This window comes from Melanaphis sacchari, unplaced genomic scaffold (assembly GCF_002803265.2).
Source record: "Melanaphis sacchari strain LSU unplaced genomic scaffold, SCAv2.0 Contig48_pilon_pilon, whole genome shotgun sequence".
Classification (NCBI taxonomy): Eukaryota; Metazoa; Arthropoda; class Insecta; order Hemiptera; family Aphididae; genus Melanaphis; species Melanaphis sacchari.
Window position 1 is genome coordinate 1632482 of NW_020271327.1, and position 116530 is coordinate 1749011.

Here is a 116530-nt window from a genome sequence, read left to right on the forward strand (position 1 = left end):
TACGTACATTCCATTCAACATGATAACAAACTGTAGAATTATTCAAAAAATGTTTTCGTCTTTTGTCGATGATTTGTGACGTAGGTACCACATTTATGTGTGTACTACTTGTGGTATTTTTTTTTTTTTCATTTTATATTGTGTACATTTGAATTAACGTTGAAATAAAAATACGAGTAATAATTAAAAAGTATATAATTAAAGAACAAAAAAACAATATTTATGCGACTTCGCTATATTAATAATAATACCTAAATATAATATTATGGTTAAATTTAAACATTTTATTATATTATTGTTTTAAAGTATAAACAAAAATTTTATGTAAAAATTGATTTTCAGAAAATAATAAATAAAATTATATTTTTTTATCATAATATACGTAAAAAATTTGTTTTAGATAATTGTTTTATTTTTTTTAAATTTGTAAATTTTGGCATTTGTAAATTGCAATCATGTATTATCGATTTTGTTAATATTTTAAAAAACCCATATAGTAATGTTACAATAATTATTTTTTATTAGAAAATATAAGTTCAAAAGATCTCATTATAATTAAGTCAATGATAGTTTTTAATCTATATAGTTGACTATAGACACATTTGCATTATATGTAAGTACTGAATAGTAAAGTATTGTAGCCAGAAGCAGTGGCGGATTAAGTGGAGTCTAGGGACCTCGGCCTGCTCCAGACTTCTTCAACAAACAACAATTTTTTTACTTACAAAAATATTTTAAATTGTTTAATAACGTATTATAATAATAATAAATATAAACAATTTTGTTTCTAAAAATAAGTGCAGATCCGATTTTTTAATATAAAAGTTATTTTAAAATAAAATAACTACTGTAAGTACCTACCAATACAACTATAATAAAATTAATAACTTTTCCTTAACCATTTCTTTTGTATTTTTAGGAACACGTAAACTAGAATATTATAATGATAAATATGGCTCAAAAGTAATTTCTTAGGAAGCCCCCTTCCAAATTCAAATCCCGATCCGCTACTAGCCAGAAGGACCAAAGAGGCTGTAGACTCTTGAAATTTAAAAATATTTTCAGTGAACTGTAGATGAAGTATTTCGTAACCCGGTATTAAAATTGTAATTTATATGAAGGTTGTAATAATAGTCTAAATCTAAAATGTTAAATAACCACACCATCAATATACTAAACTTATGTAAGGTCCTAGTTAAACCTCTTCTATGCAATAATAAATCATCAGACCCCCTTCCCATCCCAAGCAAAAATCTTAGCAATCCCATAGAAGTATTTACAAAAATCTAATTAATTCTACTAATACTATAGGTACACTGTATAGTATAGTAAGTTATTAATTACATAATATAGTAAATAGAATACATTTGTAAAGAATCTATGGGTACGTCTATCTTTAAATTGTCTTTATTTTATCTGCTATAATTATTATAATTTGTATTGAAATTCATTGGATTATTAACTTTATTTTATAAATAACTAAAATGATTTAGTTCTATAGGTATTAAGTACTATACGAATTTTTGAGTATAAATACTATTTTTATCAAATTTTAATATGTAAAATAAAATCCACTAATGACTAGTAATATGCTAATATTATTAATTATTATAGTGAGTAAGTCTCTACTACATTAAGTGAACTTATACGTGTATAGTGTACCATTTATGGCATTTAATGTATACCGATATGTATTTATGTTGGTATATTTAAAATAATAATGTTTTCAGTTTCCCATCAAACATTTCAAACTCACTTTTCTCTTTTCTTCTATTGTATTTTTATCCCAACAATAATTGTGACTAAATTCATAATTTACCAAATCCTTAAGACTAAAATAATTAAAAACCATATTTCATAAATGAGATTTTCGAAATTAAAAAAACACATTAAGTCATAAACTGTATAAATTTATAAATTATTTTTAAATTCCTGTAATAATTTAAGTTTATAGTACAAAATATAACAATATTAATTTCAAACATCATAGATATAATACTAGTATAACTAACCTAACTTAACTTACTTTAACACATTTTATTAAAACATCTAATTAAATACTGAATACCCAATAATATGATTGTGATTTATAGCGAACAATTTTTAGATTTACGAGTAATAATTTCAATACCTAATCTTTTTGAAAATCAAGGTACAATAATAAATATAATATAAGATTAATTTTAAAACCAAATAATACAAACAAGATCGGTTAATTTTATAAGCTAAGTAGAAGAATAAAAATATGAACAAATTAACTTTAAAATGTTTATTTTAAAGTTAATTTATTCATAACACTCCCAACACTAAACTAAAACCAGGAAATTAGTATTTTAAGCAAATGGAAAATTGCCTATTTAAAAATACGTTTATATAATGAATCTTAGTAGAACTTCGATATACCGAATACTTAGGTAGTAAGTGCTATAATTTAATTTTGAAAATTATACAGTTGAAGTTTAAAAGTTAATATCAACCTCAATTAATTATTAAACTGTGTAATCGGTAAACACTATAACAATCAAACATGATATTTACTATTTTGATAATATAGTATTTTATTCTAAAAAGTAAAAACCGAGCTGATATCAGTTCTCAATGTATGCAATCCATCAATTTATTATAATATAGTTAGGCAAGTATTCAAAAATATTACCAAATATATTATATTAAAAGTTATTAAACATTTGTTTTTTTGAAAAATGGACGAATTTTAAGTACATAATAAACGGTTAACGGTAGAAATAACAGTTTAGGTTAATAATTGGGAATTTGGAATTTTTAATTTTTGTATTTACCGCTGTCAATATCATAATTCATATAGTATCTAAATACAAAAAAAATGTTGATTGGTGATTACTTAAGATGTTGAAAATATTCAAGACATTTTATTATATACATATTATATGCATCACGGGGGGTATTGAACTTTTTCATAAAAAAGCATCGAAAATATGAACAATAAGTTGGTACAAATTGACAATAGTTGAAACAATTGAAACCATAAATTAACAATATCACGTTCTAGGCTTTTACACTTTATTTAAGTCAATCTTTGTTTAAGATTTTATGCGTATTGTAATTTCTTGTAGCAGTATTTTAATATAGGTACAGCAATTTAATATTGACAGCATGCTGCAACTACTACTACAACTACTACTATACGTCCGCATACAATTGGTCTAAGTACATGTACTTGACTTATAGACGTTTGTATCCTTACAATTGTATGACTCAAGTCGTTGATCACTGATCTCCACAGCGTTCGGCATATTTGGTATCTGACTCATTCTAAGTGCAGCTGGCACTGGTAAAAGCGGCTTTGGATAGTGATAGAATACGTGAGTGGGCGAATCAAACAATACAATGTATACATTTCCATAAATGTTACTATAAAGTGGATGAGAGAATTTTTTTCTCTTAGTTCTACATTTAACACATTTATATATTTATGATACATGTGTATAATAAATCAAGATTTATCGGTACATATCAAACTAGGTTTTGAACTTTAATACAAAATTAAATATAAGAAGATATATTTTCTTAAAGGTATGATTGAAAACCCATACAATATTCTGCCTTATTACCTCTCATTTAAACCGCTCTAACTAATAAATTATATGATAAATTGTGTATTCACTTGGCTTTAATAGTTATTGAGTTTGCTCAATGGTACTTAATGTGATTACTTAAATATTTTTACACAAACTTTTTAACAGTTTAAAAGTTTTTAATAACTGAAAAATAAATATTAAAATTGTATAAGAACTATATTAAAATTACATATATGGCGTGTACTCATATATTAGTTATTGAAAATAATATATAAATATATATATACCAATTTCTTAATTCTTAAACCTATATTCATACAGAAAATCTATAAAAGTATGTAAAAATGTATACGGATTGTTTCATAATTATTTCTTATTTAAACAAAACAAAAAAAAAAAATCATAAATTATTTCCTAACTTATTAGTTTATTATATTAAAACTAAACCTCGCATTAAACGTTCATTTTTCACTTACAGTGTAAACTTGCTTAATAGTATATAAGTATGACGATTTTTTAATATGATTGATAATTTTATTCTTTAATATTTAATAAAAAACAATTAACATCGTCGTTTTATCGTCCTAAACTAAAATGGCAATACTACTGGTTATTTGTATGAACAGAGTAGAAGGTACCTACCAACCTGTAGACGTTTTTGATGGGGTTAACGACCCGAATAGGTCGTCAATCCATTTAAATGTAGCGTATTACGGTTAGTTATAAAACAAATTTCAATAGATACATATTATATTGTATGTATTTATATATGTAGTGATGAATATTCCCGACCTGGGGCCTAGTTAATCGAATTGCGGCGGCGAATGGGCAATTGCATATATATCATATTATAATTTCGACTGGTCCCACTGTGCATGTCGGCCTAGAGGTGTTATTGGTAAACTTGAATGATAATAATAAAACCTAGGTGGTTGGATACCTACATATAATAGTAATAATAAGTACCTATATAACATCCGATCCGTTCTTCTTGTATGACATTGTTGTAACTGCCATTGTATTCTTGAGTATTTCAACCGTGTGTCCATGCAATAATAACAATAATTTATAGAGGGTAATACAGTAGGTACACATCATATTATATAATAATTAATAAAATTGGCTATAAAAGACAATTTAAAATAATTTGTACAATACTATAAAATCCTAAAAAGTCAACGCATTTTCATAACTATATGTATATTTTTTAAACGCATAATTTTATGAGCTATTATAATAGTGAAAATTTTTTATTGATTAATAAGTTAAAAATAACGAGTAATTTAGGTATTCACAAACTACAATATATACTAATATAAATTTAGATAGGTACAGAGTTGACACAAATATATGGTGTATCCAATATTCTAAGAAGAATAATATATAAGTTTGAAGTAAGAAACCTAAAATTAATATATAAATTAAATTATATTAATAAAATTGTCTATTTTATTCTGTTTTGAAAAATAGTAGGTAATAATGTTGAACTCGAAATCTTGAAAGCAACAAATGTATAAAAATGAATAAATCTAAATTATTATTTTTTTTTTCAATTTATAAAATACAATCACTCATACGAGTAATTAAGCTTAAATACTAACAGTATGTATAGACGATATTATAAAGGTTCATTAAAATGTCACTTATATTAAAATACTTAGCTTAATAAATAAAATTGCAAGATAAATTTAAAAGTATGTCGCAGTCGGTAGGATTCGAACCTACGCTCCCAGAGGGAATCTGATTTCTAGTCAGACGCCTTAACCGCTCGGCCACGACTGCTTGTTTGAATTGTCGCAAAATTGATAAGTATAATTATGATCTGTAAAGATAAATGAAGCTGTCTTGAGTGACTGATTTATAATCAACGAAGAACCGAACTTATTAGAGCTATCAATTTAAAATGTTTGGGGTAAATTAATATTATAATTTCACCGTGCACTAAGAAAGGATTTTTCAAAATTTTGTTTTTAAAGGGGTTGAAAAACAAAATTTTACGTGTAAATTGTACACCTATAAACATCGATGAGTATAGGTAGACACTTATAAGTTATAAGCCGTGAGACATTAAGGCGTGAGCCTATAGCTCACATTTTTAGGGAGTTTTTCACATGAACGACAAGTTGAGTAGGTAATTTTAGTGCCAAATGGAAATAAATCAAATATAGCTTATAGAGGAGTTTCGTGATACAAATTTTTGTCATAAATTATTAATTTTTATTATAAACCTGTTAAAATTTTACGGGAAAAGCCGCGACGGGTTACCCGCTAGAAGTATATAAATACATAATACAAAATACCAAATACATTTTCAGCTGTGTTGAGACTCTCTCCAGTTCTTCATTCCTATTACTCAAAAAGAATAAACGCGTATTAGTTCCTTTAAAATTATTTTCCAATCTGAATAATTATCAATGATGTTTTTTACGTACCTATAATCTTTCAACCAGAAATAATATAGGTAGACCAATTTTTTATGCAATATCTTTTCTAAAAAATAATTTAACTTTGAATGTTTCAACTTTTAATTTTTGGCCTTTTACATATATAATAATTATATTAACTTCTAAATTATATATAAATATATATAAAAAAAAAACTAATGAAAACTGGTGGAAAAACAAAAATTTTTATGGGAGCCCAATATTTAACAAAATTTATTTGGTTTATTTATTAAAATTCAAAAAATGTTTAGCATAGAGATTTAAAATTTTCATCGGATAGTTATTTTATCAATTTTTGATAAGGTAATACTATTAAAAATTATGAGAAAATGATTTTCTTCAAAAAATTTAAGTTTAGTTATTTTAACGAAAGACTCCTTTACAGTGTTTTTTTTTTATTTAATAGTAATTATGGGCGCATGTAAACTCCACCAATTGCGGCTATTTTAGACTTTTTTTCATGTAAATTCCACCGATACGTTTATATTACCTGAAAAAAATATGTAAACTCCACCGGTATGTTTTTTTTTTTTAATTGTAATCCAAATCCAATCTGATTAACTAAGATTATATAATTTATCTGCAGATTTATTATAATATATTTATTGTATTTAAATACAATAATTAAAAAAAAAATTCATATAATAATCAAATAGAAAATAAGTGGGTACCGCTCTGCTGTATATTAGAGGGTAATCTCGGACTAGGGTAGGTTAAATTTGAATGCAATGATAGGTATCATTGTATACTAAAAACGATTCTGAGCGGAGATGATTTGTCAGTCTAGGATATATAATATTTAAATATTGCCATATATTCTATTTATTTTTGAAATAAATATTTTATTTTTCAATTAGGACGCATTATTTACAAAAGTCATAGTTAATCAATTAATTATTAATTTTTATGAATTATACCTACAAAATAGTTTGCAAATATTCATGGTTTTGACGAAATTTTGTCAATATTTGAACTTCAAATGCTAATAAAAAAAAATTGTGCATATGTATTCTTAAAATTTTTTGATCTCTATAAGAATAACTTATGAAGAACTTTGTATATAAAAAATTTATGATTTTTCAACTTCAAAATTACTTACAAATTTTCGCGTTTTCGATAGATTTTGTAAATATTTGAACTATAAACGTTTATAAAAAAAAATTGTGACTAACGATTTTTAATGTTTTTAACTACAATAAGAACAACTCATAAGAAACCTTGTATTAAATTTTCAAAATTTCTTCGATTTTTTTGAATACTGTTGGAAAATGTTTACTCTTTACCTCTATAATGCACCAAGGATATTCACTTTGCCATCAGAAACCACCTCCGAAGTTTGAAGTTGAAGCATTATACAAAAAAAAAACACACATACATCATTGTAAAATCAATACATTCATCATTCCGTTCAAAAACTAAAATAGAAAAATATATAATTATTAATAATAATTAACAATACATAGGTAATACGTACCTACATAATTTATGTACAGATTTATTATTTATATATATTATATTTAGATACTTATATTTTTTTTTACACAATATTAAAATAAATGATATAATAATTAATGACTAGTTTGTAGTTTAAATAAAGTTAATTAAAATAAACTGATAAAAAATAATTACTTAAAGAAAATTTAAAATTTGGTTTGATAATGTTTAGATGCAGCTTTGACGAATTGCATAATGGTAATATTGTTTGCCTTGAATGACGAAATGATGGTGTTTAAATATTTTTGGCATGTCTAGTTGTAATCTGTGGATTTTACCATCAGTAGAGTTAACGTGTTTCAGATCAAAAATACGTATCGGTGGAATTTACATTTTTTTTTTCAGGTAAAAAAAATGGATCGGTGAAATTTACATGTTATAAATCCAACCCTAAAATCGACTACTTATAAATCGGCGGAGTTTACAATCGCCCGTAATTATTGATTAATGTAATTTGAAACATTGTCTATATTAGGTATAATATAATATTAATTACTATACATATAATTTATTAATAACTGACGAAGTGGTTATGATACCAAAATTAAATTGATTTTACGGATGTTTCGCTTCTAATAAATATTAAAATATATCTTTGGTCTCCAGGGTATTTTGATTATAAGACTTTGATTTTATCCGGGTTTTTAGATGATTATTTATATTAATTTTAAGTTCATTCAAATTTACAAAAAAATGAAATAAATAAAATGTCAAAAACAACTACTTTTAATTAAAATAACTTAAAAATTTCTAAGTCAGAATTTCGATATGATAAAGATTAAAATTTTGATTATTTAAAAAACATAAATTAGTTGATCAATAGATAAATTTAAAATTTTTATTAATTATTTTCTAATGGTCTACAAAAAAAGAAAAATTATTATCGCTATATCAGTTTTCAAAAAAATCGATTTTATTCTGTCGTGGTAATTCAATTTTTTTTTGAGAAGACGTAAAGATTCGAAATTTTAAACAAATATATATAATATTAGTATTTTACAGGCATAATATAATTTTTTAAATATTGATAGCTTTTTTTGTTCTATTTACGGTATATAGTTAGGAACGTTAAAAACTTTATTTAGTCCTTTTTCGATTTATATTGATGTCATTTTTATCTGTAAAAAAATTAAATTATTTAATATCTTATACAAACAATTAAAAATTATGTTAATACGTATATTATTACAATACTGTTTTTAGATGCGTTTAAAATTAGTCAATATTCTATGTTCTAGAATAATATTCTAGAACTTAACAATTTAGTATTTTACTTCTGCTTCGCATTACGAAATACGAGTAGTCCACACGTTTTTAAAATAAATAGCGAAACCAACAATAACTGAGTACGATAACTAATAACACTAATATAATTATTATTAAAGATTTATTTTAAAAAAATATATATCATTGATCACATAACAAAATAGCCATATTCATAATATAATTTTGTTATACTATTAGTGAATAGTGATTAATATTAACTGCAGTGATGGTAAATATAATTATTCTTTATTATGCTTGGACATTGTAGTAGTTTAAATCGTATAGAACGTTAACAAAAATAAATTATTAGATAATATCAAACAAATTGTTAATAACCATGGTATACTGTAGAACGATCTATTACCACATAATAACCTGTTACCACAAAATATAATATTATTATCATTTTATCTTTGTTATCAATTGTTAAATTCTAATTACTGATAAGTACTTACACTTGGTATTTTAAATTTTAATGCGAAAAATGAAAATTTAAAATATAAAAATTTATAAAAATATAGAGCTTGGTTATATTTTAAAAAGTGTTATCAAGCAAACATAAGACATTTTTGATCATAATCTTATTTATTCTTTTTAATTTTGACCATTTCATTGTCATTTATTATAATTTTTTTATACTGGTCTAATATCTACTCAAATAGTTAAAATGTAATTGAATGATTTAGAATTAATTAAAATGTTTATCAGATCTTTAAAAAACTTTGGTCGGTTATTATCTACTCACCAATTTGGTTTTATAAAATGTTTTTGTCATTTTTCAAAACAATATGATGTGATTGTAGTTGGTGGTGGACATGCTGGAACTGAGGCATGTTCCGCTGCTGCTAGAATGGGAGCATCTACTTTATTAGTGACTCACAAAAAATCATCTATTGGTAAGATTATAAAAATATTCATTGCAATTTTCATGCACAGATGTTATATCTTATATTTTAATATGTTTTCAGGAGAAATGTCATGTAATCCCTCATTTGGTGGTATAGGTAAAGGACATCTTATGAGAGAGATTGATGCATTAGATGGACTTTGTGCAAAAATCTGTGATCTTTCAGGCATTCATTACAAAGTAATATGATTCTATGTAACTAGAATATCTTCTTTAAGTATAATTATAGGTTTTAAATCGCAGAAAAGGACCAGCTGTATGGGGTCTAAGAGCACAGGTTGACAGAAAACTTTATAAAACGCATATGCAAGCAGAGCTTTTTGAAAATACTCCTAATCTTGATATTATTGAAGGATCTGTAGACAACATTTTGCTTGACAACGATAATCAATGTACAGGAGTGTTATTAGGTAGTATAATATATTATGTTATTTTAAAACATTTAAATGTTTAGTAAATAGTTGATCATGTTTTTGCTCTTAGCATCATTCAATTAATAAAAAAATTATAAGTATTTCAAAAAAATATATATATGTATTAATTTTGTTTATACTAGTTAATTAAAATGTTTTGTATTGTTTATTTTACACATATATTTCAATAATTTTCATATGGAAATAGTGGAAGTTAAACAAACGTTTTTAAATTGTACAGATATTATTTTTCTTCAAATTTGTTATTTTTATGCTTTATATACTTTTATATTGAGTATAATATACAGTTCATTGGGAGTAAGAAATGTGGACAGTTTATTTAATGAGTATTTATTATCCATAATACAAATATAATTTGTTTTGTTTTATTTTGTATTACTAATATTTTAATGCAATATTGATTTTTTTAATTATTAGAAAATGAAATATTGATAAGAACTAAATGTGTTATATTGACTACTGGAACATTTTTAAATGGTGAAATGTATAGTGGAATGACTGTAAAGGCAGGAGGCAGGATCAATTCTAAGCCTTCTATTGGCTTAGCCAACACTTTAAAAAGATTAGGATTTAATATAGGAAGAATGAAGACTGGTACACCACCTCGAATTGAAAAAAAATCAATTAATTTTACTAATTTAAATTATCAGCTCGGAGATGATTTACCAACACCGTTTTCATTTATGAACAATTCTGTTTGGCTAAAAGTAAATAAATATATTATTAGTCTGCTTATTATGTGTTGAGTATTTATTGTTATTATTTGGCTTTTTTGTTTAGCCTGAAGAACAAATAAAAAGTTATTTAACATATACTAACAGTAAAGTTCACCAAATTGTAATTGATAATTTAAGTGTAAATCGACATATCAAGGAAGAAGTAAAGGGTCCTCGATATTGTCCATCACTTGAATCTAAATCTCTCAAGTATATATAATATATATTTTAAAAGTATAAATTATAGTTTTTATTTTAAACATTAAAAATATTTTTAGATTTCGTGATAGAAATCACCAGATATGGCTTGAAATAGAAGGCTTTGATAGTGATGTAGTTTATCCAAATGGTCTATCTTGTACACTACCTGAAGATTTGCAAATAAAAATGATAAGAAGTATAAATGGACTAGAAAATGCCAATATTATCCAGTATGGTAAGGTGAACAATTTTAGTTTAGAAATAAACTAACAAGTTATTTCATAGGGTATGGAGTCGAATATGATTATGTGGATCCACGAGAGTTATATCCCACATTGGAAACCAAAAAAATTGGCCGATTGTTCTTTGCTGGTCAAATCAATGGAACAACAGGCTATGAAGAAGCAGCTGCTCAAGGTATATTGGCTGGAATTAATGCTGGTGCTAAGGTGAGTGATAAAAATCATAATGTTTTTTTATTTGTTTAAAATGTAATCAATTTTTTCAGTCCCTTAACAAAAATAGTCTTACCTTAAGTAGAACCGAAGCTTATATTGGTGTACTTGTTGATGATTTAACCACACAAGGCACAGATGAACCCTATCGCATGTTCACTGGTCGAGCTGAATTTCGTTTACATCTAAGGCCTGATAATGCAGATATCAGACTGACTCAGAAAGGTTCTTTTCTAACATCAGAATATTCAAAAGATATTTTATAACATAATTTATAATATTTTATAGGTTACAACATTGGTTGTGTCAGTAAAAAACGTTTTGATCAAACACTAAGTATACTTTCTGGCTTAGAAGAAGGAACTAAATTATTGAAATCAGTTTCTCAGACCATGTATAAGTGGAAGAAATCTTTGGGCTTAAAAACTTCAAGAAACCCAGAGACTAAAACGTGTGTATCCATTTATATACTTTGTTTGCCGAGAGAATGTAGTTGTGCGCAAACTAAAATACGTTATATACCACTACAAAAACCAACCTCCCCACTTTTCGCTTGCAATTGTATACGCAAAGTAAGCATGTTCTCTCAGCAAGCAGAGTATAATATTAGTATGTATAAAATAGATAAAAACTTGTTTTTTAATTATTGTAATATTATAACAGGGCATTTGAAATGTTGGGTCTGTCCAAGGAAGGCATTACGTTACAACAATTGGAAACAGTACTTCCTGATAAATTTGGTGGAAAGTTTGAAGACAATCGAATTTGGGAACGTCTAAAAATTGAAGCTTTATATCAAGCATCTATTTATGATCAACAGGAGGATATTGAACAAGTAGAAGTTGATCAATCTCTGCTTGTTCCTAAGGACATAGATTATACACAGTAATTTATTATTATTTTGCTGTCAACATAAACATATACTATATGATATTTATATTATAAATCTTTTATTTACAGTACATCGCTAAGTATCTCAAAAGAAGAAATCGAAAAGTTATCCTATGTTCGACCACAAACTGTATGAGAAAAATAACATAGTAAAGTATTTTGTTGATTCATTTATTTTTGTTTTCAGATTGGAGCTGCTAGTCGAATACCTGGTATTAAATCCAGTACTGTTTTGAGACTATTATATTACATTAAAAGTCAAAAGATAAATATACCAATCAATTAAGGATGCATATGTTGTGTGTTATGTATTTTATCAAAAACTTAGTCATCATTTGTTATTGATCATAATAAATGTATTAAATTATAAAATGTTTAATCAATTATTGAAACAATGTTCAATATAATAAATTTCAATTACAATTTACAATTTACATATATTTTATAAAAGTTTCTCATTAGACACTTCTATAAAAATGTCTTAGAGTTTTTAAATAATTTAACAATAAAATAAATTGATAGATTTCGTATTTTACCGTATCATAATGAAATTATGATCGAAAGGCGTTTTGGATGGGCTATTTAAGTACATTACTGTTATTAGCTCAATTTCGGTAGGTTTTATTTGTTAAAACTAAAATCAGATCGTAACTTGTACATCTAAACCTTGACATAGTTGCTTATAAAAGTTTTCTGATACCAGTATTCGTATTTTTACAGTTTTACCATTATTACGGGCTTACGGTATGATAATATATAAGTAGAACCTCGCTTTAAGGAGGCTATCTAGTAACATTTTTTTATTATTGTAATCGTGTGCTCTTATATATAGACAAAACACGTAATAGGGACCTACATATTAATTATTATTACATATATTCACAAAAACTAATAGTAATATATAAATATATATTTTTTTTTTTTTTTTTTATTCGATTAACATACCTTTAACATTTCTTCATAAGTATTATTTACTCAGTAACTCAACAAGTTCGTACATTATTATAAATTAATGATAATCGGCTATTTAGTATAGGTGTGTTTTGGTTTATAGTCTCTGCACAGCTAATCACTAATCAGTAAATACTAAATTGTGTTATACGTGAACAATATGTTTGTATGTGCACATTATTCGTCATCGATATGGAACGACTCAAGCGAGCATATAGTAGGATGGTTAAGAACTATACAAATCAACAAACAATCATATTTCAATATTATATTTATACACGGATTATATAGGTACATAGGTAGATGTAATAAACGCATCATTTTTCGGTGTACTACTTCAGCTAACATACAAAAATATAGTAATAAAATAGTTAACACATATTTTTTAATGCATTACCTATAATGTAGTTAAATACGTGGTTATTTGGTTTACCGATGTAAGTGTCCCTCTAATAATTACAAAGGTTCCTCTGACAACCACGTTCTATGAGTGAGTAGAGAATAAATGTTCAACTTGTTTAAATACTGAACCAATGGGAGTAGTGAGACTTCACAGTCCACAGATGATTGTTCTCAAGTGGGAATCAACAGAATCGAATTTATCAGTGACCGCGAATATTGCCAATATAGGTAGTCATATCTATCGAAATCGAGTAACGAATCTTGACGATATCTTTTTAAAAAACAAATGATAACATCGTTATATTTTTTTAGGTATAGTTAATATGATTATATAATACATAGATAATGTAATAATGTAGTAATCATAGATATTTGTGGTAATTAGAAAAACCATTTTCTAAGAAAACTGGCTTATTTTACACGAGTTTTGTTTATTTAATGTTTAAAAATGTACACTCGTAAATTTTATCAGGAGATCATATTCTAATAATTAGATTTAATCTAATTAATTATCCTTTATAATTAGAATTGCATTTTAAACACAGAACCTATCTACTATATTATAATATATACAATTTCATTTTACAAACATATTTTAAACTCAATAAAACTATAGATAAATTTAGTATTTTGAATTTTTCAAAACCCAAAATAACAATTTTAGATTGTTTTTATTTAATTTCGATACTTAGTAGCCAAAGGCTACTCCCTATCTCCTCCAATAAATGCGTTGATTGTAATTTGACCCTTTAATATAACAGTAATAATTTATCGAGATGATATTTTTAAAATCATATAGTTGTAAAAAAAAATTGCAAATATTTTTGTTAAATTTTAATGTTTATGATGCTCATAAGCTGCTACAGGCTATGTTAGGTTAATAAGGCGCACATTCAATACAAAACTCGTTTTGTCGGGCCTGCGGAGATGAAAAACCGATTTTATTGCATATTATACATAAACTCAGAGCATTTCTACAATTCCAATACTGGTTACATATAAGGGCATAAGGCCATAAGTCTATAAAGGTAATAGGTTTCCGCTTTAACGGTATTGTATAGTTCATTTATTCTATTATATTGTAGATACCTATAAAAACGATTTGTATATATTCACACCGATCGACGCCCCGAGGAATGTCTTGCGAGTTAACATGTAGATTACACTCAAAGTGAAATTGCTGAATATTAATTGTTCTATTATTCGGATGATAATATAATACTATGTGACGCGTAGTCACTTATTAATAATGAGTTATTACGTATAACCACTTACAAAAGACAGGTAAACGATTAAACTGTAAATTGTAATACATTAGTTAAAAATTATAAATCTATGTGTAAATTCAATCCAATTTCCTTTTATTAACCTGAAATATTTAAGTTATTTAAGTAGATACATCACAAATAATCAACTAATCGTATAAGTATTAAAAAATAACCCTAAATTATTATTTACCTCTGTGAATTATGGTATGTTTGTACACTAAATGCGCACAAAATAAAAAACATTTTCTTTAAATTTGTGCAATGTTAGGATCTATTTCAAAAATAGTAGATACTACATGCATACAGAATACGTTATTGTAACGTACCTATTTAATTTAATAGGTCCTATTACTTATTTTATTTTTACAAATTTTAGATTCTGAGTGAAACGATTAACGATGAATGTATTTATTGTAGGTACCGTGTGTGTTTTTTATATGAGTATTGAGTATATACGATAAGTTTTCGATATAATGCCAACCCGTGGGGAGGGATTTAGATACTTCACAGGAGGAATATAATGATGATTTTATTTATAAGAATTTTATTGTTAAAATAATTATACCATTTTGCAGTTAGTAAAATTGAAAACAATAAATTAATTTTGGACGAACGTCCATTGATAACAGTTTTTCTAGTATTTTATAATGATTAACTTCTTAGCAGGAATCTATAATATTGATAGGTACAATGTTTAAAGTTTAAATCGTACACCGTACGACTGATATAAAGTATAAATCATATAATATAAATATATGTCATTATTTGTATAGTATTTACGTAGTTATTCTGTATCACTAAAATAAAAAATTTATTTTTTAATGAGAGGCGTGAGACAGGAGCATAGTGGAAACCAAAATTAGGCCTGGAGATTGAAATTTATTCAGATCACTAATCTTTTACCAATTAAATCACCAAACATTTTTTTTATTTTTAAAACCTACAAAAATATGTATACAAAAGAATTTTAATAATAATAAAATTGATTGAGATATAAATAAATATATTTAATTTTTTTTATAATATATTACTTCTTTCAGTGTTATAAATAAAGTGCGGATTTGTATGCATTTGCATATTTATTCTGATTGATCGTATAATATGCTAAGTGTAAATTGAGCACAAAATTTGTATCATGACATAATGATTTAAAAAATGAAACTTTTAGTGCATATTTTTGCATATTTTGAAATTTTTTATTTTAAGGGCTTATTGTACAATTTTAATTGCATATTTCATCTTTTAATAAATATTTTAATGTTTTTTAAGACATTTTTTTAAATATTTTGTACTGCAGTCTATTATAAGAAAAAATGTTATATTATTATAGTTTCGATTAATATCAAAATAAATTAATAGGTATAAACGGTTTTTCCAAACATGACCTTAGAAAAATATTAGGTAATCGGGGAAATAAAATACATATACCAAGATAAGAAAAGATCGATTACGGCCATGATTGAACATTGAAATTATTTCACTATTATTCAAAAAATAATTTTTTCTATGTATATTTTAACATTTTAGTGCATATATTTATGCATATTTAAGATTTTTAGCGCATATTCGGTTGGTTATTAATTCATTTAAATCTGTGCTCTAATTATAAATGTATTATATCCATGCGTGATGCATCTATAGCATTTAGAAAAATAATTAAAGCGATTAGTAAAATAATTGCACCTTATTTCTATTTAATAAAACAAGGATTTTCAATATAAAAAATCTTTTTGACAAATAAAATATTGTTAGGCTGAATTAAAAATAATTAATGAAGTTATTCATAGTAAGCTATTAACATCACGTGTTACTAAGCATTAAGTTAATATCTACTTGTATTATAACTTAACTTCTTAGGCCTATAAATAGCTTTAAAAAAGTCGAAATATTTTGAAAACTTTACTATAACTTTAAATTGATAATGAAAACATTTTGTGAAAATGTCAAGTATGTACAGTAATTCGTTTTTGAATCACAACAAAAAATCAAAATCCTCCAAGAAAAAATATAATTATTATGCGAGCGAATGGACATACTCGTATTCACCATTTTATAAAACAAAATTACAAAATGTTTTTCCGATAAAATTTGCAAAAAAATTAAAATGATTAAATTAAAAACGTAGTATTTTGTACGTATACTACGTTTATTGGCTACTTATAGCATTTTTTAGTTAATTTTAAATTATTATCAAGGTAATATTCTTATAAGTACTAGGAAATTAAAATAAATAAATACTATAATGTTATATCACAGAGAATATTTTTAATTCATCAGTTACCTTTCATATTCTGCAATAAACAGCGGACAGTCAAAATAACTAATTTTTATTAGTTTCTTTTTCGTCTTTTCCAAACGTAGATACAAACCGTAATGGAAAACACACTGGCTAACGCATCAACCGAAAACAAAAGCTCGATGGATTATGTGTCCTTAACAGAAATGTGCTTAGGAACATCAAAAGAGTCACAACCATTGGATAGCCTAAAGGAGTAAATGTTGACGCCGACCGTGGTGCCTTCCACGTATTCGGTCGTGTGGAAATCGATTCTTGTGCGTCGGTCAAACTTCTAGTGTTGGACAACGAAGTTTCTGCGATCAAGAGCACTTGCAATAGAGTGCAACGTCTGGAACGGATCTTGGTCATCTGCTCCTACTCGGCCGACGGGACGCAGTGGAGAAAACTCAGTGAACCAGTGCAGAATTTTCGAGTCCGATACGTTTTTTCGCCTCGATGCTCCACCGGTCTAATTTCAACTGCCGGCCGCCTATGCCACACACCGATGCGTCCGGAAACAATGCGCGGTTGCAAGCACGTCTTGAGACATCCGTTCCTCCGCTACCTAACCGGATCTGCTACCGTTGCCACCTCCTGGCACCTATCGCGCCGGTGACACAAGTCGGTCGAACAGTCTCGATATAAATGTCGTTCAGCACCGCAACATGTCCGCTACAAATAATCCGCCTGAAAAATTCAACCGCGAAAAACGCGATATAAATAACCTACCGCCTATATACACAATTGTACACCTTCGGTCTCCTTCTCTTTTTTTATATCCGTCTATCCGAACGTCCATCAAGCTCGACTCCTAACCGAGTTCTAGAGATGGCTAGGCATATAGTAATTTTATTAACATTTTCATAATGAATTCAGATAAACCATGTCTTTAATACCTTTAAAATAATTAATTGTACATTGGTCGTAGGGGTCGACTCTCACTCATTGTTCAATTTGAAAGGTATAATTCACTTATGTATAAACACTTGATGGGGCATTATTTTTGTCCGCTCACATCACATCCGCTTACCAAACGTTTTGTTTTTTATTTTTATTATAGTTGTTAAAATTTTCTCTGATTTTATCATTCTTCACTTTAATCCGAATTTTGGGTGTTAAGTTTTCTGTGGTTGGTAACACAATCATCGACGACAAAATTTTGTTATTCGAGTCGTCTTTCCGCTCGTATTTGTTGACTTGTAATGAGCTTTGATAAGGCTTTCTACAAACCTCTTTGATCATCGACAGTGACACATCGCTGTCGCTTTCAAATATGGACCATTCTTCATCTGAACTCAATATTTTATACTTAAACTTTTTATGACAATAATCAATAGTTAATGGTTTTCTGTTCGTTTTAATTTAACATAAACAATTGAACTTTGAGATTGGAATTTCGTTCCATGTTCCATCAATGAGTTTACTATCGATGTTGAGATTGTTTTGAAGTCATCAGGTACTCATTGTTTAATTTAAAAGGTATAATTTTTAGAAAAACACTTAGTCGGGCATTATTATTTTCCTCGATAATGTCACGCATTCACGCCCTTCCATCAAACCTAACCACTATTGTACGAAAATCAACCAAATCCTTCATGGTAAAAACAAATATCAGACTTTGAAAAATATGGAGTAAAAAAATTGGCTCACATATGGTACATTTTCACTCAAAGCAAAGAAATTTCAAAGAAAATTTAATAGTGTATCAGTATAAATAGAATTACTTGTATTTGTTTGGCATATTATTTAATTGTAGGTATGCCTTATTTATAATCATTATTTTTGTTTATCTTTTTGTATACTGTGTAACTGTATAACTATTCTTTTTCTTATTGCAATTTGATAACTTTCTTTAATTTTATTTTGATTATTTGTAATCGTATATTACACAGTGTTTTAAAATGAATTACTTGTATAAAATATTGGTTAAAATAATAAATTTATGTACATTAGTCGATTTTATTTCTGTATTTTATTATGTTCAATAACCTAAAACTAACAATAATATTTATATTTATTAACACATTCAAATGCCATTAGTTGTATCGATTATAGTAACAAGTTACAACATTGACAAAAGAATACAATTAATAATTGTTGTAACAAATGGTAACACATTTATTTGCACAAGGTTTTTTACTGTTGACATAAAATGTATCTACATGCTAAGTAGGTAAAAAATAAATATTAACTATGCTATGTATGTGGGCAAAGCTAGACAGTAGACGTTAATACGTTACATCAGAGGTTCTCAAAGTGTTAGGCGCGACCCTCCGGGGGGGGGGGGGGGAAGAAACTTTAAAAAATCAACATTGCATCGGTAGGACAGAAAAAAATTTGTGAAATGTCCGTAATAATAATAAAATTGGCCGATTAATCAAAACCTTTTATAAAAATTAAAAATACATTTTATTTTAAAATAAATTTGTAATATTAACATTAATATTAGCTTATATTTGTTGTTAGTTTTTAACTTTTTGTTACTTTAAACATGACTATTAAAATTATTTTTATGAGAGGGCTCAGGTTTGGGGTTGACAAAAAGGGGGGGCCTGAACTGAAAAGTTTGATAACCACCTCTGCGTTACATAGTTAATTTCCATTTTTCAAGACTCTGATTGCAATATAATCGTAGGCCGTAGCCCGTAGGTTAGGGTACTAGAATAGATTGGCAGGAAAAACATCAATCGTAATTCGTCTCCTGAAGGCTGATGAATCTTTTTTTTTTTTATTAATGTCACGGTAAACATCAAATGTTACAGAATAGTTCGTCGTGTGGTTACCTAGAGCGCTACTCGCAGTCTCAATATATTTTAACTCAGGAGTCGCCTATCTATTATATTAAAAATTAACTATGAATGCCACGTCGCTGCGTTTCCGAAGATTGACCATGCTCTATATTTTTTCGAAACAGAAACATGGAACAGGAACAAGTTCCCTTTTACGTGACTTATAGCGTTTTTTATGCCACTCATAAAATTCCGTTTTCTGAAAAGGGTTGTAAGATCAGTAATTTACTATTTACTGTTCAAGTATCTTTTTTATTTAAATCGTTTATTTCAATGGATCAATAAAAAGCTTGAATTATTTCGATTATAATAATTTCAGTTTCTCTCAATTCGTTGGATAATATTGGATTGATTCTCAAGATATAATATCTGCGGGATTGTCCTTAGTTTCAACATGGTGTAATTTATTTACTGAGCTAAGGTCGTGAATTTTCCCCACCCTATCTGCAAAAAATATCTGCCAACGTGTGGATGGCGAAATTACCCAAGCTAGGTCTACTGAAAAACTGGACCAAAATAACGACGTGGTATTTTTAAACCTAATTTTGGTATTACTTTGTTCTATAGCTTGGCTAAAATTAAAGTCTCTTATAGTTCCGATGAATTATTTACACTCTAATCAAAATTCAAATAAAGAAGAATAGGAGTGGCAGGTATATTTAATTCGGCGTAGGTGAATTTTCCATTTTGGTTGAACTAGTTTTTCAAAGCGAGTTAGGTACACTAACGCCGATTTGCTTGTGAATTGAGGTACACTTAAACTAGTTAAACTTAGGGTTACACTTATACAGCACCATATCTTGTATTTGCTTATTATTTCCTGGACAAAGTTAGAATATTCAACAAGTTTAGTACAAGTATAATTATTTTATTTACTGGCTGAAAATAAATCGTTTGTTAATGTTAAATTAAAACGAACAGAAAACCAGGAAACTATTGACTATTGCCATAAAAAAATTAGTTTGCTTATTGACGTAGTACTGGTACTTTGTTTATAACTATTCATTGTATTTAGCTATACGTTTTTAATATTTCTATCATGCATACTGACTTAAAATACAAAACACTGAGTTCGGATGGAGAATGGTCCATATTTGAAAGTGACAGCGACGTATCACTGCCGGTAATCAAAGGAGCTTTTAAGAAACTCAATCAAAGCCCAGTACAGGCCAACAAATGCGAGCGGAAAGATGACTCGAATAACGAAATTTTATCGTCGATAATTGTCTCACAAACGACAGAAAACGAAACACCTAAAGCTCAAATAAAAGTAAAAAATGATAAAATCAGAGAAAACATTAAAAACTGTGGGAAGAAAATAAAACGTTTGGTGAGCTGTCATGACATGACTAGGGAGGAAAATAAAAACATAATCTCAACACCGATAGAAAAACCATTAATGGAGAAAAAATTAAGACCCAAAGCTCAAATAAATATTAGTAATGATAAAATAAGAGAAAATATAAGGAACTGTGGAAAGAAAGCAGAACGTTTAGTGAGCTGTCATGACGAGAATAAGAGAAAAAACAATGACTTTATCTCGACATCCAAGTTTAAATTGCAAGGTGGTGACGTAAATAGGCATCACACGTGTTTTACACATAGTGACGCGAAAGAGCAACATCACATGGATTTCTCCGGCGGCGATGTAAGAACCCGATACATGAGCAATAATTACAATTTTAACCGACCAAAAATGGAAAAACTGACGATTAAGAAATCTATAATAATGAAAAGGAAACAAATTAAAAATGTGTACACAGACAGAACGAACAAAACCCAAGAACCGGCGCACTTTGTTAGAAAATCGTCATCTTTCATAAACCGCCGGGCGAAAGAAAGGGAAACGGATCGAATCAACTATATTTTGTTACAAAAATTATTACACGTTAAAGCAGCCGTTTCGACTTTTAAAAGTAAGGACAATTATTAATTATGAACTTCAAATAAATGGAATACAAATTTATAGATAAAAACGGATGGTGGTAGTCGTTTTTTATGCAAGCCTTCTCCAACTATTTGTCGCCTGACATCCAGAGCAGTTGATGGTTTTTGGCATGCGGCGGATAGTGATCTGGATACGGGTTTTTTTATTAAAACTTATTTCACAGGTCGTATTATTTTGATAGAAATTCGTCGGATAATAGACATTTTTATATATCATTAATCATTTTTAATGCTTTTCAGCGAAGCCAAAATACAAATTTATTTTATTTTTCAATTTTTAAAATAGCTTTTTAAAATATTTTTAATAATTTTTAATATTTATCAGCGAATCCAAAAAAACAAAATTGTCTTTTTTTAATTTTTAAAATAGTATAACCTAACTATGGAAATTCGCTACTATAGTCTTATTTCCAAAACCAAACAAACCACCTGACCTACCATCATCTCACCGTCCAATCAGCCTTCTCCCATTTTTTGCCAAAATAATGGAACGGTTAATGCTGAAACGAATTCTCCCGATAATAACTGAAAATAATATTCTTCCAAACACCCAATTTGGGTTTCACGCTTCCCACTCGACTATCCATCAAGCACACAGAGTCGTAGACTCCATCTCGTATTCCTTGGAAAAAAAACAGTTCTGCAATTGCGTGTTTCTAGACATCTCACAAGCATTCGACCGCGTATGGCATGACGGGCTTTTGTATAAAATTAAGAAATTCATGCCTCCCACCTACTATTTACTTATTAAATCCTATCTAACAGATCGGCATTTTCAAATACGCTACGGTTCTGCGTTATCTGACGTAGCAGTTATCAATGCTGGTGTTCCCCAAGGGGGCATTTTATCTCCTATTCTGTACAATATCTTCGCTTCTGACCAACCAACTACCCCTTATACATCCGTAGCAGACTACGCTGACGATAAAGCAATAATATCTATGAGCAATGATCCACTCATAGCGTCATATAATCTCCAAACTCACCTTAACTACATGGAAAAATGGTTTACTAACTGGCGATTCAAAGTAAACCAAAGCAAATCTGTTCATACTACCTTCACCCTCAAGCATGCTTCCTGTCCTACAGTTTTTCTATACGGTATTCCTATCCCTTACTCTCCAAAAATCAAATATCTCGGGCTCACTCTCGACCAAAGGTTAACCTGGGCTCATCACATTAAAATCAAAAGATTAGCACTGAACCATCGTCTCCGTATCCTCAAACCCTTATTAAGCAATAACTCTTGCCCCATTAAAACCAAAATTCTGATTTACAAAACACTTCTCAAACCCATATGGACATACGGACTCCAACTCTGGGGAAACGCTAAAAAGTCTAACATATTAAAAATTCAAACATTTCAAAATATCGCTCTCCGAAAAATAATGAATGCACCACCCTACGTGTCTAATCACACCCTTCATACTGACACCAAACTCAAAACAATTAACGATGAAGCCAAAATATATTATAAAAGATTCTATTCCAAACTAATTAACCACCCTAACGAACTCATAAAAAACTTATCTACTCCTTCCATACCTGGTAATCCCCCTAGACGCCTGAAGCGTAAGTGGTGTCGTGATTTCTTAAGATAAGCTAAAAAAATAAAATCCATAGAAAGTGCCATCGATGGGTGGCTTCTTTCATCAAATTTATGTCAAACTTTGTAACTCTCAACATATATGCTTATTGTGTCAATCGATACAGATTGTGTATTACGTTTAAAAAATAAAAAAAAAAAAAAAAAAAGTTTTAACTTTTTAGATTTATCTAAAAACTAAGCCGTTGCTGCTACCATACCTAGTACCCTTTATCATTTATTACATTGTATCGCATTGTTATCAGTTATCACATTGTTATTGCATTTTTATCAGTCATCATATTGTTATCAGTATTATCGTATATTATTGTTTACTACCAATCCCACGGGGTTACTTAAATACTTGTACGCGTGCGTAAAAAATGTTATACTTAAGAAAATTTTACTTCCTCATATTATTCCAAAATATATAGCGGCATAATCTTATAACCCAGAACTAGAATGCTACACATTTTAAGTTTTATTTAATGTCTTGACCGTGTGCTACACACGTTATGCACACATTAAGAATTAAATGTCCAGCCACATTTCCAATTATTTAGATCAAGTGTTTAACAATATAATATCCTCTTTAGTCACTAGAATGCCATATAACGGTATATGTCGCCAAGAATAGGTCTTTAATTGGGAATTACCTCCGCCAAAATATGAAACGACCGATTCCGCCATCACCCGTTTCCGCCACTTTAAAAAAGGTTCGATTCCCGTTTCCGCCAACTTACCTGCTATGGTAAAATTATTTTAATATATTCCATATGAATTGGTGTATTATTCCTATTATTTTTAAGTTACCTATATTTAAGTTTTAACTTGAGATAAGTGTACATGATTTATACATAATTATAATATGACAACATTGTATATTGATAAATATATTATACTCAAATAAAAAAAATATAATATTTTCTCATATAAAGTTTTAATATAAATATAATAAAAAAGTCATAATATTTTGTAGTAATTTATTTAGCATAATTAAATACAACATACTTTACGTACGAATAACACGATATTAGTTTATTTTTAAAATCAATTATATAGCTTTTGTTGACGCATGATATTATTTTATATTATTATTTTGTATTTGTGTCGGTTTCGTTCGGTCTTGATAAAGGCGAAATGTGGCCCGATCCCGATAACATTATTATTATTATTATTATTATTATTATCACGGACTAAAATTATATTGTGTGACTTTGAGTCAGTCGCGTACAATCAATGTAATCGGCACCGTCTCGACAAATTTCAATAAAGCGAGATTTTTAGTGTAAGTAAAGTGCGTTCACTACTATTATTTAATCCTAATTACTCCTATCCGAGAACCAAAAAAAATAAAAAAAGCGTTACAGTCCACAACAGCTTTACTAGACCTAGCACATTTTAATAAGTGTCCGTCTGGACATGATTTATGCGATTTATAAAACTATTGGTTAAAGTATGAATGAAATGATTCACAATTGTTTGTAGTTTGATTTAAATTTTCTATCATATATGCCTATATTTTTGAAGGAAATTTTTTTTTTTACTAAAAATATGGAATATTTTATTGAATGTTTTACTCTATAGACATGTATGCCAGTAATTTTAAGTCTAACTACAAACAATTGTGAATCATTTCATTTAACTTTAACCAACAGTTTTATAAATCACATCCAAATATAAATATATTTTTAAAAATTTTGATTGAAAATGTCCAGACAAAATCAACAAAATATTATGACTTTTTAATTATTATATTTATATTAAAATTAAATGCTATAAAATATTATGTATTTTTTATTTAATAGGAATAATACTCCAATTAATATGGAATATATTATAATAATATTATAAATTATTATAATATTATTATTATTATTACTATAGCAGGTAGATTTGCGAAAACGGGCGATGGCGGAATCGGTCATTTCACATGCATTTTGGCAAAAACGTTACATGCTTCTTTAATTGAAAGAAAATTCGATTCTTACATGGACCTGTACCGACATGCACAACTCTTTAACCTAATATATTGATACATAATCGTATTAACTATACGAATATTCACATTAACTATGTAACATTTTTTTATTGATATCAGTCCACCCGCCTTTCCAGAATCAATCTGTTCTATAGACACCCATATTCGTGCGCACGCTTCGTAGATTCTTTCTATTTTTTTTTTCTTATATTGATCTTATTTAAGCCCGGAAACTAAAGCCATAAGCTGTGGATAGGAGCAGTAGGTATTTTTGTCTAAGGTTTGTAAAGTTTTGGATAGTACAGTTGGAACACGTGTGTGTATTTGTATGCGCCATGGATTCGTCACTAAGAATTCAGGTGGTCACCCATCCGAAAGCTAGCCGATGCTTGACTTCAGAACACATTAGTGACTGAGACAACCACCGCGCCACACCAGGCCACATCTTTCTGTGTTTATATTTTACATTCTATGTTTAATTCGGCGGAGTACGATTGCGCGCGTTGTACCTTTTTAGGTATACGATTGCGCGCAGTGCCTAAAAAAGAAAAGACATGATTTTAACTACCCAGAGGCGTACGATTGCGCGTGAAATTGGGTGCGACGTTGCCAAATTGTTTATTAAACAAAAATTAAGTTATATAATAATTATTTTTAATATTTAAATACAAATACATTCATTCAGAAACTAAGAATAATAAAATATTAAAAAAATGTTATAATACCGTCATAAAAGAAAAAAAATTATTATTTAAAAATATGTAGGTAAAAAAAGTTAATAATTTAAAAAAGTGGATTAAATTAAATTTTAAAGCCCCTATACCTATTTCCAACTATTGATAAATATTTTAGTAAATTTTGTGGTGTTTTATTTTGTCATTAAAACTGTGGACGTACACTGTTTCTTACAGCACCTCCATCTCACATGTCCATTGTACTATATTTTTTTCTTTACCAATTAAATATCAAAATATTTAACTGTGAGAAATGTATAACTGCATTTAAACGTAAAGACAATTTGAAAAGACATGAAAAAAAAAATATGGCGGGCTACATTTTACGTGCACTATTTGTCCATCGATGTTTGGCTTTAAAACTAGCCTCAACAAACATTTGAAGAATATTCATGGAATTTATTATTTAAATAATTAAAATGATTTTAAATTAATTTAATTTAATTTTTTTTTTTTTTTATGGTAAAATAATATAGAGATAGCTCCGTAAATATTCGTTCTAGGCATCCCAACAGGCCCCTTAAATCAGACTGAAAATTTAAATAATTACCAAACCAAAATGTTGACGTTAAGTATGATAAATTTTTTTGAGAATTTCCAAGATTTATGCATGAAAACATATAATTTAGAGCCCGGATTTTATTACACAGCTTCTGAATTCAGCTTCAATTCTATGTTGAAATGTATATCGGTAAGATTGGAGCTTTTAATCAATTATGACAGGTTACTATGCGTAAAAAAATGGTATGTAAATTAAGAAAATATTTATATATGTATTTTTACATAAAATATGAAATAATATAATATATTTTTTATGTATATGCGGTGGATTAGTGCAAGTTAATATGCGTTATGCCAAAATCAATAACTATAAGATGCTTGAGTATTATGAGACTAAATCGAAATCGTGGTTTATCTATTAAGACTAGTCTTGAATAATATTTGTTTAAAATACATTAATTTTTTAAATTGTTTATGTTTTTATAAGTTACAGCTTGTATGGCTAGGCAATGTCTTAATACATGCCCACCGGAGGTTTTAAGTAGGTTGAAGCCAAACTCAATGGGCTTAACGACTTGAATGATAATTCACCCATCAGACGGTTATATGAGATAAATGTGACGTACCCAGCAGAACTGCACGACAACATAATGATCTTCTATTTCTGCCTCAAAACGGAATGTCCGAAGCAGTGGCGTAGCGTGAAGCTTGGTAGCCCAGGGACCTATAAAAGTTGGAAGCCCTATTTAACGAAAAAATTTAGCAGTGGTTCTATGACTATGAGGTAAAAAAAAAATGCATGTAAAGGTACCTTATTAGGTATTATCTAACTGCTTATAAATTTATAAAAACAATATCATTAAATTATAAAGTGTTATATTATATAATATAATTAAAAATTAACTTTCTTAGTCTTCACTTGAGCAAATGTGTCAATGACTTCATTCAAATTTAATTATTATGCCCACTTGTTTTCGATGGAAATAATTCATGGAAACACAATCATAAAGGTAGTATCAGATGAACAAAATCTGGAGAAATATCTTGATTATACTTTTTTTGTAGTATTTTTGCCGACTTGTGTATAATTCTTCATCGTTCAATTTAATTAATGATATCGATTGTAAGCATTTAAAGAAGTGAGATACGTAATTAAAACTTTGAAATCTTCGTTCTATTTAGGTAATATTATGATCAAGTGTTATATTAAATATTTAAATTTCAAATTTTTTTCATGCGATTCTAACCTTAAGTCTTTATAAATCTCAACAAAAAATTTTTTTTATTATGTCTTTGATTTTTAAAAGTTGGTGCTATACTCCATTGTCTCAAAAGATTTTTAGCTTCTGTAAAATATTCCAGAAAATGTTCTCCCATAATCTTTAATTTACTCGTTAATAATAAGTCGAGTAGCTATATAAAGATCAAAATCACTTTGTTGTAACAATTGTGAAACACCATCTACTTTTCTTATAGTATAGCGCTTACAATTATACTAACGTTAAAACAAAGTTAAAATTTTTAATATTTGTTTAAAATTTATTCAGCTTTTAAAATTTCTTAACTAATGACATTTAGTCAAAATACGCCTTCGCTATACAATGTTTTTTGTATTTTTTATAATTAAATTATTTTCAATAACATTATTTAATGAAAAAAAAATGTTGAATATTTTTTTTTATGTTATACTTCAGGTCCCGTTGCCTTTTTTTTTGTTTAGATAAGATAAGACTATAGGAGAACTAGTTAGACGGTGAATAAAGGTGGAGTTTGTTTCGTAAGATGATAAAGTGCAAAAACTTATCAATTTATCAACATTTAAATTTGTGACATTATATAGTGAAAACCTCGTTAAATAAAATTATAAAATTCAATAAACCTATTTATATCAGTATATATCATGCATTTTCTTATCATATAATATTTTCAATGTATTATTTGGTATTTTTCCTATCAGATTTACTAGTATTGTATACATCAAAGATAAAGATGTACGATTACCACTATAACTCGATGCAGAGACACTATGTCGATAAAATCGAGCTTAATTATGGGCAAATAATAAATTTATAAAAATAGTGATAAATAGGGCCAAAAATTATATGCATTTGCATATTTTTATTGGTTGGTCCAAAAAATAGCAAGTTTATACTAATATTTGTTTCATAATCTAACGATGCTGTATACAAAATTTTATTTTGCATATTTTTGCATATTTTAGCATTTTTGCATTTTAAGAGCATTTTTTAGTATTTTGATTATTTTTTCAGCATATTTAGGATCTTAAAGACTCAGGAATCATAAAATATTAATTTGTTTCACTCATATAATATATATAATTTATTATGGCATATGGGTAATTCAACTCATTTATAAAAATCTAATCTTAATCACTAATCATTAGGGTGAACAAATATATACCCGTATGCCATTATATTTTATCTTACCTATCGGCTATCGTAGTTGTCAGTCATGGTTTTACGGGTGCAGTGAGTTATTAAATCGATCATTTTAAAATGCCGAAAGTGAAAACTTTTAACACTAGTCGTGTCAATAGTTACATCTCTGAATTTGGAGAAAAAATATTTTCTTCGGATGGGAATATATTGTTTCATAAAATATGCGAGGTGAAGGTTACATGTGAAAAATAATTTGTAATACCACACTTTTTTGTTAATCATTGGCAATACTTGTATAATAGAATACTGAATAATATATTAATATATAAAAATAATAAATCATTTAATTAAAAATATAAAATAAAATTTTTTTTTCAGAGCATATTTTGGTAATTTTTAAGGCATAACTGCATGCATATTTTATAGATTTTTAGGGCATACCATTTTTGGCCCTAGTGATGAATAATTAATTAATTGTTGTCATAGATTCACTGGTATATTATATCCAAACGGCTATAATATACTGATTTCTACGACGATCTTGTAAAAAATACCAATTTGCTTAACCGGATGGATACTGCTAACTTGCCGCATTACTATCCATGTTGATGCTATATTGGCGAGAAAAAAAAAATCCCGGATCTGTTTTAAATAAAATGGATGGACGTATTATGTTGGAATTTTGCGCGCTCCGTACTAAAACATACACATATAAAATCCAAAAAGTGGACGGTATTAATGTGAATTAATGTGAAGGAAAAGATCCGCGCAAAAAGCATCAGGAGGCATACGGTTAAGAACTATATGACATTTGAGGGTCATCAGCGATGTTTGTTTGAAGGTATGGGGTCAGATGTAATAATAATAAACAGCCGTATATGTGTAATAAATTCAACAATTATGATGAGAAGAGAGTGATACTAGAAGACAAAATTCACACCTTAGCTAACGGACATTTTAGAATAGAATAAAATTATACAATTATATTTAAAAATATCAAACTTATATTTTTCATACATTTTTTAGAGACGCAGAAATGGTTAAAATGATGGTTGATAACGAATACTTAATCCTATGAATACTTTTAAATACTAATCATCTTCACCATAGCTTAAATTTGTAAAAATATTTTAATTTTTAAATATTTTGTAAATGTTGGCTATAGTTTAAATTTGTATTTTATGCTTATTCATTTGTTTTTAATATAATATAAACATCATTACTACCTAAATTTAAAAATAAAACTTTTTAAATATGTAAAAAAAACCAAATCATATTATAAAAATAATTAAAATATTTACTATTTATCTACAAAAAACGTATGCTTCTTGTTTTAATTTCAATGATTTATTCAAAACGTCTGCTGGTTATAATATTATTTCTTTATAAATATTCAAAAATGCCAAATCATTTAATCTATTTTCGCTAGTCGTGTTCCTAAAATACGCCTTCAACCGTTTTATTATAGAAAAAAACCTTTCACTATTAGTAGTAGTAACTGGAAGGGTAGCTAAGATTTGAAGTAATATAAAAACTAATGGGAAAATCGTTTCATTACATTCTTAATGAGCGTCAAAGGCATATTTCAGAAAAACTTGCGTCTATACGAATTTTTGTTGCCAAGTTTTTATTTCTCCGACTACAGCTAATTTACTGCAATCCGTATCATCTTGATACATTTCAATTAATTGTTTTATATTCTCTTTGTCAAATTTGCTATTTGAGAAAAATAGAAGACAGGTAAAATTTTTAAGCGTAGTTTATGAGATGAAAATCGCTCATTTAGTTCATTTATAGAACTATCAATAAATGAAATAAACAGAGAAATCCTAAAGTAATCTCCAGGAGAATTTTTTTGTACATTACTACGTTTTTTTGAACATTTGTTCCACAAGGCAAAGAAATTTCAATATTTAAAGAATCACATTTAGTTTTAACTTCATGAAATATAGTTTTAAATTTACTAACTGCATTTTTTCTTATATTTTCAATAATATATCTAACACTATCCATATTCTCTATAGCATCAATCTAATCTATATTTTTGGTTTGAAGATGTTTACTTAGTGTTTACTTTGTTAATAGAAATGTTGTTAGTATCAATTCTGGCTGTTTTATCGATCATAATAATTAATATGCTCTTGATGAAAAATCTTTATCAAACCAAGAACACAACTTTGTTTTGCCGTCTATAATGGCATCAAATAAATTAAGAAAAACAAGTCATAGTAAAAATTGTTTGTTCATATAACTGATCATGTATCACTGATCATCGAAAATTGATTTAAAACAGCTGGTCATATGATATTGGTTTTTCGTACAATCGTTTCGAAAATACTCTCCTTTAGATAATATAATTTCAACAAGTTTTTTTCTATCAAGCAATACACGACATCCTTCTTTCTTCTTCGAATCTATAAGGAGCACATTTTTTTCTCAATATATCATGTTTGATTAAGTGGTAGGCTCATTTTCCAGAAAAATTTGTTTTCTAATTTGTTTGCGTATCTAATATGACTGAAAGTATATTCCCTATCAGTGAAAATATTCGTTTTAAAAATCTTCATATATAGATACTTGCATAGCGCGATGGTGTAATTATTATATGAATGACAATATTGAACTCGTCTTCTGAATCGAATCCCACGTTTAAAAACTCACAATCGGCGAAGTCAAGTATAAAATTACTGCAGTCAATGAGCTTCGCAGGCGGTGTTGGTGGTACATATGTATAACTTTCTGTTTGTAAATTGTTTTCATGTTAGCGATTGAACCGGCCATGTTTAAAATTAAATGAGAAATTATGTTTTAAAATCACTTATAAAAATAATTAACACTGAACATTTTATTAAGACTGAAAATCACGGAGCGAATGTGAGATGTACGTGTAGAAAAGTATAAGATTAGAAACAGACTGACTACTCGTCGACGAACAGAGGAAATATATAATTGTATATAATACGTATTATCAACTTTATGACTCTTGATTTTCAAGCACTGACTCAACAATATTATTACACAGCACCACTTTTTGTTCACAAAATTCACCTAAGCGATTCCCGCTTCTTTTAAATATTTTTCTGTTAACTATCTATTGCATTGCCTCGTTTAAAGAAGAGAAGAGGCAAAGCTTGAGAGCAGATGCCTCGGGTGTCAACGTTTTTAAGGGTTGTAATTTTTCAAAAGGCAAAATCAATCACGAATTTTGTAATTCACAATTATTTTTTGGTGTGTTAACTAATCATCGATAAATCTATGAAATTAAACGTATACACTGACGTTGGACATTTCACTGTGCCATTGTGGTGATATAGTTGATGATAATTGATATTTAATTATTTATGATGTTTCTACTACGGTGGTGGTAATTAATATGATGTGTGCACAATTTATCGAATTGCTCATCGCAGTTTGCAGTGATAAATGATAATATGTCTCAGGATCAGTATAATCACTAATTAGCACGAACTATGATAGGTATATTACTGGATATCAAGATATATAATATACTTATAAGTTATAGTCTTAAGATAATAAGATATATATGTTTGTTAGATCGTGGTCGTCTGCAGCGTATAAGTAGTATTGTAGTACAAATCTTTATCTCGGTAAAATGGAAAAATCACATCGCTCGGATGACCAACGCATGTTTTCTTATTTCGTTTGTATTATATATTTATATAGGTACGGACTACGGACGTCGCGTATACAGCATTGCAGCTGTATAATATTGATAGTATACTTTTCGTATTTTGATTTATGATTATCGAATTTCATGTTTTAGCTATATTTTTTGTCTATAAATTACTAGGTAATTATTTTAGTATACGCCCATAGAATAGGTATACTGTTTATTGCCGAGTACACGCGAGTGCATAGCAACATTGACTGATAAGCTAATGATTTTATTTGACACCAAACCATAATTGAAGTGTTATAAAGCTAATAAAATGGAGTTTGTGTTTTTTATTTTTTCGCGATGAGTAAAATAAGAGTAGCTACACCTCAATGATGATCGAATCATAAACGATCCGTCGTTGCGATATGTATATTATTAATGATTTATGTGATAATATAAAACGACAAAAAAAAAAAAAAAAAAATCACGCTCCAAACATTACCGCCGAGATATTTCGTATTCGTTTCTTCTCGGCCTTATCGGAAGTTATCGAACACGCATGCCTCTGTACATCGAATAACACATGATACACTGTTTATAACAGCTGTTATATAATAATTTCTATTTTCTGCGGTTTCGACTTATCTCGTCCACATCTCGTGTTAACCGCGTGGCTAATAATCGCGGTCAGCTTTTTATTCGGTTACGCGGCCCCGTAAATATTACGATTAATAACACGATATACATTTTAACCTGTACATAACGTATGCGCATTTATATAGGCACTCAATAAAGATTATATAATTTATTTATTGAACAACACACATCAGTGCTGATTCAGTATTCGCTTAATACGTCGTGCGCGTATCGACTATGCGTAGATATAAAAAATGGTATAATACGAGGCGATGCACGCAGACGCTGCACTCGCCCGCGAGCAGGTGTCATCGATAACCTAGGTATACCACAAATACATATGGGTTATGACCGTATTTAAACGATCTGTATAAATATTAATATATTATATGCTCGTGATTTATAATAATGACAGTGTATTCGATCGCCCATGCGGTATACGAGTCGTACGACTATCATATTATTATACGAGTAAACTCTGCAAATGCACAGTGGTGGTGGGTGCCTCCAACTGGTTGTGTACACAGGGTGATCACTAAGCGTGCTCGTCCTTTTTTTCTATCTTTTTTTAACCATGAGGTTATTCGAAATGTTGATTTTTAGTATTCTCTTAATATAGGTACTGTGTATGTAAATGGATCACATTTTCAAATACTGATTATATGTACATAGGTTAGGTATAACCTATAACCATTTGTTCAAATAATAAACGTCTCGTTTCACTTTAAATCGCCCGACAAATTATTTTGATGTCATCGCACATCATATATCTAAACCTATTATTATTATTATTATTATCATTACTATTAAATCCTTGGTACTCACATGAAGCGTAACGACCAAAAAACTAGATACTAGTTGAAATTTCGGTTTGTACATCAGTAATATTAAAAAAAAAAAAAATCGTTTGGATTCACAGAAAAACATTTAATATCGCCGCATTATTAAAATATTGGCCATAATTTTGCGGACCTTATATCCTTATACCCTTAATTCAATTTTAAATCTACTTCTCTGTCAGTTATTAGAAGGTGATTTCTATTTTTTTCCTCTGATAAGTCGCACAGAAAACTTACACAGCGATTAGATGTATATTATCTTCGAGGGCTAAATTTATCGATTCAAACGTCTCTACAACATTTTAACCGATCGTAAAACAAAATTGAATGCTTTCTTTATGCCCGGCACTCAATTATATAATGCACGTATAATCGTAAAAACGCGGTTTTTTATAACGTGTCGCGAACTCCGCCAACTTTGAACGCGCAATGTTTATGACATTGATGGTTTGAGAAATTACTTAATTTTTTTTATTATTAAAATAAATACTGGAAAAAATGTATAATAGATAATATTACATAGTTTATTGGTGTAATAACGCTAAATTACCTATAACGTTATTATATGATTTCCTTTAAGAATACATTTCAGTCTGGATACACAGCGCATGATATATAATCGTATTTATAAAATAATAAATAATATTACAGAAGTTAGAACTTCGATCTTTTCGTAAAGGGATTTTTGTTTGGCGCTTAATCATCGCATACACAAACACTGCGGTGTTACATAGGCACTACTTATACGATATAAATAATGAGTTTAGGTAGAATTGGGTGTGACTTAGATATACGCTGGTATATAATATTGTTAACAACAAATGTATAGTGTCGACATTAATCACACGTGTCGGCTAATGCGATTAAGCTATTATAAAAGTAGTTACATAATTTTTATATTATCCTGTGTTTAATGTCAACTACAGTGAACCGTGGGTAAAAGCGGGTTGTCAACTGAAACTTTCCGGTCTTCCCCGCGTGTGTCACTTTATTTATTTTCCGATGAAACATTTCATTTTTTTTCTGTAAAATCAAATTTTGTTTTATAAATATAATATTATAAATTATTATACCTACCTAAATATTCTCGAATCGACCAGACTAATCAATAAATTATTAATTTTTTTTTTTTTTTTTACTCAATTAAATAGGCATATATATCTATCCTTATGATAACTTATGATTTATTAAATATTGTGGTATTTTGATTATATGTATTATCAATACAAATTATTGAATTCGAATAATAATATTTTTACAGGCTTACAGCATAATAAAATGATGATAATATTATTAATATTATTATTATTATTATTATTATTATATCGAATAAAGGAGTGTTCAATATTATAATATTGTATTAAATTAAATTAATTATATTTTTAAGAATAAAATTATCTACGTCTAAAAACTTGTATGAAAATACATTCTTTATACCTCATTGTGAAACATAATTTCATAATAACACAATGTTTGAATTACTATCTAAATAAATAACATATTTTTTCTTTTATAAATTCTTTCTATAAAAAATTAAAAATATGTTAATTTTTATTTTCATTTCATTTGATAGATTTTTATGTTTAGTACATTTTCAGGATTATTAACCAGGCTCTTTAGTAGATACATTAAATTCATAGCCACACTTATAACAACTAATATCCAAATAACAAATTATTTATTGCCTATAAACTAAAAATCAATATACCTATGTACATATTTTTGTCAGGTAAATTTATTATTCAAAAATGTTAGGTATCCCTCCATTTTGAAGAGAAATCAATTTTATCTCATCAAAAAAAAAAAAAAAAAAATGTTTACTTACCAAATATCAATGACATTTCACCACCCTCTTAAATAAACTTCATATCCAACATAGTATAACAATATTATATACTATATTTTAGTATGTACTTAACTGTAAAAATAATATATCTTTGCATATATCTATTATAATTTATAATAATTCCATAATATATTATTAGTCAAGTAAATTATAGTTAATGTAAATAGAAGTTAATGATCCAGTTGTTTATGCCCTTGTTCTAAATATAATAATTTTTTTTTTTTTTAATGCTCTTATATACCACCTACGACAATAACATGTCGTGACCAGATATTATATATACAATATATGTGTACTTAATATATTATGAACCTATGTATACTAACAATAATTTTTAAATGTCAATAATATGAGTAAAAATGTATTTTTTATGAATTTGAAAAATTATTATCTAAAAAATGTAAATAGGTAACATATATAATAGTCTATATCATTCTAATAATAATCCATTTAATATATTAAATTATCAAATTATATCGAATTCTTCTTGTTTATTTTATTTATTATTAATAATATTTTCTTCCTTATTTAATATCGTCTCTGGATCAAAAATTATAATTATTTTTTTACTAGTATTTATTGTAATAATGAAAAAAAATACATGATGATAAATGTATATGCATTTGGTAAAAAAGTTTATCTTATTATGCATTGTTTTATAACATAATCATGGTTTTTATGACATTATCTCAAATGTATTGGCTATTACTTATCCGGCTTTAATGCGCAGCCCAGTTAACAATTAACGAACATCACCTATCCAACATCCCGCGTGCACCGCATACACTTATACAATATAAAATGTACGTGATTATAATACATGAAAGTTAAACGTACACGTCACAATGACCGTTCAACCCGATGTTTGTCGTCCACAGAAATCCTCATTTTCTGTTAAATACGTGTATCTGCATAATATAAGGCCATTAGGTGAGTTTTGAGTAGGCGATGGTGTAATCCAGACAATCAGATATGTTGAAAAATAAATTATTTTTACATGTCGCAACCGAAATTTCAAGTTACATTGATACGTATGTACACTACCTGCTGTACATGCGAGTAAATGCGTATTTGCCAGTACAAAACACACGTTTTGGGATAAAGTTCACTTGAGTTGACACAAACAACTAAAAAGTGTTAATATTGTTAAAATAATATTATATATGAACTTACTTACGTAACACGTTTTACAAGTATGCCATAGTATACACCCACAGCAGCAAGTCTAATAAGAATATTTTTAAATACGGTGTTGCAGTGATGGTTTAAAAAAAAAAAAATAAGATTTTTTAACGTGAATTTTAGGCATCCACGAAGTAGCAGATGACCTACATATATATCTGATTTTTGATCAATTTTAAGTCTACCTATACAAATAAATAATTAGTAAAAGTATTGACGAGAGTCGTTTTTTAGTATAATATATTAATTGTCGATCACACGTCAAACTGGACTTCAACATCTAAGGTCATTAGCCTTGTGTACTTGGCTATATTGTGTAAGAAATTAAATTTAAAGAGTACGAGTTGTTACATTTATGTACATACTAATATTGGGGACATTGGGGTTGTTGTCAAAGGTTGTTTACGATATTCGTTTAGAGCTTCTTCTATGTCGTCTAGTACGGAACCGGACTTCTCTTGGAGCCCAGTTCAATTATTGACAGACGCTTAGATGTTGTTATATTTTTGTACTTATTGCGACATTTGCCGCTGCAGCACAGATTGTGTGTGAATATTTACGTTAACACTGCGAGACGGGCTCGACTGTATTTAATTCACGCTAACCGATAATGTACCATTCACTATGACGTTGTGTATTTGTCTACCTGTAGGCTTTATTACCATTGAATTTATAACATATTGTGTAAAATCAATACTACTGCCTATGGCCTATGCCTAAGTCCTATGCACGATTACATCACATATTCCGTGGTAAACATAATATACCGTATTTATTATTCTACGAATTTTTAAATTAAAACCAACGTGCCACGCACGTGATTCGATACCGTTCGGCGTTCCCGAACATTCCCGGTTGCGGTTAGGCAGATTGTATATATATATTACATATATATTTGAAACGGAACAGATGAATAGTTAAATCTTTTAAGTAAAAAAAAAAACAATTAATAGTTATGGGTAAATGGTATAGTTTAAGATACAAATCGAAGTGTTTATCGTCAAACCACTCACCATTTGAAAAGATGTAAAAAATGACTGGCTGCAAAATATAGATAGGTAAAAGGTATATCTATTATAATTTTATCAATAGACGTCGTGGATTTATATTTCACAGCGCTCCATATACTCTTAACACATAGCAACAACGCTAATACTATACGAAATGCGACTAGATTGGTAATTATTAATGTTTAATTCGTCGTTTTAATTTAATAACTACGCGTCGTAGCGCGTAAATAGCACGTAAAACGCAAGAGAAAAATATATCGTGTTGATTGAGCTGCAGAATATCCAAAGGATGATGACATTAAAATGACGTACGACGACTCTGAATACATCGCAAAAAAAGTTTACTCCGTGAAATTGTTTCGAAAAATAAATATCGTACTAGATAAACATGGTATAGGACGTATAGGTAAGTCGTATGTAGTTTACTTGTTCAAGTGTATGGAGTCTCGCCACTGCTGTGCGAATGTGCGATGCCTTTAAACGTGTAGTTTCACCGTTCTGTCCAATCAATGCATAAAATTCTCATCGCATGTACCCAAATGATTTAGGGACAAAGATTACTGATCATATATTTTTGAAAAAAATAAATTAATAGAATGGAATATTACCTCATATTATAAAGAACTTTTATATGATATGTGATATTATTATATACAAGTGTTATTATTATTGTAGAAATACATGACTAAACAATAATATACACTATATATATACATAATTATTATTACATTAATGTATAGTAATATAGTATGCATACCTATGACCTATGTATTGTTATTACAATGTAAAAGTACCCATTATGTCTCAACTATATACATAGTTGCAATTTAGTAGTTAATACGTTAAATGTCACAATTATGAACGATCAATCATATATTTTATCAAGATAAACGATTCCATTTCACTTTTGACCGTGTTTATTTTTTAATTGAACACTACAATTAAATTAAAATCGAATAATAACAATAACACTGTACGAACTCTAACTGCTGTACTAGTAATTAGTATAATATGCATTATGCACACAAATTGCTGGTATATTCGAAATAAAATGCACATAATAAGCTATTCAAAATCTCTTATTACATAATATCAATAAGTTAAAAGTACTTGGCAACGTATGAACAGTAAGTCGGTAGATACCTACTAAGTAAAAGATGAATATTTTTTAATTATTCCGAAATCTGGATAAACAATAATCGCTTGTTCTATATATTGATGTTGAATGTATACCATAAATTATGGTATGTATAAACAATCATTGTGAATTTAGTCTTACAGGAACTATGTACGCAATAGCCAACAGGTATCAATATAAAAGCTAAATTTAAATAATGAATATGCATATTTAGTTTATGTAGTTATTAATTAATAAAACAACGCTAATCGAACAACAATGATAAAAATTAACGCATAATGGTAACATGATTTTTTTGATTTTCGTTCATAAAATACAATGATTAAACACTAAATACAGCTGTATACGAAAATTCGAAACTATAAAAATACACATCGCACTCGGCAGTGCACTAAATGTCGAAATGAATTTAAGACATGATTTATTATTACCTATCATATTTTCGATTGGATAAGAGGCGCCTATATCAAACGTATCAAAATTCAAAACACGATTCGACATGATATATTGTAGTTTATATTTTATAGGTGTCGTTTTGGACACTGCACATAAGTATACAATTTAATCGTATTTCTAATCAATGATTGTATACGATATTAAGACGGTTTATCGCTTAGCAAAAAACTAGTCTCTGTTAATAATGGCCATATTATGTACAATAGGTAGTGCGAGTGTAAACCATATGATATATAATATATAGGCGTGTACATGATAGGCGATTTTGGCTGTTTCAAAATTTCTAATCAACAGATTATCATCTCCACTGCGGTAATGTTACCTAATGTTATGACTTAATAAAATATATAAACAACTATAATGTAACTGTACAAAAGGGTTATCGAAATGGTTGTACGTTGTGCTGAAGTTGTCAGGGATCAAGTTTCAAACGCGTGCGACGAGCTACACGGCTAAATGCCTAATTAAAAACTCGTTTGATCGAATACAAAGTATAATAACATAATAAAGTGACCAATCTTTAACTAAGAATTATATTGTATGCATTATATATCACACCATCACAACTAATTGTAGATTGTCTATTAATTATTATACGTTATTATTTATTTTATTTAGACCTCTAGACGATTTACAATTATATATATATATATATGAACAATCAACACGAATAACTAGATACTAAAAGTAACTAATCTGTAACTATTTGCACAGCCAATTACGCTTACCTATCAATTATAATATTATCAGTCGTATACTCGTATTTAATATGATATGAACTAGACAATAAGATCAATAATTATTATTGACCACGATGCAGGTAAAAAAAAAAAAAAAAACAAACGCACAAATCTCCTACCTTGACATAATAATATGACCGATATTTTATTATTGTTTTTAACTTGCACGCACGGTATTGGTATAGAATAGCCATAAGATTACGAATGCACACAAGAGACCTATCACATTGATAATTTAATTGGTAAAAAAAAATTTATTACCTAACACCTAACACTATTGTAAATTAATTACTATTTCATTTTAATTATAGGATTGTTTTCTCGTTGTAGTTTAATGCGACCGTAGTAATCCGAATTTGTGGTTTTCGCTATATACTAGTCATTCTATAAATTATACTACTGAATAATAGTATTGATAGATAAAATGTTTAGATTAACGAGTGTGAGTGGCTGCTAAACGGTTTAATATTCTTTTCAATTGATCGAGAAACCGTATGAAATGTGAGTTTTGAGGAAATGATTGAAGTTATCGTGAAACAAATGCACCAAAAGTAAAAAGCTAGAAAAAAGCAATTATTGAAAATGATTTCACGACATAAATAACTATATAATGACACTATAATAGCATACATCCAGAGCCGGCGCGAGCTATTTTGCCGCCCTGGGCTAAAATTATAAATGCCGCCTTATTAAAACTAAATAAATAAAAAAATTAAATAATATCATATGATACAAATTATGCAATAATATTGGTTTATCTAAAAACATTTATTTTCATAGTCATAATATTTTCGTCATAAACATAAAATTAAAGTATAAAATAGTCTTTACATAACACATAGATATAAATATACTAATACAATTATAAAATTGCAAAAGTTTTAGCTAAAATGCCGCCCTGCATACATCTAATATATTTATTTTATTTATAAAATAAATTATAATTAATATTTATTTTGATTATTTAATTTTATGAATTTCTTGTTATCATAAAAAAATTGATATAATATTTGAGGGGTGGAGTTGATAAAAATTCATAAACAATTATATTAGTCTACTGGTATTTTTTTTGCCTCTGAAACCTATCATCCAGTGACGTAGCGTGAACTTGATGGCCCTATTTGACGAGAAAATTAAATAGTGGTTCTATGAGATAAAAAAAAAAAATACACCTGTATTATTATACTGCTTAAAATATAAAGTGTTATATTATATAATATAATTAAAAATTAACTTTCTTAATCTTCACTTTGAGCAAATGTGTCAATGACTTCATCCAAATTTAATTATTATGCCCACTTATTTTCGATGGAAATAATTGATAAACCACTAAGCCGCTCTTCTGACATCGTAAATATTTTTTTTATCGTTTTTAATTTTGAGAACAATCGCTCTGCTTCCGCAACAGTCATAGGTAACATCAAGTATAAAATAAAATCAGTACATAGGGTATGTCATTGTAACAGGAGCATGTTCAATAAATAACATTTTTGCATTTTCTTTTATTGTCTTTAATTTGATCGATATTATGTCTTTAAAACACAATCATAAAGGTAGTATCAGATGAACAAAATCTGGAGAAATATCTTGGTCATACTTTTTTTGTAATGTTTCTGCCGATTTGTGTATAATTCTTCATCGTTCAATTTAATTAATTAAATCGATTGTAAGCATTTAAAGAAGTGAGATACGAAATTAAAACTTTGAAATCTTCGTTCCATTAAGGTAATATTACGATCAAGTGTTATATTAAAAATTTAAATTTAAAATTTTTTTTCATGCGATTCTAACCTTTAGTCTTTATAAATCTCAACAAAAAATTTTTTTCATTATGTCTTTGATTTTTAAATGTTGGTGCTATACTCCATTGTCTCAAAAGATTTTTAGCTTCTGTAAAATATTCCAGAAAATGTTCTCCCATAATTTTTAATTTACTCGTTAATAAGTCGAGTAACTGTATGAAGATCAACATCAATTTGTTGTAACAATTGTGAGACACCATCTACTTTTCTTATAGTATATCGCTTACAATTACTAACGTTAAAACAAAGTTAAAATTTTCAAGATTTGTTCAAAATGTATTCAGCTTTTAAAATTTCTTAACTAATGACATTTAGTCTAAATACTCCGTCGCTGTACAATGTTTTTTATATTTTTTATAATTAAATTATTTTCAATGTAAATATTATAATAAAAAAAAATGTTGAATATTTTTTTATGTTATACTTCAGGTCCTGTGCCCCCCCCCAACTTGGACTTAATTTGGGGGCCCTGGTGCCACGGCCAAAATTCACCACTGGTTCGAAGGTTAGAAAGTAAAAAAATCTGATAATGACTTACTTTCGAGTTAAAAAAAAAATATGTTATACATTACCGTAATTTCCAATAAGTTATTAAAAACGAGCTGAACGTTTAAAAATACTTTTTTTTTTTTTTAGATAAGACTATGGGAGAACTAGTTAGACGGTGAATACAGATGGAACTTGTTTCGTACTATGATAGAGTGCAAAAACTTATCAATTTATCAACATTTAAATTTGTGACATTATATAGTGAAAACCTTGTCAAATAAAATTATAAAATTCAATAATCCTATTTATATCAGTATATATCATGCATTTTCAATGTAAATATTATTTAATAAAAAAAAATGTTGAATAATTTTTTTTATGTAATGCTTCAGGTCCTGTGGTACCCTAACTTAGACTTAATTCTGGAGCCTTGGGGCCCAGGCCCCGGTGGCCCCGGCCTAAATACGCCACTCCTATCATCTACAAAATAACCAGTATATCATACCAATATCCATTGGCCGTAATAATTATTAAGACACTGTTGATTACCGCGATGGTTATTCGCAATTTTCTCTTATACCTACATTTCATGTGTTGAATTTTAAGTTCTATAGTCATGAGTCAAGACTAGATATTTGTTTACATAATACACAAATAAAATAGTATAATCCGAATTCCGATCGATATCACGTGTTTGGACTTTTAATAATATAGTTCAGTGTCACAGTTGGCTACATCCGAAAGTTAAGTGATAATATGAGTACAGGAAAATGTTATATGATACCCAAGTAGAAGTAGGTATAAAGTTAATAGTATATATTATTAATTAATCGTCATATTAACGTATATACCATTCATCGTCGACATCCATTACCATCCGAATACCGAATACCTATTATTTAAAGCTACTCGAACTCCGACACCGTCTAAATACTATACAAAGTACAAGACATACGAAGGTTAAGTCAGGTATGAAAGTTAGTAATATTTTAAACTAAAAATGTATGAAATTAGAATACAAGTTAATTTCTGAAAGTATACTGTATAGGAATAAAAGTTAGAAGTCTTATTTTTTTATAATTTAAAAAATCTTATAAAAATAATTAATACCTATATAATGTAGTTTATAGCCTTATTGGTAATTATTACCCTGCAGCCTCCAGTCGCCAGTGCTATAAAAGATAAAGATTTTTGCAACGATTACAAAAATAACTATATAGTTTAGCATTTTTTGTTTTTTTATGTGTTAGATTAGATAATTTCGTGCATTTAATTCAATTCGATAAGTTAGAATGTTATTATGCATTAAATTATTTAGTTTACTTTTAAAGTAACTTTTTAACCTTAATTAACTATCTAACTAGTTGATGTCCATATTAGCCTATAGTCGATCGTAAATTGCCCGCCGCCACACGATTAGAAGTGGGAAACATAAATCGTAACTAATAAAGTAATAAAATAATTAATAACATACTGCACTGTAAGCATGGTTGAAGCAGCGTGTGTGGTTCTACGCACCAGTTTAGTGATCACGCGATTTTTTTTTTTTAATTAGCTATTTGTAATACACGCGGACCTTATAATTTTACAACGGTGTCAACTCGTAATACTTGATATTTGTATTGATATAATAACATACGCACTATCTAAACTATTCATGTTTACATCTGCGATATAAAGGACTGCAAAAAATGTAAAATAATAAAATTAATAATTTATTTTGTATTTTCATTCCGAAGTGCTCTTACACAGACTTTCAGGGACTGTTGAGATAAATATTGTGTCACGGACATTTTTATTTAGATGAATCCAATAACTATTTTACTGAATTTCTACAAATAGTTGAAGTTATATACGCGAATACGTGTGTCGTTATTATTTTTCTAAAAAATAAATAAATAAATCTACGTCGGATCTTAAGCGTTTAAAAACTGGCTTTGAACATAAAAATAAATATTTCGTCTAGCTCAACCAACAACACATGAATAACAAAAATTAATGAGATATTATTCATTTTGAAAGAAGACGATTAGCAATACCGACTGTAGTCGTTGTGCCGCGTTGTTTAAAATAAAATAAGTTTTGAATAGATTGCCAAAACAAAACGGAAAATGGGCTTGGGTTTGTTCCAACAAAATGTGTTAGAATGTTAGGACAATCATAAAAGCCACGCTAACCACATTCAAAAAAGACTACAGGTACCTATTTTTGAATGTGTGAAATAATACTTTCCTATGAAAACTTTAGCGGATGTCAAATTTATATACATCATTATTCATTATCAATTAAAATAAATTTAAACCAATAGAATTTCACGATGTTCACTTGCATTGTAAATATAAAGGTAACTATCATTTATTCAAATGAAATTAATCAAAATTTGCAGAAAATCCAAATAATAAGCAGTTTGTGTTTTAGATATATTTTAAAAATAGTTTCTTATAATTACTTTATAAGATTTATCTAAAAAAATAATAAATAAAAAATTTACTACCTACAGTATAATGTAATATAATGTACTGGTTGCAAAAAAAAAAAAAGAATTATAATAATAAAGAAAAAAACAATAGCCAATTTAAAGAAAAATAATGCATAAATGTAAGTATGAGTAGTTTATGTTACAGACTACATAAAGTACCTAGATTAGTAACTTAACAATCTATTGATAACAATTTTGTGTACTAATTAACAAAACGTAAAAAAATGAATATTATACAATGATAAACATCTAAAAACAAAATTGTAATACTATATTAAAAATGTAAAAGCAAAGTCACTATTTCCTTAGCTTTCCGTTTGTATGAATGTAACTAACTTGGTTAGTTTTATGATCACTAACATTCAGATCTTCATCTGGCCCTAAAAAAAATGTACAAAAGTTGCTACAACTATATCTTAAACAAAAATCTAATCCTAGCCTAATTTCATATCTACAATAACTAAATATTATTCTTAAAATCTACTAGGAAAGTGAAAATTACCTTTCAAGTAGTGACAAAAATTTTTTGACTTGTCCCAATCTTCAACAAGTGACAAGTTGAACATGGAATAAGCTGCGTTACCTGTAACCTCAGATTCAATGTCTAAGAATTTTGGTAAACGGTCAAGTAGCTCTTGATCCTCAAGAGCAGAATACGTTTCAAGTAACACTAATCCTTCACATCTAAAACCAAATAGAAATGTTAATGTACTTGAATTTTAAAGTTATTAACCACATACCTTTTATGACAAGGTTTACAATAAATGTCCAGCTGGAAATACTGATTGTAGTGTATAAAACATCGTCTTTTTTTATAGATTGGATAGTGAGTTTCATCTTTTTGTGACAACAGATTCACATAGTCTCTATGACTGAGCTGCGTTTTCACTTCAATTACTTGACCACGGACTCTAGGCCTGCGAATTGTGTGTGTATAATTCCAATGGCCTATAAAAAGTAACATTGAAGTTACAGTCAGCAACATCATGTAAGTAACAATAAATAAAGAACCTTTTTGTCCTCGTTTTCGTAAACGAGCTTGCATATTTTTAGTGTATGTCTGCAAATAATTGTGTACAACATCAAAATCTTGAAATGGAGGGAATAACTGATCATCAGGCAAATACTTCACTAACCATTTACGTTTTTTTGAGTTGGTTGCTAATCTATCACCAGTGTCTAAGCCCAATTTCTGACAAACAGCCTATAAAATAATAATAATAGAACATAAATATTTTTAAGACTACCAACAATTAACTTAATGTTACTATTTACAGCTATCATTCTGCATATTTTATTTTCAAAATCTGATGAATTATCAATAACATCAAAGTATGGATGCCCTATCCATGATGCTGACGCTTTGACATCTAGACTTTTAGCAAGAGAAACGTCCTCTCTCCTGCTCGTGTGATCCTAAAACAGATGCTAAATTAGTTAATTTTAAATACAATAGACAAGTTTATGACGTGTTTACCTCAGTTGTATAAAAGTCTTCAGCTCCACATGCAGCAGATACCATGTGAATAATTTGATTGTAACGATTGTCTCTCAAGTCAACCATGTTCAAACCATTTTCTTTCATTATCAGATCCCATTTATTGCTAGGTATATCTATAATAATAAATGCTCAATTGTTTGATATTGCTTAATTTAAACATTAGTACAAGTGTGTTGAGTAAACAAATAGTGTTTTAATTTTATTGAGCTATTGTAGTGACATATTTTTTGATCTAGATACTAGATTTTATAACTGTTTAGTAGGTATTTCTAATTAAATAACACAAACAAAATTTAAAAAACTTATATTTCAAGTGTATAAAATATTTATTTACATTTACTCTTTTATTTATCATATTCTATGTTATTGTATTTTTAATGAGAACACTATCAATAATTCAATGTCATACTTTGTTATGAACTAATTTTATTAATTGAACAGTATAAAAATAATTATTGAACAATAATTGATAAAAAAAAATAGTAGGAGAAGGGTCTACTATTTTACTGGTAATAAATAAAAAAATTGCATTTATAAACAACAATTAAAATTATTATCTATAGGACCAATAAAAATTTCATTAAATTACAATATTATTGATCATTGATCAGTGATTATTATAAAAATAATTGAAATGAATTTCTTACTTCCAATTATTATAATTTAAAATATTAAATAATTGTTGAGAAATACAAATGGCTAAATAGATGTTATGAACTAAAAAAAATGTATTAACCACGACTTAGTTAACATAACTAGGATGTAAACAATAATTTACCACACACATACATGTTTTATACTTTTTAAATATCAATAACACGTGTATTATTCTAATACAGAATTGTAACATTCACTATGAAGAAGATAAAAAATGTAATTTTTTTTTTTAAACTTTTTATTTTAAAGCGTACAATCTGTAAATAAATTATTACAATAAGTACGTATGCGGTAATATATAATATAGCTTGACATAAACGTGATAAAAGCAGCCACCCAATGGCGACACTTTATGACATTTTTTTGAATTTTTTTAATCGGTTAATTCTTATCTCTTTTGTTTTGTCATAATAACTATAATTTTTGTCGCCAACAGCATTTTTTATTTTTTATTTATACTTAAATTTATAATTACATATCATATAAAAAAATTTTATTACACGCAGCAGCATCCATAGCACCTCTGTCACAAATGATTAGACAGTCTTGGTCGCATGATTCGCCCAGTTCAAAAAACGTGTTTTCTATTTGTAACATACATCTAAGAAGGTTCTCTTGAAATTTATGGGCTGTAACAAAAAACAAAAATAATATTATGAGGCTAATGATAATAATTTCCAAGGACATGACATGTCTAAATAGCATCAAGCTTAGCTGCATCGGTTCATCATTTCATCGGTAAGAATTCCCCCTTCTCCCGTGACTTGATAATTTGTGAGGCTTTTAAAATCAATATTATTATACGAACCGTAAAACGTAACATGATACTATTTCAAAAGGAATATAATACAAATATTATGCGATTATATCACATTGCAAATTTATGATGACCTACTAAGTTAGATTAAAATGCAGCTTAGGGGATTGCTAAATAATTCATGGTCGTGATAAAGGAGGTGCATTAATTTTATTGCTGTATAAGAATAACAATTTGAAAACAGACGAAATATGACGTATACAGTATAATAAGCAATAGGGCGATAAAAAACAGTCATGCCCGGTATAAAAACCGCACTATTATGACTGAATTTTTTGATGGGTAGCCAAAAATAAATAAAAATATTTTTATCCTCACATTTAAAGGATATACCTAATTGAAACTCGCGTATAGCTTAACTAAAACAGATAAATGATTATATATTTTTTCGAAATGCATTACCTTGATCGTCACTTAATTCCGAAAACTTGATACCACCACTGTAAAAAAAAAAAAATAAATAAAAGGTAAACACTAAATATTAAAATCAATATAGATTTACTATTACTATATCATTAAAATTATTAAGGCACATCAGATGTATACAAATGTAATATTTTTAAATTTAACAATTTTTCAGGTTTTATTCTATTATAAACAAATAATAATCTATAAAATAATGAATTATAAAATCATGCTGATTATTATTTCTTATTTAAATCATACTTCTGATTAAGTATTAACACTATTCGTTTATGAAACATATGGAAAATAAAATGTTAAGATTTAATTTGTCGTTAAATAAAATAAAACTACAGGAATCCTATAAATTAATTCTTACAACTAATTTTAGACTAAAAAAACAATTTGTTCAAAGTCGCCTTGCCTTAAAAAAACCTTATATGTTAAGGTCGGCAAATATCAAAGATAATGAGTATAAGTCAATATAATTTTAAATAAATGGATTATGCAATAATATAAAAGTAAAAACTTCAGTTAAATGTATGAAACTTGAATTTATTTTTATAAATACTTAGATTTAGAACTTTAAATAAAATTTAATTATAAATTTACTATTAAAATTGGGGAAAAAAATTTTATAATTTATAAAAAAAATATGTGTTACCTTAATAGAACATTGGCAGTCTCTGGAACTCTGTAAACCTAAAAAAATAAAAATTCAACAAGATATAACAATGGAAATAATAATTTTAACATTTACCTTCCATCCTAAATTCTCAAAGAATGTGCATAATCGTGACTGTCCCGTTGTCTTGCCTCCACAAGGGCCTAAATTTAACAAATTACAAAAGTATGATATATTTTTTCAAATTAAAAAATGAATGTAGACATTTATATTTGAATAGAGTATATTAGTTTTGTAATATTAATGAATAATTAACTATATTTTAATATTTGTATTCAATTACTAGTAAATTGTACGAACGATTTAAATTATAGATAAAAAAATGAATTATGATAGTGAAATTTAAGTAAAAATATATTGAGTTTCGGTACATCACACACACGAAATATAAATTATCATAGAAAAACATGCTTATCGACAATAAGCAATACTAATCAATTTATATTTTAAAGACTCTTAAAGTATAATTTAATCAGGTAACATATTTCGTATTCATTTTTTAATGGCTCAAACACAAAAATACAAGTTTTAAAAAAAAAGTATATCTTTATTGCATATACTTAATATACACGCTACGTCAGTCTTATATAATAAATATATTTATATTACTCATTCAAGTAGATTACAAAATATTCACTAATATACAATTTTACTATAAATCTACCAAAATTGTCATTAAACTAAAAGCAATAGAATTTAACTAAACTAAAACAATATAGGTCACTATTATATTGGCATATACATTATACATTAGATATAAATATATATTTGGGACTAAATAAAATTATATCAATAAAAAAAAATAACTGTTAAAGTTTTAAAATAAGAAAATAAGAAAAGCATTTATTTTTATTTTTTTATGTATACATACAATATATATTATAATACGAAGATGGTATTATATAACGTGATATATTTGGACATTCGTGCAGATTAAAAAAATAATGCACAAAAATATTCAATTGTAAAAATTACGGACCACACGCATGATTTATGATATGAAAATTGTACAAATATATCTATCTGTTAATATGGTTACAACTTCAGTATATTTAGTATTTACCATTAAATAACCTTTATGTAATGACTACGAAAATAATTTACGACAAACCTTGAAATTTATTAAACACAAATATACAATAATCATGAAGTCCATCGATTAAAAATTTAAATATTTACTAAAACATTTAAGAAGTTGTGACATGCATAATTTTTAATAACGAAACGTTTTATACGTAAATGTTTAAATCGGTAGGAAATAGGAATTTGTTTTTGTTTATTGGTAGATACTTAATATATATTAACACAGGAAAAATAATTTTAAATTATAAATCAAAAACTTTTACTTTAAGTTTAAAAATATTAATAAGATAATCCCAATAAAATACCAATTGTTTTTCTAAAAATATAACTATAAAAGTACATCAAAGTCCAACTTTTACACAAATTTCAGACGCTTATGATACTTTTTTAGATGAAATAATTTATAGTTAACAGTTTTTATGAAAAATTAAATTTTATACATATTATTTAACTGTTGAATTAGTTAAATCTCATGAATAATAACTATAGTAACCGCATGTTATTGATAGTTATAAAAAAAATTCATTATTAACCTACGGATAAATATAATACAATTTAATTAATCACGCAAAGAAAATAATATAAAAGCGATAATATTTGAGGATCAATTGCAATCGCCAATCAATAATTAAGGTTAAAAAATCTCATTACTATAAGTATAAATTTAACATGACCCATATATTATTAGTAAAACTAAGTATAATTAGGTATGTCAAGTACTATTTTTAAATTTAAATTTAAATTTTCAAAACAAGAGATTTCTTAAGTATTTCTTCAATAAATTTAAGTTACAATATAATCTTTGTTTTGTTAAATAAATTGAATATTCAAATCAATATCACATTAATAACCTTTAGAACTGTTCACGCTGCCTTTAAGAAAAAGTGTTCTATTTAAAATATGCTATTATAATTGATACGCGACTCAAATAAACCAACTACCAAGTACTAATTAGTAAATAAACAAAAATGTATAATACAACAAAATTCATATAATTTAAATAATTTTTTTTTTTTGGTGACTAAAGAAAAAAATATACGTTAAAATATAATTATTATGTTTTACTAAAATCTACATTCTATAAATTAAAAAAAATTAAGTAATAATTGGGTTGTTTTATTTAAGATTATAATATATACACCAATAAGATTCTAACTAAATGATAGTGTAAGTAGAAAATTTAATAATTATTATTGCAATGATAAAAATATAGTTATACAATTTATATTTTTAAATATACCTTTTAATTTGATTGTAAATGTTGATATTCTTAAATTATTGTAAGTACTTTACGGAAAATATTTTTTATACATAATTTTTAATCAAAATAAAACACACTTATTTAAAATAAATTATATTTTTTAATATTTAGTTATCGATATAATTTCTTACGTTGGTTATACCCTTTTGAACGATAACATGCATTTTTAATTGTATATTCTGAAGCAAAATATTTAGTGAAATATTTCAATAAATAAAAATCAAAATTTAGATTAGTAGACTAACATTTTGCGAGGTATCCCCATCGGCACTCACTACACTCATCTAAACTTCAAATACTTATAACTTATAAACCAATCATCCGAATTTATATTTTTATGTATTAAATTACTCCGGAAAAAAATCTGCTTCAAAATAAAATATTTGAAAAATGTTATTTTATTTTAAGTGAAAATTATGTAAAAAAAATATTTTTAAAAACATTAATAGATTTTGAAATTAATATGAGTGTTGTTTGGTAAAAGAATCACCTAGTATAACATCATAATATTGTATCATAAACTACAATTCATGATAATAATATTATTATTAGAATCACAAAGTTTAATATAAGTATAATATAAATAAGCACAAAACAGATTCAAATTAGTAAACTGTATAACGTGTTTAAATTTAATTTTTACTTGTAACTATTAAATAATGTAATATTAAATGTAGACGTGTTTTTTTCCAACAAAACTTTATAAGTTTAATCAAACTACATGAATTGAAACTTAAAAATGAAAAATAACAAAATTATTGCATTGTATTTTTAAAAACCACACGAACAGATAACTACACTATATGAAAGATTAAAAGTAAGTAAAATGTAAAGCTGATAAAAAAAAAAAACCACAATTCAAATAATTTTTATATATTAACTTTACTAAATTGTAACGAAGATAATAATAAATAAATCATTATTACGGTAAAAATTAAATCAATATAATTATAGTAGGTAGTTAAGTACTAAAAACACCAAATGTAATAATTTAGATATATACATATTATAATAATATTGGTTTATTTGCAAAAATAATTTGTCAACTTGAAAAAAGCAGATCATATTTTCTACCAGTAATAAATTCACCACAAGATATGATGTGATTAGATTATTAATTGTTAATATTTTATGTATAGATGCATATGGACACGGTCATAAATGTCTAATTAGTAATTACCATTTAAATTACTTGAATAGCCTCTCAACCTACTAGTACTGAGTATAAAACGTAGGTATACGTACTAACTTATTCAGAATGGACGAATATTCTTTCAATGTCGTATCAATTCTGCATGTTTTTACAGTGATACTTTTTAAATATTTGTTAAAAAATATAATTTACTTAGTAGATATTAACCCAATAAAAATATTGATAAAATAAGTTGATTTTGTATCAATTAGTTATTGGAATTATAAATAATACACAAATAGAGCTATCACGAGCTACCATTATATTATATTATTTTTACATATAGTTAAATGAAAAAACTATAGCATACTATCAAAAATAACACTTATTGAAATAAAAATACACACATTAATTATTTAATTTTAAAGTAATAGAAAAATTAGAATATGTTATTTCAACCACTCTTAATCAATTACCAACATCGTTAAATTCATCACCACCTCCAGCCTAAGTCAAAAATTTAACAAATTAAAATGTATTATGAGTTCACCCATTATTTGTGGACACCCAAAGGCCTATGTTGCCAAGGGGTCTTTTCTCAATAAAAAAAAAATGTTATTACATATTAACATTATTCGTGTATTATTTTTTAACAAATAATAATAACAACCAATAGGCTATAGTTATCATTTAAATACAATTTAAACACGTATTATAATTTTAAGTTTAATAACTGATAATTTACGTATGATACAAAAACATATTTTTTTTAAATAATCATTTAACTATGTGTTCGTAACTAATTAACTAGTTATGTTCATAACTATGTATACAAATAATGTATATACCTATTATAAGTAGTCATTAATTTATTAACTTGATTTTAAACTTAATTCCGGCGTTTCAAGTAGGCAAATCACAATGTGTTATGATAATTATATTGCTAATTATTATAAAGATGAGCACTGACCTCACTTACTATTATAACTTGGGTTTTTTTTTTTTTTTGTTTGATAAATTGATAATTAATTATAAAACTAAATTCCTTGAGTTATCTAGTATATAGGTTACCAATACCTTATACCTATATTAGACATCATATTGTTTTTGTTATACTCGTTATTGGAACAATTAATTATTTATTGGAAACAACTATTTTTCTTCTTTAATGTTAGACAATTGTAAATTGTTTTTTGGTTTATAATGTTTATATGTATATCTAATGAAGTCTAATATATATCTAATTTTATAAAACAGTATTATTGAAGCCAAAATTCAGTTAACGCAAAATTAAATTAAGTGATATAAAAATATACTATTATTATAGTAATACATTACTATAAACAAAATATTGTACATTAATAGATATTATAATACCAGACATTATTTAGATATTAAACTATAAATTAAAAAATGTGGTTTACAGTCTACAAACTGAATTATTAAGTTGCATATTTTATACAACACAATTAATATGTATAAATAACCATATAATTTCATAATAATTCAAGTTTTAATTAAAATAAATTTGCTGTACTAATATTAACAATTATTCAGTATTATTCTATTAATATCAATAAATAATGAATTAATTAGATTAAAATATTAATTTTCGGGTGTATCGTATTACTTTTAAAATTTTAACGTACTTATAAAGTAATTAACATGATTATTCATTTCATATTTGTCAATTAAAGAAAAAGACCTAACTGGTATAAAAGAAAAACTAACGTATATTTAAGATTTTCAGTAGAGTGATAAATGTAAAGTAATAATCATGATATATTTTTGTGTATGACATCACGTTTTGGTGCTTAAAATGTTCGTCGATATTCAATATTCATTCTTCATAATTTCTGGTAGTTTTTGATAAAAAATTTGAACTAGATGCTACTTTTGATTGTCCAAATAATAGAATATTACCATTACACTTTTCTTAATACTTAATTAAAAATAACAAAAAAAAAAAAAACGGAAAAACGGGAATATCAATTCTTGCAGTTATCGAAACCAATGATGTCTGTATTAATAATGAATCCATTTTTGATAAAATCAATCTTGTTTGCTTGTTGTGATTAAAAAAGAAATAACCAGATTTAATTTTTTTACGAAATATTTATATCAGCATTTAATTTTATATACACTAGGATACAACTCAAAATATATTAACTGTTATCAAGCTATTTATAAAATTTTGGTATTTTCTATTTTTCTACTTTTTATATTGTGTTTATTTATCAGTTAAAAAACTTGAAAATGACTCAATGATTTTAATAATGATTTAATTGATAAGAGATTCTACAGAGCGAGTTTTCTGATTTTTTAATTGTGTTATTGTAAACATTATTATATCTTAATACATGTTATCAAATTATATTTAATAAAATAAAAAACATCTAAAAATACAATATTATTTCTTTAAAATATCTAAAACAGTATTGAAAAGTATGCACTGGTAAATAAATCGCGTATGACAACTTTCTAGGGTATACGTGAAATATAAATAACTCAGCAAAAACCATTTGAATTTAATGCTAAATAAATATTGAACTTTTCAGCCGTATAATTAAGAATTTTCGATTAAATGTTTAATAAGTTTTTCTAGGTTTTAATAACGAAATAAATATTTGTCACAAGTCTTCAAAACATTTAAGATACATAATTTCCAAGACTTTTATATCGATAGAAGGATAAAAATTGATTGTATTAAAAAATTAATTTTAAAATGTATTATCGAATAACTTACTAGTTTCGCTATTCTTTTTAAAAATCGAAATTGAAAAATAATATTTAGGGGATACTTTTAAAACAACTTAATTTAAGAAGTTTACTCAACAACTTTCAAGACTGATAAAAATAAATAAATACTTGTAATGATTTAATACATATTTTTACTTATTTAAGACAATTTTTTTTTTCTTTTTTTGTTGTCCTAAGTACAGATTATACTGTATACAAAACAACAATAATGAACCTAAAAATGTTAATAGTAGTTAATTATTAAATATATATATTTAACTTTTAAAAATACATTGTTTAACGATGGAAACAATTATTAATTGATACATTTCTTTATTTTCGCAATATCAAGTAACTAAAATACAAAGTATATTTAATTCTTTTTTCGAAACAAAAAAATTCAAAAAATATATTAGTTGTTTTTATAATTTTGATAAATTATTTGGTTCAAGTACAGTGTAATACTTAAAACGGAAGGTTTTTTATACATATAAATGAAAACGAATGCGTATGTTTTGTTGTTGTTGTCTTTTCTTTTTGACAATACATAAATATTTTAAAAAATACCGGTATTTCAAGAAATACCTGATACTGTTATACACGAATGTTTTTAAACGGAGTAATTTTTTGATGTTTTTAATACTTTATAATCAATTTTATGATATATATCAGTAATCGATGTTCAAATTCCGAATACTAATCCAGTGTTATATTTAGGACTGTTACTATTTAAATTTTATAATAGAAAAAATTTTTAATAACATAAAAGTATGATTTCTGATAGTAAATTTAAATTCATTTATATATAGTGGTTGTGGCAGGGACTGAAATAGTTTTTACACCAATTTTTGATAAGGAAAATACTTCGATAAATCAAAAAAAGATTAACCATATAGAGCATTGACTCAATTTTACAAAACATTTACAATAGTTTTCTCTGGATAATATATTTTTATTTTTTATTTTTTAATATTCCAGCTCTTTTTATGCTATTTAAGACATTTTAATTTCCCAATTTGTAATACATATTTTTCGATTTATCTTGATTAAATTTAGTTAAAAAATCTTGAATAAACATTAATTTAAGGTTCCCTCATAAATTATTATTACGAGCATAAAAAGAATAAGTTTAAAGTGAAATTTTCAAAATATTAATCCATTTACAAACGTATTTACAAATAACGCGTACACCACAAATGAGTAAATAAGTTCGTGGTATAGATTACATAAAACTAATATAAATATTTTAAAAATGCTATTGTACTTAGTGAACATTTTAAATGTACGAGTATAATAGAGTCATAGCAAAAAGTTCTATAAAACTCAACGAACAATATTTTTAAATAACAATAAAAACTAAAATCGATATTTTTCGTTTAAATATTATATTTGATTTCGACAAAATTGAAATCTACGAGAAAAGAAACTTTACTGCATTAACTATTATTAAGCATTTAAATTTAAAATTTTTATATTCATTCTATTGTATTATACTATTTAGCAGTTAGTAAAATAACATAAAATAATATTTTAATTGTTTTATTTTTGCTATAATTATTATTAAATAAAAAGCAAATTAAAAAAAAAAAAAAAAAAATTGTTTTATTAAAAATACCAAGCATTAATTAATAAAAATCACGACAGACTATTTTATTTACATTTTAGAAAACAAAATTAAATTAGGTACTTCATTTAAGGTAATAACTATTAAACATTTTTTGATAATAGAAACATATTTTATCAAGATTTATACCAAAAATGGTATTATTTATATATACATATTACATACATATATATCAATTGATGATTGTATGATAATTTTTAACTAAATTCAATGGTGCAAATATTTATGATATTTATATTTCAAATAACTTTAGACATTAGACATCAATTAAAACAAATAATTCATAATTTATAAATCGATACGAAATGTTTATACAAATCAGTGTTGTCTGTTAGTCTGATAAGTCTGAATTATACACGAACTATAATACCTTCTTTTGTGTATTGAATGCACAGGGAATTTATCTGCAACTTTCTCATCTAGTTCTATTATAATCTAATAAACCATGCTATAGGTATCTACCAACTAATTATATATAATTTTAAGAAACCTCTAAATTTTAACATGGATTGGCTTTTTTTTTAAATTATATAACAAAATTTATGGAATCTCCGTGAAATCCAGATTTATAGGTATCCGATTAATAAAATAATGTAACCAATTTATTACATTAAAGTTGTCGATACTATTTTGTAATTTTATTGTTTAATGCTTAATATATTTTTTTTTGTAAAACTACAAGTATACATTTAAAATTCATAAGTCATAACTTTAAGACATAACATACACTGTCATATAGGATGAATCACCAAAATTTCCCGAATTCCAGCATTAATTTTACAATAAAACTTTAAAATACGATTGCCCTCACTCAAATATTTATATACAATAATACAGTATTTCCTATCAAGTGCCTATATATAATATTTATACATAATGAAACAACAATAACATTATAAGTTATTAAAATAGGCACCTAAATAGCAAAAATTAATAAAATGTATAATGGATAATTTTAAGCGACCAATCTTTACTAGATATTACTAATTTTGATGATGAAGCAAAAAACCAAAAATTAAATTCTTATTTTTTGCCTCTAATTTTCGTCACACACTTATACTTAGTATTGTAAGATTATAATGAAATATATAATAATACCTTTTTTTTAGAATACTCGAATAAACCGGCAAAAAAAAATATACGTACTACATACTCGTATTATAAAAATTAAGATAAAACCTATACCTACAACTATTAAAGAATAAAAAAAAAAACACGAAAATCAAGACTGTACACAAAGTGTTTTTGGATAACGCACACAATGAACAAAGTATCTATAGTATCTACCTACCTACCTGGTGTTATTAGTAAACTAAAAATAAAACCCTAAAAAAACGAAATAAATCAAATGTTAACCTTGAGATAATCTGACCTAATATTATATTCGTTGCATAAATGTTTATAGGTACCATAGTAGGTACACCACTGAATACCTGTCGGCCATCAGTTAAATTTTTTTCCACTTTTGTAATTTATTATAAAGTACAATTTGGAAAAACCTACCAATTTATAACCTTTAAATGATATAATACTTTTTATATAAAAAATAAAACATAGCTATATACACATTTGACAGGCTACGCTCATTTCTTGATAAGTATGTACATTTTTTTAATACAAACTATGTTATATCATTGTACGCGTAATTCAAAAAAAAAAAATGAAAAAATTACATTATTTATTTTTTATTAGGATTTTTCGAACTTCAAAATCAAAACTATTTATTTAATAATTATAATTTATACGTAAAAAGATAAAGATACACTCTATATAATTTTAATTAGACTTAGAACTACCTATAATTGTAATGGTTACAGAAAAAATAAAAATATAGAAAAAATGATATTTAATTTTTTGAGAAAAAAAGTCTGATTAACTAATCACAGGTACGTAAAGAATTCAGACCAAGTTCTAATTTATTATGCTGTTATAATGCTCGAGTCTAGATTATAGGTTAAAGTACAACATTTCCCATTATATAGATCATAGATGGGTAGCAGAATGCAAGGCAATAAATATAAAAAAATTAATCTGTAATATAAGATAACAAAACACATTCAATAAAACTCAATCGAAAATACTGTATAGTATTAGAAAACCAATCGGAGCTTAATCACATCAAAATAGAAAATCTAAATAGTAATAGTAATTTTTAAATGAGCCAAAATAATTTATAATGCTTTAATTTAAGAGAAGACAAAGCTAAAAATGTGTTGCAAAACCAAGGTGATCCAACAACAAAAATATGTAAACTCGGCAACACTGGTTTACGAAACCTTTATTTGTAAATGTTCGATAATGATAATATATGAATTTTTTAATAATAATATTAACCATTGTATACGTAAACAAAATAAATATTAATTTACATGAAAATTAATCAATGGTTTTTTTTTTTTCTGACATTCCTATAAATTATATACTTGTTTACTGAACAAACGGTTCTTTTAAATACATTATTTTAGCTTTAGATTATAATTTATTAACATAGTGAATATCGAATATAAAATGTACATATTTACGTAAAATTTATAGTTAAAAAGCTTTTTAAGTTTATATGATTAGAAGTGGAGTGGTAAGGTTGGGATTTGAGACTCATAATTATATTTTATTTAATATTTAACTTAAAAATACAATACCAGATAACCATATAGATATAGTAAAGAATTATCTATTTCCTATATTACTAAGTAATAATTATACATTACTGTGTGTCTGTATATGTGTACACAACAATAATTAAAGAAATTTCCTACTATTCTACTCCAGAACATAAAATTTAAAAACCAAAAATATAAGTCATATCTATTACAAACTGGTAGAATAAACGATTACAGTCCACTTGTGTGGTTAACGATAGACAATGTCTCTAACCAATACACAAAATCTGTTAACGAATTACTTTTACAGCGAAATCCACTCATTCAACTTAATGAACTATAACATATTACCTATAACATATTACATCGGTAGACGACATTAGTAGTTGGGGAAAAGGTACCTATATTATTATTATTTACAAGTTAACATATTTAATGTTTATGCAAGGTATCTATATACCTATATATTTATTTCAAATAAAAAATATCATTGAATTAAACCAACGTTTCAGTGTTTTCAAGCACCTACTACAGAGTATGGTATAAATATGAAAATCCCTAAATTAATGTCGATCAAACAATAATATAATTAGAATTTTATGACCACACGTTGTACGACATACAGGGAGGTATACATTTAGATATAATAGATATAGTTGGTGGTACGCCTCCTCGTTAATGATTCGCCAAATAAGATTTAGGCAAACCATACAATTTCTGCGAATATTAGAAAAGGACAATAACATGACTCTATTAAAATAATATTACATGCAGAAATACTCGTATCAGAAGTGAATAACAGTTTTTGTAGACCCACTTTGTACTAACCAGTAAGTTTATGTTTATCGTATTCGTATACTTATAAGTCATACTATATTATTATCGAATGTTTGTATTAGTTTTGTTAGAGTTAAACGGACAAAATGGATTTGATTTATTAACTAACAAGAAAGCGCTGAATGTGCGAAAACGATGTACGCAATATGTGGTCGGTGGCGGGAAGTGGGCGAGACGGTTATTTAATTTTTTCTTCCCCACCTGGAGAATCAGCGGCGATACTTATTACAATAACGAGAAGCGCGAGCACTCCGCTCGCACATCCCCTGGAGATATGTACAAAACGGTCAGTTTAGCATCGTGACCTTTGAGAAACCATAATATTATTTACGCAGACTCCTGTCATTATATCTGTCCCAAACCATCCTCATCGGAATAGGCTCTCAATCTCAGACAACTGATGATGATGGAAAACGGAATACAATTTTGCTCATCTATCCAGACCTCGTCTGTCGATTTTTTAAGAAAACACTGTACAGATCAGAAACCTGTGGGTGGGAGCAATCCCCTAACGAAATGTACTCGTACTACAATAATGTCTTTGGACCATGCGACGGAATAAGTTAAACACGACAATCACAATACATTTTAATAATAACTACGTTACGTGTGTTAGAATTCGTTCTTACCGCCGGTCAGCACGATTTTGTAGAGTTTCTTGATTTTACCATCCATTGCGAATATTTTCGTGAAGCGATTGAAGACGGACGAAACTGGACCGCGTGTTAAGTGTTAACTGCTGATTGACAACGGCGGTTGTGGCGTGAGAACCATGTGACTTTTGTTGTTGGCGGTGGCGACGACTGTATCGTTCATACGTTGAGTCCAAAATCGGAAGAGACCGTTCGTGCGATGACGGAGACGATACACCGGCGGTGTAAATAAAATGACTGTTCGGACGATTTCTCGACGGAACTCATTGCACGCAGCAATAATTGTTTGTTATTATTATTATTGTGATTGTTACAGTCGCGTGTTTGCGGGAACTACAAAACGACAAGAAAGAGAGAGGGAGAAAAACGAAAAGCTAAAAAAAAATATAATTATTATTTCCGCCGTAAAACAACGACTGGACTAGCGCAAGCGTGCAAACGTTGCGCGTCCTGGCAACAGCCGACTGGCGAGTAACGACGACGAGTGTGACCGCGTGCGCGAAGTGAGCGTTTAACTGGGGCGAGACGACGAAATTAACGACGACGAGCACACTCGATTACGACTTCTCGGGTGCTGCCGTGCTGAGTGCTGGTACCCACCGACGACAAGACGTCGCCTACTCCCGTCAATTATATTGTTATCATTGGCCGCCGTCGTTCCAGTTTATCACTCGATACGACTGCTGTTATCTACAGGTTTCACCCACCCGCCATCTGCTCCGTGAACATAACAGCTGCTCTATGACCATTATCAGTTGCACTGAGTTGACGAGCCCGAACGTCGACTTGGTCACCGTCTATCAGAGTTGGGCAAAATTGTATCTTCTAAGACCTAAGTTAATAAAATTATTATTCGAATAAATTTTCAACTATGGTTATTCGAATAATTTCATAACATAATACTACCTAGTACAAAATATGTTCTTTTAATTCTTCTATTATACTGATAAGTATAATGTTATTTATTAATATTTGAATTATAATTAAAATTAGTTACTATTACTATTATTAGACTGTTTAGACCTATTTATTGAAATTTAAAATTTGTTATAATTATTTATTTTATTTTTTGTTATTATTATTTAATAGCTTAATATTATTTATTATTGTTGTAATTATTACGAAAATAATTATTATTATTAAAATATGATTAAAAAAAAACATAATATTAAATCCTTTACTTTCTTCTAATGATATATATTTGTTTTATTTATAATATTTATTTTAGGATTTATTTCGAATAAAATACGATTTACAATCGTATAACTTAATATACCATGCCAATTTTGTTTTTAATATGTGTTTGTTTTTTTAATTATTAACCATGTTTATTCAAATAAAATAATTGAAAATTATTCGAATAACGCCCTTCTCTGCCGTCTACCGACATTTATTGCTATTGATAATTCATTATTATATTAATAGTACCTATACTAATATAGTAATATACTATGTAATATTTAAATCATATATTATTACTATTGACTTTTAAGTCAATCCGGACTTACCGTAGAACATTATGAATAGATTCGTTGTATAAAATATAAAGAATAACCATAAGCACAATACGGGGTAAGCTTGGCGCCCGGGGTCATTATAGGCATCTTAATGGCTAATGCACATCATTGGTCAAATTAAAACGGGATAACTGGTTTTAGCACCACTAGTTTTTTTTTTATTGAAAAGGCGCCACCGGCAATAACTTACATCAAAAGTTCCAAGATGGCACGGATTCGTATTTCGTAATAATATTTCTGAGCTACTCAGCTACAAAACAGTAACTAAATCCTTTTTTTTTTTTACAAATTCACTTACTTCATGAGAAAAGAAGTCCACCATTATTGGAGGCACTTCTATTGAAATAAATTACTTTAATTTATATTATTAATACTATGTACCTATTAATATTTTATTTATTTTTATTATTATTGGAATGTGAAGAAACCACGTCAATTGCTTATATTTATATAGAATCAAACCAAGGTATCAAAGTTTGTGTTAGTAGAAATAAGATTGTTACTAAAGAAAATTTGAGGAGGAGTTTTTTCCGGAGTGTGAATGTTATGTAACAACTAACAAGATTTGCTTTTATTTAGTTTTACGCGCCATTGTGGAAATAATTACGCATTTCATTGAGTTGTGATTACAAATGGGATGAAATAATTATGTGATTTTCGTTCATGACAAGATCATCAAGATCTAAATTCTAAGTACCTTTGTCATTGCTGTAGTCTGCAACGTGAGTTTTTGGGTGGTTGGTTGATCAGAGGTTAAGAGGTGTAATTAAAGGTGTAAGAAGATGTATTAAACAAAATAGATAAAAATATAACTCTCTGAGGTATAAGTATACCCAAATTAATAGAATAAATTAGAGATATTTTATTATTTATTTTGGTGGCAAATAGACGGGTTTCAAGATAGCTCTTGAAAAATAAAAAACAAAATGATGGAAGAATGTAACGCAGTTTTAATAGGAGACCTGGATACCAGATTTTATCAAAGGCCTGTGAAAAGTTTAGCATTATTGTTGAGCATTACAGTTTTTGCTCTAGAGTGTAGGAATGAGAATATTAGATCTGCAAGTCAGTATGTTTGGTGAAGTGTAGAATGTCTTTTGTAAAAACCAAATTGATAATCTGGGATTATTTTTTTATCTATAAATCATTATGTTTGGGTGTATACGTTTCAAATTAAATTTTTCAGATAGTTTCGCGGAAAATGATAACAAACTTTAAGGTGCATAGACGCATAGTAAGTCGAGAGATTTTGCGGTTTGTTCGGTTTATCGGTTTATTTGATAAATAAATAATAAAGAATTTCTATTGTAGAGGAAAGTTTAATAAACGAATAATTTAATAAAGTATACCCATGTAAATGTAATGTTAGCATTATCCATTATATACCTACCTACTTTATTTTGGAAGTTGTCGAGTCAAAAATAATTGAGTAAACAATTCCCTTAACATTTATATACTTGTAAAACACTGAAACCTTTTCGGATCTGAAGGAGGAATAAATTAAAAATGCTGTTATATTTTTCTATTTTTTTTTAAACGCAGTCGTATTCGATCAAGTCATGTTACGTTTAACGATCGGCTCGAACAAAACGTCCATCTCCAGAAAATTTGGCGGGTAAAATGATTATTGACAACGACTAAACAGCCATATCACATTTTTGTTGGTTCACCCGGTGAACTTCACTGTTCAAGTATTTCATATTTGTGTATTTACAGTTGAACTTTAAACGCAGAGACGCAGAGTGTTAGACGTTATTAATTTATTAATATTTATTTTATCGTAACACCTGAAATTACTATTTAATAATAATAAAATGTAAAGAAAAATCTTATTCAATATTAAACTTACGATCATGGACGACAGAGATTTTAAAGTCGAGTATGATAGTGATGATCAGGAAGAGGACTCAGATGCAGAATATGACAATCCGTCATCGCCCAAGACCGATGTCGACGATAATTGCTGTTCGAACAAATGCTTGTTAATGTTTGATGACGAGTTCAAGACACGTCTTAAGACTGATCTATCACAGCTACAAAGATTTGAAAAACACATTTATCTGTTCGCGATGATTTCCATTGACGAAAACAAAATAAATGCCACAAAAATCGTAAAATCTTCAAAATATTTCCAATATGCTGTCAAACATTACGGAGTTACTCGATCTGTATGTAAAAGTGCGTTTGTTATTCTGCACGATACGACTCCATCACTAGTACGAACATTATGTACAAAGATGACTATAGGACATATAATACCTACAGACAATCGTGGGAAACATAGTAATCGAATGACCATAGCCAACGAAACAAAAATTGCGATAAAAGAGCACTTCTTTAGCATCTTGAAGTCGCCTAATGTAAGTTAAACATTTAAAAATAGGCCTATTATTGATACCTGTTTAATATAATATAAGTATGTTTTCTTTTGTCTTTCTCAGATATTCAAATGTGCTAAGAAAAATCTAGGCCAACCTAATATTTCTCAGTTGTGGATTAGTTTTAAACAGAAACATGGTTAGTATGATAAAATTTAAATAGTATATTGTTGCACATTCAACTCAAACTTGTTTTTGAAATTTAGTTAAGGTGGAGTGGAAATGAAGGCATTACATATTATTCTATCATAATATCTTGTTTTTTTTTTTATTCTGGTGTATACTAGTAGTTATGAAAATCTATTGTACCTTTATTTTACTATTAAGTTCAGGTTTCTTATTTTTAGTAATTTGTAATATTATATTTCAAAGAATTTAACTCCCAGTTCAATTTACAGTATTATTCATTATTCAAGATGATTAAACATAATTTTATTTTACTACATTTATTTATCATTTTTATTAACTAAAACTCATGCTAGTTATTCTATTTTAATTTAATCTAAAATTTTTTCTAATAAAGACAGCATTTTGTCGAGTTTAGTGAAATATTAAACATCTTTATTTTTAATGAATTTATTCCAACTCAATACCTCAGTTATCAACATTCAATCAGATGATCATAATTTGACACAAAATCATTATTTATTTATCATAGAATAAATATAATCATATAAAAATTATTTTTTAAATTCAATTAGACTAAAATAAATATCTTATGGGTTCTTTAAATTGAGATTGTGATTGGGGTGAAACTAATTTAAATTATTTAGAATGTAATGTTGTTTGAATAAATTATTTTATTCATCATGATTTCAGGTCATATATCTCGTTCAACATACACAAAATATGTACAATCATTATTAACACCAGAAGTTATATCAAGTTTTATGTGTGCAAACCAAGCAAAACAAATTTTACAGTACATAAATAAAAATAAATGATGTTGAAGATAAATTTAAAATTAACTATATTTATTTTGTATAATAAAAATTTGATAATTTTTATTATTTAAGAAGTATTAATAACTGATAAGTATAAAATAAATATCATATTATAAATATTATGTATCCATATTTGTTAGCATAAGTGTAGTTAGAGGGCTTAGCTGACAAAACCCTCCGCGAGTCAGTACAGGCGGTCCTTTTGGAAATCAATTCCAATTTTATGAAACAAAACAAGACTTCTTATAATCTTATGGAAACAACCGTACTATGTATTGTATGCTCAGGTTACAAATAATAATTAATCCTTTCCTTATTTCCTTAGCTGCATCACCACTTTTACTTATTTAATTTTATGTATATTTAGCACTATTATTTATTTTTATTTTTTTATATTTTAGCTTTCTTGTACTCTAACTACTCGCTTGTATATATTTTATATTTATCTACAATATCTTTTTTAGTAAGTAAAATTGTTATTTGGCGCTAAAAAAAACATAAATAACAATAATTGAATGCGTTAGTTAATTTTAAGTATTCTATGGGCCAACATATAGGTTGGCTAAAATTCTGTATACATTTATATTTTTAATTTTTAAATCAATTATAATTATGAATTTTAATTATTTATTAGTTACATATGTCATTAGTTAAGTTAGTACTTGATATTTGTGCATCATAAATTTGTTTAAAAAAAATATAAGGTACTAATGTTCAATAATTTGGGTTGTGTAAATAATAGAATATGAGTTAATATTAGTAATGTATTAAGATGTATGACATGAAATGTAATAATTGAATGAAGAAATGAAAAATTAACATTTCACAAACACAACCCATACTATTTGTTTTATTACAATAATGTAATAAAACTTAATAAGTGACAATTTACAGAATTGATATAGTATTTCATTATGATATTTACTATACATTTTCTATTTTTGGTACTGTACTAGGTGTACTTGATTCCTAAAAGACAATACCCAGTTTTTATTCATTTTAACTGACACTACTGTAGTGCTTAACTCTAAATTACTTATCCACTTATATTGAATTCAAATTTCATGTTATTCAAAGATTCTAATCAAATTTACCCGGTTAGATTACATTACCAAACAAAAACTAGTTGATGGACTACAATAAAAAACGATTGTGTACAGTTTAATAATTGGAATTAAATATTTTCTTAACTTAGTTGATACCAAAGTATCATAACGGTATGAATAAGTTCATGGTTAAATGGGTTAATATATAAATATCTAAATATTTTGAAAATGTCATCATGTATAGAAAATAATATTACACATGACTGTAATTGGAAAACATATTAAATTACTACTAATAGTATTTTTTATATAGCAACAAAATAGATAAAACTGTTCTTATTTTTGTTGAAATTTCAATTTAAAATGTCTGTAAAAAAAAATTATTTATGTACCTACTTGTTATTTTTATGTTTTTGTAAATATAGGTAACTTATTGCAAAAACATTGTATTAAGTTCTCAAACCAAGTTATTAAAAGTGAAAAATGTTATTTGTTTTTATAAAACTATGTTATTAGCAAGTATAAGAATGTTATCAAATTTTGAACTTCAAAAACTTGTTATAATATATTTTTATGTTATTAAATTATTTAAAGAACAAACTTCTGAAGATCCTACCATAAATTATAATATTTTTAAGTTTATTGACCAATTCTTAAAATTATATAAACATTTTATAATTTTAAATACATAAAAATAACTCAAAATATATTTAATTATTTTGAAAATCTAATTGTATAATGTATATATAAAAATATAATTCAAATAATAGAAAAATATTCTAAGCTTCTACAATTAATATTTTTTTAAATAAAAATATTAAAAAAACACATCATTGTAAAATCAATACATTCACTGCTTCGCTCAGGATCTATAAATTGATCATATTATGTAAGAAGAAATCGTATTTTATGTGCTAATTCAATTGCATAAAAAGTATACATGGTTTTATGCTTAACAATTTGTTTTTTTGATTTCTGATTGAAAAAAAATATGAGATGTTGTAATTTGTAAACATTTTTGGGTTTAATTTAAAATATATCCATATAATATTAGATAGATCTAAATGATCTAATAGAAAAAAATACTAATAGACCTTTACCTAAATTACCTACATTATTAATTGACAGTTATTAATGATAATTAGCTTAATAGACAATAATATATTTTTAGTAGGTATATTGTATAAATTTTCACCAACGCCCACCGCAATCTAGAATTTCTGGTCTAAAACCTCAGGACTTAGATTAAACCCAGGATGTAAATACTAATTAAAAAATACTATAAAAAATACTTTTAGATAGATTTTTTTACTAATTTTATAGTGAATAACAACTATACGTTTATAATTCACATAATATATCATATATATAATATGTCTAGATAGACTAAACACTAAACAGTAGTTCATATACACTCATCTCATTGTTTCCTTTTTAAGTGAACACTAAACATAAAGAATTAAAATAAAAAAATATTTTTTCGTAATAAAAATCTTACATAAGATTGTATAATTCGTATTATCCTGATAATCCGATTGTATACTAACTAGTAAAATTTATTTTGCTTTTTTTCTTCCTAAGTGTACTATTTTTCTTATTTTTTTTGCATGGTTATTAAATCTTTATATGTTGTACTTTCTAATTTAAATAAAGATGGGGAAATGCTTTTTTATTGTTTTATTTTGCTAGAAAATTTGAGCTTTGTTTGAAAGTACAGTACTTATATTACTTAATTAAATCATATTTCAATCACAAATAAATCAAACGAGATTTTGTTTTAAAATTCTAATAAATAAACATGACCAATATGTAAATTATTTTTTTATTTATTTATACATAATAACTTATACAATACCTATGTATGTATTATTCGTGTATCGTATATCGTTGTTGTAACTCACACATAGGTTCAGTTATGACTTATGAGGAGGGGAGGAGTGTTAGGGGTTTTCTAGTATTCTCAAAAGGCCAAAAATCCAAATCATAATACTTAATTTTTAGTTTTTACATATGTAGCTATTCTATATTAATAAATAAATAATGCGTTTTTGATTGTTTGAATTTTTAATTCATTATTTTGGCAATCTGTGTTTTGATTGTTTTGAAATTTTTTATCCTGGATTTATTGTAAATAGTTTTATACTAATAATAGTTACCACAATAGATATTATCAATGGCATTATGTTGGGGAAATACCATACAAAAAAAGGCTTTTCCTGACGTGTAATAATTTCTTTAAATTTCAGGAAGTTTTTGAACACGTGATTGTAGTATTTCAAATTTCAATATTATGCAGTAAATCAATTATTTATTATTAAATTAATTGGTAAGTACCTACCTATGTTACTATATTATTTACAACGGTTGAATGAAAAATATTTTACAGTAACACTTTCAACTTTGTGTATAGTATCCATACTATTCACCGTAAAATTCCTTGTGTCAAGTGCAGTGTACAGTAGTCCACATTTTTACCCACTAAAATTTAAAAAACTTACTAAACGTTTAACTAACGAATGACGATCGTCGAATATTTTCTAATGCCGTACTGTATTGTTACGTCATCCAGTCACAGGTTCTTTGCGGTAATAAAATGAAATAAAAATATAACATAATGCATAACGAATAACGATATTACATTCAGCCCATTCAGGCATATCTTATTTACCAGATACTAGGTAGTATACCGTATGCCATACGAGTTTCTGTAATTTTTGGAATATTCAATAAGATATTATGAATAACTTGAAATCGGTTAGTTTTAGATAAGTACAATGTGAAAACAAGTAGAATAGTTATTTTCATAGGAAACAATACGTGTTGGAACTTATGTGAATTGTATGGTTTGTTTTTATATTTTGTTGTTATTTGTAATATTGTATTTTTATATGGAAAATTGTAAGTATGTACTATGAAAGATCTAACCTAACTATTATGTTTTGGTGCCGCTCAAAAAAATGACTATTGAGTAATGAATATTGAATTCCCGATTCCCGTCGAGGTACCGTTGCAGTCATTACACCAACGGGCAACGATACATCATCAATATTTATTTTTACCCTTAACTTTTATTTATTAATGTTGATAACTTAATTAAAAATAAAATATTATGTGTAATTATATAATATCCTAAGACCTAAATTGTCAGACCGCCAGGCAAGTAAAAACAAAAACGTGTGCCTGCAGTGTGCGTTTGGTTTTGAGTTCGTCCCCTCCACTGGTCAACCTGTGTTGAGTGAGATAAGAACAATTTAATTAATTGTTATTAATAATAATATAGTAGTAGTAGTAATAATAATAATAATAATAATAATAATAAAAAGAAAAAGAAAAAATAATACTTAAATAGAACATTGATTGTTATTTGTCGGTACTTGGTTTATTAATGGCCTCGTCCTTAGCAATCTTTGTATGCTATTCATCCCGTCAAACGTGAACGTTTTGGCGTCCATTATACGGATGTCTCTGAACAGCCCACTAGCACGGTAAGTCCACCATTTCTCATTTTTACACAACGATATACTTAGTTGCACAATGCACACACACTCACGTATAGGTGTATAATAATGTGTTATTATTATCACCTATGTATTATATTCACTCAGTGTCACATTTTGATACGAAATGTGCAATCGATTGCGGTCGGATGGACACAAACGCACAAATCGCACTTTTAAAATGCTTGCACTCAATGTATTGTTCATCGTTATTGTTTGGCTACTATAGGGTTTGTGGATTATAACAACTGTCGTCTGTGTTTGATTCGGGTTTACAATGACTGCCGATCACTTCTGTTTGAAATGGAACAATTATCCTTTGAACATGGTTACCGAGTTGGACAGTCTTCGCACTAGTGAAGACCTGGTGGATGTTACTTTATCATGTGATGGACAGTTGTTCAAAGCTCATAAAGTTGTGTTGTCTATGTGCAGTTCTTACTTTCGAAATGTGTTCAAGGTAAACCAAAACACTCCTTACTTTTCAAACTGCACTAAATTTTAAATTTTGGTTTTTTTTTAATGCAATGGAATTCTTTGTACATAAAGTAATAGTCTATTTTTATTTTTAGGATAATCCTTGTAGGCATCCAGTTGTAATCTTGAAAGACATAAATCAAGATGATGTTCAGGCATTGCTCAATTTTGTGTATCAAGGCACTGTTTACATATCAGAGAAAAAATTAGCATCGTTTTTACGGACTGCTGAATTGCTACAGATTAGAGGTCTTGCTGGTGCAGCTTCTACTATAAATACAGATCTAGTACATAATATTGTTCTTAACTCAGTTACAATTATTTAATGGTTAGTTTATTTTTAGGAGTCAACCAGAACGAGTTTAGAGAAAAATAATATGCCTCCACTACAGCAACTGTCTACTAATAATAATCAAGATGAAAAACATGATACATCAACTTCAACAGAGAAATCTGATTCTCCTAAATCTCCCAGTGAAAAAGTTTCTGCTAAGCGAAAGAAATGTCTTCCTGTAAAATTGAAAAAACAATTTGATAATGGCACAGAATTTATGGTGAATTAAATTTTAAATATTTCTAAATTTTACAATTGCTAATTCATTATTTTCCAGGATGAAACGACTGGTAGTGAAACTGACATAATAAGTCGATTAAAAGTCGATGATATTGATGATGGAAATGTAGATACTGACTGTTATATTGATGAAGATGGATCAAAAGATGAATTTTGTGATGATCCATATGCACAAGGACCTGATGTTGATGAATATGAAGATGTGGATTTAGTTAAAGATGAATTTGGTTCGCATTCAACTACAATTTTTGACAAGTCATTAATTGCTTCTCGTATGTTAAATGATCCTAAAGGTAATTACATTTTCTTAAATTGTTTTGCTTATTAAATTTATTACTTAGGTTTATTTTAAATTAACTTATTTAGAAATTCGTACAAGTACATCTAGTGGTATTGATTTTGGTTTATCTTCAGCACAGGCAAATCAATGTCCATCTGAACAATCATTATCAACTGCAGGTATTATAGTCTTTTAAAAATAATTTACACACACACACACACACACATATATATATATATATATATATAAATATATTTATTCATATTATTGGATAATATAAGTATATATAGTATAAATATTTAAATATGTACTAGAATATAAGTGAGCTTAATCATTAATTTCATAAAAGTAAAAAAAAATCAAGTTTTTCTATGTATTACTGGAAATCAATGTGTTTTACGGCTTATAAGCCATGCAGGCGGTACACATATTTTTGCAGGATCCCACCTGGCCCAGTGTGGGGACTGCCCCCATTGTGGACAGATGTACAACAACCAGTCGTCGCTGAAGTATCATGTGCGTTTAATGCATTCAGACTTAATGCGCCGGCTGTGTTGTTACCTTTGCCCCAGCTCGTTTGTGTATCGCGAAGCGTACAAAACGCACATGCGACAAGAGCACAATGTCAGATTGTGATGAATCGTAATATAATTTGTGTAAGTGGACAAAATTGGTTGTCGGTCAGTTGGAGCATGGTGTATTGTTTGTAATGGGGGAAGTCTCGAGCACTAAACATTCCATATATGTACAAATTCAATAATTAACAATCTTAAAACATAAATAACACCAATTAATTATTTAATATAATATAATATTGATCGTTATAATAGTAATATAATATTAATAACTTTGGCTTTATGTTAATTCTCTAACAATACTGGAACTATACTATATTTGCAAGAATAAATTGATTATTTAATCAACCCTATTTTTACATTTATATTTTTGTTCTAAACAACAATTGGAATACTATGTTATGGGATTATGGCCTTTCTGTGTATACTCAACTACATTTTAGATTTTGAGCAAAGTTCTTATCTTTTTTTTGGAGTTTTAAAATTTAAAAGTGCTCAATTTTCCACTTCATTATATTCGGGTAGAAAAGTGATATTTTTGAGGATTAAAAGTAAAAAAATCTTAATACTTAATTTAATAATTAGGTGAAACAGATGAAATTGGAAAAAATAATGGAAGTTTATTCATAAAACCAATTCTTAACAAAATCATTTTTCCTATTTTATTGTACAAAAAAGTATAACTGTAGGTACTTAAAACTTATTCTACATTTTTAAATTAGCATTTTGTATACATGGTATAATTTTTAACATATTTTGACTATTTATTGACATTTTTGATTTTTGTTTCTTTTTTTTATAAATATTGGTAATACAATTTCCACTCGGACAAAACATTTTAAAATGTTATAAGATTTCTTTTAAGTTGAAAGTTGATATTATAGCTATTTAGTAATATTAAAAATACAGTTAAAAAAATTGTTAAAATCACTAAAAATTTAAAAATATTTTATTGCTATAAATTTATAAAAATGTAAAACCTTTTTTCAAGAGTATTTCAGCATGCTATTGGCTTGTATATTATTTATAAACAATATTAAAATATATTATTTACAGTTTTATAAGCATAGAAATGTATAAATAATATTTCTCAATAATGTCGATATACTAAAAATATTAATGTACCAACATTATAATACAGTATTTTCCCCTATTTTTTTGTTTGAGAATGTTATACACAAATATTTTATGCATTGATGTTAATTTATTTTGTTTTCCATCTACTCAAATTAATTTATTTTCTAGTTGTTTGATTTATATATATATATTAATATATTATGTCCTAGCATGTTTCATAAATATTATTTGGTATGCATTTTGTGCATTATATAACTTTAATTATTCAAATATCTTTTACAGTAACATGTCCGTGTTAAGATATAAGTATAAAATGAGATATTATTAAGAGGACACCATAAATGCGTGGGTTTTCTCTGTTTTGCAAATTTATGGTTAGTAAATTTGCTCTTGTCAGAATCAAGTTTTTGTTGTTAGTTTTAATATTATGGTGAATTAACTTCTTATCAAAGTTAAAAGTATATTAATATTTATGTTTAAGCAATAAACAATGATTTTTTTTTTTGAGGGAAAAATAAAAAAATTTTATTTGTAGATTTCACATACTCATATTTTGTTAAAAATAAAATATTGAAAAAAGCCAATGTTTCTTAACCATAGATTACCTAACCTTTAACTTTAGAAATAAAGTCAATTCACATTTATATTAAAACTAACAATACAATCAGTTCTGATAAACGCTAATTTGCTATGCTATAGGTTTGTTGGACATAACACATGTGGGTAGCATTATGTTAAGTGCATAATTTTATATTTTTGATACTTTTCCACTAGTTAGAAGGATGTGTTAACTGTTCATAGCATATTTGTTCCTAATATATTTTGTAGATATTATAGAGCGAGTACTTAGGTATATAAGCAAAGTATAGAAAGAGTTTGCATCCCAGAAAGTCTGGGCCTATATAGTAATATGGTATATGATATTTTGAAGTTAAAGTTTCTCTTTAAATATAATATCATGAACCAATTTAAATTATTTTACTACTCTAGTTACATTTCAATATATATAATATCTATAATTTTGAGAATTACTTTAATATTTGAAATTTAGTGCTATAATAGTATTTTAGATATTTTTGTTCAATTAAAATTTATACAATATTTTAAAAATTGCTTATTTTAATACACAAAAATATCTAAAATATTAACTCTAAAGCAGGATAATCATTAGTGTAATTTTATATTGATATAAATTTGATATGCCCTTAAAATTAAACTAAATTTTTACTTTTGCAGTATTTAAAAAAAGAAAAATTTTGAGTATAATTAAAATTACATAGTGGTGTATATATAAATTATAAAAATAAATACAAAAATAAAAATTATATTTGAGTGCTTAATTATGATGGAAATTAATAGTTTAAATAGTATTAATAGATTAATAGTAGTCATAGATATATGTTTAAATCATATAAAACAATTTTTAATGTTTATATTAGTCTATGATTTAGAACAATAATAATATCTATCAACTTTTTTTATTAACTAACAATGTTAAATAAAGCAAAATTTATTTTAATGTTGCTTTTATAACGTTTCTGTGTTAAATTATTTATTTATTTTTATTAAGTTTTATACAATCTAAGTTTAATACTGTTATTAATCTGTGTTTAAAAAAGTTATGTATTATTATACATCATAAACATTATGTCTTGCAGGGTATTTATTGATAAGTTAAAACAACAATATTTTAGTTCAATGTTAGTTAAATTGTTCTATGTTTTCCCTAGATCTGTCAAAAGCTCCAACTTGTTTTGTAATAGAATATTATGATGCAATATAGCATTGATTTTTAAAATAAATATTATTTATTATATTTAAGATGAATATAAAATGTTCATACCATAGCCTCAAAATTATAATTTGTTTGAAGTATTATATAATATTTTAGCGTGTATATAATTTAAAATTAATTATCAAGTGATGTTAAATGCAGCGCCCTTTATTTAATGACTAATTACACAAATAATTATTTTGTGTTGGTGAAATGGTACTCAAGTGAAACCACATTAATAATTGCACGATTTACGTTGCACAGTGTTAAATTTTTCTAATTTTGACAAGTTTCTGATTTTTTTTCTTTTATTGACAGACCGTCTAGGCCGCCGACCATGTCCATTATGCCAAAAGGTGATCTCCAACAAGTCTAACTTATTAAAGCATATGCGCATTAGGCATAGTGACGAATACAATCCAGCTGGTTGCAGTGTGTGTGGTAAAGTGTTTAAGAACAAATACAGTTTGCGTGCTCACATTAATATCTACCATAAGGAGCACTCTACTACTACTACTACTGCTACTACCAATACGAGTAATCAAGGTGCATATCAAGTATATAACAATAATGCTGTCCCCCAACAGCAGCCCCAGCAACAACACCCACAACACCAACAGCAACAACAACAACAACAACAGCAACAACACCAACATCAACAATCGGTTCCAGTACAACCTGTACAGCCCATCAACAATTCTACTGGTTCTTATCTGACTGGTTCATCATCAGTTACTTGTTTTAACCAGTCTTCAAATGCCACTTCAACCACTGGTGGCTACATTATACAGCAGCCTCCTACATCACCGTTCCTAAACAAAATCTCATTGGATCTCCCATCTCCATATCAGCTAACAAACCAGGCTACATCTGGGCCGCCTTTATCACCACTTTAACCATTATTTCCAGCAGCATCAGCCGGTGAATTTTTTGATGTTGTCGGATGTGCTTCACGCATGACTCATTTGGAGGTTTAAACTTTCACTTCATCTTCGAGATTGATTACTGACTAATTAATTTGTCATTATTATTATTAAATAAATATATATTTAATTCTATTTTTTCTAGAGGGGGGAAGGGCTTGGTTTGATGTTTGATTAATTTTTACTGGTTTTAATTCATTATTTTTAAATGTATATTGGTATACCCGAAGTATAATATTTTTTATTATTACATTAAAGAAAATGTAAAGTATATATATATAAAGTTTTTAATTTAGAATATATATTATATAGCGTGCCAATAATGATAATGAATAATGAAAATGAAACAATCAAATTATGTTGTATATTTAATATTTATTAATGATGTTTGCTCTTTATAGCAGAATCTAATAAAGGCCAAACGAGTCTAAGACTGAAAAAATAAATGAAACACCCTAATATTATTCAAATATTACTGATGAATAGTATTTTTAGTTCATAATTTTATAAAGAGATTAATACGAAACAAACCTTTTCTCTAAAATAGGGAAAATCATCTTGTACCTTCTCTAAAGTATTTCAATTTATATTCTTTAGCAATAAAATGTATTGTAACATAGTCATAATCATAGATGTATCATGTATAAAGTTAATTTACCAAAGATATATAGAACTGATAAATACCACTAACAGTTTTTTAATTGTATTCAGTCGAATGCTACGTGTACATTTTGCACATTGTTTTGTTTCATATGTTTTCTACTTGTATTAGAAATTGTATACATCGCACAATTATCTTATTTTTGGTTTGCTTCAGGAGTCCTAACATTGTATAATTTGTTAACCCTTAATATTAGTATTTAATTTTGTCGTCAACAATTTTTCACGGGTCTTTTTGTATTATTAATTAGGGTTTTATTTCGTGTAGAATTTAACATTGGTACAACATTATTTATTTGGTTTATTTACCTTTTTTCTGCTTTTTATTCTTATTTTGTAATTTAGTGAAACATAGTATTTCTTTATTTTTTGGGTTCCAAAGTGTGTATTGACTGATATAGTTTATAGTATTAAAATAAAAAGAGTGGAAAATTATTTTATATGAATATATATATATATATATATTTTTTTTCCAACAGAACGAGTCATCTAATGTTTTTTTTTATTTATACATTAAATATTAATATATATTTTATGTTCTTGTATGAGTAATATTAATTGTAATGAAATCAAATATATATTTTATTTAGGCTAATTTGAGTGTTATGTTTTTGACCGTCCTTACTGTACATCCATCATCCATGCACTGTTCGCTTCTATAGTCTGACTATGGGTTCATGTTGAAAACAATTTATTGTTTAATTTGTTTATAACATAGTTCTTCTAACGGCAACACTATTTCGAAATTTAAAATTTTAATTCTATTTAAAAATACAGAAATTAATGATTATTGGTTATTATATATATTTTATACGGAATCGAAAAAAAAAATTAAAATTGAGAGGATGTGAATTGATGATAGTCTCAAGTAAACTTTATAACGAATTTATTATTTGAATATGCTTTCAGATAATCATTCCATAATTAGATTTGAAAATGTAATGGACTTAAAAAAGGTTTTATAACCTAAAAACTTAAATTAATGTACTTTTATTATTTTTGTTTTAAATATATTTTGGATCAAATTTAAAAAAAAAGTTTTGCAAGACTACACAATTTCAAGTCTCCGGTATAGTGAAGTTGAATTATAATCTGCTTAAAAGAATTATTCTTATTTGATTAATTGTCATAGCAATTCGCAACTCAAAATCTCAATTTTTACGACGCACAGATCCGTTCGAAAAATTACCATTAATAAAATTAAATTTAGTAAAAATCTTGTTAAAAAAGTTTTTTTAAAGTTAATTTTAAAATATCTTAAAAACCATACAATGCTCTAACAATAAAAAAATTACCTAAAAATTTAAAATTGTTAAAAAACAAAAAATTAACTTGAGTGATAAATTGAAAAAATTGAGAAGTAAACACGGGTACTTATTATTGTTAAATGCATGAAAAAGTAAAAAATTTTGCTTCAAAAGTATATATACAAATTGATGCAATTTTATACGGATACACATAGTAAACTTAAATTTAATTGTTGATTTAATATTTAAGAGTTTGATTTGAAATAAATTTTTAAAATAATAACAGTACCTATCAACGATTTATCTGCATATTCGTTGTATTCAGGGGCGGGCTGGGGTTAAAAAAACTTACACCAAGATTCAGAATTTTTTTTAGGGGAGGGGCACACACTGTTTACAATTTTATCAAATATGCTACCAAAAAGAAAAAAATTAAGCAGGCAAGATGCATAGAAAACAAAAAAAAAAGTCATCAGATAAAAAAGGTTCGCAAGCCGCCAGTTGCCCACTTCTAAAGTATACGAATAATAAAGAATATAAATCTTTAAAAAAAAAAAAATAGCAAATACGGCCGATCAGGAGGGCATGACCCTAGCGGCGCCTCTCCTTAGATATTCCACTCCCGGGATTTAGGTCTCGGCGAGCACTGTTCATAACAGTATTGTGTATTTACGAGTAAACGTCAAGAATATTGTAGATTCGTAGAGAGCATCAAATTTTACAAGTACCTACGTCTTAGGTTTCGAATGCCTTAGCAATATTTAAGTATTGTGCTTACTGTTCTTGAGCATCGCTTAAAATTGCACCAATTTTGCGTGAAAGTTTTTAAGTTACATCGATCGTACATGCACAAACAGCGACCACCTACTGACGATAAAAAAATTATAAAAAGTTATTTATATAAATAAATTATGTGTAAAGTGGTCCATCTAAGATTCAGAGGGATCGATATAGTTATAAACTAGGTATTATATATATTATACATTTTACAGAGAAACATTTGTGGTGGTTGTGACTTACATTAACGTTATTCTAGATGATCAACTAGAACACACTTTTTCCTATATATGCGATGGAATCCATTAGTTATGACGGTGGAAGTAAATAGTTGCTAGCTTGCTCGTCGTTGCACTTTTTTTAATCAACGCAAATACCTCGTTTTTGATACTTATCAATGTAACAATTTACAAACATTTTTAAGATTGTAGATAAATATCTGGCAGCGGTGCTTCTCCAGTTGTTATTCGTTATCGTTGACTTTTTTTTAATCCAACATATACACATCAATAAGAAAATGTATTTTTTAAATCGTCGACAGTAAAACAATATTATCATTTGTTTAGATTTTATTATATTTTATTTGTCAAAACTATGTCCGCCGAATTGTGGCATTTTCTTAAGACCACTCGCGTGTTGTATCGTCTTAGAAGTTACAAGTGCATACCTAACTAGCATAGTAAAATAAATGTTCAGCAGTTCTTAGGGCTCATTTTCTAAAAGACCATTTCTTCAGTACCTAAGTTAGCTAAGTTTTTCATTTTTATAGCATTAACAGTAGAAACTGCAACTGACAACCATACTTAAGTATAATATTTTATGGAATAAAAATTTAACATTCAGTTCATAGTTGTATCACTAAAGCAGTAAAGTGTATAGAATATAGATAACTTAGGGTTGTATCCATCAAATTCTGATAGGGAAGGGGTCCAGACCATTCCCCGTAAATATGCCGTTAATGAGTGATGGATGAGAATGTACAACGTAATAATATACCTAATATACGGAAATGATTTATCAGTGATCACTGCGTGTAGTTCATCGGCGCAGGATAATGGATCGCGGCATGAAATTTGAGTTGTGTATTGATGTCTGAAGACTGGCGTGAAGAATAAAAGAACACTGAATAATTTCGTTGAAGATAGTTTTATTATATCCACTAAACAAATCATTTTATTTTTTTTAAGCAAAGTTAAATATATAATTTCTTTTAATTACATAAACATTGAATAGTATCCATAATAGGTATATATTTCTACTTAAATACACACATATATATAAATCTATATATATATATAATATATTGAAAACTCATCATTTATCTTTTTATTTCCATCTCATAAAAATTAACAATTTTCTTGCTCATAGCACAAAATAAAAATAGCGTAGAGGAACCAAACGCCGGATATAGTAGAATAATATATATTATATAGAATTTTTTTTTTTTAAATATATATTATTTAAAAATAAATATAGCAAAATTGTATTAAAATGTACATTTTAAAGTTTAAAGCCTTAGAGGTAACTAAAAATGGTGTGATTTCTATAAGAAAATTTCTTTTTCTGTAATTTTAATGAATAAAGTTATTTTAAAATTTATATTTATGTATAAATATAGGTATCTATTCATATATATATATATATAAATTAATTAATAAAAATTCTTAAAAATTCTAAAATTGCTCTAAATATATTTTATTCATTAATATACTTAATCGACCAGGCGTTACTGTTATTTTAAATTTATAACAAAAATAATACTTTAATATGAACAACGTGTCAATTAAATATTATAGCTTAAAAGAGTTGTTTATAAATAAATTAGATATTAGACGGGTGTAAATAGGCGTTAAAAAAAAAAAAATAAATAAATAAATAAAAATACAGTAAATAAATAAAACATCTCTAGGATTTAAAATAAATAAATAAAAAAAAAAACTAAACATTCATTATATATTGTTTTGGTTAATATTGGTATACACATAGAATAGATATATATATATATAAAATAATAATAAAACGTTGGTGAAAAGTGAAAAAACAAAAACCTAACGTTGTTGGGAGCTGACTCTTTTCAAGTACACACACATATACATATATATATATACTTTGTATTTTCAAAGCGAGTATAAAGGAATAAAATATTATAATGTATATATATATATATATATAGTATAATTATTATTATTATATAGCTGTCGTCGATGATGATAATACATTGTAAGGCAGTTAAAAAGGTATACACACACGAACGGCGTTGAAATTAAATACAAATCTGAATTAAAATAAAATATAAAGACACACGCGCGTGGCGTGAGGAAAAGATGATATATATTATTAATATCAAGTAATATATAATACGATGCGAGAGTCGGCGGAGGCGGCGTGTATGTGTGTGTGTGTGTTTAAGTGAACGCGTGTTCGGGTTGTGAAATAAAAAATATACGATCGCGCAAACGACACAGTTTTGGGATTTTTATGGGGAGGGAAAGGGGGTCGAGATGGTCCTCGTCTACCTTACACCTTCTTCAGCGTGAAGAAGCTGCGGCGCTTGGGCTCGTCGCGTTTATCTCCTACCGCGGGCAGCGTCTGCGACCGGGACTGAGTGCCGGCCGCGTCCTGTTCGCACACGTTCTTCAGCGTGCTCACCCACTGGCGCATCTCAGCCTCGTTGCGAGCCTGGAACAGGAACTCGGCCCCGCTAGCCAGCTTGACGCGCAACACGAACTTCTTCTTGGTATAGTCTGTGGCCACGTCAGCCGTGCCGCCATGCAGGTCGATGGGCGCCTCGCCCTTGAAGTACGTCTCCGGCGATGTCTTGGCCGTCTTGGCGTCCTTGTAGAACGCCAAGCTCGAGCCCTGAACGCACACGAACACCTTGTCCCAAGATCTACGGATAAAGGTTAATAGATGTAATAATATATGGTTAATACATGTAATGTTTTTAACGCGTTATTATAAAGGACGTCGTAGATGGGGGAGGGGTCTATAAAATATTAGTAACATAATATTATAGAGCTGAAAAAAATTGAAATGTGATACTCATTGTTCGCTATATTTTTGTAAATTATAATATTATTATCGTCATTTCCATGATTTCATGTTAATACAGTGATTTTTTCTTTGTGGGAGAGATGGAAGGGGTGAATATTATGTATTCAAAGAAAACCGTGGCCTTCATAGCACCTAAAATATTTATAAAGCTACAAGGCTTATATAAATAATATGATAAAATATATTACGATAAACATTTTTTTTTTAATTTAATATATTTTATGATAATATTCACATTATGTCATTACATAAGAACGTAATTTAGTTCGCATACAAAATTAATATTGTCATTGAGGATCATAGGGGATAATGTACGTTTATACACCTAACTTGTGATGGTATTCTTATTACCCCTAAAAAATTGTGACACTGGAAATAATATTTTGATCTAGAAAAAGTTTGAATGAATTTATTGTAGATACTTAATATTTGATACATACATATCAAATTATCAAATCTTTAAATGTTTTATATTTTTTAAGATTAATTTTATTTTATTATTTTGTCAATTATATTATAATGTTAAAAATTATCAGATTGTATCAATTAGTCTAAAACAATTAACAGCTATGAAACATAATTCACAACAAAAATAAAAAAATAAAATAATATTGAAGTAAATCACTAAAAAAAATTAATTAAAAATATGAAAGTTAAACAGTATTATAATATCTAATTATTTAAGTAATATATAAAACTCATAAAATTAAATAAATAATTTTCGATTGTGACGCTACAGCTTGCTGTGTGTTAACCATATTATTACAGATAATACAAAACCAAGTGAATACTATTCGCAAAGTTGTAACGAGATAAATAGGATCATCCGTTGTAAACAAACTAAATTACCGCCCTAAATTATTTTATTTACTACATATAAGATATATATCTTGCAAGTGTCTATAAGCTACGGTTTTAATTAGCCATGACCACACAATAATCTTTAATAAGCGTGATACTAAAAATATTTATCCTTTTTATTGATCGACAATTGATGTTTACAATGGTTGTAGGTCAAAAACCTTTTAGCTCATACCTAATGAATCCTTGTGGGGGGTGGGAATTATTTCTAATTTAATTTTACCAGAAATAGTTAAAAAAATAAACAAATTATGTAACGATAACATTACTAGAGAAATTATTATATTTTATGTAGGTTGTAAAACGTCAAATGTTTCGTGCATAAAAAAATTAAAAATAATAGTAACTAGTAAGTATCTTTTACCTGTTGGACGCTTTTTTCGTGGTAGATTCCCATTCATGTTTCCTGTTGAGTATTCCTTCTAGAATTTCACCATCAGCTTCGGTGGCTGATTGATCTGTAACCAATGATCAACAGGGTGCAATTAAAACAAATGTAATGGATGGACATCATACACGACATATTCCCATGTCTGTGTATAACTTCTTTCTCTCATGCCATGCTAGTTGTTTTATATAATTGTATAGCTTATGAGTCATAAGTTATGACCATGCACAAGACGTATACACAAGCAAGTATACATACGACGGATATTTTCGCATCATGTTTAAGACTACAATACCTGAAGTTGGTTCAACGGTGGCCTCGTCGTCACTAGCTGATACAGCAGACAACGGGCTCTTTTGCGGTGATTTTTTCCACCGGAAACTGCGGAATGGTGATTTTGAACGCGACCTGTCCTTGTTGCGATCTTTGACTAATTGGCTTCGCGAAGCTACGTTTTCAAAATACACACACAAACAGAAATACTTTTACAAAACAAGCAAACTAAAAAATAATCGTTAACGCACATAGTATCATGTCAAAGCATGAGAAAGTACGTCCACATGCTAACGATTAAACTTCAAAAATGAAAATAATATAAATATAATCAAATTGAAAGCAAGCTTGAGATAGCTGAAATACTTACTTGAGGGCAACGTAGATGAGGATCTAGCGACCCCTGCGGGCGCGGCGGGACTGGCAATGCTCTTCCTACTCGATACAGAGCTCTCATGCACTACAAATGTTAATAACAAACACTTTCAATTCAACTTCATGCCAAAAAAAAGTAATAAGTTATCACTATTACTACAATTTGAAAAATATTAGCGAGTCATGCAATAGCATAGCACCGTTCTATAAAATATACCCGCTGTATTTTTTAACTAAGTCATTTAAAATGCATGCAAAATAGTTTTAATAGAATAAAATAAATATTATATTTGTTTTAAATTAAATTAACTGACCTGCGGTCGGTTTTTCGATGGGCGATGTCAGTGCGAGGTTAGTGGGTGGAGGTTTACGTATTGACGCTAATGTTAGATTTAGAGAATGCAAGCGTGCAAATAACAGAAAAAACAATATGTTCATATTATACATGTGTCAATATTGTTTTTCGAATTTCAAGTTCCCTACTTAATGTTTCAATTTATTCAACTAAACTTCATATTTTTTACACAAAATATAGCTCTTAGTAATTGAATAACTTATATTTTTTAAATATTTTTATACACATATTATATATTTATACATTAACACGATAAATTATAAAATCAAACAGTTGCATTTATATTATACTGTGTATTGATAATTTGCAATAGCTTTAAAACCATTATTGTGTTTATTTACATCACATCATTTGTTTAATCCCATCTTCAATGCATTAGATTATTTGATATTTATAAATAATAAATATATTACAATATCAACAACCCTAGAGTGCATGATTAGTTTATTTATATAATACTGGTTTTTTACAATATAATACATATTTCTCTTTTAATTATTGTTCACCCATCGACAGATATACATGAAATACATATATTGTTTAATGGTACTTAGATTAAAATAAATTATAAATGTTTTTATTGGACATTTATTAATTTAATAGCTTATAAATTATAGTGTATAATTCTATATTATTGATTTTATAATATTATAAAATGTTTAAATTACAACTTTAAAATAATAATAACAATTATTATTATTTAGAAATTAATATATTATTTTGACTAAGCACCACCACATACTTTTACCACTTATTTTACACCCATTATTTTGCATGCATTATTATAATTATTGAAATTAAAAACTAAAATCACAAAAGCTAACTTACCAGGACGACCTTCTCCATCTTTAGCTTGTTTTCCATCAGCTTCTGATGCTTCTTCCGCACTGTAAAACATAAGCAAGATGTAGATTCTTCTTTATTTAACAAATAAATATATTTCTAGTAAAAAGTGTACAAATATTTTTTAACATACGCAGCTTTTTCAGCTGCTTCAGCTTCTGCTTGAGCTGCTTGTTTGGCTAACTCTTCTTGACGTTTTCGTTCTTCTTCTTCTTTTCTACGTTGAATTTCTTTCAATTCAAACTAAATAAGTCATAAAATTAAAAATATTATTAAAATAATTATTTATTTTTCAATTATTATTTAATCATACAGTCGTCAATCGTTCTAAAGCACTGAACCTCTCTTCTTGTGCTATGGCTGACTTTTCAAATGCTTCATGTTTTTTAATCAAATTTTCCACTTGATCAATAGTCATCTATTACAAATTTTTTCACAATTAATAGTTTAATAATAGTAATAATAGTATTATGGTTGGTTAAATTGACTTACACCTAATTCCAGACTCATAATGTATGGTTCTTGGGCTAATAACCATGCTTCAGCAACTGCAGCATCTCTAGCAAATTGATATACTTCCAAAACTATAAAATAAACATTTAATATAACAATACTATATAAAATGATTGTTCCAAAAACTAACTTAATTGAAGATTTTCCCATCGTTCTTCCCATCTATTCAATAATGAATTTCTCTGGGTATTCAATAACATTAATTTATCTTTTATCTAAAAAAAATTAAACAGTTAATAAATATATATTAATATACGTATTAATATCAATCAAATAATTATTTACTTCATTAGAAGCATAATGGTTTCTTGAAAGTAATTCTTTTCCTAAAGAAATGCAAGCTGTAAAATTATCTTCTCTGGTGTCAATTTCTGCTTTTAAACTCTGGTGATTATTCATCAATAGTTCTACTCCACTTACATCCCTAAAAATATTGATAAAAGTTATAATATGTCATAATAAATACTATAAGTAAAAATAAAATTACCTTGGTTTTTCTGATGTGTTCATTTGTCTAACAACGTCATCCATCCATAAGGTTAATGTTCTGACCATATTAAAGAATTTGTGTAAATCACCAGTGTCAGCTAATTTTTGTTTGCGTAATTCACATTCTGATTGTAAAGCAGCCCAAGCATTTACAACTTCAGCTTCTCGTCCAGTAATTTCTTTAGCTTTATCACCAGCATATGATGTCTGTAATCGAGCAGAATCCTCGCTGATAGTTTGAACCTGAGTGCTGAGTGTGTGTAAATCTTGTAAGAAACTCTGATGTTTACGTTGTAATGTGTGGACAGAACCAGCATCACGACCAAGATCTTCAGACATTTCATGACTTTTCTCTGCAATACGACTAACCATATCCTTGCAGTCATGGAAGAATTTATGAAGTTCTCGTGAAGCAACCAACATCTAACAGTATAACATATTAATATCAAATATCAAGAAAAAATATGTTAATTGTTTACTTGTGTTCTAGTTTCAATAAGTTCTAATAAATCTTGCCATTGTTCATTAAGACTGTCTTTCCATTCAGCAATAGTAGCCGAGTCACTGTGACCAATGTTGATAAGTTGATCAGCAATACCATTAACTGTTGCTACGCGTTCACTACCTGTTGCTTCAGTATCATGAGCGAATTCTTTAAATCTCTCCCACAACAACTATAAAAATATTTAAAAAATCACTAAAAATATGATATAAATGACCTACTAAAGAAATTATAAACTAAATAACTTACAGTGACATGGTCATAATCTTGGCCAAGTTCGTGTGAACCAGCAACAATTTCACGTTCAGCAATCCATTGTTCTAAATCATCAACTTCACGGTGTAACATAAATAATTTCAAAGCTTCATCTAATTTAGCTCTACGTTCTCCAGCCAAATCCTTTAGCCCAGCATATAATTTATCTACTTGAGATTGTTTTACAGCTATTTGATCACTTTCAGGATGCATTTCACTCGTAAGTTGACGAGCAGTTTCACCTAATTGTCTGATTGTATCGGCATAATTATCAACAGCTAATTCTAAGGATTCATGTTTCTTTTTTAAGTTTTGTGCTGAAATCTGATCTTTTCCACGGTCTTCTACCATCATATATAATTCTTGTTCACCCATCCAACTTTCTGCTTCGCTGGCGTCGAAGAAGTACTATAAATTAATTTAAGAATATTTTATATTTTAAACATTGTTTAATTTGAAATTTAAAATGTTTTAAAAATTAATTTTAATATATTCAACATACTTGTTGGGCCTTTTCAGATTGAAGTAACATTTTTCTACGATGTTCAACAGCTTGTTGAAGTTGTTGCCAGCGCTGAGTTAAGTCATGTATGAGGTCTGTGAATTGTGAAGCATCTTCATGTCCTTCATCAATTAACTTTTGACCGTTGCCACAGACAAGATTAATGCGATGCTCATGGTTATCAATTTCGTTACCTAAAGACTAGAATTTAAATAAAAATTTTAAATAATGATTAATAATCTTATAGATAATAAAAATACTAATAGTATTTAAAAATCAATTTTCTTACTTGATTTTTCTTTTGTAACATATTGACATTGAATAAACTATTTCCATACTCAGTAGATGTAGCCATTGGAGTCTTTTCAGCAATCCACAATTTTTCATCTTCAATGTCACGCCTAAATTGGAATGCTTCTTTCTTTTTCTCTAGTTGTCTTTGTCTTACTTTTAATGGTTCCTTAAGTTGTTCAAATCTTTCTTCTACTTTAGTCTTCTTTGGAATAATTGTTTCAACTTTTTCAGGAACGGTCTTTTTTAAATATTCAGCTTGTGTTTCTAATTCAACAACTTGCTTAGCTTTTACAGCCATTTGGGTTTCAATCATCTGTTGTTTCTGCATAAGTATATTGACAGAAGCCAAATCAGTTCCAGTATCAGCTGCTTCAATCTGTTTTTCTAGATCATCCATCCATGAATCAATATCTTCACAAGTCTGGTGTATGAGAACTTCTCTATTTGTATCAAACAAACGTTCACCTTTTTCTTTTGTGGTCTTTTCAAGATCATCAAATTGACCTAACATTTCAGATATCTTTGGTTGAATTATTTGAGCCAATTCAGGTTTCTCTTTCATTAATTCTTCTCCTGATTGCTGTACTCTATCTAATCTATCTTTATTGGATGCAATTTCTGCTTCAAATGCTTGATGACGTGTCCATTTGCTATGGACGGTTTTAGCACTTCGGTATGTTTCATCTTGAGCTGTGAATTTCTTTTCTTGGATCCATTGTTGTAATTCATCAGAATCTTGGAGAAATTGGTGAAGTTGTAATTGATCTCTAAGTTGATCCATAAGTTCTTGGGCTTTTTCACGATTTGCATCCCGACGTTCTTGTATGGAAGCTGCTTTCTTTTTAATTTTATCAGCTTCGAAATGGTCTTCATCGACAAGTTTATTAGCGAATTGAGTGACAGCATTAATTTTGTCTTCATTAGCTTCCATTGTGGTCATGAAAGCTTCATTACGTTTAATCAAGTTTTCAGCATGTTCAAGATTTGACTAAAAAAGAATTAAAATATTAAAATTATCTCTATTTTTTAATCATATGAGAACATTTTAACTTACTGGAACTTCATCTTTAGATAGAACATGTTCTTGTTGAGAAAGTAATACTTCAGCTTGACGTGCATCACGGTTAAACATTTGCAGATTGAGTGACTTGGAAAGAAGTTGTTGTCTATTCTCCCACATTTTGTGCAATTCTTGCCATCCATCGCGCAAAGCCTTGAGCCTTTCTCGCAAGAACATATACTGAGGATCATCTTGTGTTCCCGGTTCCTAATAAAGAAATTATACATCATCTACTTAAAAAATTTGAATTTAATAAATAGTTACACTTACAGCTGTAACTTTTTCTCCATACTCCATCATTTGAGTATAATCAGCAGTGTAATTATCAATTTCTTCACGAATTGCTTGGTGTTGGGAAAGAAGTTTCTCAGCATCTGATAATGAAGAGGGAATATCTTCTGAAGCAACATCAGTTTGAGTTTTAGTCAACCAAACTTGGAAGTGGTCTAAGTCACGTAGGAAACGATGAAGATCCCCAGCTTCTTCTAGTTTAGAATCTCTTTCTTTCAACTGAGAAATTATAACAAATAAGTTATCTATAATTAAAATAAAATGTTTATTTTCTTACCATTTGTGTTAATTCTTCCCAATCTTTTTGAATTGTTTCTATTCTTTCTCGAATTACAGCAGCTTCTTCAGGATGTTCCTTCTCATTCAATTGCGCTTCAGATTCTAAAGAGTCTAATTTTGCTTGAATGGCAGCCAAGTCTCTTTCCATGCCAGATAAACGCCGCTGTGATAAATAACAAATAATAAAATCATTTTTTTATTTTTTGTACAACAGTAAAAAGAATAAATTTATTTTACCTGTAATGTCATTATACCAGTAAGGTCCATTTCTAGACTGTCTGTTGATTGTAAAATTCTCTTTTTATCTTCAATCCATGAAATAGTTTCTCTACATTCAATATGGAAAGTTTGTACACCATGAGCAGAATTGAGTTGGTCACGTTTAGCTTCAGCCTTATCTCGTAAATCAGCCCATTCATGATTCAACTATGAACAAATATGAATTTGTAATATTAACAAATTTGAATTTATTTCTAAATAAAAAATTCACAAATTTTATGGCTCACATTGTTTTGTCTGTTTACGATTTCATCTGAGTTAGGATGTTCAACATGAAGTAATTGCCGCGCTAATTGATTCACAACTGCAACTCGTGATGCATTTGAATTCATTTCTTTATCAAAACCATCATAACGATGTTTCATTATTTCAACGTCCTCTATATCCTTTCCAGGGCTCATGGTTTCCAACATACGGTTCTAAAATTTGAAAAAATATTTTTGGCATAACAAAGTAAGTTCAAATTAAGAAATCATTTATTTTCTAAATACCTTTTCTCCAATCCATTGTTGTACAGCATCAGCTTCACTGAAAAGCTTGTATAAAGAAAGAGCATCTAAGAGTCTCTGGTGTCGAAGTTTGGCTAATTCAACTAATTCTTTATAGCGCTTGTCAATTGATGACATACGCTCATTTACTTCAGGTCCACTTGTTGGTGCACCTGGTTCAGCACTTAATTGATTGGCTTGGGAACGCAATGCTTCAACAGTTTGCGAGTATGATTTTAGTTCTTCACTGACCTATGGATAGTATGAAGGAAAATATATAAAATATATATGGAGTTAACCATGAAATAAAAAAATAAACAGTAAATACCTCCTTATGTTTCTTCAATAATGATTGGACATTAGCTTCATCCCGGCCAACATCTTCAGAAGACACTAATCTTAAAGTATCTAACATCCAAATGTCAACATCATCAGCATCAGCAAACCACTATTTTAAAATAACACATAATTTAATTGTTGGTTACAAAAATGTTGAAAATAACTCTTGAATAGATTCTTAATAATATGAAAAAAGAAATAATTATAAAAAAACATTTACTACAGTTAATTCAATATGATTGCAAACAATAAAAATAAAAAGTAAAAATTAAAGTTTTAAACTTTTTATACCTATTTGCAAAAATATTATATATAATGTGTGTGTATAAATGCCAAATTATACGCAGTTATTACTATGAACTTAAACATATCGTTGGCTAAATCAAATTGAAAGTTTTTTTTTTATCATTGAGAATTTATTTATTAATAATCATTAAGTTTGAGACTTATAGCAGTAAGAAAAGTTCAAAATACACTAACAAATATACAATTAAATTTATGGAAAAATGTTCTATAACATGGAGTTTAAACTATAAGCAGAGAAAATAATTGAACATGGTATGTATATGAAAGTATACTTAAATAGTTAATATAATACTAATAATTGTTCAGAATACTTAAATTTGTTAAATGTACATTTTTAAAAAATATAGCAAAGTATACAAACAAAAGGTAATTAAAGTTTGAATTAAATTTTATAATCTAAATATTTAAATTTTGAATTTTCAACAACTAATGCAGAAAAACATAAAAATGTAATAAATCTCAACCCATGAATATAATTTATTGATTTGACTAGCTTAATTTATTTCATGAGTAAATACTTTTTTATTGGTATTTAGTATAGTAATATAAAAGACAAGTCCACTGAATTAAAATCCGGGGCAGATCCAGAAATTTTCCATGGGAGGGGGCGCATAGAAAAAAAAAAAGGTTATCAGATAAAACTTAACCTAACCTTGGTCAAGTAATATCTTTTTTTATTTAATTTGGAAGGACGAGGGGGGGGGGGGGGGACCAAAATATGTACTTATTAAATAACAATATAAATATAGTAAAAAAAAAAAAATTTAATTACTTGGTGATAATCCACGGCATCTTCCAAACGCTTGCGTCTTTGTTTGGATAAGCCGATTAAATGTTCCCACATAGAATGTGTACTGGATACTCGTTCCTGTATACGATCGGCACCAAAATGGTTACTATTGATCAAATCTTCTCCAACCTTTACCACTTCAAGCAATTGGCTTTCATGACTCTGTATTTCATTTTCAAGTGCCTGATAAATAATAAACAATAGTAAGTAATGATTACTAAATCTAATTATTTCCAAGTATTTATATTACTTTATGTTTTGAAAGCAACAGATTAATAGTGGTTAAGTCATGACCAATATCTCCAGCAGAAACAATTTGTTCTTTTTCCTTAATCCAATTTTCTTCGTCAGCCATATCCCAATAAAATTGCCATAATTTCCTGCTTTCTTCAAGACGAGCACGTCTTTCAACAGCCAATTTGACTAGTTCACTATAAGCATCCTCAAGTTCCTGAACTCTTTCAATAATAACAGCTGGATCACAGGGTCTATAACCTTCTGTATTTTCTTCATCCAAGAAACGTTGGGAGTGTTGAACAACACTTTTTACTCTTTCTCCTAAAACATTAATGTCAGCTTCTACGAGGCTATGTTTTTGAAGAAGATCTTCAACTCCCATCAAATGTTTGCCATAATCATCAGACAAAAGTCTCATTTTCAATTCTTCCATAGAATCCAATATGTATAGCATTTCTTGGAAGTTTTGTTGTAATTGTAGTGACAACTCTAGACGGTGACGACGGGCTTTCAAAAGTTCAAGAAGATAGTTCCATAAACGAAGAACATTGTCTTTTCTAAAAAAAAAAAAAAATGATACTGTAAGCAATTAATCAAAAATTATATTAAAATTAAAATTTACCTTGCATTTATACGGACAATATCATGATAGTCCTCTGTTTCTAATTCTTGTGCCACTGTCACAACTGCTTCTACACGTTCTTCATATGCAAATATATCTGTTTCGATAGCTTCGTGTTTTTTTGCAGCTGCTTCTACAGCTGCCAAATCCAAACCAAAATTATCCTGTAAGAATTATATAAACTCTCATTAATTTTTAATGTTTTTAAAGATTAAATTTTATGTAAGATGTTAATTTAATTAAAAACTAACCTGGGAAACTAGCCGTTGATTTTCACTCAACCATGTCTCTCGCATGCTTGCTTTCCTATTAAATCTTTGAGCTAGCTGTTCAAGTTTTTCTTGTCTAATAATTTCTTCTCTTAAAGCCAACTCTCTTTCATGTTCTGCTTTTTCTAATTGTTCCCAAGCCTTATTAATATCTGAAATCATTTTTCCTTCTTTGGGAGTGTATGGTTTTTGATTATTAGCTCTCATTTTAGATTGCAGTGTAAAAAGTAACACTTCCAAATTTCCTTTTTCGACAAATTTTGGGGGTTTTTCAACAGTTCTATAGTTGTTAAATTGTTGTAATTGTTGTTGAACACCATTCAAAGAATTCAAGAATTTCCTCTCAGCTAATGACTCTTTTGTTTGCTTGATCCATTGTAATAAGTCACTAGTTAGACGTTCATATTCTTGGGCTGTACGCTCATTTTCCATAGCAATTCCAACAACACGACCAATTCTCTTTCCTTGAACTGTTTCTTGTTTCATTTTACTGAAGTAATGATAGTATGTAACAACATATGTAATAATTGATTTTTCATCTGGTTGTTCAACAAATACATCTTCAGCATCCAATAATTTCACAATTCCTAATTTATCTTCAGCTGTGTTAAATGCATTATTCAAGTTGTACATGGCATTAGTTTTGCTAAGTTTTTCAAATTGAACAAGGTCAGGACGATGTTTGTGAATGATTGCATTAAATGCAAGACCATCTCGCCAGGAAGTTGTGAAATTTCGAACATTGACATTGTGATAGCCAGCTGTTTTCATTTGGCACCACAAAAGTAGAGCATCCTTTGCTGATTTTGTCTCTTTATTGTCAGTTTCTTCAATGGTAATGTCTTGAATCTAAAATTAAATTTAAATATGACATTAAATAATGTGTATATTTTCTATTAGTATGATATTAAATAGCAGAAATTAAAGTTAATACATACTTGGAATCTAAGAATAATTGTCCATATAAGACCCAATGAAAGCCTTGGATTTCCATCAACAATGTCATGAGAACCCATGTTTTCCAAATGTACTCTCTGATCTTTTAAAAATTGCAAAGCTTTATCTACATTTTCTAAACAATGTATTCTCATTTTTCCTTTAGTAGGTTTTGGCTATATATAAATAATCATGTTAAAAATCGAATAACAAAAATATTTATTTTAATTTCAAGTATATTTGTTACCAATCGTTCTCCAGAAAGAACTTCCAATAGTTTTATAAGCATTTTTCCGTCTCTGAGATCTATGTATAAATCTCCGATTCGAGAATGTACCCGAACTAAGTGCGAATTCACCCATTTTTGAAATGTCTTTTTCTGGACACTTTCTCTCTCGTCTGAAAAACAGTTAATTAAATAAATTAATACAGAGCCCCTGTTTGATAAGGATAATATGAGTAATATTCTAGAGTTGAGAGGTACACCGAAAGGTCATTTACAAATTTTTAGTCTCTACGAGTTCATTCAATAACGTATGATTGACAAAGAGAAATAATTGCTCCTTTCGTTTTTATTTTTTCACTGCTTTTGGGAAAATTAAAAAAGCAAAACTTACCAGCTAAAGCTTTAATTCTGGATCTTTCAAATAATCTTGAAGAAGAGTTTCCTCCATCATATTCATAATCTTCGACAATACCGGTTCCGTCTTGTTGTATGGCCGGATCCCACCGGACCACAGAGATATCTGTCGTCATGACAACCAGACACCTCTATATAGTTTGTTATATCTGTAACAGTTAATATATAGTTTAAAGTTAATATACAAAACCAACTTACAAGTACATTATGTTATTCCTGTTTAAGTCATAAGTCATAACATTCACTGACTAATTAATTATTTTAACGTATCTAACTATTTCGAATGTTTTTGAAAACATTTACAATTTTTTTTTATCGTTATATATTATTATTATTAAGTTATTACTATTTACTTTTTTTAAAACAATATTTAATTTCATATTCGTAACATTTTTCAGGTTTCAATACATAATTATCGGGTTTTAAACGATTAATTAACCATTCATAACTTTTAATATTCATTAGTAACGAATAATCATACATATATATTTATATTTAATCATAATATTTAAAAAATAATAATTACATGAATAGTAGGTACTTAATACACAAAACTCTTATTATAATGTAATTATGATAGAAAAGTAATTTATCAAATTATATCATAAAGAGAAAATTATACAGTGAAAAATAATAGTGTCTTCTAGTCTTGAAGTTAAATCAATCACGTATTACTATTACCGGATATCCTAAATAATGATGGTCTGCACATACATTAATGTCTATTATATGTCTGCGTACATGATCACAAGCACGCATGCAAGATTCTAAAATACGAACTGAATTTCACATGTACATTAAATTTTAACACACACCTGTACCATCACACATAATAATATGTCGTGAGACACACGCGTATATTAAGTTTTATGTATAAAAATAATATAAAAATTAACATTTTGTCTTAGTAGACAATCTATATTAGTTTTTTGTTTACTGTCTACCTTTTTGAAATAAATGCTTCAAGTTAAATTTAATTTTAATGTTTACGTTAAATTGAAAGCATAAATACTTAAGATTTCAGATATTACACAAAGAAAGAGGAGTTGCTAGTATTAAAAATGAGACAGTTATTTAAAGTAGTCAGTAGGATCATTATATTTTTTGTTTTTGACAACACAATTTTGACTTCCTATTAATGTAGTATGCATGAAGAGACAACTATGTTTGTCCCACCCATATAAATATACGAAACCTGACTAAAATCAACTTATCGAATAATACCACGTGAGTGTACATAAAATATCGTACATAAGAATTGGTCGAAAAATTTCATGGTAGGGGTAATACATAGCATTATGAGAGCAGTTACAAGGCAACGCACGAACAAAAATAGAATTCAGTAACCGCTTTTCAAAGCTGTTGAGAATATTTTTAAAATTGAAACACTCGTTTTACACGGGATATGCTACTAAACGGATGCGTAGAGGAGACAGTGGGATGTAATGCAAAGGAAGGGGCAAAAGGGTTTATTTCTTTGCAAGACATAATTTTAATTTTAATTAATAATATATTTAAGTAAATTTATACTACATCAAACTAAATTTTGAAAGTACTGTTTATATTTTTTTTATCCAACAAAAAGACCATTTAAAATTAAATTTTTAGTAGCAATTTAATTTCTTAATTTGATACTCTTGAAATTATTATGAAATTGACATATAAAATATTATATATTTCTATGATTTTTTTTTAAACTATTTTTAAATAAGTTTAATTATTATAAAATTAAAATTATTATAGTTCAAATGGTAAATCATATAGTTCTTTGATCAATAATAAATAATAAATAAATTTAATGTGACACTTTAATATTGCACAATATAAAATAACTTTAGTACATTTTCACAGAAATTACAAAACAAATGTGTTTAATAATTTTTTTTTTTAAATATGATATCATGATACAGTAGGTATTATACTATTTTTGTGATTAAATACAAATTACAATGAAAAAATCCATATCTATTTATTCTTTTCGTATAATTAAAAGTCATTAAGAGTAAGAAACTCAGAATGTCATATAATATGTTCATTTATTTCCAAAATAAATATTTAAAAAAATAGTCCGAGAAAAATGCAGTGTAGGCGTTGTATCCACCAGCTGCGGTTAAATTGAAATAGATTAATTTTAAAACAGTCATACTAATACAATGAGGCTTGTGCCCTTCCAGTATACAATTTACACATTATATTATGAATATTGCTAGTTTTAAATCGGTACAGTTTGCGTGCTACTAGTCATCAGTCACTGGCATGGCAGCGAGTTTGGTCTGTTAAGTTGTTAATAATAATAATAAAATTGTCGTATTTTATTTTGCTCTCTCTCAAAATGGACGTCACTGGGAAAATAATATACAACAAGAACAGTGAAACATTTCCTTTGGTGGTATCGGCTGCGGCTATAATACTTATATAGAGCAATTAGCCCAGATTTTTTTTATAATAACGTCATTTTCTTTTCCTTCTTCTCGTTCATTCGTCTTCGTTTAAAATGAATCCAATAAAAAACACGTTCGTAGTTCACAATGTACTAATTTCACACATAGATATAAAAAAACGAAGATATAATAGTTACTTGATCTTAAGAGTAAAAAAACTATACCGTTAGCAGTTAAAAAGTATTAAACCAAGAAAAAAATGATATTACAGTACATAACATATTATAGGCAAATATTTGTGAATAACTATTGGAGCATTTAAGTAATGAGTAGATAATCTAAATTATGATTCAATAATAATTATACGCTATTAAAATATGATAGAAAACATAATAAAAAGTCTTTATTCTATCATGCAACACATGATTCGTAGCCTCCACAATGCGCATGCACGTAAATCTATTTTGTATAGATATTTTGAATAAATACTTATACAAATACAACGACTAAATTATACACGTCATTGTTTAAAAACTAGTTATGTGACGTGTAAATTGATCGAACTAGTTGTAAAATATAATGTACTTGGTACATCTGGGGTATTGTTTATAGTTAATTATGCACTCTCGTAGTCCCGTTGATGTTTTAAAACTTATATTATAACTATCATTAAGCCACATGTTGTCGATGCGATTATCGTTATAGCACTATTACGGTCCGAATGTATACAATTTTATAATATGTTCAACAACAATGTACGATTTGACATTGATAAATATAATATAAATACATATTATATAATGTACCTGTATTCAAAATAAAATTGTGTAAACTGTTGTTTAATCGGAAACGCACAAAGTCCAACAACGGTGAATAAGCTAACAACAACGAAACCATATTGTATTTGTATAGAAATAAAATATAAATAACATAATAATAATGATTCGTAAACATTAGTTAAAAAATAAATAAAATATGTGTCCAATATAAATCGTTTACCGACATTTTTGAGTTTTCTTACGGAATTTTGACAATATTATTTCTTATATAAAATACACATCACACGATTGTGCTGCATTCTACAACATTGGCGCTGACGCATCAGAGAGAATTATAATTCGGCAGTATACGTAGTGTTTAGAAACGGGTCAGACATTGCGCGAAAATTTACAATTTATTTATCCAGGGCAAGATCCAATGGTAGCCTGTCAAGGAAAATGCTGTTCTTCATTTGGGAGCCACACCCAACTAACGCGTAGCCGTAAAACAATCCACTTAATGCATAAAAATATATTACATTGTAGGTGTTTATATATAAGTATATAACTGACAAACTTCACCTTCTAAGAAAATAATTTAAGATTTTTAAATAAAAAACCAATATCAAAAATAGAAACTGAAAGTTTAATCAGAACGCATTAAAGACATTATGGCTATATTCTTTTCACGTTGCTATACGTACATAAATTACGATAATGCGAGAACTGAAAAAAAAACAGTTATATTATGGTTTTATTACACAGATTAGACAGTCAAGGGGAAAATTCGGTCTTCAGGTTAATTTCAACATGTTGTAATAAATTTCGGAGCTAGTAGATAATAAAACATAAAATAATAATGAAAACAAAACAATTCGTGTTCCAGAATGTGTTTAATCACGACCTCTATAATTATGATAGTATAATACGTTAATAATGTCACGATTAATAAAAAAAAAAAACCAAACTCCCTAGTCTTAAATAATCATGAGATATAATATTCTTATAATAATTATGATGTACAAATTAACTGAAAAACAAAGTGTCTGTTTTATAAAATACCTACTCACCGTCGATAGTGAGATAATAGTAATTCGATGAACACTAGGTCCTGTTTTTAATTTTTTTCCTACATGATTCTGCTAGAAAAGTTGAATTTTCATTGATAAAAAATCAGTTGAGTGGCATAGACACAATACAGCACATACAATATTGAATAAGAACTCTTTAACTTCTCTAAACAAACAAAATTACGTACATTTAATTATTACTGCACTGTCGTCATCATCACCGCTGCCGTGATCCTTTTACCGCCCGACTATTACGAACCACGCGCACACAACGTCCGTAACGGTACCCGTCAGCAGAACAATGTGTCGCGCGTGAAATAAAGCAACACAACACAACGCGAACACAGGTCGTTCAACTAAAACACACTGTATACACGAGCACGCTCATACTACAGTGACCAACAGAGGTGACCCTCCTCTTGCTCTTTTTCTAAAACACGCATTATATACACGCGGTGGTTGTCATCGGATATTGTTATAATATCATCGTTATATCAAACTTATACTCAAGTAATGATGATAATAATAATTATAATATTATTGTATATCTGCCTACACTTTTCCTACAACGCAAACCATAATATCATATACACAATATACCAAATCGACCTCAAAGTTCAACCACCGTGACACATTTTTTTTTTATTTTTGGTTTCGTTTTTTAACGCCAACGACGCGAACCGAACAAAAGCGTCGGTTTTTCGTTTCCGTTTTGGAAACCACTGGCCTCGGAGAGACGGCGGCGTTACTTATCGATTTTATACACGCACAGAATTCCGTGCAAGCGGTTAATGGCGGCCCAACTCTGTGGCGGTACGTACTACGTATACGTTAAACTGTTAAACATAATATACGGTGGCGGTAACGGTTTGTATATAATATCCTAAAAATGAACACCGGCGTTTCTAATGTACGGAGGCACAGAGTTTATTACAATATTTCCCGTTCACATGAAATATCCGACAATGCTGATACTCGACGAATAAAAAAAACTTAAAGCGCCTTTATACAGGGGAGGAATGTACCGAGAATAACATTAGGTTCTACTTCTACCATGTTTGGCAAAGCGACAACTACGGCCAACTCAGTTATAAAACCAACTACTGGACTACACGTCTACATTTATCACATAGACTATTATTTTAACTAATTTTTGCCAAACATTTCAACAATTCCTCCTATTTTTAAAATGAGCGTATATAAAATATACTGATGGATCGATTTAAAATGTAATAACTAATAATATATAATTAAAATAATATATTATGCATATTACACAGAAAATACATTACACAATACATAATAAAACCTATGTTAAAAAATAAAAATTAACTCCATCACTTAAATTGTATGGTATCGAAACAGATTTAATACAAGTTATTAAAAAAAGTAAAAGAATTATTGTAAAAGAATATATAATTCGTTGAACGGTTTCGTATTGAGAAGACAAGAACTTGTAAAGAAGTAAAAGTCAAAACCGGTTGCGCCGAGTTATGACTGAAGACTACTATGCTAAGAGTGGTTCTGCGAAATTCATCATAAACGGTAATTTATCAATGAATACATGTTTGATGTTTAATTGACATATTTTACCAATATTTTTAAATAAAATATTTAAATTATATAAACCCAGCTGATTACGTATACTTAAAATATTACTGTTTGAGCGATATATCGTGTGTACAAAATACTGAAACTTGTGAAAGGTCAAAGAAACAAAAAGTGATACCTACTATAATTGTTGACCTAACACGGCGTCTTGATCCATTGAAAAATAAATAAAAACAATTTCGATTTAAACTGCTCATTATTATTACTATTATAATTCATTAGTCATTAATAAAACGTATCATATTTATGTTATGTTAAATTTCCTATTATAAATAATTTATAACAAACTATTGATTCCTCGAACCCAGTTAAGGTGCGAATTTTGTAGCTATTACTAACTGTTTAATATGTTATTTATAGTATAATAATACAATCATTATAAACAAATCTAGCTAAATTCTTGTAAATTAACATACGTCAATTATCTACCATCTATAGGAGTATTTTAATTTTTACGTATGCTTAAGTTTCAGGAGTAAATTTCTATACTATTTAAAACAAGAAAAATAATATGATACTAATTACATTTATATGAAAGCAGATACATCAAAATTTTTTTAAGTATAAAATGTAATCAATAAAAATAATTTGGGTTTAAGCAAAAAATGTACATTAGAACACCGAACAAGACAAAAAATTAATTTAAATAAAACTTATTATTGTATTATGTCGAATAAATAATATTAAAATTAAAACTATCTCGAGAATACAACAACCATTCGCAACAACAGGCACGCAACTTAAACTCTGAACGACTTAATTAGCTAACGGGAATATTAATATTTTTATTTATTCTATTGTTATTATTTATAAATTACATAAATAATTTTAATATGGTTTATAAGATAGTTATAAATAATATTTATAATTATTGTACAAATAAAAACCATATTTGGAACATCAAAAATTATTAAATAGAAAAATATTAAAAATTATAATATAAATATTTTAGTTTAGATGTTTTAAGTATTCATTTAAGAAAGAAATATGAGTGATGAGGATGTATAATCTGGTTTAACCTCTCATGTAAAAAAAAATAAAGATAAAGATTCCGAAATTTTTAAAATTTTAATCATGAAAGGTTAACTTTGTTACAAGTTGTAAAAGTGTAAACATGATATAATATTATAGGCTTACAAATTATTGGATAAAATATGTACCAATATAATAATAGATAAGTAAAAGTCAATAAATCAAAATACAAAAACACAAATCTAATATTCTTTTTTTTTTTTTATAAATAAAACAAAAGTAATAAATAAATAAATAAATAATAATAATAATTTAAGATTATGATACAAATTATATTATATTTTTTGAAGCGTTATTAGTTTATTTTTTACAAACCATATATTTAGGTTTATTTTATTAGTAATTCAATATTGAACTTACAGCTAATAAATAGTAATAGTAAAACTATGGACTTTTATTAATGATTTTTATAATATTGTAATTGTTAATATCTGCTTATAAACTAAATTATACATAAGTAACTAATGTATTCATGTGTATCAAATTCAATGAAGTAAATTATATTCCAGAAATAATAATTACAGTAGTTGCTATTTACCATAGTTACAATTTATAATAATTAAATAAACGATAATACATTTACACCATACATTTAGGAAACCAGAATCTAAAATTATTGTTAATTTTATTATAAATTTGTTGCTAGTAGTTAGTACACACCAATGATTCAATTCAATACATTTTTTAATAATTTTTTAGTTAATATATTGCGAGATTTATTGTGACTTCCGCAACAAATTTAAATTAGTGGTACAAATAGCCCAATAAATGTTTCGTTGATGATTATAAATGTACTTTAACAATATAATTTTTAAAATTTTAACTACGAAAGTATCATTAAAGTAGATAACTTGATGCGCTCGGGTCTTAAAAATATACCAACAATATAGTACATTTGTACAGTATTTTAAATTACAATATTTTACATTTATATAATTATAGTAATATAGTACCTACTACTAAATTATGTAAAATATTGTAATTTAAAAGTGCTCAAGTATCTTAAAAACAACTAACGTATAAACACAGACAATGTTCTTAACTTAAAATTTGATAGTAAAAGATAGGTCGATTCACACTAACATTAAAGCTTATTATAGAACAAGATTGATTTTGCTGAACATATAAGCATGGATAATGTTCTTAACTTTAAGTTTTATAATAAGTTAATTCACTTTAGTATTAAAGCTAGGGTAACAATTTAAAATTTGTTTTGCAGAACGAAAATTTGTTATATTACGAATGAGTCAGAGAGAGAAAACGAATAGTGCGCTGCCATTATCTTTAGTACCTACTACCTACTATACTATGTTATGCTGATGAACTATAATATTATAAATTATAACTACCTACTATAATAAATAGTTTTAAATCATATACGATATAATAATAAGTGAAAAGTAAGTATTAAGGTAATAGAAAAACACAATTAATGATTTGAACAAAAGATTATAATAAAACTACCAGGATAATTTAATAAAATAACTATCTAAGTATAGGTACCTATATTTTATTTATAATTTATGACAAATTATAAGGTAATATCGATAGATAGTATACAATTGTATAGCAAGTTTCGACAAATCCATATTATACTTAATAAAAAAAAAAAAAACCGCCTAGAAATTTAGTCTCCGAAAAAAACTTCATGAGATTTTGCAAAATTAAAAAAAGGAGGTAAGTATGGGAACAATAATTAATTTTTATCATATTACATTTTTAACTAGGTAATGTTATTGTAAATAATAAAATTGATATAGCCCCACAAATAATGTTAAACTTTATTTCAATGATACGATGATAAAAACGATTCAGAACAGTGAATTTTATGGTATGTTAGATAAATTGACTTTTGTACTACTAAATAAGTTACAAGGTGTTGACTATTTAAAATTAAATAGTCATCTTGAGTTTGAATAGTTATTTAAATATTTTGAAGATATTTACGTAAGTAAATTTACGTCGAGCACATAAACAAAACACTCTTTAACTATTCGACGTTTTCCAACAATTTTTCCTCAAGAAAAATGAAATGTACATCAGTCAATATTTGATAATAACCACAAAACTAATAATGTTAGTGAGTTGTGAACAATTGATAATGCCAATTAATTGGAAAAACACGCCTATCGATTTGGACATTAACTACAAAAAATAAATAAATAAATAATTGTCTGTAGACCGTGCAAAATTTGCCTTGTAAAACATAACAGAGTCCAAAACAAAATATTCAAAATCGAACAGTTTAACAAAGATTAAAAATCTCATGTGAACGGTTAAATACCAATCAAATTGAAGTTACTACATTTTTTAAAAAATATACTTAAATTTAAGAAAACGATTATAAAATATTAATATTATATGTAATTTTTTTTTTCATACATTATTATTGACATCGTAATACAAATTTGTTATAACTAAACAAATTGACTGTTTTTAAATCATTTATAGACTGATAGGTAAGAAATACACATAATTTTAATTGTAGAGTTATTATTTTGGAAACGAAATTTCCAGGATTGTTTTTTATGTGAATATTATACCTAAATCTTAAACAACTGTTAGTAGCGATAATAAAACTTATAATAAATTATAAATATTTAATATAAAACCTATCTAGTGATTAAATTTTAATCGATCATGAATAAAAATGTATACATTATTATTATGAGTATTAGTATTAATGAGTTTAATTTGGTTTTTATTCTAAATACCTGTATTAAAAACAATGCTAAAATCTATTATTTGTTAAGTAACTTTTATAATTGGCATTGAATACTTATATTAAATAATTAGTAATAAAAGGAACACCCACAGATTATTTAAACTTGAATCAAATATTTTATGAACTAAATTAAGTAAGATAATATATATACATCAATACGATACACCGTATATACTTACATCAAAAATAAAACTGAACAATAAGCTAAATGACTGAACACTTATTACTTCTAATAAAGATACTGAGCTTATCAGAATATTTCAGAAACGTAATTCTGTTTTTAAATAAAATTACTCAAAATATTAAAATCTTTGATTACAGAAATTAGACACATGTTATATAACTTAGTTTTTTATTAGTATTTGGTATATTTATTAATTGATATATTTATGACAGGTATTAATATATTTTCGATTTTTTTAAACTTCTAAATAAAAATATGCTTAAGAACCTGAGTAAAATCTGTTTAATAGACAATAATTATTAAAGACGACCAATGTTGTGTATCATAATAAATACTAATTATTTTCTTAATTTAACTAAAATAACATAATTTTAAATATTCTAACATTTTTATTTATTTACTTAAGGTAGGTTTATTATATTAAGTATTTTACTAAAATACCTATATAGGTATTTCATTTTAAACAAAATTATGCAAGTATTAATCAAGTGTTCCTTCACATAAACGATAAAAAATTAGGCTACAGGATTCGATCGGTTCAGTCGAAATCAATTAGTCAGCGGGTTGCATAAACCGTGGCCTAAAATGGGATTGTATCAAGTTAATTTACACAGACAGACACTAAGGCTACAATGAGGCGATAACTGTTGTAGTGGTTCGAGACACTGCAGACCTTCACCCCTAGCATTGTACCATCGTCGCATTGATTGATATCGGGTTGGTTTTATAGCCCATGTGGCGCCTGTTACGATTATAAAGATGCATTGTTGTGTACAGTAAACAAACTATACTACATACTTAGAATTTTAAAAATAAGTACTTTAATAAGATTTGTATTTAAATATCTAGAACAGGTACAAATCGAAATTAATTATTAATTAATGATTGTTCTTAATATTTTTAAATATTTTAAATTTGAATACTTATAAATAAATTAATAATATACTTAGTAGTGCTTAGTAAAATTTAAATGACATGTAAGCAATATTGATTTGCATAATAAAATAAATAGATGGTTTATGTGTTTTTAAATTTGAATAGTATTGGTATTTGTCACTAGATTATGAAATAATATTGATGGCTAAAACTAGTCGCCAGAAACTCGTAAAATATTAAATGGATAGAAAAGTCAAGTGGGCGCAACCCATTAATTGCTATACTTGAAACGTGTACATGATATTCATCGTTATCGTTTATTTACAATAAAATAATTAATTGATGATATTATTTTAAATATAAATATTAAGAAGGCTATACCTGTCTATTTTTTTTTTTTATTTTATCTATTCTAAGACCAAAAATACTGATATAATTTTTCATTTTTATATTAAAGTTTTAGAAAGTTCCTGAAACTTTGGCTTATGGCCAGAATATGGTTTGTCAACACCACTGCCGTATGAATATGCCAAATGTAATTAAACTCAGAAAAATGTCAAAACTTAATATTCTATGTTGTTTTTATATTCAATTAATAATAAATTATTATTGTTAAGTAATACGCATTTTAAAATCAATGGTATAAAATTACTATATGGAGAACAGTAAAATACCAAGTAAATATTTGAATATGTAGGTTTATGTTTTTGGCGTGCTGTAATAGTATATCAAGGAAGTATATAGTTGGCGGAGGCGGAATCTCGTCAAGATGACTACATTAACCGATGACCCACCAGTAAGATATGATGTCACGATCTCGAATAATATTATTTCAAATGGTTACAACACATTTTTTAAACACGAAGAAAATACAGCTTAGCAGATTTAATATTTTAAAACTAATATTCGTAAATTAAAAATTAACATAATAATAATTAATTTCATATTTTTTTCATAGGTACGTATTGCTGAAATTTTAATCGAAAGAGTCCGTGATTAATAAAAGTAAGTTGACCATTTATCTACGTTACGTAGACTAAGACACACCCAGTTTTAGTGTTAATTTATTTCGTTTTTTTTTTAAATATTATGAAAAAATTTATAGTGGGTAGACAATTTTATTCTGAAAATAATGTTATTTTAAAAATCTAACATACCTATCTGTTTGATTGATTTTATATACCTACTTATATTACAGTAAATATTTAAAGGCATTGTTAACTTCTTTTTAAAAATGTTTGAACAATAGTTTATTTAGCTCTATTGTTAGCGAAAATAAATTCAATAAGTAATATACCTACTCTTTTATTATATTTACTAAATACTTTATCCATTATTATTACAATCACATAAATTTGTATTTATGCAACTGATGAATTTCTGACTGATTGCTAGTTATTTATTAGGTATATATATATATATATATATATTAAGTTATTTTAATATTGTCTTTATCTAAATATTAAAAATTAGAACCTAAAAGACTTTAAATAATATCAAAAATTTTGAATTACTTATTATTTATTTTTGTTTTCTTATATTTTTAAAAATTTTGTTTAGTCGATTATGAATATACATATTGCAATAAATAATAAATATACACATTTTATAATGTAACTAAGACATAAGAATAAATCAAAAATAGTTACACCATTGCGGATGATTTAGCATTACTTATTGATTGTAATTTGGCAGAAAGTAGTGATATCCACTTATATTATACATATTTAAATCTTTCGTTTAAGTAATTTTATTGTTAATATTAATTTAAAATAATTGTCGATATATTTATTATTTAAACTATAATTAATTAGAAAAATATTTGGTAATGTTGTAATAATTAATGGAAAATTAATTATCTGTTACCTACCTACATATTTTTTAAAAACGCAACAATTAAAAAATATTCTTGAGTTCAAAATTCAAATCAATTAAATGTAAATACTATAAAACATTTATGAATATCTGATAGCAAATAAAATTAATGGGTTTTTAAAGAATTTATGAATGAGAACGATTTATAATTAAATGAAATATTCTTTATCTATTTAGATTTTACATTCATTAACATTTATTTACATAATATTTTATAACTGTAAATGATAACTATACATTTAGAAAAAGCTCCGAATGAAAATAAAACCTACTAACGTTTAACCTTGTAAAACTTGAGAGTGTACAATTAACAGTAATCGGTAACACATACAATTCCGAGCGGAAACGCCTGTTTTAATACCTACTTAATAAACGTTAAAACAAACGGAATTCATTCATGGAAGGAACTCATGAACACAAACATCCGAGACCACTGTGGGACGATTTAAATTGAACATAGAGAACTGGCCCGAAGATGATTGACGCCCATCGAAGGGGGCGACTTTTGCAAAACCATTAAACATGCATTGTATTTGTGTAACACACTAACACAGTTCTAAAATAGTATCGATACACAAGTTTCGTTCAAGCATTGTTGTAAGTAAAGTAGGTCCTAATAAAAATTATAGTTTTTTCAAGTTAAAAGTTTTCACTAAACAATAAATTCATAATTCAGTCGCCCTTGTATTCTCCGAAAAGATATAATTGTTATCATCAAATTGTCTTCGGTTTCGCGATAACAATGAACGACTTTAAGTCAGATGGCTGAGGCTTAATGTGTACAGTGTACACAAACGTCACAAACACTTTCAACGTACAAAAATTTATCGCTTTGAGTAGAAGAGTGATTCGATAATTTAATTATACTCAAAACAATAAAAGCGAGCAAAAATTATTTTAAACATAATAAAAACGATCTATCCATGGTGGCATGGTGCTAGTGTGCTACCCTCTTCACAGCTTTAGCTAACGGAAATATTGCCATTCCCCCTTCGAAGTTGTCCCTTGCGTGGCGGGCGGAAACGAGTTTCAATGTGCAAATTCGATTGTGTCGGATCGATGAGACGACGGGTGCTGGGTGGTTAATACTACATATTAAAATACTGTCTAGGTGTCGTCGAGCTGACGAACTGATTATAATATTATTAAACGTTAAAATTAAATAGTATATCGTTATATTGGTCAAGGCTAACGACGAGGCGGTGAGTTCGCAAATAACTATAACTGCCATTTGGTCAAGTGTATGTATGAATATTTCACGCTAAATAAAATTTGGCGATTTGACGTAAACGCCAGCATAAAACGGTTACGACGAAAAGTTAGGTGCATAATAATAAAATATCGCTTACCTGGTGCCGAACCGCGGACGATCAAATGATATTCCGTGTTTGGAGGAGTGGTGTATAAAGGTATACTTCTAGAGATCGCACACACAATATCCTTTGGCCGAATAATATTACAATATATCCGGGCGTTGTCGTTCGCCTAATTTATAATTATCAGAGCATCATCACTGGTGTAAAAAAAATAAAATAAAAACAACACAACACAGCACACACAAAAACTTCGTAGCGTCCGCAGCCGGCCGACAAACTCAACTAATGGTGATTGGAGGGCGTCGGGCAGCCGCGGCGGGGCGTGCGCGCAGACTCGCAATTGCCGTCACGAACCGTCGACGCGTCAGTGTCGCCAACCCGATACCCGGCTAGTGCCCGATAAGACCGTGTCGCCCCGTCGAAAAAGACAATATATGTATAGCACTTCATTAATTCATTTATATCACATTATATAATTTAATGTTAATATTTCATAATTTATAACTATTCATTATAACTGTCAATTTATATCTACAATATATCTTGTATATGTAAAATTGTTTCATTGCGCGCAATTAATCATACTGTGTCTCGTTCGGCATCGCATTGCCCAGACAGCTTGACAAACACGACATCAGAACTTTAAACCTTTAAACCTGAGAGCTGTCTGGGGTTATAAGAACTTTCAATAACAATGGTATCGTAACAATTAACAAACATAAAACTATGAGTAATGCAAAAACATGAATCTTATATAGTAAATACAAATTATTCACTAAAAACTAAAAAGTAAACACAAATAAATAATTATTAACTAAAAATAACAATCGGCTATTGTAATAGTGTAGTCACTTGTCAGGGTTGTCATCGGAGATCACGCTCATGGTTCCTAGACTTGCAATTCAAAATAAAAAAATGAAGATTTATTTTTGTATTTTATATATTTATATATATTGTTATTTCATAAATGAATATAATTATGTCCTTAAGACGATTAGATACATTGTACAGATTATAGAATAACACATAATAAGCTTATTACTTAATAAATTTAAAATTTAGAGTAGTAGTATCTAGAAAGTACATAGTGAAAATAACTTTATTAGTAATTAAATAATGATATAAAATTAATATTAAATAAACATACGAGAATAATAAGCGTATGTATTTAGTATTATAAAATTGGTTTCAATAATTAATTATAAATTATTATTTTTTATAGGTAACATTATTAACAATTGTATGTCTCATAGAGAATAACGAACAAATTAATTAGAAATAAAGTAGTAATATACTTTGTATAAACCTAATAAGTAAATAACTGTTTGGTCATCATGATGGAATACAATATGATAATGGAGCAAATATAGTCAGACAAACATTCAACCAAGGAGAACAGTAATACTTTCAGAAAACCTTATAGAACTTTTTTTGTACCATGCATTTTAATTTTATTGTTTTTGAAGTATTAGATATGGTATTTTATTATAGTTCATATCAGCTATTATTACTTAATTTGTGTAATTTAAAAACAACTTATACTATTTTCTTTGTTTCCGCCAAAAGATAAACAATTATTTGTTAATGTCAAACCAATTACTATGAATAGTAAAAAAAATTAGGTATTTTAAAGATATTTGTAATCATACATTTTTATTATAAGTTTCGCAATTACTTCGCTCTAGGCATCGCAATCATAATGATGGTCCCGAGTGTAGTCACTACTTACTAGTTAAGTGGCGAGTAGAAATTCCAAAATCATATTACAGAATGAAGATTAAATACTATTGTATTTAATATTTATACACAATTCAAAAATAAAAACGCAATAATATAAAATTGTATAAAGTTTTTTCAAAAGGTTACTTAATCAGAAACTCTATCTACTAAATTATAGTATTAAATTTTATAAATAACTTAAATAATTTTAAAATAGTTTTACATTAAATTTTATATTTATCAATTATAAATTTTAATATGGAAAGGCAGGCTAAATATTGTTCATTCTAAGCATTTAAGAATTTAAGGTGAGTTGGCGGGTTGACCCTTGCATAGTTGCATGCCATCACTGCACCTCAATTAATAAATAATAAATTACCAATCATAGTTACAGGAGGAGGGAATAAATGTTCACAGCTCTAAATCTGATTCTAAAAATTTAAAAAAATAACTTAATGTAAAAGTTATAATCGTGTTTATAAGATTATTGAACAATATTTAGCTACTCTCGAAAACAAAAATGAACACAGATTAAAGAGTCTAATCTATAATTTAGTAGGAATATAAAAATAAATATGTGAGTGGCCTTGAATAAAAATATCGAGTCTTAATACCTACTCAAAGCTATTATGAGAAAAAAATGTATTATAATTATAAAATAGTTTACTATTAAGCTATTAAATTATCTATAAAAATACTTTTTATGATTTTTGAAATTTTTAGTGTATATATAATATGCATGATGTATTATAATATGTAACTTGACGTATTTCAGTATTTTCCAAAAGACAAAAAAGCAATTTTGAATGTTTATGGTTATAAGATTCCTATAAAAAGTTATACAACAGAAAATAAATACATATTTACATGATTATAAATCAATTAAATTATTTCTAAATTCATTCAAAATGTAAAAGTAAACCTTATGTTTTTGTTTCTGAGCGAAACGATAAACATAGGTACCTAATGGTTATTCAAAATTATATTAATAGGATTAAGGATTTCTAGTACTTGTATGTTTATTTTGAATAATTAAATTGGTCCTAAAATAGAGTCAAGTAAAAAAAAAATAGATTTAAGATACAAGGAATTTAACATTTTACTTTGCACATTTTAAAGATTTTGCTTATTAGTGTATATTTACATATTATGTATTTTTATTAAATATTCTAAAAAAAATATGATTTAAAAAAAAAATGCCAACATTGTATACTTTTACACGATATAAATCTCCACGATTCTTGTCATCTAAAACAATTTAGATATGTGTATATATATAATATTGGCTTAATATAATAATATATATATATGTATTAAAGGATTGAATAATTTGGATATGGAAACAAAATAATTAAACAAAAAGAGGAAAATAAAAATAAATTAATAGTTTAATTTTAAAATTTAATGCAATTTGAATATTTTTAGATCTTTAATCTGAGCCTATAAGTTCTTAGATACCAAATGTAATTATGTGTATTTTTTGTCTGATGTTATTATTAGAAACAATAAAAATGTTTCAAATTTAATTATCAAGGATGATTTCTACTAGAAAAATTACACCTAATTTGCACAGGGGTGGTTCCAAATATTTTCTAAGGGGATAGGGTGTATATAATAAAAAGTAATAAACCTAGATACCCATTGGCGATTAACAGTATTATAAGAATACATTTAACTCGCGATATAACGAATTTCAAGGGACTGAGCAAAAAGTTCGGTATATTGAAAGTTCGTTACATCGAAATTCGTTAAATCAAAAGTATATAACAACAATATTTGTTTTAACATAATTCAAAAGAAAATTAAAAATTTTATTTTATTAGATTATTATAATCCGTAACATACATATTATATAGATATAGAAGTATGTTATTGCCCGAATTCATTTAAATTCTTTTTTAGGGATTTAAGATAATATTTAATATTGATATTATTGTTTTGAATGTCTGAATCGCAATATTAGTTTTGGTATAGATTTTTATAGTGAATATGTATCTGAATTTTATAGTTATTATTAAATACAATTAAAACAATATAATTATTAAAATTTAAAGGTCAGTAGAATCAACTAATTGTTTTTTATTAGACATACATATTCTTTTTTATTATGATCACTTGTAACTTATAATTATCCAATGATACATAAACTCCCCAGAGATAATTTTGATTCAAGTAATATGTTCAATTAATGTTGCCAAATCATTCTTATTTTAGGCTGATTCTAGAATTCTGAATTAAGAAATGGCGATAGTGCAATACTTGTAAATCATAATAAATTATAAATAAATAATTTTATAATGTTTATGATTTTTACATTATTGAAAGAATGATGTTTCAATGTTTGTATGTTATAATAAGACAAATACATACGTTTAAGTAGGTAAACAATAGATATTAATTAACTTATACCAAGTGGTAAGTACCAAGCGAACGCCTAAATAAATTTTAAATAGATAACTTATACTACATAAAATGTTGTATTAACTTTTTAGTAAATATATTGTACGTCATATTGTGTTAAATTTACATTCCATATTTTTATACTATTTTATCAGTATTCCTGAAATCCGAATTTGTTGTGATTTTGATTCATTTTACGTAGGTATTGCGTGTGTTTAAGTAATTATTATTTGTTATTGTGTAAATATAGCACAAAGCTTTATATGAAACGTATATATCAAAAATGTATAATATACAATTATGTGTATTGTATGTATATACGTTACCGACCAGCGTGTATTAGTTCACAAATTAAAGGAGCAGACTTTATATTAAACTAATCTTTTTACGGTCACATAGAAATTTAAGTCAATAGCCTCAGGGAGTGGGGCGTTGTTCATCGGCCGGCTCGTCTAGTGTTGCCAATATTGGTTATTTTTACTTACAACTTATTATTATGGAGATAAATCAATCATACATATTTAAAACATTAAGTTCTTAGCTATACAAAATATATTATTTATATTCTGTTATTTGTCTAAGAAATAATATTTTATTATTCCTATTGATAGATATGTTCATTTATTAGTTTTATTATAATCTAAATTTTAATAATAAGGACTAGCTTATACATTATATTGAATTTGTCTAACGTTTAAGAAAATTTGTAATTTTTACACCATTTATAGTATAAATAAATATTTTAGATAATTTTTAAATACATTTATATTTATTATTAAAATAAGTAAATAAGGCTTAGATATGAACAAGTATAAATTATTTATTGATATCTCATCCTTTTTTTTTTTTTATTTGATAAGAAATATACAACTATACAAAATTTTGCACAATATTTTGCATTAATGATATAGGTGGTTTATATAGCATGATTGGGCACGATGTAGGAGGGCTCCTAATAGAGCTACCTACTTAAGGAAATTTTTTTTTTTTTTAGAAAAAAATAGTTTTTAATGGAGAAGGTCTTTAATCCATTTTCGTTTGAGTCTTGTGGAGGATTGTTGGGGATGTGGAGTGAAGCAAGGTGTCTTATGTTGGGGTTAGTATGTGTGTTGAATTGTTTATGTAGTTTAAGGTAGGCAGTTGTTGTAACTTGGTTTACATATTTAATTTTTAGGTCAGAGTGTAAGGATTTATTACTAACAAAACAGAGAAAATTTGTTAAAGTGCGTATATGGATTGGAATGACTGAATTTTTTGTATGTTACTTGGTTACTTGGAGCGGCATTGCCCCAAATTTGTATACTGTTATACCAGATATCTCATCCTACAAATAATTTCTTTATTTCTATTTCGGATTTTTACCATAATAAATTGCTTATCTACAGATAATATACTATTTTGTTTGAAACAATTCGAAATACAGTATACAATATCATTCAGAGTTTAACTGAATTAATTATCATTAATATCTTGATCAGGTCCATAAAATGTACCAATAGAGGTAGAATCTCGAAATTCTGGGTTTTACTTATATGTCAAGAATCTTCATACTTTTATCATAATATATAATAAATTTAGTCTCTTTTGTAATAAATAATTATTAAGGTTTATAAATGTACGAGAATATTATAACATATTTAATACTAACAATATAATTAATAAATATTAAAAGCTAGGTTCTAACATAAAAAAAAACCTGGAAATTTAACAAATTCAGCGTCAACAAATATAATTACTGTGTACTTTAGCATCAAGTGTGTACAATTTTGGTTTTTTTGGTTTTTATGGTTTTATCCATCATCTTATCGAATTATTTTTCCGTTTTTTTGCTATAATATAATACTACTGCAAATAAAAAATCTAGTAGAAATATAACCTAGATATTTATTAATATAATTATTCAGAGCTTATAGGCATGGAGGATACAAAACAATAATTATTTATTAATTTATAATGTATTGCAATAATGCTAATAATAGATACGTTAATATGAATACTAAATACGGTCATAATTTTATGTGAGACACACGATTATTTTACTCAGATTTTATTTTGATTTCACAATTATTGTATTATAATATACATTACGTCATGTGATCACAATAAATGCTAAAACATGGTTGTAACTATCGGTGTCTATTGTTTTTACCATTAACCCATGAATAATATACTATTATCGAACAACACTATTAGTTTTAAATTTTATTTATTTTAGATAATTTAAATAGTAGACATACATTTTGCGGTTATTCCTCTACCTTTTCACTCCCCTAAACTTTAAATACTTATAAGTAATAAGTTATAACTTATAAGTTAATAATTAATAAGCTATTTATTTTATGCATTTTGATTTGTATGTACCGAAATATTCCAAAAAATATTTTGTTTCAGATTATAAAATTAAAAATGTAAATGGTCATTGAAGAAACTTAAAAATTCATAATTATAAAAATATTTAAAAACGAATTTTTTGAAACAATGTTGTTATACATTGACTGAAATTTATAATAGAAAAATATTTTCAAAAATTTTGATATATATTAAAATAATGAGTGTTGTTAATTAATTAATAGTCGGTAACACCAACATTTATTTTTTAAATCAAAAAGTATTTTATAAGTTATTTTACGTTTTTTTTCTGTGTATCGTAGTTAAAGGAAGATCATTAGTTATTGTTTTAAAAAAATCACATCAGTAATCAGAATTAGTATCCATCATGTAATCCTCGAAAATTTGTCGGACCGGAGTTAATGAGACATTAAGATTCTCATTAATTTCATTGTTATGTTCTTAATACACACCAGTATACCACTATTTCTTAAAATTGACTAGTAGAAAATATTGCTGAAAATTAATTGCTTGCGAGTTCCGTATTAATGATAGTGGTAGTTTTGACAAAGTTTTCTACTATTATTAGCCTACACAGTGAATGGCAGCGGGTTTAGAACCTTTTTTTAACTTCTCCGACATTGTGACAGACTTGTTTTCATGTTTGGAAACCAATTTCATAATCCTATAGGATTCGGTGATAAGGTTTTAAAATAATGTTGAAGGAGTAAGTAATTATAATACGATGAAAATATTAATTAATAATTAGGTATAAATGCAGTAATCCATATGGCATACAATTATCCATTCATTTAAAAAAATATTTTCTGAGTATATTTTAATATTTTTATTAATGAAGTTTTTTAAAAGCTATTGTAAATTAATAATATCAATAAGCCGCCCAATTTTAACCCTCATTTATTTTATGTAACTTTGAATAAAAATATTCAAAAACGTTTTGATAAATGCTTATAATATATTTTTGTTCAGATTCAAAGTGTAATTAGATCTACCCCCTGAAAATGGCTTAAATATATAATGCTTTGTGTTCTAAGTTGGATTGAAATTTAATACTTATATTGTATATTTATTCAGACCATGATGTATTGAATATATTTTTACGCATTAATATTATTTAATTATCTGATTACTATTATTGTACAAGAAACAATACAACTGAAGATTGAGGTGGAAGTAATACTATCATAGTTTTTATCTCTGTAGTAGTGATACTACTGAATACTGATACTGCATCATGAAAAAAAAAAGATTGATATTTATTATAATTAATATAATTCACTCATAATCGTTAGAAATACTTCAAATAGTTTGTGGATAAGCTGTAGAAACAGTTCAATTTTTTTTTTATTGGTACGCTATTGTATAAAGTATTATCTAATAAAGTAATTTTTTCAAACTAAATGTTTTTCAAATTCAATAACCACAATAAATTATAAAGATTATTTATTTTTATATATAAAATTTAGAAATGCTTAGTCTTTCTAGTTTTAGGTTTCTCTTGTTCTCTACTAGGTGTGGTCATGTGGAATATCTAAAATTACTTCTATAGTTGTCCGACGATTGTTAACTACAACTTTCGATTCTATGGGGCATCGTTATGACAAATACGGCAATACTATTGTTGATCTTAAAAAATTCGAAAATAAATTACTAAAGTACTTATATATTTTATTCATCGTTGTATGTAAACAATTTTATTTTTGTTTAGGGGGTGCTACCACATATCCTGCAACCCACCTGGCTACTCCTATGATTTTGTTGTAAACCTGAAAAACTCCAAAAAATTTCTCAGACACTAAATTAATATATTTTACTCTATTG

General features: G+C 27.2%; 5 protein-coding genes and 1 non-coding gene across 12 annotated transcripts; 3 read left to right on the forward strand and 3 right to left on the reverse strand.

Moving 5' to 3' along the window:
- Positions 1–5257: 5257 nt before the first annotated feature.
- On the reverse strand, positions 5258–5339 carry Trnas-aga. Its single transcript has one exon. It is a non-coding gene; the product is annotated as a tRNA-Ser (tRNA).
- A 4055-nt stretch (positions 5340–9394) lies between these two features.
- Positions 9395–12717, forward strand: LOC112598431 (protein MTO1 homolog, mitochondrial). 2 transcript variants are annotated; one of them, XM_025344893.1, is made up of 12 exons: positions 9395–9657; positions 9730–9848; positions 9898–10078; positions 10520–10809; positions 10883–11028; positions 11097–11254; positions 11305–11468; positions 11528–11699; positions 11763–11925; positions 12138–12359; positions 12435–12495; positions 12553–12717. In XM_025344893.1, exons 1-12 carry the CDS (start codon positions 9459–9461, stop codon positions 12649–12651), a joined length of 1974 nt encoding a protein of 657 aa, XP_025200678.1. In that variant the 5' UTR covers positions 9395–9458; the 3' UTR covers positions 12652–12717. The 2 variants fall into 2 exon arrangements, with proteins under 2 accessions (XP_025200678.1, XP_025200679.1); XM_025344894.1 differs by having other exon boundaries at positions 9566–9657; positions 9912–10078.
- Positions 12718–45486: 32769 nt separating this feature from the next.
- LOC112598422 (TRPL translocation defect protein 14-like) lies at positions 45487–62038 on the reverse strand. Its single transcript, XM_025344876.1, has 11 exons — positions 61404–62038; positions 49574–49641; positions 49478–49515; positions 48814–48851; positions 48095–48223; positions 46914–47050; positions 46712–46852; positions 46448–46640; positions 46177–46384; positions 45939–46120; positions 45487–45816 (listed from the first exon to the last, which is right to left on the reverse strand). The coding sequence occupies exons 1-11, from the start codon at positions 61447–61449 to the stop codon at positions 45734–45736; spliced, it is 1263 nt and encodes a 420-aa protein (XP_025200661.1). The 5' UTR covers positions 61450–62038; the 3' UTR covers positions 45487–45733.
- Positions 62039–64605: 2567 nt separating this feature from the next.
- Positions 64606–66292, forward strand: LOC112598483. Its single transcript, XM_025344955.1, has 3 exons — positions 64606–65304; positions 65386–65461; positions 66142–66292. Exons 1-3 carry the CDS (start codon positions 64798–64800, stop codon positions 66264–66266), a joined length of 708 nt encoding a protein of 235 aa, XP_025200740.1. The 5' UTR covers positions 64606–64797; the 3' UTR covers positions 66267–66292.
- Positions 66293–70606: 4314 nt separating this feature from the next.
- LOC112598543 (protein tramtrack, beta isoform-like) lies at positions 70607–76734 on the forward strand. 2 transcript variants are annotated; one of them, XM_025345053.1, is made up of 8 exons: positions 70607–70797; positions 71039–71269; positions 71382–71573; positions 71631–71840; positions 71898–72153; positions 72227–72319; positions 72580–72796; positions 75885–75974. In XM_025345053.1, exons 2-7 carry the CDS (start codon positions 71087–71089, stop codon positions 72774–72776), a joined length of 1131 nt encoding a protein of 376 aa, XP_025200838.1. In that variant the 5' UTR covers positions 70607–70797; positions 71039–71086; the 3' UTR covers positions 72777–72796; positions 75885–75974. The 2 variants fall into 2 exon arrangements, with proteins under 2 accessions (XP_025200838.1, XP_025200837.1); XM_025345052.1 differs by lacking the exon at positions 72580–72796 and having other exon boundaries at positions 70608–70797; positions 75885–76734.
- Positions 76735–81080: 4346 nt separating this feature from the next.
- Positions 81081–108512, reverse strand: LOC112598484 (spectrin beta chain). 5 transcript variants are annotated; one of them, XM_025344957.1, is made up of 30 exons: positions 108275–108512; positions 94391–94562; positions 94021–94172; positions 93776–93949; positions 92820–93686; positions 92569–92732; positions 91960–92503; positions 91692–91892; positions 90603–90722; positions 90278–90526; positions 90014–90205; positions 89745–89933; positions 89506–89670; positions 89208–89447; positions 88932–89144; positions 87873–88865; positions 87584–87784; positions 87076–87489; positions 86804–86998; positions 86323–86747; positions 86121–86259; positions 85966–86050; positions 85815–85906; positions 85636–85740; positions 85456–85565; positions 85308–85366; positions 84120–84209; positions 83772–83924; positions 83453–83546; positions 81081–82063 (listed from the first exon to the last, which is right to left on the reverse strand). In XM_025344957.1, exons 2-30 carry the CDS (start codon positions 94527–94529, stop codon positions 81691–81693), a joined length of 7137 nt encoding a protein of 2378 aa, XP_025200742.1. In that variant the 5' UTR covers positions 94530–94562; positions 108275–108512; the 3' UTR covers positions 81081–81690. The 5 variants fall into 5 exon arrangements, with proteins under 5 accessions (XP_025200742.1, XP_025200743.1, XP_025200744.1 ...); XM_025344958.1 differs by lacking the exon at positions 108275–108512 and adding an exon at positions 98811–98888; XM_025344959.1 differs by lacking the exon at positions 84120–84209.
- Positions 108513–116530: the final 8018 nt, after the last annotated feature.

Bases quoted from the DNA above. Each gene is read 5' to 3' on its own strand.
- LOC112598431 (XM_025344893.1), top strand. From the start codon at position 9,459: ATGTTTATCAGATCTTTAAAAAACTTTGGTCGGTTATTATCTACTCAC. The intron at 10,079-10,519 runs GTAGTATAATAT...TTTAATTATTAG, and splicing joins ATGTACAGGAGTGTTATTAG to AAAATGAAATATTGATAAGA. The intron at 11,255-11,304 runs GTAAGGTGAACA...GTTATTTCATAG, and splicing joins TGCCAATATTATCCAGTATG to GGTATGGAGTCGAATATGAT.
- LOC112598422 (XM_025344876.1), bottom strand. From the start codon at position 61,449: ATGGATGGTAAAATCAAGAAACTCTACAAAATCGTGCTGACCGGCG. The intron at 48,852-49,477 runs GTAACACATATT...TTTTTTTTACAG, and splicing joins ACTGCCAATGTTCTATTAAG to TGGTGGTATCAAGTTTTCGG. The intron at 45,817-45,938 runs GTAATTTTCACT...CATTTTTTTTAG, and splicing joins TTTTTGTCACTACTTGAAAG to GGCCAGATGAAGATCTGAAT.
- LOC112598483 (XM_025344955.1), top strand. From the start codon at position 64,798: ATGGACGACAGAGATTTTAAAGTCGAGTATGATAGTGATGATCAGGAA. The intron at 65,305-65,385 runs GTAAGTTAAACA...TGTCTTTCTCAG, and splicing joins GCATCTTGAAGTCGCCTAAT to ATATTCAAATGTGCTAAGAA. The intron at 65,462-66,141 runs GTTAGTATGATA...TCATGATTTCAG, and splicing joins TAGTTTTAAACAGAAACATG to GTCATATATCTCGTTCAACA.
- LOC112598543 (XM_025345052.1), top strand. From the start codon at position 71,087: ATGACTGCCGATCACTTCTGTTTGAAATGGAACAATTATCCTTTGAAC. The intron at 71,574-71,630 runs GTACATAATATT...GTTTATTTTTAG, and splicing joins CTACTATAAATACAGATCTA to GAGTCAACCAGAACGAGTTT. The intron at 72,154-72,226 runs GTAATTACATTT...TAACTTATTTAG, and splicing joins TATGTTAAATGATCCTAAAG to AAATTCGTACAAGTACATCT.
- LOC112598484 (XM_025344957.1), bottom strand. From the start codon at position 94,529: ATGACGACAGATATCTCTGTGGTCCGGTGGGATCCGGCCATACAACAA. The intron at 91,893-91,959 runs GTAATATAAATA...ATTATTTATCAG, and splicing joins TGTTGCTTTCAAAACATAAA to GCACTTGAAAATGAAATACA. The intron at 85,367-85,455 runs GTATGTTAAAAA...TATGTTTTACAG, and splicing joins GAAGCAGCTGAAAAAGCTGC to TGCGGAAGAAGCATCAGAAG.